Here is a 144,179-nt window from a genome sequence, read left to right as displayed (position 1 = left end):
ATAGCAGGTGATTTATTCTTAGGCCTCGCCCCGAGAGCATTCCAGGGAGGACTGATACTGGAAGAACTACTACCCAGCACACAGCCTTTTTGTTTTGTAGGAGCTGTATCAGAGCTAATTAGCGGTGTGTTAGCATTCCCCTGTCCATTGTTTTGAGTCAGCAACAAAGTGCTGTCATTTCCACAAAGTCCATTCACCTCTGCATTTATTTCCAAACGTTGAATTTTTGTCTCCAGCACTGCTATTTTCTGGAGAAGTTTGCAGAGGTCATCTTCGGAAAAGGGAGGCATCTTACTGCCAATTAGCTTAGCTTAGCTTAGCTTAGCTCCTCGATCCCAATCACTGCAGCTGGTATAGGTGTCCTTGTAGGCCACGCTCACGAAGTAAAACAGTTTAAAATAACAGTGGTAGCCTTCAGGAACTTTCAAAAATAAAACTCCAAGTGATATATGGGTGTCCAGGATCCACTTTCCATAAGTTTATAAGCAGAAGGAATCGATTGCAGTGGGAAAAGATAGATGAAAACAATAAAAGCGGAGAGCAAAGTAGTGAAGCGTCTGGCTTGCAACAGAGCGACCTTTCCAAGTCATAAGGACAGACATTGTGTAGAGAGCGTCCTCTAGTGGTAACTTTCTGTCCAGGTGGTTCTCCTGACTCTCTGTCTCCACCTGCAGTCTGCCTCAGTCCACACAGACTATCACAGGTAGTGAGGTGGAGCTGCTAGATGTTGACACAGATGAAGTAAATCAGTTATTGAGCTGCTTGTGGACACCAACAATCACAGGATGTTTAGTTCTGACTATCACACTGATTTCACACTTCACATCAATCAATCAATCAATCATTCTACTTTATGTTTCTCTACAGTGTCACCTGTACCACCACGTCACAGTAAGTAAAAGTGAAGTGTCTCCTAAATCTTCTATGAACATGTAGAATTCCAGCAGTTTGTAGACAATAAGTCACATTTTCTTGAAATGTTTCCAAGTTGACTGGTGAGTTAGAAAGTTTCACTTGATAATGACTGACAGATTCTCTGTTTTTCAATGTGTTTCATTCTACGTCATGACCTGGAACATGTAACAGGGGGGGCCAGTATTTATATCAGTAAGTAACTGTTGTCTTGTCCAGTTGTTCTCATCCACTCTCTCAATCTAAAATGAATCAGGGTTCAGCTCCACCTTAAACAGATCAAATCAGTATATGGATGAATGTTTGATTGATGTCTGCTGACTCTAATCTCATCCAACACATAGCTGATATTAGTCTCTGTACTGGATGAGTCAGGTTATGTCCATCTAAAGATGGTGCTGTACTGGTGGCAGTCTGTTACAGACACTCAGCTTTTTCTCCTCTTCCTCTTTTCTTAATTACTTGTGGCCTATCTATAAATATCTGGTCAGGATGGTTTGACAAGTTTGTGCTGGGCTTTTTTCCTGATTTCTAACTGTTTAATATTGACAGGAGCATAAAAACTATGAAAACTGTGTCTATCACACTGATTACACACTTCACATCAATCAATCAATCAATCAATCATTCTACTTTATGTTTCTCTACAGGATCAGACGACCGTCCCAGTAAGTAAAAGTGAAGAGTCTCCTAAATCTTCTATGAACATGTAGAATTCCAGCAGTTTGTAGACAATAAGTCACATTTTCTTGAAATGTTTCCAAGTTGACTGTTGAGTTAGAAAGTTTCACTTGATAATGACTGACAGATTCTCTTCAGTCCACCTTAAATCCTCAGTGACTTCATTACAGGTTGAATAGGTGTTGAATTCATCATTGATTAAGTTTCTCTTTGTTTTTCATAAATATTTCCTAGGACGTGGAATGGAAGATGGAATGAGTCGTCACGAGGCTGCCAGTAAGTGACTGTTGTCTTGTCCAGTTGTTCTCATCAACTCTCTCAATATAAAATGAATCAGGGTTCAGCTCCACCTTAAACAGACCAACCATTTAAAGAGTCTCTATGTAGATGAATGTTTTCTTCATGTGTACTGACTCTAACTGTTCCTGCAGCCAGAACTAGAACTGATGATCAAATTGTGTAGAATCACAACTCTGTCCTGAAGAGAGACACTTGCTCTTCTCTTTCTTTGTCTTGTTGTTTTCAGCTCGTCTTTGATTAGACATGAGGACAGACATTGTGTAGAGAGCGTCCTCTAGTGGTAACTTTCTGTCCAGGTGGTTCTCCTGACTCTCTGTCTCCACCTGCAGTCTGCCTCAGTCCACACAGACTATCACAGGTAGTGAGGTGGAGATGCTAGATGTTGACACAGATGAAGTAAATCAGTTATTGAGCTGCTTGTGGACACCAACAATCACAGGATGTTTAGTTCTGACTATCACACTGATTACACACTTCACATCAATCAATCAATCAATCTACTTTATGTTTCTCTAAAGTGTCAGCTCCACGATCACGTCACAGTAAAAGTGAAGTGTCTCCTAAATCTTCTATGAACATGTATACCCAATATATTCAGTAACACTGCAGTCAGAGGGTTGAGGCAAAAGGGAGAGGGACAACATGTCATTGTCCTGGAATGATGCCAGACTCGTTCATTTCATGCAGAGCCATTTCTTGCTATAGGCGAACTAGGCGAATGCTTAGAGTCCCCAAGCCACCATGGGGGTCCAAAGCTGCATGTTCATCCTCATCTGAGGAGAATTAAAATGTCCTATCTTTATCTGTTGCTATCTCGTGTGTTTGTTACATCCCCTATATGTTTCAAAATAAACACAGCTTATAAATAAACTGCAATGATAAGCTGTGGCTAGTGTTTTTTATTAGGTCATATTCTTTGGACCGCACTGTCAGACAGTGACGTACATGATGTACCATGCCGCCGACAGGTATGATGGGAATGATTGACAGCTACTCATCTTTCCCCTTAGCGTGAATATTAAACAAAACAAACACAGTAATGGCATCAAAAAGAAGTTATCTCAGTGGCGCAGAAAAACGGAAGAAAAGAAAACGGAGGAAGAAGTTGGAAGTTCAGTGGAAGTTGTCTCTCAGATGTTTGACACTTAACATTATTTTACCTACTAGAGACTACCTAGGATTCATTTACAAAGTTTAGTGTGTGTTTTATACGCCTCTAATTAGAAGTGTGCTACTGCTTTATAATTTAAATCAATATTTTAAAGGTCTGTTTTTTTTTAAGTGATTTATAAATATGAGGCATTGTGTTTATTTTAGACTATTGTGGCAGTGGATCATTCATCTTAGTTTTATTTCTTTAACTAGTCCAATGTGTAAATTAATGCAGAAAAGTCTTTAAAGTGACAACTTTGTAATTAGGTACAAGCTTTAAAGGGACACTGTACATCACAAAGTTTAATATAAACACAGATTAATTTTAATTTTCTGTATTACTGCAACATCACTGCAGTTATAAAATAGGAATATGCGCTCATGATCTATTTTGCTTTATAAGGAGCTTTGTCTTTGCAGGAGCAATTCTAGAATGGTTTGGAGCTCCAGACATTGAGCTAGAGGGATCTTCTGAACTTCCTGACCAGGAAGCTCCAGGAACATCACATTCCTCATCAACCATACACGAGATGGGCAAGCATCTGTCATATGAGGATATCATTGTTGTTTTGTTTTCGTTCCTGCACTTAAAATAGATGTTGGTTTGTTGTATTTTTTTTTTTATTTAAAGTAAATACTCAAAATCTGTTTTTTTATTGACCCATAAAGGATTTTTGTTTTCCTTGTATTATAGTTTTTCATCAGTTTAACTTACCTGAGTGGGTCAACTTAAGATGTTTAATTTTAACTGTAGTCTGTTTTGCTCATGAAGTGTAATAGATAGTGGCGTTTTAGTGGACCATCTCAGGGTTAGGAATCTCTTCAGCGAAGTTTGACAAACTAGGGGCCCCCAAACAGCATCTTGCTTAGGGCCCCCACAAAGCTAGAAACAGCCCTGATTTCATGAGTTGGGAGCGTCTTTAATAAATTGTCTGAAACGCTGTAAACTCTTAATAATGAACCCTCAACTGTATTTTCTGTGTATGTTATACATTACTCAATCCTTTCTTTGTGTAAACAAGTCATGCATCCAAATGCATGAGCTGCTCTAGCTTCCAACAGGAGCCAGGAATATGTAAAACCAGGTGTCAAATTTTGTAAGCAAAATTGTGCTTGTCTTGGTAATCAATCTCCTTCTATTGTTAGAGCTTCAGTTGATGAACATGTCAGTACATCCCATTTTTCCACACAATCAACTTAACGTTTTCCCATATGACTGACACTATGTGATAGCAGAAGGAAGTTTTACAAAATGTATGATGGGATCTTCAACCACTAAGGTCAGAAGTCGGTCTAAATGAGATTGCATTTGTAGACTGATAGCTTTGATCTGAGTTTGTGGTTGATTGTCATTGAGCTGGGCTTCCAAAGTGCAGGTGAGGTGAGTCATTGATTACCTGGTCTGATGCTAGGGTGAGAGAGGGCTCTGTAATAGTCACAAGTGGCTGGTGGTATAGGAGAGGACGACGCTGTTGGTGACACAGCAAATTCGTCTCTGACTGCAGTCATGACAGATGGGGACATTTGGAAGTGGATGAAATCAAGAAGGTCTCAGACAGAGCAGCTGAGTTAGAGAGACTACCAGAAACAAGCTGAAACATCAACTCACATGAATACATCAGTCAATGCATCTACATGTTCTCTCTCCCTGCAGCTGTAGGTAGGTCATCTATGAAGCTCAGCAGCAGCCTTGAACGCCTTCGACCTGACAGTAAGTTAAAGTGAACTGAGTCAGAAATCCTCTTGGTCACATTAACATGTAGGATTACAGCTTTTCTAGGCTCTAGATTCACATTTACACTTTATTTATTTCAACATCTTTACAGGTTCATAATGAAATGATGAGTTTCAGATCAAAATGTCCTCTTAAAGAATGACCTCCTCACTCATTGTTAATCCAGTTCTAGTGTTTCACTGTGGATTTTCTGTGTTACTGTGTTTTCTAATTCACTGTTTTTCTTTTCAGTGTCTGAGCTGAGGGTTGTTGTTCTGGGGAACAGCTGGTCTGAGAGGAGTTCAGTGGGGAACTTAATCCTGGGAGAGAACAAGTTCAATACTGAGGAAGAACCAGACCGTTGTGTGAGAGTCAGTGGACTGATTAAAGACAAAGAAATAGTTCTCATCAACATCCCAGATCTGCTGCTCCCCAACATCTCTGAAGATGAACTTAGAGAACATGTAGGAACCTGTGAGAGACTCTCTGCTCCTGGACCTCATGTGTTCCTGCTGCTTCTACAGCCTGAAGACTTCACTGAGGAACACAGACAGAGACTCTGCAGAGTCCTGGAACTCTTCAGTGATCGGTCATTTGATCATTCACTGGTTCTGATATCAACACCCAGAGAGGAGCAGCCAGGCTTCATGGAAAAGTATCAACAACATCCACCAATAAGAGACATGATCAGAATGTGTAGAGACAGATTCTTGTGGCTGAAAGACCTTCACATTGGAGAGCTGTTAACACGATTTGAACAGATTGTTAAAGAGAACAATGGAGGGCATGTCTGAAGATCCTCTAAAAACTATTCTTAAAGGCAACTGGACAGGCAGCTTCTTCAGCTCTAAATGATTAGTACTTTAACCAATTAATGGCCAGAAATCCAAGATTCAAAGAGTGAACTGGGTTAAAATATTTTGGACTTAGATGTTCAGACTGCTGATGGCAGATTATATCTCAGTTAACCTCCTCTGTTCAGACAGAGGTTTTCCAGTTTGACATAGATGTCTCCCTTGACTTCTCTTTCAGACATAGGTGTTGTTGTTTCCAAAGGAGTGTCTGAATCTAAATCTTGAATTCTCAAAGTCAGGACTCCTTTCCAGCTCAATCAGGACACACGGTACCAATCAGTGCTGACAATCTTTGAGTTAGTTGGGCTGAAGTTAAAAATACAAAGCTGATTTAGCCAGTATGCGTTATGGACATGCAATCTATGTTATACAATTCTCGTGTTGCCATAAGCAATCTTTGTTGGTGTGTCACTTTCTTATTCCAAAGGACAACACATCTTCATGGCAGAATAACTTTTCACCATGAAAAGTCTGGTGCAAATGTGGGGCACCTTGAAGTGTCATGTTCTTCATCCTTGCTGACAGACAGAGCAGTGTGGTTTTGCTTCACTGCTGCACATTTCTTACCTCTCCATGGTGGAATTTTTGTTTGTTTGTATACTTGTAGTGAAAGCTCTAGGTCTCATCTGCAGAATTCAAACTATGACAAAGGGTAGCTATCAGGCTTGACCTGGGAACAGCTTTGTTGAGGTTGGAATGATGCAGCGTCTGGATTTAGCTGATTTCAAATTTGTCATATACATTCACTTGAGGTGCTGCTATGTGGGATAAATAAAGTCCGAGCTTATCGTATCTTATCTCAATTTCAGTTTTTGATCAGAATTGCTGTAGATTTACTTTGTCTTGCTCCAGTCTCAGGTATATTTTTACTTATTTCTGCTTCACTGACGACGTGTTTTCACTTTTTTAATCACTTGCTCATTATAACCTCCACTAATAGTCTGCCAAGCTGAGGGTCACAAATGTGTATACAGTAGTAACCCAGTCTTCCGTTTCCTTTGTAATCTGTTGTGTGGTATCTGAGGCTCATACTGCGTGCTACATCGTGTTAAATTTGAATCTCGCTGATTGTTTGTCACGGTCTAGTTCACAAACGTTTGATACTTTTAATTAATAGAGATGTTATGCTCGAGACCATAGACATATATATACAGCTACTATACTAATATACTACTAATATACAACTACTGCCATCACCATCCCCAGATGCACAATCATTTCAGTTATTTTGTAAATATATTTTTGTATTTCAATCAATCCTATAAAAGCATCTAAAACATACAGTATTATATGGCAAATGGCCTTGCTTTTATATAGCGCTTTTCTACCTATTGGTACTCAAAGCACTTTACAGTCACAGACACATCTACCCATTCGCTCACACAAGCACACACACAGAACTGGGGGTTCAGTGTCTTGCTCAAGGACACTTCGGCATGTGGCACATTCCGGGGATCGAACCGCTAACCCTCTGGTTCGTGGACAACCCGCTCTACCTACTGAGCCACAGCCGCCCCATATGATGGCAAACTCAAGTATATAATTATTTTCTATAAAAGAAAAAAAAATCAAGTATTTCAAGATGCACATACTGTAGATCCTTTATTGTTAAGCAGACACAACTTTCTGTTTCACGACCCCTCGTTTCATGTGAATGCTATGTATAATATTATCCAGCAGATGTCGCCACATTCCATTCTATCAAATGCTTCGAAACACCTGAACCATTTCAACACAACTGCTTCAGATTGATTCAGTTGTTCAGAAAGCTTCGGTTTCTCAATCACTATTAATTACACTCTACCTCAGTTTTATTTTATTTTCTTGACCATTTTTACCGACGGTAATTCCTCCCGTTTCTATGTAATGATGCTAATGGACAGGATAAATAAAGTATCTATCTATCTAGTTTTGTCCACCTTTTCTTCCTGCGTCCAGGAGTCAGATGACTTGAACAGAACTGATTTGTTGTGCAGACACAGAAAGAAGTTTCAACTGAGGAAAAAACGAGTTGAAATAAGAACTTCATATGCACACACCTGGATGGAATCCATATATCAATATTAATTACACCTCTGCTTGTGTAACCCAGTGAATAAAAAACAGGTAAAAAGTAATAATATGCCAATGTGGATGCACTATTTCTATGCTAAGAGAGCGAGAGATGTCAGGCCAGTCAAAATGTAGAGTTGGTCAAGCCCCGCCTCCGGCTGAGCGTGATTGATAGATCAAGACGCACCTGTACGATTAGATGCGTGTGGAAAAGAACGAAAGAAAGGAGACGAACTCATAGCGAACTTAGCATGAGAAAAAAAGGAAAGAGAATTATCAAGTTAAGGTTATAGTTGCTAAAACGCATAGTTTATGTACGCTAGTGAATCAATATAAACACCGGTGAATTACCTGGAGACGGTCCGGAGTGGGAAAGTCTTGGGTTTTTCCTCGGTCGATCTCGGTAAGACAGCAGTGTTGTGGTAACGTTGCTAACCGTGTATGCTGTGTTAAGCGGCTTAGCTGCTAATGTCAAGCAAAATGGTAATGTTAGATAGATAGATAGATAGGTAGATAGATAGGTAGATAGATAGGTTTTATTTGTCACATGCAGTTATACATAGTACAATGCACAGTGAAATGTACTGTTGTACCTGCAGCCAGTAGTAAAAAAAGTACTACAGTAAACAGTAGTTGCACACAAGGTAAGCGATATAAGTGTAATGTACACCGATAGAGAAATAGAATATAAAAAAATAAGAATAAAAATAAAAATATAGACTGGTAAACTTGGGGGGGGGGGGGGGGGGGGGGTAGTTGTATATGTACATAAATTTACAGTATTAAGTATTTAGCAGCTACATGAATAAAGTGCAGTGGTATTTAAGTCCAGTTAAGGCTCAGAGTTGAGCAGGCGGATGACATGTGGATAGAAACTCTTCTTCAGCCTCTTAGTCTTTGTCCTCAGGCCTGATGGCAGTAGAGAGAAGGGAGAGTGTCCAGCGTGACTGGGCTGTTTCAGGATCTTTGTGGCCCTTAACGTGCAACGTTTGGTGTAAATGTCCTGCAGGTTGGGGAGGGGGGTTCTGATGGTCCGCTCCGCTGAACGGACCACCCTCTTGAGGGCCAGGAAGTCCTGCCTGGTACAGTTTCCCATCCAGGTGGTGATGCTCCCACATAAGATTCTCTCGATGGTGCAGGTGTAAAAGTTCCTGAGCACCTTGAGAGGGAGCTTAAAGTCTCTGAGGCGTGTGAGGAGGTAGAGACGCTGTCTGGCCTTCTTCACGGTGGTGTTCAGATGGTGAGTCCATGACAGGTCCTGTGAGATGGTCACTCCCAGGTATCTGAAGGTGTCCACTCTTTCCACCTCAGAGCCACAGATGATAAGTGGATGGAAGTCCCTCTGCTGTTTCCTGCTGAAGTCCACTATCAGTTCCTTTGTTTTGCTGACGTTCAGCAGGAGGTGGTTCTCCCTGCACCAGTCCTCCAGGTGGGACACCTCCCTCCTGCAGGCTGTCTCGTCGTCGTGGGAGATTAGTCCTACAACAGCAGTGTCATCAGCAAACTTAATGCTGCTAATTAGTCAACTTAACAGTATAATATGAGAAGAGGGTATTGAAATACCATAACATGTTCATTTTATTGTGTTATTCTTTTGAAGACGTGAATGTTTAAACAGTTTACTGTGAGAGATGTGAGTTATTTAAATGTATTTGTATTTTCACTTGAGAGTGGGCATTGCAAATGTCAGCAGAGCCACATATATAGCAGGTTTACAGCTTATAACCTGTACGGTAAAATACAGTAAGGTATGCTGACTGTATAATACTACTGAAATGATTGAGATTTAAAGTTATTGAACTGAAGTGTAATGAAAGGCCTTAATGTGTAATCATTAAGTATTATGCTATATGTTATGCTTAGTGTTACATTATGCTTTGGAGTGATAGTTGTACAACAAACAGATAAGATAAGATATTAAATTCCTGTTTGTAAACTAAACAGGTCAGGTCTTATGGATAGAGTGAGAACTTCTTCAGGAGATCCAATTGATGGCGAGCCTCCCAGCGTGATTCCGCTTGGAACTGAGACCCGATTCATTGAATACTCCCCCTGGTGGTAGGGTGGTGCCAGCGGCCAGGACGGTCACACCCATTCACACGCGCTCACTCATCCCAGGAACATTCATGAGAACATTGGACACGTAAATACTAAGGAATCTCCAGACATTGGATTTGAGAGACATTTTATTGTGACAGTGATCACAGTACCGACTTTATCGACTTTTTGACTGACCAGACTTATTATTTTAAAGGGCCCATTTTTATTTTATTGCCATTTCATATGTTATGTCATGTTGTGAGTTATCACCTGCAAGTTCACTTACTAAAACACTCATGAAGGAGGGAGCGAGTGGAACGATCACCGACCTAGGTGAACTTACGATTCTTTTGGGACCATTATCTTAAATTTTCAGAGAAACTCTTAATTTCCTGACATGTGGGTATTAAAAACACCACTCTCTTTACTTTATATATGGCTTTAAGTCACCACTTTATGGCCCGTAACTACTTATTTTAATGTATTTTTCTTTCCCCCTTTTTTTTTTATTCACTTAGTTATTTTAAAGAGGGATTTTCTCCTATCTTTGCCGGCACATTTCAGCTGGGTGATTACATGTTCAGCCTGGTACAAATACTGCTCCTTCCCTTTTCCCTCCTTCCAGTGTTACTCCAGATTGTTTTCATAAATAACTGTTACAGATGTTTATATGGTGTATATTTTGGTTCATCGGGAGGCAGAACCTACTGCATGGTAAACCGGTTGTGTGTGCTCCAGTCCTGCAGCTCATCTTGTTCCGTTATGACGAGCTTAGGAAGCAACATGCTGGATGGTTTACGGTCTAAACAGTGGCCAATGTGTTTTTGGAGGAATGTGTGTTCTTTCTTTATCTACTGGGAGGTTTTTTTGTGTTTCTTTCTCAAAGTTAACTTCATGTGGATGCTACCGTAATGCTCATCTGGTTCCTAACCAGGATGCTCGTTTATTTCCTACCATATCAATATGTATGTATCTCATCTTTCGCCAGTGATTAATGGTTAACCCAAGTATCTCTCAGAGAGGACTGAGTGGGTCTAGTATTCGGCTTGTGAGTTGGAACATTAGCGGACTTGGGGGCCTGATAAAGCGATCCAAAGTGTCCTTCAAGGGACTTAAGACTGACATCGCTTTCCTTCAGGAGACCCATTTGCGTATAAATGATCATTTCAGAATGCACAAACCATGGGTTGGGTAAATATTCCATCCAGCTTTCAATAGTAAATCCAGGGGTGCTGCTTCTTATTAACAAACGCATCCAGTTCTAGTCTGATCAGATCATATCTGATCCCCATGGGCGTTATGTTATAGTAAGTGGCACATTATCTGTCTCTATCTCTGCATCTCTATCTGTCCATATCTCTGTCGCTCTCTCCGTTACTGTATGTCTCTATCTCTAACTCTCTGTCTCTGTATCAGCATTTGTTCACCGTTTATTATTTTTCTTTTTGTTACACTACTTTTCATCCATGTTGATTTTTACCTTGTTTTGGTCCCATGCCATTTATTTATTTTAAAATGGAAACACTGAAACGGAATAAATGATCAAAGTGAATAAAAGTCACAATTTTCATTTCTATTTTCTCATGGCTTCATTTGTTCATTCGTGAGACAAAACATCACGCTTTGATGTTTATTTTCTCCTGAATCTTTTAAAACAAACGGTGGAATCTTCTCCGTCCAGAGAAGAAATGCTCACATTCCTAATTTAAAAGATCTCCGTGGCCTCCCCTGGAGCAAACTGCCTCGCGCTCTGTCAACCGACCGGAACAGCGTCTGGAACCGGCACTCGTAACCATGGCGAGCTCCAGGTCTGCCACGGCAACGCTGTTTCTTTTTCCACACCTGGTGGTTTTTAAAGGTGACCACAGCATCGTTGTATCTGGTAAACTAAAGCCTCACTCCACAGTCTCAAGTTGTAGACGTGCATCCTGCATCGATCAGACCGGTCACCATGAGGGGTAAGACATTCAGATCCTGATGTTGTAATGCAGATGTTGATATATTTACATATTTACCCAGGAAACAATTAAACACTATTCTTATTAATTTGACACTGTCGACATATGTAGTTAGAGAACGATGCAACGTTAATGAATGTTTCTTCTTCTTCCTTCCCTCACAGGAGAAGCTGCTCTCGCTCTGTTGCTGGCGTTTGTGCGTTTGAGTCGTCCTTGTGTCTTAGAGAACACAGTTAAGATCTGCAGAGACATCCCATCATGTGAGGACTTCTTTTCATTACTACACTTTTAATTTCATTCAATTTAGTGCCTTAAAGTAGAACTGAATTTAACAGTTAACGTAATACAAAGTGCATACAAAAAAAAAAAGGTTCACATGTAGGTTGTTCCAAGCAGGACTAACCACCTGTAGTTGTGCCTCTTGTCCTGGGGTCGTTGCCCCACTGCAGGATGAATTTGGAGCCAGTCACATACGTCTCCTTGGTGGTTTTGTGAGGTTAATTATAACATTGAAAACTAAGATAAAACTAAAACATTAATGCGAGTAGTGAAATGTCAGTCTTGTCCGTTTGTCTTAGACAGATAGATCAGATTCAGATTGGAAAAAGCTTCTCTAAACAGAGGAGGTGGACTGAGATTTGATCTGCCATCAATTTACAATACAGTTTTAACTTCTGTCCCCAAGAAGTTTCAACCCCATTCACACCTTGAGACTGGAGACTCTGACTGATAATGTGTCATTAGAGCACCATTCATAGGGAAAGAGGACAGGGTCAAACGGTCCCCCCTCAAAGACAGGTTAGTATCTAAGCGTTAATGAAAAGTTTCTGGTTGTTAACAGAAACAAGTAAGTTTCTGATTGGTTACTCACAGAGTTTCCTATTTAGTCCAGTTGCCTTTTTTTAAACAATTTTTGGACATGAGAATATATCGAGTAACTATTTGCCAATAAATATTTGATATGAGAATTAATATTATATATTAAATTCAAAAGATTCATCATGATGCAGATGTCAAATTTTTTACAACAGGTTTTCAGAGAAGTGTTGATGATGTGGTTAGTGCAGAGGTCTCAGAAGCTTTTTCAGTGTTCATGAGTTTCACACTCCTCACATGAGAGATTCTCAACCACTAGGTGGAAGCAGAGGGACAGGAAGTGGTCACACATTAGCTGCTGGATGCCTTCACCTTGTATCTCCAACAGTCCATCCATTCATTATCTATTACAGCTTCTCCTCAGAGCAGGGTGTCAAACATGTGGCCCACAGGGAAAAAACTGAATTTGAAAAGGAGGAGGAGAAGGGAGAAGTAGATGGAGAAGGAGGAAGAAAGAAAAGAGCATGAGGTGAAGAAGAGAAGGAGGAAGAAGAGGGAGGAGGAGAAGAAAATAGGGAAGGGGGAGTGAGTGTAGAAGATGATGGGAAGAAGGAGAAATGATAACAACGAGGAAGGAGGAGGAGGAGGAAGTAGAGGAAGATGATGATAAGTAGATGGGGAAGGTGGAGGAGAAGGAAGGATGGAGAGATAAAAGGATGAGGAAGGAGGAAAGTGGAAATGAGAAAGAAGGAGAAGGAGGAAGACAGAAAAGGAGGAGAAGAAAATGTGAAGGTGAAGGGAGAGAGGAAAGCAGAGGAAAAGAATGAGAAAGAATTAGATGGGCAAGAAGGAGGAAGAAGAGAGTGCGAAAATTAAAAGACATTAACTGCAATTACAAATAAATCTGCCTCCTATTCCTAATTTGTCCACTAGGAGTCGCACTGTTGTAGTCAGAGTTGTAGACTGTTTATAAAAGACAACTGAGAGACAGAACTAAACAGCAGATGGCAGCTGTGTGTAGAAATGGAATTTGAACAGATTGTTCATAAAATGATTTGTAAAAGTTTTCTAATTGACAGTTTTACTTTTATTGCCTATTTTAACTCATATTTATTTGTTTTATATTTAACAAGGGTTGTTGATTTATTCAACACTGACATGACATTTATCTGCTCTAAGATTTTGACCCAGGCAGTTTGACTATGGTGATGATCCTGAGCAACGTGGGAGAGATCAACTCCACCGTGCTGCACAGTGACAACCTGGCCTCCATCGAGAAACTGACCATCGACAACGCTGGAATCACAGGAATCACAGAAGCAGCCTTCAGCTCGTTCCTCAATCTCAGTACGCTCCACTTAAACAGGAACATGCTGTCAGAGATGAACCCAGACTGGTTTGGAGAACCCGCCGTCCTCCGTGAGCTCAGCCTCTCTGGTAACCTGATAGAAGTGGTGAAGGAGTCCATGCTGAACGGACTCGTTGGCCTCAGGACGCTCAGGCTGAACAAGAACAAGATCAGAGACGTGGATCCAAACAGTTTCAGGTCCCAGACCGGCCTGGCTGAGCTGGACTTGTCTGAGAACAGGTTGACTCAGGTCTTACCGCTGGTCTTCAGGTCTCTCAGCTCCACCAGGATCAGATTAGACGGGAACCCCTGGGACTGCTCCTGCAGCGCTGGAGACTCTGTGGACTTCTTAAAAGGTTGGAAAAATGTACGACTGAGGACAAGCTGAGTGTTTACGGATTGTTTAGAAATCTCACCCTGGTTCTGTCCTCAGATCTGCACAGTAGGTCTCTGCTGGACAGAGAGATGGACGTGACCTGTGAGACTCCTCTGTCTCTGAGGGGTGAACCTGTGTGGAACGTGTCGGTGTGTGCAGTGACGCCATCAGAACCTGTGTCCGCCCGCACTACTGGTACGTATCACCTTCTGTTTATTACCTGGAATTCTATTCTACAGGATACTGTCATCACCCTACAAGCACCGATCAGCCACATCATTAAAACCACCTTCCTAATATTGTGTAGGTCTCCAAAAGAGTTGAGACTTATCAGAGAATGGACATGGGCCTTCTGAAGGTGTCCTGTGGTGTTAGTGTTATTTACATCTTACTTCTGTCTGTGGTCATAATGTTGTGGCTGATCAGTGTATGTTCATGGAGGTTCTCAGTCATCCAGGTCATGGTATATCCAAAAAATGCTAAATAAAGTCAACTGGGCTTGTGGAGTCTCTACCGTCTCCTCCACCACGGCCGACATCAGGAACCTCCATCCAGCCCAGACCACCTGATCCAACCATGACGACTTCATCTCACACTGGTACATGTGGCTCCTCTGCTCCAAATTTGTACTTGATTCAGATTCCTTCATTCGTTCCGTCTTGCAGCTCATCCGTCATCACGAACATCTTCCCACATCAAACCGTCTCCAGCAACAGTCTCTGCATCCACCGGTACGTCCTCCTGTTTGTTTGTTTGATTAAAATCTCAAACTGGTGCTCAGGGTCTCTGTTGTTCCCCTCAGCAAACGTTGGGACGTCCCCTCCATCGCGTCCAGCGTCACAGACTGAAACCTCCGTCCCCACCAAACCCACTGATCTCCTCCCTACAGTCACTGCATCTGTCTCTGGTACTTTAGATTCTTCTCGTCTCAGTTTAAATTTATTTTCTAGTAGAATTAAAATATATCGGTATTAATCTCTGCACTCTCCATTTCTTCCTACCTTATATATATTATGTGGCCGATTTAATTAACATGCACAAAGTAGCACTCACTCACTGCATAAATATGCAGAATATTGCATAAAATGACCAAATTTAAATTCACTGCTCAAATAAATTAAAAGGAACACTTGTTAATCAGAGTATAGCATCAAGTTCATTAAACTTCTGGGATATTGATCTTGTCAGTTCAGTAGTAAAAGGGGTTGTTAGTCAGTTTCAGTTTCAGCTGCTTTGGTGTTAATGGAATTAGGTGTACTAGAGAGGCAACAATGACTGCGTTTACATGGTCTTTCGTATCCCGATTTTGAGGCTTATCCCGGCTTTGAGCATATTCGGGATGGTGTTTACATGGAACAGAGAGAGAAACCCGGTTATTCATATCCCCGTACATGATAAATAACAGTATCCCGTTTTCCGATGGCTGCATCCTATCTGCGCATGCGTGTTTTACGTCTTTTTCAATGTTTTCCAACGCGACCTAACTTGTTCAACGGAGCGAGGTGGAAAACCAGCGTCACGTAGCTTTTCCGCAACAGATTTGAATACATCAGCATGTCGGTGTTTTCTGCCATCTAAACACGTCGTTATGTTTAGTTCTTTCATTACTTTAAGGGAAAATTCTGCCTCTTCGTCGCTCCAAAAGTGAGACGTTCTCGTTGCCGCCATGTTGTTTGTATATCTAGTGCGTCACTTGGCGTCACTCGCGCCTGCGCAGACAGTGGGCAGCCGTCAGAAATCGGGATAAGGTTTATACATGCTCCAGTATCCCGGCTTCTATCGGAGTACTCCAGGTAGCAAAACCGGGTTTCTTGAAATCGGGAAATGGGCATATCCCGATTTCTGAATTCGGGATATGGTGTTTACATGGACAAACACGAAAACGGGATACTTCAATATCCCGATCAAATTCGGGATACTAAAGACCATGTAAACGCAGTCACTGAGATGACCTCCCAAAACAGGACTTGTCCACTAGTTATACATTTGGCTAGAGTCACTAGTGTCACTGCTGGTAACATGAGGCCGTAACCTGGAGGTTGCACAGGCAGCAGTCCATACAAACTACTGAGAACCATCCAGAGTTGCTGCAATGAAAAAGTGAAAAAAAAAATCTTTGAATTCAGCCCTCGGTAGTTTGATAATTTCATTTCCATCAAACGATGTGGCATCCTTTCATCCTAACCATAGAACATTTGTGGCATGGTAACTTGTATATACTTTGTATTTATTTTTGTTTTTTTGCCCCTTAAAATGTCTGTACTTGCATGTCATGCTGCTCATTTGTGCCTTGAATTGCCCCCCAGGGACAAATAAAGTTTTCTGAATCTGAATCTGAGGCTACCTTTACACGGAAACTATCTGAACCAAAAGCGCAAAAGTGGCGTTTCGTTTTCACTTTTAACTCCGCATTTAGACGAGCGTTTCTGAAACAAATCTGTGTTCAAACGGAAACGCAAAAGTGTGTGAAATTTCATACACATAGATGAAATTTTTAAGATGAAATATAAAGGTAAAACCAAAAGTAGTAAAAAACGGCCAATTATACTCTAGGCCCCTAAGGGTTAAATCAGCATCTCTACATCTATGGCAGCCAGTCCATCCCAGTGTTTGTTCGATTCCAACACAAGCCTCCTCTTTCTAATTCCTGAGACACTGATCAGGTGATCACCTGAACCAAATCTTATTTTATGAGGAAGATTATAAAAAAACCACTGCTGTGATTAAAGATTGATCTTATCCCACCAATAATGATTTCTAAACTCTTCCTAAGTTAAAATATTAGTGTTGTGTTGTTTAAGAAATGTTTTCTTTGCGTTATTCGAGGTCTGAAAACACTGCATCTTTTTTGTTATTTTGACCAGTTGTCATTTTCTGCCAATAAATGCTTTAAATGGCAATATTATATTATTTCAAATTTGAGAGAAATGTTGTCAGCACTTTTATAGAATGAAACAAAAATGTTCATTTTAGGCTACCTTTACACGGAAACTATCTGAACCAAAAGCGCAAAAGTGGCGTTTCGTTTTTACTTTTTAACTCGCATTTAGACGAGCGTTTCTGAAACAAATCTGTGTTCAAACGGAAACGCAAAAGTGTGTGAAATTTCATACACATAGATGCAGTATACCACCAGATGGCTAGGTGGCAACACTCCCAATAGTGCCTGCGTAGAGGTATTTACTTTTCTTCTACTTTTCCACGCTTAGCGCGCGAAATACATTAACCAAAACAACCACTTGGATACAAATTATTGCGGCTAGGGCCTGTTGAACCTCCATCGCGGAGCTCGACATGTTGTTTACTTGTTTTTCCGGTCCTGTCGCATGCTTGTCACGTCATTTCTATTCGACGAGAAACGCAGTTTTGCGTTATTCACCCTTTGCACGGTGACGCGAGGGTGGAGCGTTTTTAAGATTTCCACTCTGGAGGGTGGTTTCACTTTTTTGCGTTTTCAACCCCCAAAAACGCCGTCACCATCTAAACGATATAGGACATCCGATAAAATGTTTTGCGCTTTTCACCTCCAATCGTTTCCGTGTAAAGTGCCCCTGAATCTAATCTAATGTGCTGATGTCTGTCTGAGACGAGCTCCCTGCTTCTGTCCTCCTCTCTCTTGTACCTTCACAGTTTTGTCCAGCAGGTAGAGCCCCAACATTAAAAGACCTTTCAGATCTGTCTGCGTGGCGTTGGGACTTTGGTCTCACCTGCTGGGTGGAGTCATCAGTCTCTGTTTTTAGTTTCACTTTGACTCGATGGTTGTGTCACAGCAAAAATTTCACGGGAAGGTTGAACTGGACTAAAGAGAAGGAATCAAGTGAGTAAAAGTCTTGTATGTGGTAGATGTGGTGGTGGAGGGTTAAACATGATGCTCTAGCTACATGAGGACACTCACTGACATGATGGATCATTAATTGTACTCGTGATATGATCCGTCTGTCAGCATCACACCAGCTCTACTGGCCTTATTTAAATAGAACACAGTGGTATCAGTCTAAAGAACTGCTTTCTGGGCTTCTGTCTGATGGTGCGTTCAATGTCTAAAATCTCCCTGAAATGAGAGGATCTGTCTCTTCCTGCAGGTTCATGTCAAACTGTAGGACTAGAAACAAGATGTCAAACTTTAGGCCTAGAACAAGAGGCGCCATTTCAGAATCACGTCACTCAAGCCAGCCGCGGTTAAAGAATTCTTGTGCGACTATTTTATATTTACGGTAGAGGTGCGGCCAGTTGCTAATAAAAACTGTGGATTCTGATTCAAGTTTAAAAACTATTAAGGAAAACATTTACGTTAGAGTTTTCAAATCCGAACCAGAATCCACTAAATAAATGTTTTTTGTTTGTTTGTTTGTTTGTTTGTTTGTTTGTTTGTTTTTGTGACACATGCCTTTGGACTTTGCCCAGCACCTGTACCATAAGTACAAGAGTAGACGCGCAAGAAAAATATAAGTAATATAAGTAAATCAGAATCAGAATACTTTATTAATCCTTCAAGGAAATTGTTTTGTTGCTGTTGCTCCCATGAAGTGACAGTTGCTAGTTGAATAAAGTTAGTACAAAAATATATAAAAAATAAGTAATAAGTAAGATGCAAGTAAAGGAACAATATTGCACAAGTATTCACAATATACAGAGGTGGAGTTTGCAAATAAATTAACAGCGTCTGAAGTGTTAAAGGTATTAAGATTGACCAACACTCAGCGGGAGGAGTTATAAAGCACATTCAGCTGAAGGAAGTTGTCCTCGCACCATGTGACAAAGTTTCCCACCACAGTCCTGTACTCAGCCTCCTCATAATCAAAGTCAAGTCATGTTTCCGTGAATGACGGTTCACGTAAGCGCAGTTATTTAACGAGAGCAGGTAATGAGGATGTGATCTGACTCTGACATGTGAGATATGAGCCAAAACGTAAAGTGGCTTATTATAGCGCCACCTAGCTGCAGGCATGTGTATTGACACCATGGAAAAGTGACATGGTAGGACTTCTACCAAGTTACCAGGATTGATGCCTTTTGCCTTTGCAGTTTGCACCCGGGCCGGGTCCGGCCCCTGAGGAATTATGTACCGGCCCTAACAGTGTCGTGTAGTTACTATATATGGATAGTCTAATACAGCGCGTGACTATGGCTAATTGTACATTCTCTCGTGCAGTAGGAGAGGGTTGCCAACTGTCCCTTGAAAAACAGAATCGTTCCGTTAGAAATCGTTAGAAACAAAAGTACGCGTCCCGTATTGAGCTGAAACAGGACGCACTTTGTCCCGTATTACCGTGACAATCCAAAATAGTCTGTAAAATGTCAATGGAATTAATGAATAACAGGGCGCTTTATGTGAAAATTTACGGTAAACGTATTCCCAGGCCGTCTCCTGCTCTGTGACCAATGAGCTGACAGCGAGAATTCCTCTCATCTCATTGGTCGAGGTACTGTTGTTTGCGAAGAAGATACCGGAAGACAACAAAGCAACAACTGTTCTTATTGCACTTTTACAAGAGGAATGCTCTGCTTTCTATTGTTTTATATTAATTTATACAATTTTAAGTTAAGCAGGACAGGTTTCTGTTAATTTTGTTATTAAAAATAAATTGTTGAATAATAATTGGTTTTGCATGCTTTCATATTACTCAAAAATATGCATCTAGTTTAATTCAGGTTCGAGTCAAATAGTTCACAAATCATTTCACACACAAAAAAAAAGCTAAAAAAAATTCACCACGCCGTGAAGGGTGAAGGCAATCGGGTCGGCTGGCCCTGCCAATGAGGTGTCCCTTATTTATTTTTCAGGGAGTTGGCAACCCTTTGTGCATACTGTTCTGCATTTACAAAATAGAATACATTAACTCCTTCAGTATGTTGTTGTAATTTCTTTATTTGTTACTGTGATTACTTTTACTCTCTGGCCCCTTAGTTTGCCTCAGTTTCATTAGCTGGCCCCAATTCCCAATTAATTGAATAGCCCTGCCCTACTGTATATATAGTATTAAACAGTGTTTTATATTAAACTGGGCCTAGTGACGTATATCATTCAGTACTAAGCTCTTCACATTGATGTTTTTATTTTAAATGTAAATGTGGAAACCAAACTGAGTGATGGCCTATTAGTGCCACTGTCATCCATAAACATACCTGTTATCTTTTTTGGTTTAGTTACTAAACGAACTATTTTCATAACAATGTCCATCCACTTGGTATAATAATAATATACTGGCCTCAGTAGTTGGCTGCTGTTGATAGGACCTGTAGTGTTGGTAGATTTTTGTTGTATTGATTTACTTATTTAAGTGTTTCATGTCTAACATGTGTCTCAAAGGCTGGGGCAAAAGTTTCAGTCTGAAATGACTGGAGATGAGAGCTGCTAGATGTTGACACAGATGAAGTAAATCAGTTATTGCGCTGCTTTTGGACACCAACAATTACAGGATGTTTAGTTCTGACTATCAGAATCAGAATCAGAATCAGAATACTTTATTAATCCTTCAAGGAAATTGTTTTGTTGCTGTTGCTCCCATAAAGTGACAGTTGCTAGTTAACAGAGCAAATACAACAGAATAAAAGTTGTACAAAAATATATAAAAATAAGTAAGATGCATTTAAAGTAAAAGAACAATATTGCACAAGTATTCACAAAGTATTAACAAAATACAGAGGTAAGAGGTTGCAAATAAATTAACAGCATCTGAAGTGTTAAAGGTGAGTGACTAACACTCAGCGGGAGGAGTTATAAAGTTTGATGGCCACAGGCAGGAATGACCTCCTGTGGCGTTCTGTGGTACATTTTGGTAGGATGAGTCTGTTACTAAACGTACTCCTTAGACTGGCCAGTGTGTTGTGGAGTGGGTGAGATGAGTTGTCCAGGATGGTCTCCACTCTTGCCAGCATCCTCCTCTCTGACACTGTGTTCAAAGAGTCCAGCTCCACCCCGACAACATCACTGGCCTTACGGATCAGTTTGTTGAGTCTATTCGCATCTGCCGCTCGCAGCCTGCTGCCCCAGCATGCAACGGCGTACAGGAGCGCACTGGCCACCACAGACTCATAGAACATCCTCAACATTGTCCGACAGATGTTGAAGGACCTCAGTCTCCTCAAAAGGTAGAGTCGACTCTGTCCCTTCTTGTAGAGTGCCTCAGTGTTCTTTGACCAGTCCAGTTTATTGTCGATGTGCACTCCCAGGTATTTGTAGTCCTCCACAATGTCAACCTGGGCCCCCCGGATGGTAACAGGGGTCACCGGAGCCTTTTTTCTCCTCATGTCCACAACCAGTTCCTTTGTCTTCGTCACATTCAGCTGAAGGAAGTTGTCCTCACACCATGTGACAAAGTTTCCCACCACGGTTCTGTACTCGGCCTCCTCACCATCACTGATACATCCTACTACCGCAGAGTCATCAGAAAATTTCTGACGGTGGCATGACTCTGTCTGGTAGTTGAAGTCCGTGGTGTAGACGGTGAAGAGGAAGGGGGAGAGGACTGTCCCTTGTGGAGCCCCAGTGCTGCTGATCACCCTGTCAGACACACCGTGTTGCAGCCGCACATACTGTGGTCTTCCAGTGAGGTAGTCAACAATCCAGGACACCAGGGGGGCATCAACCTGCATAGCTTTGAGCTTGTCACCCAGAAGAGTCGGCCTGATGGTGTTAAAAGCACTGGAAAAGTCAAAGAATGTGACCCTCACAGTGCTTGCCGGTTTATCCAGATGAGCATATGCATGGTTCAGCAGGAAGATGATGGCATCCTCTACTCCAAGTCGTGGCTGGTAGGCGAACTGGAGAGGGTCCAGTTGAGTGTCGACCATGTCTCGCAGCTGTTCCAGAACCAGTCGCTCGAAGGTCTTCATTATGTGGGAGGTCAGGGCCACTGGTCTGTAGTCACTGGGGCTGCAGGGGCGTGGTGTTTTTGGCACTGGGACGAGGCATGATGCCTTCCACAGCACAGGTACCCTCTGTAGGCTCAGGCTCATGTTGAAGACCAGTTGAAAGACTCCACACAGCTGGGTGGCGCAGGCCCTAAGCACTCTGGGACAGACGCCATCTGGGCCTGTAGCCTTTCCTGCACGGAGTGTCCTCAGCCGTCTCCTCACCTGGTCAGCTGTGAAGCAGGTCGTCGTCATTGTTCTTGGTGGGGGGTTGCTGCCATGCCTCTGGAGAGGGCTGATGGAGGAGGTAGTGTAGGTGGGAGCAAGGCCATCAATAGGAGCAGGAGAGCTGTGAGGTGGGGGAGGGTATGGTGATGCCATCGTTGGTGTTGATGATGATGATGGGCAGCTCACAAAAGGGTCTGTGGGGGGTTGGGTGGGGTCCACTGTGTCAAATCTGTTGAAAAACAGCTTTAGTTCATTGGCCCTGTCCACACCTCCCTCTGCTGCACTCCCAGCTGGTTTGAAACCAGTGATGTTTCGCATGCCTCTGTCAAGTATCCCGTTTTGGCCGGGAAAGTCCCGTATTTTACCCTTCTTTCCCGCCGTCCTCCCGTATTAGTATTTTCCCGTAAATCTCCCGTATTTTAACATGCGTTATTAAAAAATAATAATACTCCGGGCCGAGTAAAAAAATAAAATAAAAATATTCCCAATCTGAGCTCTGTCACTAGCCTCGCGATAACTGCCACCTGCAGTAGCATACTACAGGTACTGTAGATCGCGATGGTAGTGCGGGTAGATCGCGTGCCATTGAATTTTTTTATTTTTATTTATTTTTTTTATGTTAGTCTAAAACATGTATCCATTGCAACTCCAAAACAAACAGCAAGACAAACCTTCATCTTTATTTTTACTTTATAGTTGCAACATGCCCTCAGTTCAGAGGCACACATCCACAGCCACGCAACAACTCCAGACTACCGTCTTTCTTAAAGAGACAGCGCTATTTTTGTAAAGGTGCAGTGCACCAATTTTTCTTGTTAAAAATAAAAACAAAGATGGATAGAGCTTTTAACACTGTAACAACTATTAATATGACAATTAAAAAAAAAAAAAAAAAAAAAAAAAAATATATATATATATATATATATACGGGTAGATCACTTTGACTTGGTCATTGTAAAAGTAGCTCGCAAGCCAGAAAAATGTGGGCACCCCTGATATAAGGGATACTGGAGCTTGGTTGGGGTGGTGGGACTGCTTGCGGCGGGCGCCGGAAAATTTCCCTTATTTTTAAATCCAAAACTTGACAGGTATGCTCTCCATACCTCCCTCACATTGTTCTGCTGGAGTTTCCCCTCCAGCTCCTCCTGTACGACTCCTTAGCCTCTCTGATCTTTGCTTTCAGATCCCTCTGAATAACTTTCAGCTCCTCACGGTTACCGGTTCTAAAAGCCCTCTTCTTGGCATTCAATATGTCTTTGAGGTCACTTGTTACCCATGGCTTGTTGTTTGAGTAACAGTAGACAGTCTTTGTCGGGACAATGTAGTCCACACAGAAGTTTATGTAAAAAGTTATACACTCCGTAAGCCCGTCAATGTCCTCTCCATGTGGCTCACTGAGTGCATTCCAGTCCGTTAGTTCAAAACAGTCCTGCAGTGAGTGGTAGGCCTCCTCAGACCACCGTTTCACTGTTTTGGTGGTGACTGGTTGTCTCCTAACCAGGGGCACATAGCAGGATTTGAGGTGAACTAGGTTATGGTCTGACCTGCCCAGGGGGGGAAGGGAGGTAGATCTGTATGCATCCCTTACATTAGCATACAGCAAATCCAGTGTCCTCTCCTCTCTGGTCGGGCAGTCAACATACTGTGTAAAATTAGTCAGTGTATTTGTCATTGGGACATGATTGAAATCACCAGAGACTACTATCAGGGCATTCGGATGTTTGGTCTGCAGTTTTGCAATGACGCCGTGAGTGACGTCACATGCCACCGTCGGGTTCGCTGATGGTGGGATGTAAACAGTGGCGGAGATAACATGAGGAATTTCCCTCGGCAGGAAATACGGCCTGAGCCCCACAGCCAGCAGTTCGATATCCGGGCAGCAGACTTGTTCCTTGATGGTGATGTGGTTTGGGTTACACCACCTGTTGTTGACATAGATTGGAAAGCCCCCCTCCTTTCCGCTTACCACTTGCGGTGACGTCCCGATCTGCCTGGACAGTCTGGAAGCCGTTGATGGTGGCGTTCTGGTCAGGGATGTCACGGTGCAGCCACGTCTCCGTAAAAAACATGATGCTGCACTCACGAAACTCCCGCTGGGTCTTGACTAGCGCTTCCAGCTCATCCACTTTGTTAGCCAGCGACCGGACATTTCCCATGATGATGGAGGGAAGACACGGCTTAAATCTCTTTCGCTCCCTCCTCGCCGCTGCCTTCTTCTGCCTCGTCCTCCATCCCCTGCCCCTTCTCCCCCGTCGCTTTCTCTTTATCTCCTCGGGGATGAGGTCTGTGATGTAGCCATGGTCTGTGCCGGCGTGTCTCAGGTCAAACAGCTGATCCCGACTGTAAACAATGGCTGCGTCCCGTAGTTGTCCGAACGCAGAATGCTCTCCAAACAATAGTCCGGTTGTGAACAGGAAAGTGAATAAAAGTCCTCTGAGAAGCATCTTTATAAAACAAAGAAACTAACAAATATAATGGATATTTGTGTGCTAAAGAAGAAAAAAGTTTCGAAGAAATATTTACAAAAGTTGGAAACTTGGTCGGGAGCACCAGCAACAAGCGGCCGCTCAAGTCGGCGCCTGCGCACATATCACACTGATTACACACTTCACATCAATCAATCAATCAATCATTCTACTTAATGTTTCTCTACAGGTTCAGCTGAACATCACCGTCTCAGTAAGTAAAAGTGAAGTGTCTCCTAAATCTTCTATGAACATGTAGAATTCCAGCAGTTTGTAGACAATAAGTCACATTTTCTTGAAATGTTTCCAAGTTGACTGGTGAGTTAGAAAGTTTCACTTGATAATGACTGACAGATTCTCTTCAGTCCACCTTAAATCCTCAGTGACTTCATTACAGGTTGTTGATGCAGTTGTGTTGAATTCATCATTGATTCAGTTTCTCTTTGTTTCATGAATCTTTTCTAGGACGTGAAATGGAACATGAAGTGCTTCAGTACGAGGCTACAGGTAAGTGACTGTTGTCTTGTCCAGTTGTTCTCATCCACTCTTTCAGTCTAAAATGAATCAGGGTTCAGCTCCACCTTAAACAGGTTGATAATGATTGATGGAGTCAGTTTAGTTTCCTTGTGTTCAGCTGTCTAATCACAGCAGCATTTTGAAGGTCTTACTTTCTTTTATTTCAGTGTTTCCAAGTTGACTGATGAGTTAGAAAGTTTCAGTTGATAAAACTTTCAGGATCTTTTCAGCTTTGACTCCAGAAGGACTTGAACGGTCATTGTGTAACTGGACCAGCAGCGTACTTAAAGACAGCTAAAGAACACAACCCTGCCTCTTTTCAGTTTCATTCTAGGAATTACTGAAGGAGGTTTACTGTTGTATAAAGTATTTAATGTGGTAGAGCAGACATTAAAAACTCAGAGAGGGGGCCAAATTTAAGAACTGACTTCAAATCACGGTCCAACCACAATGAATATTTTTTTTAAATGAGACACAGTTTGTCTTTTAAGATGTATTATCAGAAATCATTCATACAGAAATATGAATTTAACTTTTTCCAGCCATAATAAAGAATTTAGACTAAACCAGGCTTGTAACACCCTATAATGTAATAACGCCTGAAAATGTAATAAAATTTGCACTTAACTCGATCGAAAACTTCACCAACAATGTAATAAAATATCCTGACTGATATTGTAATAACATTTTTTTACCGATAATGTAATACCTTATTACATTATTGGGAATTTATTACATTTTCAGGATTTCTTTTTTTTTTTTTTCCCCAAAACTGATTATGTAATACTTGACAGATAATGTAATATATATGTTCATTTTCAGGCCAGAGTTCTACATTTTGTGTTTTGAGAATTTAAGAATGTTATATACACCGGATTTGAAACAACACAAAGACTATTGGGTTAAATTGCAGACCTTGAGTAGCATATAGCCATATGCACATGTGCAGATACGCAGGGACATGCAACTACATCCTGGTCTCACTGAGAGGGTGATGGACTTACCTCCTTGGGAGACCAGAATTCCAGCTCAGATAAGCTTCTGAGCAGCACTGGAAACCTAAGGTAACTCTTCCCTATACGTACCTCTTCACATTCAGTAATACACAGGATAAGATGTTATAATCCCTTGTGCCAAAATCCCAGGCAAAACACATTTAGAGGCCCTGTTCAGCTAAGAGACCCTACCTAACCTATGGTCATATAATATGACAATTAACCTATAATCTACATAAACTAAGTAAAAGCTGCTGGCTTGTAAGCCCATTGAGCAGCATAGTTCAGACATTGTAAAACATTAACTAAACGCTGCTGGCTTGTATGGCCCGCTCAGCAGCTAACCATAGCTACCACGTAACAAGAAGACAACACCAGTATGCAGCATGTCATTGGGGTTTTCAAGTGGGCACCTCCCTTCACCGATGTTTCGTTAAGTTAGGCCCACAACACCTCGAGAAGGCTTAACAGTGACTTCCAGCGTCCTGGAGTCACCCCCCTCCACACTGCCACTACACAACCCTGTTTCCCTCACCATTCGATGTCTATCAACAGCTAATATAGTAACTAATAACCACGAGTCAAACAAACAAATCTACCATGATTCGCCCCGTTGATGCAGACTGAACCACGTAACAAACAAGCAAATCTACCGCGATTCGCCCCGTTGCTGCGGGCCGAAAACACGTAACAAACAAATCGCGTAACAAACAAATCGAGGCCTACATGCGGCCTTCCTTACCTTAGCTAGTTCCCCAGCTAGCATGCTTCCTGCGCACCCATAACCAGTCGCTCGCTCTCTCTGCTGCCCGGTACATGTTGCTAACTGCAGTCCTCTGGCTCCTTCCCCGTATGCCCAGCTCACTCAGCAGAGCAATCACCGACTTTGCCACAAATCCACGGCATGGATTTGTGGCAAGATTTCCAACAAATCACTATCTCATGAAAACAACCACAAACCAACAAAACAACTTTCAGTAACACTTAATTTGAAGAGGGTATACATAAGCATTCATAACACCTACATACACATTACATGACACCTGACATAAACATAAGCCTACATATCCACTCATAAATGGTTATTATATCACTTTCAATGTCAAAGTGACATCTTACTCTATGTCAAGTGACCACTGTCAGCTGACATACTGTCATACTTATAGTATATTATGAGATTTACTTGTATAAATAAAGATTAAGTAAAAATCAAAATGACAGAACTTCATGACAATTGACATGGTCATTTTGCATGTTCCTCATCTACAGTCAGGTCCATAAATACTGGGACATCGACAAAATTCTAATCTTTTTGGCTCTATACACCACCACAATGGATTTGAAATGAAACAAACAAGATATGCTTTAACTGCAGACTTGCAGCTTTAATTTGAGGGTATTTTCATCCAAATCAGGTGAACGGTGTAGGAATTACAACAGTTTGCATATGTGCCTCCCACTTTTTAAGGGACCAAAAGTAATGGGACAAATTAACAATCATAAATCAAACTTTCATTTTTTAATACTTGGTTGCAAATCCTTTGCAGTCAGTTACAGCCTGAAGTCTGGAACGCATAGACATCACTGGTGATGCTCTGCCAGGCCTCTACTGTAACTGTCTTCAGTTCCTGCTTGTTCTTGGGGCATTTCCCCTTCACTTTTGTCTTCAGCATGTGAGGGATTGTCAGCATGTGAGGGAAAAAAAGAAATCCTGAAAATGTAATAAATTCCCAATAATGCAATAAGGTATTACATTATCGGTAAAAACGTTATTATAATATCAGTCAGGATATTTTATTACATTATTGGTGAAGTTATTACATTATTGGGTTTTAATACATTTTTGATCGAGTTAAGTGCAAATTTTATTATATTTTCAGGCGTTATTACATTATCAGGAAATTATTACATTATAGGGTGCTACACTCACTGATTAAACAAGTAGTATAGCACAGAGAGTCACATACTGGTGCTTAAATGGCTTTATTTTTGCACACCGTGAAAACTGTACGTAATTAATACAAAAAAGAAGAAAATTAGTTAACTGATCTACAAACAAACAAACAAACAAAATCTTTGAGCAAACTCCCATTAGATATCAATAAAACATTTTCTGTATAATCCCCGTGCTTAAACTAGTTAATATAAATTTATTTATTTACACACATTTTAAATTTAAGAGGGATGATTGTTAAAATTCAACCGGACATTTGACACATAGGAATAAGCGCTGTGTACCTCTTTCCACACCAAGGGAGCTAAATTATGATGATACCAGCGATATTGCTGTCACGGACACATCTGCTTTCTGGCAATCCCAACAAACCAAACGTAAGCTTAGCATATAGTATTTAGTGCTCTAACTGCTTGTAGCTTTAAATCAAATAAATTTGCTTATTATAGCGCCACCTAGCTGCAGGCATGTGTATTGACACCTTGGCATTACTGGCATTTTAATATTATTAAGGTGGAGTTTTTAAATAAGCCCATATGAGTTATGAGTTATTTTTATATTTGCCGTTAATTATTTAAAGAAATTGTGCAAACTAATGGAAATAAAAGGTAAAAGGGTGAATAGTTTTGATGTGCATGCATGATAATCGTCCCGTACGCTGACTGCAGCTAGACTCAGACAACAGGAGATGACAGCATTGTAACTTCTGCTGAGAACTTGTGGTGGACCCTGAGGAAGGAGGAGCTAGTGGATGTGTGAGATGAGTTTAGTGATCCTACACTGAATGTGGGTGGAGTAACAGGTATTGAGCTGCTTGGACACCAACAATCACAGGATGTTTAGTTCTGACTATCACACTGATTACACACTTCACATCAATCAATCAATCAATCATTCTACTTTATGTTTCTCTACAGGATCAGCTGAAATAGACCATCCCAGTAAGTAAAAGTGACGATATTGTAGCTGTAAGATTTAGGAGATAGGTTCATATTGTTACTGTGCTCAATAATATATGAATAACAAATTCATTTACTGATTTTATGAATTAATCTCTGTGTTTCTGTCTTTACAGTCACAGATGATCAGCCCCTAAAGCGCTGCAGCAGCTATGACTTTCTTCCACCTGACAGTGAGTTTAACTGAGTCTGAACTTTTCTGTTGGTTAATAGAACATCTGATCATATCACACTGAAAACACTGATTCTGGCTCTAGATTAGTTCATAGAGTCTTATGATACAGTTTCATTCATTCTGCTAAGATCCTGTGGTAGTGGAGAACGTTGAGATACACTTTACAGTTCAGGTGGTGAACATTACAGGATTTAAATAAGCAGTTAAACCTCCTATAGAAACTATATACACACATTAAAACACAAAACTTAAACTGCATGTGATAAGTTGATCACTAATAGATTCTCTATAATGTTGACAGAAATAATATAGTTGTTCTTTTTCTTCCACAGTGTCTGAGCTGAGGGTTGTTCTGCTGGGGAGCAGCTGGTCTGAGAGGAGTTCAGTGGGGAACTTCATCCTGGGAGAGAACAAGTTCAACCAAGAACCTGAGTCCTGTCTGAGAATCACTGGAACATTTGATAACAAAAAAGTAGATGTCATCAACACCCCAGATCTGCTGCTCCCCAACATCTCTGAAGATGAACTTAGAGAACATGTAGGAACCTGTGTGAGACTCTCTGCTCCTGGACCTCATGTGTTCCTGCTGCTTCTACAGCCTGAAGACTTCACTGAGGAACACAGACTGAGACTCAGCAGAGTCCTGGAACTCTTCAGTGATCGATCATTTGATCATTCAATGGCTCTGATATCAACACCCAGAGAGGAGAGCTCAGTAGAAAACTACATGAAGCCTCCTCCATTAAAAGAACTGATCAGAAAATGTAGATACAGATACTTGAAGAGGAGGGATATTGATCGTTCAGAGCTGTTAACACGCTTGGGTCAAATAGTAAAGGAGAACAATGGAGAACATCTGAGGTGTGGTGGATTTGAAGAAAACGATTCTGGTTTAATCATGAGAAGAACCAACCGTCCGGCTTTAAATCTGGTTTTGTGTGGGAGAAGAGAATCAGAGAAGACTTCAGCAGCCAAGGCCATTTTAGGTCAGACAGAGCTTCATTCAGTCTCCAACTCATCAGAGTGTGTTCAGAATCAGGGAGAGGTGTGTGGACGTTGGGTTTCCCTGGTGGAGCTGCCTGCCTTGTGTGGAAAACCTCAGGAGGCAGTGATGAAGGAATCATTCAGTTGTATCTCCCTCTGTGATCCTGAGGGCGTCCATGCCTTCATCCTGGTCCTACCTGTGGGTCCCCTCACTGATGAAGACAAGAGAGAGTTAGAGATCATCCAGAACACATTTAGCTCTAGAGTCAATGACTTCACCATGATTCTGTTCACTGTGGATTCAGATCCAACTCATCCAGATGTTGTTAACTTTTTAAAAGAAAACCAGAACATCCAGGAGATCTGTCAGAGCTGCAGAGGAAGATATTTTGTTCTCAACATTAGGAACAAACAGCAGATCCCAGAACTGTTGGAGACTGTGGAACAGATGAGATTCACTAAGGACAAACCTGACTCCTACACAGTATACACCTTTGCTCGTTCCCAAATGGATATGATCAGCTCACTGCAGGCTGAGAACCTTCAAACAAAAGGTAAGTACTATCATTTTTAATTTCCTTTTCGTTCTCTCTCAGTTTACAGAGTTTGATAACATTTACAGTCAGATCAGTGGAGGAAACTATATTGTTAATTTGTCCAATTTCTCTCGATCCCTTGACAATAGAAAATGGCTGTAAGTTCATATCTAAGTGCCTCCATGTTTCCAGTATATGCTGTGACCTCCTTGTAACTAAATGTTTCTGGTAACTGGGGATGTAACGATTTCCGGTATGGCGATAAACGGCGATAAAATTCCCGACGGTTAGTACTACCGTTTCAAATTTTAATTATCGTTAAAACCGTGATTGATTACCGCAACTGATTACCGAAAAACTCACAGTGATACTGCTCATTTCCTGGAGAAGCAGCAGCACCTGAACGGCACTCTCTCAGAAGCGGGCACGCATGCGCAGTTTGCACTGTCTGTCCTGCGAAAACATGGCTGAAGCCACCTGCGCTCCAGAGACCCCCCCCCCCCCCCCCCCCCCCCCCCAGTAAAAAAACACTATCAGAAGTCTGGGCATATTTTGGATTTATAAAGGATGTTGACGGTAAAATAATTGAAGACAATCAACCCTTGTGCAGAAAATGCAGAAAGGGGGTAACATTTCCAATTTGATGAGCCATCTCCGTGAACACCACCCACAACTTTTCAGCGAGTGTAGTGCAGTTACGTCTTATGGCCACAAGGTGCCATCCTGCACAATTTTCACATTTATTTTTATTTATTTATGTTATTATTTTAATGTTTCTGCCACATTACTTTGTTTAATATGGTGGTGTTGCTTGCATATGCACATTTGATTTCAACTTAAGGTACATAAAACAGTGAGTTTTCTTTTCTGTGCCAGTTCTTCAATCTGTAAGACTAGATCTCGTCTTGAGTAGTGAATGTAAAGAAAAGTATTCTTTTTTAAAATAAAACTTGGTTAAAAGATTTCAGTGTGTGTTCAGTACTTTTTGAACATTTTGAACACATCTAACAATACCGTGATAATATTGATAACCGTGATAATTTTGATCACAATAACCGTGATATGAAATTTTCATATCGTTACATCTCTACTGGTAACTGCTGATCAGTGGTCTACAGCAGCTTGGAGGAATTTTAGCCCATTCCTCAGAACAGAACCACTTCAGTTCTGAGATGTTGGTGGGTTTCCTCACATCAACTGCTTGCTTCAGGTCCTTCCACAACATTTCTATTGGATTAAGGTCAGGACTTTGACTTGGCCGTTCCTAAACATTCATCTTGTTCTTCTTTAACCGTTCTTTTGTAGAACCACTTGTGTTCTTGGGCTCGTTGCTGCATGACCCAGTTTCTCTTCACATTCAGCTCATGGACAGATGTCCTGACATTTTCTTTTAGAGTTCACTGGTAGAATTCACAATTCATTGGTCCATTAGTGATGACAAGCCGTCCCGGTCCAGATGCAGCAGAACAGGCCCAAACCAGGACATTAGCACCCCCATGTTTGATGGAGGGATGAGGTTCTGATGCTGGAATGATGCAGTGTTGTTTCATCTCATTTAAACCAAACTATTCTACTTTGGTCAGGGGTGGAAAGAGTACTAAAAAAATCTACTCAAGTAAAAGTACTGTTACCTTGATGAAATTTTACTTAAGTAAAAGTAAAAGTACTGGTGTAAAAATCTACTCAAGTAAAAGTAAAAAGTGTCTCATTTAAAATGTACTCAGAGTAAAAGTTACTTAGTTACTTCTTAGGCGGGGTGTATAATCTCTACCCACGCAATAAAAAAGGACAAAAACATACACAAAGCTCAAACTCACTTTTATTAAAGAAAACACATAGATCACAGATTGATGCAGATTACAGTTCCTCTCATCTTTAAAAGTAGGTTGTTCAACCACAGAAAACGGATGAAGGCCTCCACAAATTAAGTTAATCAGAACCGTGTCAACTTTTTCTTGCTGCACACATTTGGTTCCACCCACTGCCACCAAGTCAGATATTTTTGCTTGTTTGGGTTTTTTTCTGGTTCCAGGGTCCGCTTCCGTGCTGCCACGAGGTCAGTGTAGACTTTCACCTTTGATGGATGTTTCCTCTGCAAATAAAAAACAAACATCATCATATAAATAATCAAGTTTCATGTTTTCATTAAACATAGAATTAAAATATTTTTTTATATTAATAGATTAATTCATATTTTTCAAAGTGACATGTAGAAAGAGTAGACTGCATAGGTCACTGGCAGACTTTAAGTGTGGTCCCAGATCACCTGGTTTTATCCTGCATATAAGATTACTGAATGAAAAACATTCACCAGTATATCAATCAATCAATCTTTATTTATATAGCGCCAAATCACAACAACAGTCATCTCAAGGCACTTTACACATAGAGCAGGTCTAGACCATACTCTTTCATTTAATTTTAAAGAGACACAATATTAGAACAACACTAGAAGATTTTAGCCAAAACTTAATAACTTTTTGGTGCATTTTTCAATGTGTTAATACACTCATAAGCAATTTTCAACCCATTTCATAGCAATGGTACCTTCATTTTGTGTGAAATTAAGGAATGAGTCAAATTTGATTGTTTAAAATGAAGCTTACTAGCTTACCATGTTAGCTAACGTTAACTAGCACTATAAAGCTTGCTGCTAGCACTGACGTTAGCATAGCATGATTGATGAAGTTAATGAAGTTATTAATTGCATGGATCCATGATTAATTGCATGTACCGTTATTTAGCTTCACGTGAGGTTATCTTACCTGTACATGCTTGTGCAGGTTGGAAACAGAGTTTTTGTCGGTGGATAGCTGCGTCTCGTTGTCATTCGCAGACTTGACCTCAAAGAAGTCCCTTAAGTATGGTCAGGGATTGGCCTCACGTTCACCGTGCGTGTCTCTCTGTCCCAAATTCGACCCTTCTCCATCAACACTCGTCTCCATCATCTTTTAGCTAGCTCCTCTGTGTCGCCAACGTCTCGACGTTTCTGATCTTCTGGCGCTGCAGTTGTCCAGAGCCAATCAGATTAGTGGCACGCAGATGCAGTGCAAGTTCATCCATTTTTATTTTTTTATTTTATTTTTATTTTTTTACTTTGTAACGGAAGCTATTTAAAATGTAGTGAAGTAAATTATTTCCAATAATATGTACTTAAGTAAAAGTAAAACTACTGATTTTAAAAAGTACTCAAAAAAGTAGAAGTACACAAAAAAACTACTCAATTACAGTAACGAGAGTAAATGTAACTCGTTACTTTCCACCCCTGACTTTGGTCTCATCTGTCCACTAAACATTGTCCCAATAGTCTTCTGTCTTGTCCACATGATGTTTAGAAATGTTCTTCTTGGAGAGCAGTGTCTTTGTCCATCACACCATGGTTGTTCAGTGGATTCATCAACATTAACATTAGCCAATGTGAGAGAGGCCTTTAGCTGTAGAAGTTCCCCTGGGTTCCTTTGAGACCTCTCAGACTATTATGGAGTGATCTTTGTTGGTGGACCACTCCTGTGGAGGGGAACAGTCGTCTTCAATCTGTCTGACTGTGGATTATTTGTGGGTTCCAAACTCTTTAGAGATGGTTTTGGAACCTTTTCCAGCCTGATGAGCAACAACAACTCTTTTTCTGGGCAAACCAGAGAAGACTGATGGTTTGAAAGAGGAGTAAAGGAAGCCATCTATGTCAGACTGGAAAAACCTTCACTAAACAGAGGAGGTGGACTGAGATTTAATCTGCCATCTATTTACAATACAGTTTTAACTTCTGTCCCCAAGAAGTTTCAATCTCATTCACACCTTGACACTGGAGCCTCAGACGGACAAGAGTCGTTAGAGAGCCATTCATAGGGAAGAGGACAGGGACAAAAACAGTCCCCCCTCCACAACAGGTAAGTACCCAGTCGTTAATGGAAATTAGCTGCACCAGTTTCTGGTTATTAGCATAACAAGCAAGTTTTTCAGGAGGAGTTCCTATTTAAACCTCAGACTTCCCATCAGTCCCCTAGAACTGAAGAAGCTACTCGGATGAGTGGTGAAACGTCTTCTCTAAAAATCTACAAGTCCAGTTGCCTTTTTTGAAACTTTTTTGGATACATTCAAGCAGTACTGCATTTGCTGTAACTCTGTTGGGTTCCTTTATCCATCATAAAATATCAGCTGAATAAATAACAACAAAGAATCACAACTCTGTCCTGAAGAGAGACACTTGCTCTTCTCTTTCTTTGTCTTGTTGTTTTCAGCTATTCTTTGATTAGACATGAGGACATGTCTAATCAAAGCATGAATGATAAAATGTAGAAAAGAATCAAATCAAACACTGCCTGCTTCCTGGTTATTAGTCTAGCTTTGGCTCTACAATGTATTAGGGATGCCACGGTTCAATTTGTAGAGCTGCAGTTTAGAACTAAGTCACTGAACACAGCTCTGGAAGTGGATGAAAGCAAGAAGTTAGAGAGACACACAGAATCCAGAGAGATGACTACAAGCTGAAACATCAACTCACACATCAATACATCAGTCAATGCATCTACATCTTCTCTCTCCCTGCAGACCTTTCTGACCCATCAGTGAAGCCCAGCAGCAGCATTAAATACCAGCCACCTGACAGTAAGTTAAAGTGAACTGAGTCAGAAATCCTCTTGGTCACATTAACATGTAGGATTACAGCTTTTCTAGGCTCTAGATTCACATTTAGACACTTGCTCTTCTCTTTCTTTGTCTTGTTGTTTTCAGCTTGTCTTTGATTAGACATGAGGACAGACATTGTGTAGAGAGCGTCCTCTAGTGGTAACTTTCTGTCCAGGTGGTTCTCCTGACTCTCTGTCTCCACCTGCAGTCTGCCTCAGTCCACACAGACTATCACAGGTATTGAGGTGGAGCTGCTAGATGTTGACACAGATGAAGAAAATCAGTTATTGAGCTGCTTGTGGACACCAACAATCACAGGATGTTTAGTTCTGACTATCACACTGATTACACACTTCACATCAATCAATCAATCAATCAATCATTCTACTTTATGTTTCTCTACAGGTTCAGCTCTGCGATCACGTCACAGTAAGTAAAAGTGAAGTGTCTCCTAAATCTTCTATGAACATGTAGAATTCCAGCAGTTTGTAGACAATAAGTCACATTTTCTTGAAATGTTTCCAAGTTGACTGGTGAGTTAGAAAGTTTCACTTGATAATGACTGACAGATTCTCTTCAGTCCACCTTAAATCCTCAGTGACTTCATTACAGGTTGTTGATGCAGCTGTGTTGAATTCATCATTGATTCAGTTTCTGTTTGTATTTTATAAATATTTTCTAGGAAAGAAACTGAAACGTGAATTGCGTTCAGTGGCTGACAGTATCTCTCGCAGTAAGTAACTGTTGTCCAGTTGTTCTCATCCTCTCTCTCAATATAAAATGAATCAGGGTTCAGCTACACCTTAAACAGATCAAATCAGTATATGGATGAATGTTTGATTGATGTCTGCTGACTCTAATCTCATCCAACACATAGCTGATATTAGTCTCTGTGCTGGATGAGTCAGGTTATGTCCATCTAAAGATGGTGCTGTACTGGTGGCAGTCTGTTACAGACACTCAGCTTTTTTTCCTCTTCCTCTTCCTCTTTTCTTAATTACTTTTTTTTTTTTAGAATATTTTATTTTCAGTTTTCAATTCAACAAGATATACATGAAAACACAAACACACAACTCCAAACCCCTCCCCCAACCCTCCCACCAAACAAATTGAGAGAAAGAGAGAGAAAAAAAAAATAATAAATAAAGTTTTGTCATGATGTCAGTAAAATCATTCCAGAATGTGTTAAGTTTTGTGCATAACCAAGTGCAGTGCAGGAATGAGCCCTCTTCTATACTACATGTAAAACACAAGCTGGATATCTCAGGTTTATATTTATGCAGTTTCTTTTTTTGATTTAACTTCTTTATTAACTTTTCTTAGTATTACAAATGAGTTTAAGTACCACTAGCATTTTAAGAAAAGTATAACAAACCTGACAATAACAAACAAAATACACAGAATGAAAAAAAAAAAAAAAAAAAAAAACAATAATCATACAATAATAATTATGAAATGAGCAAATAAAGTAAAATAATAAGTACTAAAATGCACATTCTTGACAGTTAAGTTCATCACCAAACCATGCTACTTTACGTGTCCATTCCTTGGACATAAATGAAAAAGTACCTGGAGGGAGCATGAAGATATTAGCCTTCATAATCATCACTTTCCAATCATTTCCAAATAAGGGGCCCATACCTTCAAAAAGAGGTCTAAGTTATCATTAATCCTATAAATAAGTTGTTCAAACGAAGCTGTCTTGGTTAGCTCATCTCTCCATTCCTTAAAACTGATCTGTCTTTCCGACTTCCAGTGTCTCAAGACTACCCTATTTCCTGTTATGAGGGCTAGCTTCACCCATGTACGCATTTGTGTACATAGGCCTGATTTCCCCGGCAAAATCCCCAAAATACATAAGGCTGGCCCCTCCCTGAGCTCTACCTTCAGTACTTTATTGATACATTGGATAACAGCCACCCAAAGGTTGTGCACCATCTCACATTCATAGAACATATGTACCAAAGTGCCCCTCTCCTTCTTACATCTCCAACACTCATCATTCTCCCTAAGTCCCAACCTGGCCATTTTTGCTGGAGTCCAGTAGTTCCTATTCAATATTCTAAATGAGATAAGCCGTGTCTGCATGTCTCGTGCTATAGTGTACCAGGACCTAATTGTTTCCTCCCAAACCTCCCAGTCAATATGTGCCCCAAAGTCTTTTTCCCATGCTAGTTTAACCCCTTTGTAGTTTGGGGGTTGATGTTTTCTAAACATATCATAAAATCTAGATGTCCCTCCTCCAAGCTTCCAGCCTGATCGCCATAGCTCATGAATACCAGAGATAGGTGCAAATTTGACCTTCCTATCTGCTGTTATAATACAGCTCCTGAGCTGAAGAAACTTCCAAAAATCTTTTCTTGAAATATCATATTTAGACATACATTGTTCAAAGGAGATCACATTTTTCCCATCAAACATATCTTCCAGTAACATCACCCCTGCCTTCACCCAATTTTCCCACATGACCAATTTTTTATTAATTTTCAATAATTTATTATACCATATTGATGATCCCATGGTGTGATAATAGTTCCAATGGCACGCCTGATGGGCCCATCTCCAACTTTCTCTAGAAAATGCCAACACAGGGTTTCTGCAGGGTACATCACCTCCTGTCTGAGTGAGGAAAGCCTGTACTGAAAAGGGCTCTATCAACTCTTTCTCTATCGCCACCCAGGCAGGAGCACAGACCTCCGGCATATTTGACTTAGACAGCTGACTAAGACTAAAGGCCCGGTGATACCAATCTATTCTTGGGCATCCTAAACCACCCTCCTCTACAGATGCATATAGTTTCTTTTTATTAAAAGCGGGCTTCTTCCCCATCCACAAGAAGTCACTTATGGCCCTATTAAATCTAGACAGAAGGGGGAGTGGGAAGTCCAAGGGTAGCATGCTTGTTATATAATTAATCTGTGGTATTGTAATCATCTTCAGTAAATTTATCTTTCCAATTAACGATAAACCTAATTTTGACCAATTTTGTAAATTACTTTCAGTTTTTTGGATAAGGGGCAGTAGGTTAAGATTCATTATATCTTTTAACCCTGGGGTAATCATGATCCCTAAGTAGACCAGTCCAGATGGGAGCCATTTAAATTGCCAACTATTACGAATACTGGGAGGGCATATTTTAGACAGAGGCATCGCCTCAGATTTCGACCAGTTGATCTTGTATCCTGATACACGGGAAAAAGAACCAATCAAGAATAAAATATGAGGCACTGCAATTTCTGGGTTACTTAACAGTAATAGGATATCATCCGCATATAATAAAAGCTTATGTTATTCTTGCCCAGAAACTATGCCTTTAATATCAACATGGTTCCTAATTACAGAGGCTAAGGGTTCTAAAGCCAGGGCAAAAATCAAAGGAGAAAGGGGGCAACCCTGTCGGGTCCCCCGTGATAGTCTAAAAGGATCAGAAACATTCCCATTTGTAAGGACAGCTGCCTTTGGACTTCCATACAACAATTTCACCCATTGAATATATACATTACCCACATCAAACCTCTCAAGAATTGCAAATAAATACGCCCATTCCACTCTATCAAAAGCTTTCTCTGCATCCAGAGAGAAAGCCACCACCGGTTCCACACTGTTCCTTATTTGCCACACCAAATGTAGCAATCTGCGTAAATTATCTGCTGAGGACCGCCCCTTAACAAATCCCACCTGATCAGGGTGGATTAAAGTTGGGAGGCACACTTCTAGTCTTAATGCCAATATCTTAGCCAAAATCTTGGCGTCCACATTAATCAGGGATATCGGTCTATAGCTCCCGCAATGCAGTGGGTCTTTGCCCTTCTTATGTATCAATGTTATTATTGCATTCTGCATACTCTCCGGTAGGCTTCCCCTCTGGAACGCATCCTGAAAGACAGTAAGAAGTCTCGGGGCCAACAGGTCAGAAAATGATTTATAAAAATCTGTGGGAAATCCGTCCTCCCCAGGAGACTTTCCAGCACTCAGACATTTAATCGCTCGTTGCACCTCTCCCAGTGTGATGCATGCCCCCAGCCTTTCTCTGGCCACTTCAGTTAGTGCCGGTAGAGTAGTCCCAGACAAGAAATTTTGAAATTCATCCCTATCCCAAGAATCTTGCGTTGTGTATAATTTTTGGTAAAATAATTGGAAAGCGTCATTTATTTCTATGGGATCTGTTAAAATCTCCCCTTTCTCATTCTGAATTGCTGAGATCAGAGTTTGAGCTTGTCGTTGTTTCACCCTTTGAGCCAGTAATTTCCCTGCCCTTTCACCCTGTTCATAATATTTTTGCCTACACCTACATAATGAAAATTCTGCTTTTCTCTGCATAATAGTATTTAATTCAAATTTTGCTTTGTTCAGATTAGTCAATAAGTCCTGGTCTCCTCTATCTGCATATTCCCTCTCTAGGTTTTTTATTTCTGTTTCCAATTTGGCAAGTTGATCAATTGCCTGTTTTTTTTGGATTGATGAATGTTGTATTAACCTGCCCCTTAAGTATGCCTTAAAAGCATCCCATACCACTCCTGAATCATCCACTGTGCCCTCATTAATTTCCCAATAATCTAATATTTGTTGCCATATAAACTGACATGAGTTTTCATTTTGGTGCTGAGAAGTATTCAATCTCCAGCGGGTAGAATGCCCCTTACTCTCACTCTTAAATCTCAAGGTCATATCAACAGGACCATGATCAGTAATAACAATATTGCCAATAGAAGTCTGCTCCACCATTGATACAAGTTGCTTTGATATCAAAAAATAATCGATCCTAGAATATGATGCATGGGGATTAGAAAAAAAAGTATATTCCCTCTCTTGAGGATGCATGAGCCTCCATACATCCACCAAACCAATATCCTCTGAAATAGTGTCAATAGCTATCTGAGATTTCTGAATATTTCTAGATCTTCCCGCATTACCTGATCTATCTAATGTATTATGCCTTACTTGATTGAAATCACCTCCAATTATAACATCACTATTTCCCATACTCTGTATTACTGCATGTAGGTTATAGAAAAACTCTGGAGAATCTGTGTTAGGGGCATATATATTTACTAGTGAACATCTCCTGCCCATTAGGTCCACATCAATCGCAACCCATCTTCCCTCTGTATCCGATTTCTGGTCATACACTTTAGTAGTCACAGTTTTGCGAATCAAAATAATAACCCCTCGCCTACTGGATGAGAATGCACTGTAAAAAATCTGACCAACCCAGCCCCTCTGTAGCTTCTTCGATTCTGTTGCATCTAAATGTGTCTCTTGTAGAAGTGCAATATCCGCCCTCATTTGTTTAAGATATATCATAAGTTTTTTTCTTTTTGTGGCTAAGTTAGCTCCCTTTACATTCCAAGTAACTATTTTTAATGATCCTGTCATGTTATATGTTGTTCTGTATTTATAGTGCAAGTTAGCTGTGATGAATAACCAGAAAAATAAGAATGTGCAAAAGAATCATGAAAAAAAAATAAAAAAAACAATACAACATAGAACAAAGAACACCAGCACCCGACAGACCTACCGAGCCGACCGGCTAGGTTTACTGTCCTTTGGAGCCTTAAAAAACAAAAACAACTAACCATAATAGATCCGTGAGACTATAAATGCCCGGCTGCTAAGCACTCCATCCCCCCCTTCTAATATGTTTTTTTTTCTTATTGTTATTATTATAATACCCTTATGATTGGGCCTCTCCAACAGCCACTACAGAATAACTTAAATCTATCCATATTTCCTTTATCTCGACATTACTCACCACCCTTTTCCTGTTTAAGTTGAACAGTCTACTTTGTTATTCAGTTGTCTTATCGAACCCACACCAATAACCAAACATAATGACAATAAATAGAAAATAATGATGCAATTGAGGCATTTATCCATTATATATATGTCTGTACTTTACTACTAACAATCACCAAAATGCCCAAATAACATAAGCCTATATATGTCCCACTTTGTGAAACTTAAAACATTATACTGGGTACACATTATAGAACCCTAAACAATCCTGTGGGATATTGCATCTTCAAATAATTATGAAAAAGTCTTATTGGTGTGGGGAATAACCATTTCACACCTTTAACTTTTGTCTTTTGGTCCATAAATCAATACTACACCTTGTACAAGTCCAATACTCCAGGGGGTTGTGTTGCCTTCTATCTCGCTCCTGTTGCATATTTGGCCCAACACAGTGTCAACGTAATGTGGAGACGAAAGCCTTTGCCTCCGCAGGTATAGTGAAGAGATGACGCTTGTTATTTACGGTGATCCTCAATGTATCTGGATACAGCATTGCATATGACACATCTTTCATGCTCCGGAGTTGGCACTTGATGTCGTCATATTTTTTGCGCTTCTGTATTGTGTCTCTGGATAAGTCCTGACTGAAGTAGATGCGTTGGCCCTTCCACTCGATGTTCCCCTTTTCCCGTGCTGCACGCAACACCGTCTCTCTCGCGCTGAACCGGAGAAATTTAACCAGGATGTGCCGGCTGAATCTTGCTTCTATGTTCGGTTTGGGTCCGCATCTGTGCGCTCTTTCAATTTCAAAGCATCCACCAACATCCATGCCCAGGCATCCCTCCAATAATGTGTGCACAAACGTCTCCATATCCCCTGCTTCTGAGTTTTCCATGATACCGATTATGCAAACTTTTTTCCGGCGTCCTGCGTCCTCTAAGTAGTTGACTCTTTCCTGAAGTTGTTCCACAATTTTCCCGACTTGGCTAACTGTTTGCTCCCTCGTGTAACATCCGTCTTCCAAATTGGAGATACGAGTTTCAGCCTCAGTAATTCTTCCTCCAAGCTGTTGAACCGTGGTCTGTAGGCAAACCAAGCTCTCCTTCACCCCACTTATATCAATCGCGATCCCTTGCAGCATGGTCTTGATACTAGCTAGCTCATTAGCCACATCAACCTGTCCCTCCAATGGAAATACCTCTTTTTCATCTTTCCTCTCCCCTCTTGTGGTTGTTCTTCCACCGGGCATATTCCCGAATTGATCCAGTTAATATTATATCTATTTGAGTATTTTATGGCAGCATCTGATATTTTTAGAAGGGGTATATCGTGTTCAGCTCTGCGGAGCTCCTTTCCTACGCAGCCATACCGGACGGCGTCTCACGTGACTTATGCAGTTTCTGTGGATTAAGATAGGATTGATGGAGAAAGTTATGATAGGTCAGCCTGTATCTGGAGTTATAAGTGGCAGTTAGACTTTTTTGACACAATTCAGACCAGAGCTCTGTACCCATTGTCACACCCAAGTCAGACTCCCATCTCTCCCTTGATTTATGTAAACCTGGTTTTGGAGCATCATCCATCAGGAGAGAGTACGCTTTTGAGATAAAATGAGGTTACCCTCATGAAGCAGTCCTTCCACATCATTGAGCAGGGGTAAAGTCATTTCAGATCCCAAAACAGATTTAAGAAATGATCTTAACTATAAATAACAAAAAGGCAGTCGAAGACCCCCCAGTTTATAGTCCCATGTAAGTTTTTCTATTGAGACCCTTGGAGTCTTACCATTCCATATGTTTATTAATTGGGAAAATTTCACTTTTGTTGTAATTTACTTTATATCCAGAAACAGCTCTGAATGTTTGCAAAACAGTTTTGAATTTAGCAAGGGAAGTACAAAATTACAGTGCCATTCTATGTACTGTGTATCCTTGTATCCATGTTCACCTTATGTTATGTCCTTCCTTGCCTATACCTAATTTGTACAGTGTCCTTGGGTACCTTGAAAGGCGCTTTTCTAAATAAAATTTATTATTATTATTATTAAAATGTTATCATCTGCAATAAGATTAATTTTATGTACTGTCTGGCCCACTTCACACCCTTTTTCTCTGAGTCTTGTCTGATTGTCTTGGCCAGAGGTTCAACAGCTATAACAAAGAGCCCAGGGCATAAGGGACACTCTTGTCTGCTCAATCTACTCAGGGGGAAAGCAGTGGACATTTGTCCATTAATAATTAATAGGAGCCAAATTTAGTTAGAACCTTGAATAAATAGGGCCAGTCAAGCCTATCAAAGGCCTTTTCAGCATCCAAGGTAACAGCTATACTAGTACTGGAGGCTGCCATATGGCTTACATTAAGTAACCTACACATGTCGCTGGCAAAGGATCTCTACTGGATTAAACCAACCTGATCTAGGTTCATCAATTTTGGTAAGAATTGACTCAACCTGTTCGGTAAGGCTTTAGAAATCAATTTATAATCTGCATTCAAGAGTGAAATTGGTTGAAAAGCCATCCTCCCCTGGTGATTTATTAGGTTCTAGTGTAGATAGAGCATTTTTGATTTCCTTTGAGGTAAATGGTGAATCTAGATTCCGCTGGTCAATCCTAATTCAGTTTAGGAAACTCAATATTATTTAAGAATGTATCTATCATGGACAGATTGTCTGGTGATTCTGACTTATATAAATTAACATAAAACTTTTTGAAAGTTGCATTTATTTCTTTTGGGTTCTGTGTAATACAGCCATGTTCATCTTCAATTTGGTTAAGTGTTTTTGAACTCGCCTCTTTCTTAAATTGCCAGGATAGGACTTTATGAGCCCTCTCCCCCAGTTAATAGTACCTTTGTCTTGTTCTCAAAATAGTTTTCTCTGCCCTATAAGTGCTTAATGTATACTTGAGTTTTTTATTGAAGGATATGGCGGGGATATGGTTCCACTTAAAGGGGAACTACTGTTTTTTACAACCTGGACCTTATTTCTGGCATAAAATACCATCGTTTACTCACCCATATAACTTTTGTTTCATTTACACTTATTCAGGAGATATTTAGATCAGCGTATATCTATATAGTCCGGAGTTACCTGTTATCGATGTCAGTCAGAGACATGATGTCGTCTCTGCGCGCCACGCGCACCCGTGATGGTTGGCTTGTTTACCTGTAATTTGCTACTGCTAGTTTTTTGCAACATGGCTGAATATGTTTCTGATTCTGAGGTTGTGGACGAATCATAGCAGCAGCAAATAACTGGTAAACAAGCCGACCGTCGCAGGTGAGCGCCCCGCTGTAGATTGATCTACAGACCCTGGGTGATGATAACAGGTAACTCTGGACTCAACAGGGAATAACACTAGTGTATCATAACAAAATATTGGCAGATAATGCGTTATTTAGAGGCTGCGTCTCGATGTCCTGATCACTCCCACTATATAGATATACGCTGATCTAATTATCTCCTGAACAACTGCAAATGAAACAAAAGTGATATTGGTGAGTAAACGATGGTATTTTATGCTAGAAATAAGGTCCAGGTGGTAAAAAACAGTAGTTCCACTTTAAGAGTCACTAGATAGTTGTGGAAAGGTTGTGCAGGAATCGCTCTCCTCTCAGCATTAGAGGAGCTGTGCTGCCTGCACCTGTAGTCACCGGTGAGGAGCCGGACTAATCGCCTCCTTGGAAGGCCCGCAGAAAACATGCGGTGCTTCAGGTGATTTGAAGAACTTTTTCTCTCCATTAGGTGGGACGACTCTCAAAGTCGCTGGCTGTAGGAGGCTGAATTGGAGCTTCTTTGCATGCAGCTCCTTCTTAACATGGTTGTATTCCTTTCTGCACTTCACCAGGTTTGCACTCAGATCTGGGAAAAGCATCGCTGCATGTCCATTGAAAGTGATTGGCTCACCTTTTTCTCTGGATGTCTTAGCGGACAATTTTATCCCGGTCCTGTTACTTAAGTAGACAGATGAGAATGGGTCTGGAGAGTGCTTCATTACCACGTTTTATTTCTTGTAGTATGGTCTGACTTCCTTCCACTTCACATTGCTCTTCCTTCTCCATGTTGTGCTCAGTGCTCGTTTCGCATGCTACTGCTTCCTGAGGAGAAAAGTGGTCGGTAATTGAGCTTTGCGTCTTACTTCAAGGTCTCAAGTCCATATTTCACCAGGTGGATAAAGTTTGACGTACAGTGGCCGATATAATTTAAATCTGAGTTTTCCTTGAGAGCTCTGGAGCATACGTCTTCCTAGCTCAGCTGCATCACCGGAAGTCCTTTTCTTAATTACTTGTGGCCTATCTATAAATATCTGGTCAGGATGGTTTGAGAAGTTTGTGCTGGGCTTTTTTCCTGGTTTCTAACTTTTTAATATTGACAGGAGCATGAAAAATATGAAAACTGTATCTATCACACTGATTACACACTTCACATCAATCAATCAATCAATCAATCAATCAATCATTCTACTTTATGTTTTTCTACAGTGTCAGAGATACTATCCCTTCCCGGTAAGTAAAAGTGAAGTGTCTCCTAAATCTTCTATGAACATGTAGAATTCCAGCAGTTTGTAGACAATAAGTCACATTTTCTTGAAATGTTTCCAAGTTGACTGGTGAGTTAGAAAGTTTCACTTGATAATGACTGACAGATTCTCTTCAGTCCACCTTAAATCCTCACTGACTTCATTACAGGTTGTTAATCCACCTTATATCGGTGCTGGTTTGTGATATCAAGCTGAGGTCAATGATAATGTCAGAGTTAATAAAGTATTAGCGAGGGTGAATCTCTGTCTTGGAAGCTCTCCACCAGCTGGACTGAGAAGGATCCTACTGAGCATGCTCTATAGAAGCTAACTGAACATGCATGGACCTAATACAGGAAGCTTGGAAACTGAACAACTTTGATTCAAGTGAAGGAGGAGTCCTCATGTGATCAGAGTTCTAGTTATCTAGTACATCCACACATGTGATCCTCTGATGTCATAGAACAGTAAGCAACAATAACCTGTTGAGATCAATGTAGTATTCAGCACTGGCTGATAAGTCAACATTAAGTCTTAAGAGAAGTCAATATTAGCTTTAGCATGAATGATAAAATGTAGAAAAGAATCAAATCAAACACTGCCTGCTTCCTGGTTATTAGTCTAGCTTTGGCTCTGCCATGTATTAGGGATGCCACGGTTCAATTTGTAGAGCTGCAGTTTAAAAGTAAGTCACTGAACACAGCTCTGGAAGTGGATGAAAGCAAGAAGTTAGAGAGACACACAGAATCCAGAGAGATGACTACAAGCTGAAACATCAACTCACACATCAATACATCAGTCAATGCATCTACATCTTCTCTCTCCCTGCAGACCTTTCTGACCCATCAGTGAAGCCCAGCAGCAGCATTAAATACCAGCCACCTGACAGTAAGTTAAAGTGAACTGAGTCAGAAATCCTCTTGGTCACATTAACATGTAGGATTACAGCTTTTCTAGGCTCTAGATTCACATTTAGACACTTGCTCTTCTCTTTCTTTGTCTTGTTGTTTTCAGCCAGTCTTTGATTAGACATGAGGACAGACATTGTGTAGAGAGCGTCCTCTAGTGATAACTTTCTGTCCAGGTGGTTCTCCTGACTCTCTGTCTCCACCTGCAGTCTGCCTCAGTCCACACAGATTATCACAGGTAGTGAGGTGGAGCTGCTAGATGTTGACACAGATGAAGTAAATCAGTGATTGAGGTGGACACCAACAATCACAGGATGTTTAGTTCTGACTATCACACTGATTACACACTTCACATCAATCAGTCAATCAATCAATCAATCATTCTACTTTATGTTTCTCTACAGGATCTAGACGACCAACAGTTCCTGGTAAGTAAAAGTGAAGTGTCTCCTAAATCTTCTATGAACATGTAGAATTCCAGCAGTTTGTAGACAATAAGTCACATTTTCTTGAAATGTTTCCAAGTTGACTGGTGAGTTAGAAAGTTTCACTTGATAATGACTGACAGATTCTCTTTTGTCCAATCTTTTTCCTTCTACGTCATGACCTGGAACATGTAACAGAGGAGATGTTGTCTCGCAGTAAGTGACTGTTGTCTTGTCCAGTTGTTCTCATCCACTCTCTCAATCTAAAATGAATCAGGGTTCAGCTCCACCTTAAACAGATCAACCATTTAAAGAGTCTCTATGTGGATGAATGTTTTCTTCATGTGTGCTGACTCTCACTGTTCCTGCAGCCAGTACTAAAACGGATGATCAGATTGTGTAGAATGACAACTCTGTCCTGAAGACAGACACTTGCTCTTCTCTTTATTTGTCTTGTTGTTTTCAGCTTGTCTTTGGTTAGACATGAGGACAGACATTGTGTAGAGAGCATCCTCTAGTGGTAACTTTCTGTCCAGGTGGTTCACCTGACTCTCTGTCTCCACCTGCAGTCTGCCTCAGTCCACACAGACTATGACAGGTAGTGAGGTGGAGCTGCTAGATGTTGACACAGATGAAGTAAATCAGTTATTGAGCTGCTTGTGGACACCAACAATCACAGGATGTTTAGTTCTGACTATCACACTGATTACACACTTCACATCAATCAATCAAGCAATCAATCAATCAATCAATCGATCTACTTTATGTTTCTCTACAGGATTAGTTCAACTACTTCCTGGTAAGTAAAAGTGAAGTGTCCCCTAAATCTTCTATGAACATGTAGAATTCCAGCAGTTTGTAGACAATGAGTCACATTTTCTTGAAATGTTTCCAAGTTGACTGGTGAGTTAGAAAGTTTCACTTGATAATGACTGACAGATTCTCTTCAGTCCACCTTAAATCCTCAGTGACATCATTACAGGTTGTTAATCCACCTTATATCGGTGCTGGTTTGTAATATCAAGCTGAGGTCAATGATAATGTCAGAGTTAATAAAGTATTAGCGAGGGTGAATCTCTGTCTTGGAAGCTCTCCACCAGCTGGACTGAGAAGGATCCTACTGAGCATGCTCTATAGAAGGAAGCTGAACATGCATGGACCTAATACAGGAAGCTTGGAAACTGAACAACTTTTCTTCTAGTGAAGGAGGAGTCCTCATGTGATCAGAGTTCTAGTTCTCTTCAGTACATCCACACATGTGATCCTCTGATGTCATAGACCAGTAAGCAACAATAACCTGATGAGATCAATGCTACATACCATCAGTAGTAACTGAGTCAGACTGGTCCAATGTATGCAGGCTGTGATCTGTACTGTATGAATGGATTCAGCCTCTCTGACTAGCACCATCAACCACAATACTTCCTCTGTTAACAGACTAACTGTTAAAGAATAATATTATTGATCCAGCATCTGAAGCAGTCATCTGTTACATCAGGTCATAGCCAGTGAGGGCTCAGAGTTCATGAGGGACGTCAAAGCAGACGTTGAAAACACTTTTCTTCTGCCTCCATCTACTACAAGATATCTGCTGGGTTATTCAGCACTGGCTGATAAGTCAACATTAAGTCTTAAGAGACGTCAGTATTACCTTTAACGTGAATGATAAAATGTAGAAAAGAATCAAATCAAACACTGCCTGCTTCCTGGTTATTAGTCTAGCTTTGGCTCTACAATGTATTAGGGATGCCACGGTTCAATTTGTAGAGCTGCAGTTTAGAACTAAGTCACTGAACACAACTCTGGAAGTGGATGAAAGCAAGAAGTTAGAGAGACACACAGAATCCAGAGAGATGACTACAAGCTGAAACATCAACTCACACATCAATACATCAGTCAATGCATCTACATTTTCTCTCTCCCTGCAATGCACGCTTAGTCAGCTATGAAGCTCAGCAGCATTAAATACCAGCCACCTGACAGTAAGTTAAAGTGAACTGAGTCAGAAAATCCTCTTGGTCACATTAACATGTAGGATTACAGCTTTTCTAGGCTCTAGATTCACATTTAGACACTTGCTCTTCTCTTTCTTTGTCTTGTTGTTTTCAGCTAGTCTTTGATTAGACATGAGGACAGACATTGTGTAGAGAGCGTCCTCTAGTGGTAACTTTCTGTCCAGGTGGTTCTCCTGACTCTCTGTCTCCACCTGCAGTCTGCCTCAGTCCACACAGACTATCACAGGTAGTGAGGTGGAGCTGCCAGATGTTGACAAAGATGAAGTTAATCCGTTATTGAGCTGCTTGTGGACACCAACAATCACAGGATGTTTAGTTCTGACTATCACACTGATTACACACTTCACATCAATCAATCAATCATTCTACTTTATGTTTCTCTACAGTATCAGCTAAAATACGCCGTCTCGGTAAGTAAAAGTGAAGTGTCTCCTAAATCTTCTATGAACATGTAGAATTCCATCAGTTTGTAGACAATAAGTCACATTTTCTTGAAATGTTTCCAAGTTGACTGGTGAGTTAGAAAGTTTCACTTGATAATGACTGACGGATTCTCTTCAGTCCACCTTAAATCCTCGCTGACTTCATTACAGGTTGTTAATCCACCTTATATCGGTGCTGGTTTGTGATATCAAGCTGAGGTCAATGATAATGTCAGAGTTAATAAAGTATTAGCTAGGGTGAATCTCTGTCTTGGAAGCTCTCCACCAGCTGGACTGAGAAGGATCCTACTGAGCATGCTCTATAGAAGCTAGCTGAACATGCATGGACCTAATACAGGAAGCTTGGAAACTGAAGAACTTTGATTCTAGTGAAGGAGGAGTCCTCATGTGATCAGAGTTCTAGTTCTCTTTAGTACATCCACACATGTGATCCTCTGATGTCATAGAACAGTAAGCAACAATAACCTGATGAGATCAATGCTACATACCATCAGTAGTAACTGAGTCAGACTGGTCCAATGTATGCAGGCTGTGATCTGTACTGTATGAATGGATTCAGCCTCTCTGACTAGCACCATCAACCACAATACTTCCTCTGTTAACAGACTAACTGTTAAACAATAATATTATTGATCCAGCATCTGAAGCAGTCATCTGTTCCATCAGGTCATAGCCAGTGAGGGCTCAGAGTTCATGAGGGACGTCAAAGCAGACGTTGAAAACACTTTTCTTCTGCCTCCATCTACTACAAGATATCTGCTGGGTTATTCAGCACTGGCTGATAAGTCTTAAGACACGTCAATATTAGCTTTAACATGAATGATAAAATGTAGAAAAGAATCAAATCAAACACTGCCTGCTTCCTGGTTATTAGTCTAGCTTTGGCTCTACAATGTATTAGGGATGCCACGGTTCAATTTGTAGAGCTGCACTTCAGAACTAAGTCACTGAACACAGCTCTGGAAGTGGATGAAAGCAAGAAGTTAGAGAGACACACAGAATCCAGAGAGATGACTACAAGCTGAAACATCAACTCACACATTAATACATCAGTCAATGCATCTACATGTTCTCTCTCCCTGCAGAGCTCTCTGACTCATCAGTGAAGCCCATCACAGGATGTTTAGTTCTGACTATCACACTGATTACACACTTCACATCAATCAATCAATCAATCAATCAATCAATCAATCATTCTACTTTATGTTTCTCTGCAGGGTCAGCTGGACGATCACGTTCTGGTAAGTGAAAGTGAAGTGTCTCCTAAATCTTCTCTCAACATGTATACCCAATATATTCAGTAACACAGCAGTCAGAGAGGTGAGGGAAAAGGGAGAGGGACACCGTGTCATTTTCCTGGAATGACTTCATTTCATGAGTTGGGAACGTTTTTAATAAATTGTCTGAAACGCTGTAAACTCTTAATAATGGACCCTCAACTGTATTTTCTGTGTATGTTATACATTACTCAATCCTTTCATTGTGTAAACATTTGGATACATTTGGATGCTGCTCTATCTCCCTACAGGAAGCAATATGTAAAACCAGATGTCAAATTTTGTAAGCAAAATTTTGCTTGGCTTCATAATAATAACAATTCTATTGTTCGAGCTTCAGTTGATGAACATGTCAGTACATCCCATTTTTCCACACAATCGACTTAACGTTTTCCCATATGACTGACACTATGTGATAGCAAAAGGAAGTTTTACAAAATGTATGATGGGATCTTCAACCACTAAGGTCAGAAGTCGGTCTAAATGAGATTGCACTTGTAGACTCATAGCTTTGATCTGAGTTTGTGGTTGATTGTCATTGAGCTGGGCTTCCAAAGTGCAGGTGAGGTGAGTCATTGATTACCTGGTCTGATGCTAGGGTGAGAGAAGCCTCTGTAATAGTCACAAGTGGCTGGTGGTATAGGAGAGGACGACGCTGTTGGTGACACAGCAAATTAGTCTCTGACTGCAGTCATGACAGATGGGGACATTTGGAAGTGGATGAAATCAAGAAGGTCTCAGACAGAGCAGCTGAGTTAGAGAGACTACCAGAAACAAGCTGAAGCATCAACTCACACATGAATACATCAGTCAATGCATCGACATGTTCTCTCTCCCTGCAGGTCGCCATAGGTTTTCTATGAAGCGCAGCAGCAGCCTTCAACGCCTTCCACCTGACAGTAAGTTAAAGTAAACTGAGTCAGAAATCCTCTTGGTCACATTAACATGTAGGATTACAGCTTTTCTAGGCTCTAGATTCACATTTACTCTTTATTTATTTATTTCAACATCTTTGCAGGTTCAGGATGAAATGATGAGTTTCAGATCAAAATGTCCTCTTAAAGAATGACGACCTCCTCACTCACATTGTTAATCCAGTTCTAGTGTTTCACTGTGGATTCTCTGTGTTACTGTGTTTTCTAATTGAGTGTTTTTCTTTTCAGTGTCTGAGCTGAGGGTTGTTCTTCTGGGGAACAGCTGCTCTGAGAGGAGTTCAGTGGGGAACTTAATCCTGGGAGAGAACAAGTTCAACACTGAGGAAGAACCAGACCATTGTGTGAGAGTCAGTGGACTGATTAAAGACAAAGAAATAGTTCTCATCAACATCCCAGATCTGCTGCTCCCCAACATCTCTGAAGATAAACTTAGAGAACATGTAGGAACCTGTGTGAGACTCTCTGCTCCTGGACCTCATGTGTTCCTGCTGGTTCTACAGCCTGAAGACTTCACTGAGGAACACAGACAGAGACTCTGCAGAGTCCTGGAACTCTTCAGTGATCGGTCATTTGATCATTCACTGGTTCTGATATCAACACCCAGAGAGGAGCAGCCAGGCTTCATGGAAAAGTATCGACAACATCCACCCATAAGAGACATGATCAGAATGTGTAGAGACAGAGTCTTGTGGCTGAAAGACCTTCAGATTGGAGAGCTGTTAACACGATTTGAACAGATTGTTAAAGAGAACAATGAACGGTATGTCTGTGAAGATCCTCTAAAAAAACAAAGGCAACTGGACAGGCAGATTCTTCAGTTCTAAATGATTGGTAATGGCCAGAAATGGCCAGAAATCCAAGATTCAAAGAGTGAACTGGGTTAAAATATTTTGGACTTGGATGTTCGGACAGTGTTGAATTCTCAAAGTCAGGACTCCTTTCCACCTCAGTCAGTACACACGATACCAATCAGTGCTGACAATCTTTGAATTAGTTGGGCTGAAGTTAAAAATACAAAGCTTCACAGATTCTTGATTTAGCCAGTATGCGTTATGGACATGCAGTCTATATTATACAATTCTTCTGTTGCCATAAGCAATCTTTGTTGGTGTGTCACTTTCTTATTCCAAAGGACAACACATCTTCATGGCAGAATAACTTTTCACCATGAAAAGTCTGATGCAAATGTGGGGTACCTTGAAGTGTCATGTTCTTCATCCTTACTGATCATTTCACTTATTTTGTAAATATATTTTTGTATTTCTATCAATCCTATAAAAGCATCTAAAACATACAGTATTATATGATGGCAAATTCAAGTATATTATTATTTTCTATAAAAGAAAAAAAAATTAAGCATTTCAAGATGCACATACTGTAGATCCTTTATTGTTAAGCAAACACAACTTTCTGTTTCACAACCCCTTGTTTCATGTGAATGCTATGTATAATATTATCCAGCAGATGTCGCCACATTTCATTCTATCAAATGCTTCGAAACACCTGAACCATTTCAACACAATTGCTTCAGATTGATTCAGTGGTTCAGAAAGCTTCGGTTTCTCAATCACTATTAATTACACTCTACCTCAGTTTTATTTTATTTTCTTGACCATTTTTACCGACGGTAATTCCTCCCGTTTCTATGTAATGATGCTAATGGACAGGATAAATAAAGTATCTATCTATCTAATTTTGTCCACCTTTTCTTCCTGCGTCCAGGAGTCAGATGACTTGAACAGAACTGATTTGTTGTGGAAAAAACTAGTTGAAATAAGAACTTCATATGCACACACCTGGATGGAATCCATATGTCAATATTAATTACACCTCTGCTTGTGTAACCCAGTGAATAAAAAACAGGTAAAAAGTAATAATATGCCAATCTCGATGCACTATTTCTATGCTAAGAGAGCGAGAGATGACAGGCCAGTCAAAATGTAGAGTTGGTTAAGCCCCGCCTCCGGCTGAGCGTGATTGATAGATCAAGACGCACCTGTACGATTAGATGTGTGTGGAAAAGAACGAAAGAAAGGAGACGAACTCATAGCGAACTTAGCATGAGAAAAAAAGGAAAGAGTTAAGGTTATAGTTGCTAAAACGCATAGTTTATGTACGCTAGTGAATCAATATAAACACCGGTGAATTACCTGGAGACGGTCCGGAGTGGGAAAGTCCTGGGTTTTTCCTCCGTCGATCTCGGTAAGACAGCAGTGTTGTGCTAACGTTGCTAACCGTGTATGCTTTAATTTAATCAGCCTGTCTGCTATTGAGTTGGTCGATGCTAGCGGCTTAGCTGCTAATGTCAAGCAAAATGGTAATGTTAGATAGATAGATAGATAGATAGATAGGTTTTATTTGTCACATGCACAGTTATACATAGTACAATGCACAGTGAAATGTACTGTTGTACCTGCAGCCAGTAGTAAAAAAATATATATAAGTACTACTACAGTAAACAGTAGTTTGCACACAAGATAAGCGATATAAGTGTAATGTACACCGATAGAGAAATAGAATATAAAAAAATAAAAATATAGACTGGTAAACTTGGGGGGTAGTTGTATATGTACATAAATTTACAGTATTTAGTATTTAGCAGCTACATGAATAAAGTGCAGTGGTATTTAAGTCCAGTTAAGGCTCAGAGTTGAGCAGGCGGATGACATGTGGATAGAAACTCTTCTTCAGCCTCTTAGTCTTTGTCCTCAGGCCTGATGGCAGTAGAGAGAAGAGAGAGTGTCCAGGGTGACTGGGCTGTTTCAGGATCTTCTTGGCCCTTAACCTGCAACGTTTGGTGTAAATGTCCTGCAGGTTGGGGAGGGGGGTTCTGATGGTCTGCTCCGCTGAACGGACCACCCTCTTGAGGGCCAGGAAGTCCTGCCTGGTACAATTTCCCATCCAGGTGGTGATGCTCCCACACAAGATGCTTTCGATGGTGCAGGTGTAAAAGTTCTGGAGCACCTTGAGAGGGAGCTTAAAGTCTCTGAGGCGTCTGAGGAGGTAGAGACGCTGTCTGGCCTTCTTCACGATGATGTTCAGATGGTGAGTCCATGACAGGTCCTGTGAGATGGTCACTCCCAGGTATCTGAAGGTGTCCACTCTTTCCACCTCAGAGCCACAGATAGTGAGTGGATGGAAGTCCCTCTGCTGTTTCCTGCTGAAGTCCACAATCAGTTCCTTTGTTTTGCTGACGTTCAGCAGGAGGTGGTCCTCCCTGCACCAGTCCTCCAGGTGGGACACCTCCCTCCTGTAGGCTGTCTCGTCGTCGTGGGAGATTAGTCCTACAACAGCAGTGTCATCAGCAAACTTAATGCTGCTAATTAGTCAACTTAACAGTATAATATGAGAAGAGGGTATTGAAATACCATAACATGTTCATTTTATTGTGTTATTCTTTTGAAGACGTGAATGTTTAAACAGTTTACTGTGAGAGATGTGAGTTATTTAAATGTATTTGTATTTTCACTTGAGAGTGGGCATTGCAAATGTCAGCAGAGCCACATATATAGCAGGTTTACAGCTTATAACCTGTATGGTAAAATACAGTAAGGTATGCTGACTGTATAATACTACTGAAATGATTGAGATTTAAAGTTATTGAACTGAAGTGTAATGAAAGGCCTTAATATGTAATCATTAAGTATTGCACTATATGTTATGCTTAGTGTTACATTATGCTTTGGAGTGATAGTTGTACAACAAACAGATAAGATAAGATATTAAATTCCTGTTTGTAAACTAAACAGGTCAGGTCTTATGGATAGAGTGAGAACTTCTTCAGGAGATCCATTCCAATTGATGGCGAGCCTCCCAGCGTGATTCTGCTTGGAACTGAGACCCGATTCATCGAATACTCCCCCTGGTGGTAGGGTGGTGCCAGCGGCCAGGACGGTCACACCCATTCACACGCATTCACTCATCCCAGGAACATTCATGAGAACATTGGACACGTAAATACTAAGGAATCTCCAGACATTGGATTGGAGAGACATTTTATTGTGACAGTGATCACAGTACCAACTTTATCGACTTTTTGACTGACCAGACTTATTATTTTAAAGGGCCCATTTTTATTTTATTGCCATTTCATATGTTATGTCATGTTGTGAGTTATCACCTGCAAATTCACTTACTAAAACACTCATGAGGGAGGGAGCGAGTGGAACGATCGCCGACCTAGGTGAATTTATGATTCTTTTGGGACTATTATCTTAAATAATAGAGAAACTCTTAATTTCCTAACATGTGGGTATTCTCTTTACTTTATATACAGCTTGAAGTCACCACTTTATGGCCCGAAACTACTTTTTTTTTTTTAAATGTATTTTTCTTTCCCTTTTTTTTAATTCACTTAGTTATTTTAAAGAGGGATTTTCTCCTATCTTTGCTGGCACATTTTAGCTGGGTGATTACATGTTCAGCCTGGTACAAATACTGGTCCTTCCCTTTTCCCGCCTTCCAGTGTCACTCCAGATTGTTTTCATAAATAACTGTTATAAATGTTTATATGGTGTATGTTTTGGTTCATCAGGAGGCAGAACCTACTGCATGGTAAACCAGTTGTGTGTGCTCCAGTCCTGCAGCTCGTCTTGTTCTGTTATGACGAGCTTAGGAAGCAACTTGCTGGATGGTTTACGGTCTAAACAGTGGCCAATGTGTTTCTGGAGGAATGTGTGTTTTTTCTTTATCTACTGGGAGGTTTTTTGTGTTTCTTTCTCAAAGTTAACTTCATGTGGATCCTACCGTAATGCTCATCTGGTTCCTAACCAGGATGCTCATTTATTTCCTACCATTCTTATCAATATCTATGTATCTCATCTTTTGCCAGTGATTAATGGTTAACCCAAGTATCTCTCAGAGAGGACTGAGTGGGTCTAGTATTTGGCTTGTGAGTTGGAGCATTAGCGGACTTGGGGGCCCGATAAAGTGATCCAAAGTGTCCCTCAAGGGACTTAAGACTGACATCGCTTTCCTTCAGGAGACCCATTTGCGTATAAATGATATAATTTCAGAATGCACAAACCATGGGTTGGGCAAATATTCCATTCAGCTTTCAATAGTAAATCCAGGGGTGCTGCTATTCTTATTAACAAAAGCATCCAGTTCTCGTCTGATCAGATCATATCTGATCCCCATGGGCGTTATGTTATAGTAAGTGACACATTATCTGTCTCTATCTCTCCATCTCTATCTGTCCATATCTCTGTCGCTCTCTCCGTTACTGTATGTCTCTATCTCTAACTCTCTGTCTCTGTATCAGCATTTGTTCACCGTTTATTATTTTTCTTTTTGTTACACTACTTTACATCCATGTTGATTTTTACCTTGTTTTGGTCCCATGCCATTTATTTATTTTAAAATGGAAACACTGAAACAGAATACATTTTCAAAGTGAATGAAAGTCACAATTTTCATTTCTATTTTCTCATGGCTTCATTTGTTCATTCGTGAGACAAAACATCACGCTTTGATTTCTATTTTCTCCTGAATCTTTTAAAACAAACGGTGGAATCTTCTCCGTCCAGAGAAGAAATGCTCACATTCCTAATTTAAAAGATCTCCGTGGCCTCCCCTGGAGCAAACTGCCTCGCGCTCTGTCAACCGACCGGAACAGCGTCTGGAACCGGCCCTCGTAACCATGGCGAGCTCCAGATCTGCCACGGCAACGCTGTTTCTTTTTCCACACCTGGTGGTTTTTAAAGGTGACCACAGCATCGTTGTATCTGGTAAACTAAAGCCTCACTCCACAGTCTCAAGTTGTAGACGTGCATCCTGCATCGATCAGACCGGTCACCATGAGGGGTAAGACATTCAGATCATGATGTTGTAATGCAGATGTTGATATGTTTACATATTTACCCAGGAAAACAATTAAACACTATTCTTATTAATTTGACACTGTCGACATATGTAGTTAGAGAACGATGCAACGTTAATGAATGTTTCTTCTTCCTTCCCTCACAGGAGAAGCTGCTCTCGCTCTGTTGCTGGTGTTTGTGCGTTTGAGTCGTCCTTGTGTCTTAGAGAACACAGTTATGATCTGCACAGACATCCCATCACGTGAGGACCTCTTTTCATTACTATACTTTTAATTTAATTCAATTTAGTGCCTTAAAGTAGAACTGAATTTAACAGTTAACTTAATACAAAGTGCATACAAAGAAAAACCATGTTCACATGTAGGTTGTTCCAATCAGGACTAACCACCTGTAGTTGTACCTCTTGTCCTGGGCTCGTTGTCCCACTGCAGGATGAATCTGGAGCCAGTCACATACGTCTCTTTGGTGGTTTTGTGAGGTTGATTATAACATCGAAAACTAAGATAAAACTAAAACATTAATGCGAGTGGTGAAATGTCAGTCAAGTCCGTTTGTCTTAGACAGATAGATCCACCATGAGAGTGATGACTGAGAATATATTGATATGTCTGTGAAGGTTCTCAGTCATCCAGGTCATGATATATCTAAAGCCTTTAAAAAAAAAAAAAGGCAACTGGACTTGGAGACGTTTTTTTTTTTTTTGGAGAAGACGTTTCACCACAGTAGCGTCTTCAGTTCTAAGGGATTTGTGGGAAGTTTGAGGTTTAAATAGGAAACTCTGTGGGTGACCCATCAGAAACTTGCTTGACTTGTTTCTTGTGAATGAAGATAACAACGTCCGGACCTTAACCAGAGGAGACCGATGGTTTGAAAGAGGAGTAAAGGAAGTCATCTATGTCAGATTGGAAAAAGCTTCTCTAAACAGAGGAGGTGGACTGAGATTTGATCTGCCACCAATTTACAATACAGTTTTAACTTCTGTCCCCAAGAAGTTTCAACTCCATTCACACCTTGAGACTGGAGACTCTGACTGATAATGTGTCATTAGAGCACCATTCATAGGGAAAGACACACAGGGAGAACATTTAGTTTCACATTCCTCACATGAGATTCTCAACCACTAGGTGGAAGCAGAGGGACATGATTTCACCTTCTATCTCCAACAGTCCATCCATCCATTATCTATTACAGCTTCTCCTCTGAGTAGGGTGTCAAACATGTGGCAGAGGGAAAAAACTGAATTTGAAAAGGAAGAGGAGAAGGCAGAAGGTGAAAATGAGAAAGAAGATGGGGAAGAAGAGGAGAAGGAAATGGAGAAGGAGTGAGAGTAGTGGAGGAGGAAGAAGGACAAAGGACAAGAACGAGGAAGGAGAAGAAAGTAGAGGAAGACGATGATAAGAGAAGACAGGGAAGGTGGAGGCCGACACAGTTTTCTAATTGACAGCTTTACTTGTGTTTTATTGCCTATTTTAACTCATATTTATTTGTTTTATATTTAACGAGGGTTGTTGATTTATTCAACACTGACATGACATTTATCTGCTCTAAGATTTTGACCCAGGCGGTTTGACTATGGTGATGATCCTGAGCAACGTGGGAGAGATCAACTCCACCGTGCTGCACAGTGACAACCTGGCCTCCATTGAGAAACTCACCATCAACAACGCTGGAATCACAGGAATCACAGAAGCAGCCTTCAGCTCGTTCCTCAATCTCAGTACGCTCCACTTAAACAGGAACATGCTGTCAGAGATGAACCCAGACTGGTTTGGAGAACCCGCCGTCCTCCGTGAGCTCAGCCTCTCTGGTAACGTGATAGAAGTGGTGAAGGAGTCCATGCTGAACGGACTCGTTGGCCTCAGGACGCTCAGGCTGAACAAGAACAAGATCAGAGACGTGGATCCAAACAGTTTCAGGTCCCAGACCGGCCTGGCTGAGCTGGACTTGTCTGAGAACAGGTTGACTCAGGTCTCACCTCAGGTCTTCACGTCTCTCAGCTCCACCAGGATCAGATTAGACGGGAACCCCTGGGACTGCTCCTGCAGCGCTGGAGACTCTGTCGACTTCTTAAAAGGTTTGAAAAATGTACGACTGAGGACAAGCTGTGTGTTTACGGTTTGTTTAGAAATCTCACCCTGGTTCTGTCCTCAGATCTACACAGTAGGTCTTTGCTGGACAGAGAAATGGACGTGACCTGTGAGACTCCTCCGTCTCTGAGGGGTGAACCTGTGTGGAACGTGTCGGTGTGTACAGTGACGCCATCAGGACCTGCGTCCGCCCGCGCAACTGGTACGTATCACCTTCTGTTTATTACCTGGAATTCTGTTCTACAGGATACTGTCATTTCCTGACATGCACCGATCAGCCACAACATTAAAACCACCTTCCTAATATTGTGTAGGTCTCCAAAAGAGTTGTGACTCATCAGAGAATGGACATGGGCCTTCTGAGGGTGTCCTGTGGTGTTAGTGTTATTTACATCTTACTCCTGTCTGTGGTCATAATGTTGTGGCTGATCAGTGTATGTTCATGGAGGTTCTCAGTCATCCAGGTCATGGTATATCCAAAAAATGCTAAATAAAGTCAACTGGTCTTGTAGAGTTTCTACCGTCTCCTCCACCATGGCCGACATCAGAAACCTCCATCCAGCCCAGACCACCTGATCCAACCACAACGACTTCACCTCACACTGGTACATGTGGCTCCTCCGCTCCAAATTTGTACTTGATTCAGATTCCTTCATTCGTTCTCTCTTTGCAGCTCTTTCGTCGTCACAAACGTCTTCCCACACCAAACCGTCTCCAGCAACAGTCTCTGCATCCACCGGTACGTCCTCCTGTTTGTTTGTTTGATTAAAATCTCAAACTGGTGCTCAGGGTCTCTGTTGTTCCCCTCAGCAAACGTTGGGACGTCCCCTCTATCGCATCCAGCGTCACAGACAGAAACCTCCGTCCCCACCAAACCCACTGATCTCCTCCCTACAGTCACTGCACCTGTCTCTGGTACTTTACATTCTTTTCGTCTCAGTTTAAATTGATTTTCCAGTAAAATTTAAATATATGGGTGTTAATCTCTGCCCTCCATTTCTTCCTACCTTATATATATATATATTATGACTCTGATTTAACTAACATGCACAAAGTAGCACTCAGTTACTGCACAGGTAAATATGCAGAACATTGCATAAAATGACCAAATTTAAATTCACAGCTCAAATAAATTACAAGGAACACTTGTTAATCAGAGTATAGCATCAAGTTCATTCAACTTCTGGGATATTGATCTCGTCAGTTCGGAGCGGTTGGCATGGCAACTGGTAGCCGCCATGATGCCACCTCTATAACGTCAAATAACTACTTAAAATGAAACTCATCAGAAAAACTGACACTTGAACATTCATCACCTAAAATGACAGAAACCATCCTTGAAAAAAAATTATTTGACATGTATTTTAGTGTTTTAGTTTGGCCCAGTTCCCATGCACTAACATGGAGGGGGTGGAGCTTATAACCTATACTGCAGCCAGCCACCAGGGGGAGCTCTACTTGCTTTGGTTTCACTTTAGAGGAGCAGTTCCTTCACCTTTTCCTTCCTCCTCCCTCTCTCTTCCTCTTTCCTTTGACTTCCCCCAGTCTCCTCCTCCTCTTCCTTTGCACATTAAACCAGATCAGACCCTCTGGTGGCCCGGTTTTGGGCAGCAGGCTGCGTGTTTGACACGCCTAATTAAGTCACTGTATTTAATAATTTCTGTAGACCGCGACCTCTCTGGTTCTTTAGTTTGTCCGTTGTTGTCTTCAGGGTCGTATGCAACCTCACCTCCATCAGGTGTACATTCCTCCTCTGTCCCCTCCAAAACCTCAAACCCTCCCATGACATCCACTAAACCTCCTCCGTCCTCTGGTACGTTTAATTCCTCTCCTCTCCTGCTTGACGTCTGAACTGTGAAATAATCTCCATGTCTGCTCCTTCCAGGCGCTGCCACGTCATCGAGGCCACGTCCAGACTCAAACACCGTGTGCACACTGGTCGCTGTGATCGGTGCGTTTAGTGTTGGCTTTGCACATTTCTCTACAGTTTGACTGCTCTTAAAAATGTTCAGATAATTAAATATATATGTATATGTTTGTGTGGTCTGCAGCCGTCCTGGGTGCGCTGCTCTTCGTGGTGTGTTTCCTGGTGTTGTTGCGCAGGAGGGAGCGCAACAACAAAACCGTGATGCCCGGACGTCCGACAGAAGAGGAGAAGAAGGTGGAAGAAGACAGTGGACCATCTGAGAATAGAGACCTGGAGAAGGCTGGGAGGATTACAGGAGTCAGAGCAAAGTCTGCAAATGCAATAATCCTCACGTCTCCTTTTTGTGCATCTCTACAAACTGAGACAGAGGCCACAGCTGAAGCAGCAGGTGTTCAGACAGGAGGTCTCACCAACACCACCGACGTGACGGAGGAGAACGTTGTCGGATCAAGTCTGGATGAAAACCCTCAAGGTGTTTCTGCTGACGTCTTACCGTACCTGAGCATCGGCACAAACCAGAACAGAGCCAGCCCCCGACAAGAGCCCCCTCACGCCCAGAGGCTGCAGATGGGGAAGGTTATCGGGAGGATCTCCACATGGCCTCCAACTGCAGCTCAGTGGCAGGAGAGGTGTAAAATGAAGGAGGAGGAGGAGGAAGGAGATGGCTTCGCTGATTGGAAGCAAAATATAACCAAGAAGTTCTCATTTGAAGTGAACAAGATGGAGAATCCCTCAGCTTCTGATCAGTCCTTAGAAACTAATGACCAGAGTGAAGCTAACATCCTCACTGACTCCAGGATAGGACTGAAGGTGGAGGAGCTGAAGGTGGAGGAGCTGATGATCCAGGATCCGGCTACTGTGAGAAAAACAACGGACGACGGCAAAGATGCGAAACGGGGAAAAGTCAGTAAGAATCAAGACAAGAAGCTCAGAAGAGAAGATGCTGCTGCTGCTGCTGCTGCTGCTGCTGCTGCACACAGCAACGTCAAGAGCAGCTCCATGAGAAAGGAGGCGAGGCCAGCGGAGACCAGCAGACCGAGGCCGGAGAACAGAACCAGCAGAACCTCCCCAGACGATGAAACCCTCCTCTCCGGCAACGAGTACGCCTTCATGAACCTGCTGCACGAAGTCGTCCAGAACAACGGCCGCTGGACCAGAGAGAGGTGGAAGCAGATCCAGGTCAACAAGCAGCGGCGTTAGAGCTGAGGTACCGCACTGCTTCACTCACTCATGTACAGCTGGCTGGTTTTCATCTGTTGCTCTTCAATTTATTTGATTCATCTCAGCTGCTGGTGCAGTTCAGGATTAATTTACCAAGAAGATTTATTTGGTGAGCCTCCTGACATTGAAACATTAGTGTGATAACTCTTCTCATCTCTCGGCTACAACACAGAGATCGTTACTCGTTACTATTCGTTACTCATTGCTTTTCGTTACTCGTTACTTTTCACTTTTCGTTACTTGTGACTTTTTCCGTTACTCGTTACTGTTTCGTTGCTCGTGACTTTTTTCGTTGCTCGCGACTTTTTTAGTTGCTCATGAATTTTTAGTTACTTTTCCGTTACTAGTTACTTTCACTTTTTTTTACTTGTCACATTTTCGTTATTTGTTACTTTTTTCATTGCTACTTTTCGTAACGTGTGACTTTTCTCGTTACTCATTACTTTTTCATGGCACGTGACTTTTTAGTTACTTTTCACTTTTCGTTACTCGTTACTGACCTCTAAAAATGTCGGTCCTCATTACCCATAATGCACCGTGCCTGTGCTTCAACACCGTATCATTACTTGGAACGTCTGCATTATTTAAACATGGCTCCACCCTCACTGCCAGGGTTGTAGCCTCTTTATTTTTAATGCATGGATGAATACGTGCACTAATCAGCCACAACATTAAAACCACCAAACTTTCAAGTGAATTACATTGATCATCTTGGTGCAAATGTCCATGAAGGTTCGTTCTCAGTCATCCAGGTCATGGTTTATCCAAAGAATGTTAAAGAAAGGCGACAACTGGACTTGTAGAGTTTCTTGGAGACGTTTCATCCAAGTCTTCGGTTCTAAAGGGCTGGTGGAGGAGTTGAGGTTTAAATGGGATGCATCTGTAGGTGTCTCAAGTTGAGATGGGGGTGAAACATCTGGATTTTGAGACTGTATTGTAGTTTGATTTTCCCAAGAAGTCGCCTAAAGATGTTCCTATTTAAACCCCAACTCCTCCACCAGTCCCTTAGAACTGAAGAAGCTACTTGGATGAAATATCTCCAAGAAACTCTCCAAGAAACGCTACAAATCCAGCTGCCTCTCTTTAACAATGCTTGGGATATTCTTTTAGAAGCCTGAGGTCCAGTACCTTGCCAGTTGGGCCTGACTTCACTCTCATCGTGCATCATATTACTGACTACTGCGAGAGCTGCAGTTTTGTTGGGTTGTTCCTGACCACCGCAGGAACCAGGAACCAGGAACAACCCAACAAGAGCTGCAGTTATGGAGATGCCCTTACCCAGTCATCCAGCCGTGAAAATTTTTCCGTAGTTAATGTATCAGATCCTTGCATTATTCAGTGATTGTGACCAGGTGGTCTTAATGTTATGGCCGATTGGTAAACACGTCATATTAAAGATGAAACTTTACTAATCAACACTCTTCTGCCTTGTAAAGCGAATTCCATGAATTAATATTTTCCTTGTTTGCACATTTACAAAAATGAGATTCAGACGTGTTTCAGTCTCAGACCCGTTCTGATGAACCAGTTCTAAAGACGTTAGCTTCACCACCTGTAGCTAAGCTAACAGAGCAGCTTCACATTTAACAGGAGGTCACAAGCATCAGTCTTCTCATCTCAGTTGTAGCCAAGAAGTAGATCGAGTGTTTTTCTAAAAGCTCCCCGATCAAAAACTGTGGAGAAGATACAGAAATGCATTTGATTATCTTCACATGATGCTCTCTGAGTGGGAAATAAAAACCTCTTTCTTCAGTCATTGGATCTGGCTGCATGCAGCATTTATTTGTTCATAGTTTTTTTTGTATGTGGAGAAGAACACTTCTCATAAGAAATAGTACAAAATGGATAAACCCTTTTGGACGATGACTCAGAAACAAAGAGTGGAGGTAAACGGAATACGTCTGATAACACCAAGACGACATGCACGATCCATTCATAGAAATACATGGTATCAAATAATGGCTCCAACCTGCAAGCAGTGGACTGGTTATGGGTGTGTCTATAGCCTCGGGACATCAGACTAAATGTCCTGATAAATGTACAAAATGTTTCGTTCTTGGCAAGCTTGTATATCAAAACATGCTTCTTCTTCTTTTGTTTTTTTGTTGTAGTATTTGCATGCCCCTTGTTGGTGTTATAAGTACAGACAGTAGGAGATGTGAAGTGAGTGATGGGATTTGTGAGGACACGGGGGAAGATGAAACGTTACGGAGTGAGGTTAGTCTCAAAACGGTCACAACTTCAATTCACACGTGTGCAAAATAAATAAACAGCAGTGTGAATAAATATTATTTTAGTAATTTTTTAAATTGCAAATTCACAAATCTCATTTCCTCTTTTTAAAAGGCTGTAGAAATCTTAAATTGTATTTTTGGCACGACTTCACCCAAGTCCCATCTACTAACATGGAGGGGGCGGAGCTTTTATGACCTATACTGCAGCCAGCCATGATTTGGCTTAATTTTTGAGGAGCTGTTCTGCCGTCCATCTTTATATCCAGTCCATGGTTGGTGCTAAATGAGAAGTGCTGAGTTACATCAGTTAAGATGTTTTTTCCCCAACAGGATTGATATGTCTCACTCTGACCAAAGTCCAGATTTCCCAGATTCCTGGTGACACATAAATGCACCACGCATTTGTGGATCTGTGGCTCTGAGCAGCCAGAAAACTGTCCCAAACTTCATGTGCATGCACCTTTTTGAAGTTGAACGATCAGATTTGTGAATTTGCAAAAATAATATTAATTAAACATGCATAAAATAATAGTATTTACTCAAATTGCTACGTGTGCATTTGTGAAATTATTTTTGCACATCTTAAAATATACTTTTGTGACGCATTTGGGCTTTGGTTGGTTGCACTTCTCGTATGTATCATGTAGATATGAATATATGGTTCAAATAAGCTGCTTGATCTTTCTGGGATTCTTCTTTTGCACCAGAAATACAATTACGATTTGTGTACAGTTCTTTTTAAATGCAAAAATTATGGGATTTGTGGCATTGAACGATGAGATTTGTGAATTTGCAATAAAATAAAGTGCCTAAAATAACATTTACTCAGCCTGCTATGTGGTATTTGTGAAGTTATTGTTCACGTGTGAATTAAAATAATGTCATGTTTTACCCTCGTGACCGTTCTGAGCCTAACCTGACTCCAGACCACGTGAGCAGATCTTTACACAGAGTGCATCCTCCAACACGGTCACCCACACTTTCACTCCTCAGCTCTCCAGCCCCGTAAAAACGGACACGTCTGAGGGGCCACAGTACATCTCAGTGGGACACCTACACTGTAAAACATGAACGTAGAAAATATAAGAACATTGGCAAATCTCAAAGAGAGAAAACAAATATTCCAACTCCATAAAAAATGGCTCAACCCAAGTTAAACTTGTAACTCAAACAAATAAATACACGACAGGTTACTGCACGTTTGGCCGTCTGTGCTTCATAGGAATGGTTGAATACTGTCCACTGTGTTCTACAGATTCAGATTAAAGGGTCATGCTGTTAATGCTCTACTCATCCCCCCCACCCCAAGAGCTTAGTGCAAAAAAATACTTCAAGTCCTCTCTCACTTCTCATCTCTATTTACAGCGAGTCGACCGAACGAACAAGCAGCAGCAGCAGACGGACGAGGACAACGACGGCGGCGACTCGAGGTCAAACACTGGCACGTACACAGGGAGTGGTTGGTGGTCCTGTACATTTAGGAGAGGAGAAGGAAATCTGACAGAAATAGACCACGTCTGCCAATATCTGTGCAAAACTGTTCTGCTACCACTCGTACTGCAGCTCCAGAAAAGTTAGGACACTGGAAGATCACAATAAATATTTACCAGCAGATGAATTCAAGTTGAGGGAATAAAAACAACAGAGCCTGACCGATACTGAGCTAAAGAAATGTGGCTGATACATTTTTCTTTCACGTATTAGATGATAAGATTGAACCCAGTCTCATATCGGTCCTGTGCAATGAATCTAAAGCTACAGCCATTAGACAGTTAGCTTAGCTTAGCACAAACACTGGAAGCAGGGGGGAAACTGCTAGCTTAGCCTTCCTGTACCGCCATAAGCTCACCAAGTAACGGAGCTTGATTCATCCGTTCAAAAATGTGCAGATGTTTTGTGCACCCTCTCCCATTAGCTTAACCTTTCATGCTAAGCTAAGCTAATCGCCTGTTGATTCTGTCTTTTATGAGGGGTGGCATAAAGCTTCTCATCTAATTCTCCAGAAAGTTTAAATTGGTTGGTAAAAGTGATATTTTACTGAATGAAATGTTTAAATTTTTACTCAAATATAAAATAAATAAAACTTGGGATAAACTCGACTGATTTGTTTTTTCTTTTTTTCAGTCGGCTGTAGACGTCTCGGTCAGGCTCCAACACTGATGCAGAATGACATAATTTACCTATATAATATTTACAAAAAATTAATAATAATGGCACGTAAAGTAGAGCAGACGGGAGACACTTATAACAATGAAATAAATAAACAATTTTCACTTATTAACCGATAGAAGGACTATATCAACAGGTCGAGAGTAAAAATAAAAGAAAAATCTTGTCTGATAAAAAATAATAAGTTAAGAAAAGTGCACATGTACGGTAATTCCACGATAAATGCTTGAAAACATAGAAATTGAAAGTATTAACTCTTTAGAAAAACGTGGTTAAGATTGGGGGGGGGGGGGGGTCATGTCTTCTCTAAGTTTGGGTAGAAACCAAGTCCTGGATGGAAACATGTAAGAGCACAGAAAAACCTCAAAACTCTGATCTCTCCGTCCTTTGGTTGGGAGGCGTTTTCAGGTCCTGCTCCTGTTTCAGATGTTTGTTTTTTTTAGGGGGGGGTTGAGTGGTACTTGTGCAGGGGGGAGTCGGGGGGCGAGGCACTCTTCATGCATCCTCCTGTAGCAGCTCGGTTGGGAAACAGCAGGGTCGTCTTTAACGATGTCGTCGCTGCTCTCGTCCCGAGACGAACCTTCATCTGTGTGAGACGAGCCCCCGGGCCAGGCTTGGAGGGTTAAGGGTCGGGGTGTCGGTGTGGGGGGTTTCAGAGGTGAGTCTCGTCTCTCGTCTCTGTGCCAAAGTCCTGCTGGTTCCTGGCGCCGCGGGGCTGCCCCACCTGTGAGTCCTCTGGCATGTGAGCCAGCGGGTCAGAGCGAATGATGTACCTGAGAAGATGAAAACGACATGAGGAGCAGCAGCTGACCTCTGGGTTTGACCCTCAGTGGAGGAGGAGGGATTGCACCACAGGAACAAAAAGAGTTGATTTAATTTTAGTCTAGAGCAGGGGGTTCAAAACATAAGGCCCACAGGCCAAAACTGGCCCACCAGAGGGTCCTATATGGTCAGTGGGATGAATTTTTAAAGTGTGAGAATGACCTAGACGACATTAACTGAAATTTTACAATAAAAGTAACTAATATTCATAATTTGTCCACTAGGGGTCGCACAAGAGAGAAAAGAGGATGAGGAGAAGGAGATGGGGAAGAAGGATGGAAGGAAGAAAATGGGGATGGAGGAGAAGAATAAGAGAGGAAGGAGGAGAAGGGGGAAGAGAAGAAGAAAATGGGGATGGAGGAGAAAAAGAGGGATGAAGGGGGAGGAGAAGAAAATGGGGAAGGAGAGGAAGAAGGAAGGGTGAAGAGATGAAGATGAAGGAGGTGGAGGAGGAGAAGAAAATGAAGAAAGAGGAAGGGGTAGAGGGAAGAGAAGGAGAAGAAAATGGGGAGGAGGAGGAGGAGAAGAAAATGGGGAAGAGGATGAGAGGAAGGACGAGGGAGATAAAGAATAAGAGGAAGGAGGAGAAGAAAATGGGGAAGGAGAGGAAGAAGAAGAAGGGTGAGGAAGGGGGAGAACAATGAGGAGGAGGGAGAAGAAAATGAGGAAGAGAAGGAGAGGAAGATGAAAGGGAAATAAGGAAGAAGGAGGAAGAAAGGGAGGAGGAAGAGAAGAAAGAAGAGAAAGAGAAAGAAGACAGAGAAGGAAATTACATAAGACACATAATTGTCTCTTAGAGTAGTGGACATAAGTAAACAGCAGAGGGCAGCAATGTGCAGAAACTGAACTTCACTTTCTTATAATAATATATAATAATTCTATAATAATAATCAACTCTATAATGTTTCTGTTCATCATTGAGATCATGAAGACAGGACAGTAAACAAAGACTAAAGGTCCTCACACGATGTCGTTGAGCTCCAGCATGGTGTCAGGAGGAGGGTTGATGAGGACGTAGGACAGCGTGTTCTGGTGGTCGTTCATCTCATCTGAGGAACAGAGACAGAGGAGACGTTCAGAGACGCTCTGCAGATCCCCCCCTCCCCCCCCCCCCCTCCCCCTCGCCCCCCACCCCGACCACTAACAATATAACACCCCCTTGTTTTCAGCCCTTCAGTCAGGACAAAGTCAAAGTAACAGATCTGAGACGGGACATAGACAGAGGCTGGTTAATTAAATAACTGTTAATTAAACAGAAGGAACAGGTTTAATGAGTGACACTGGATCAGTGTTAGACAAATACTTATTTATCGCTATATTTGATTAGTTATCGTTACACGTAGCGGCCTATGAACTACAGGAAGTGACGAAACTATTCTGTTTACAACAGAACAGCCCCGCCCACAGAGGACACAGTGTCATTCACTGACCTTTAATTTGAAATGTTTCTGAGTTATTTCTCTTTCTACCTGATAACTAATCAACTCTTGCAGCCTCTGCAGACTCTGGTTACAAAAGCTGCATCAAACCTTTATTAACAGTTTTATATATATATCAGATTAAGGATCAGTAGCAGGAAGCTGACATCTAACCTGATGTGTGTGTCTGTGTTGTGTGTTTGTGTGCTGGTTGCTCTGAGGCTCCTACTTGCGTTGTGTGATGGACGGAGGGAAGGGAAAGGAGGAGGAGGGCACCTGTGTCTCCAATGACAACCCACCTGCTCGTGGCCCTTTATAAAAGCCGGGCGGGGTGGGTGGGTGGGGGCGGAGGTGGAAGAGAGAGAAGGGCTAACCGTTACTGACTTGGTGGAACAAGGGGGGGGGGGGCTCACATGCTGCCTGCTGCTGACCCCAAACAGCAGCGCATGCGCAGCTTTCCAGAACGCAGCCAACATGCAGACGGCGTCCGCCGCTGCGCGCGCCCTCAGACCATTCCACAAAGGCGGCAGGTTGCCATGCCAACGGACGACACTCAGACCCACCCTCCCTCCCTCCCTCCACGATTTGGTGTCGAGTGACATGTGACACACCCACAGACACAAGAGGACATGCTCCCAGCATCCATCCGTCGGACCGGACCAAACGCAGCAGAGCGACTCAAACCAAACGGAGCGAAGCAGAACACATTGGGAGTGTGAGAGTGGAAGAGGTTCAGGTCAGCTCCCTAATCCATCCAAATAATTAGTTTGACTATCCAGTGTATTAAATATAGATCACACCATGGCCACGGCATCCTGATTGGTTATAGTTGTGTTTTTTTTTTTAAGTCGTTTTGGCTCTGTAGTCCAGGACAGGTGTGTTTGCTCTTCTCTAAGGGCGTTGCAGCATTTGATCGATTTGGAATCAGTATGTCAAAATGCTTCAAAACAAAGAAAAAACAAGCAAACATACGGCCCAGGGTCCAATCTGGCCCCGCGGGATGAAACTGCATAGAGCAAAAATTATATAGAAGACATTAAATGTATGTTTTCAATTAAAGTAGCATCTAATCTTAATTTCTCCACTAGGTGTCGCACTATTTTAGTTGCAACGCAACACAGCAGCAAGGAACAAAACTACACTTGTTTTTCTTTATTTCAAATTTCAGGATGTTTATAAAATGTTTTTGTAAAATGTTAGTTCAATAAATAAGATAATCCTTTATTTGTGATAAAACAGAGCGAAAAATCTGGAGCTATGGATGTTACTGGACCGGGACACTTGAGATCTGATTGAGCTGAATGTGGCCCCTGATCTAAAAGGATTTGCCAATTTTTCTTTCTCTATAAAATATGTTCTTTATATCTACAGAAAGATGTAGAAGAAGAAAACAAAGATGTTTGTTTTAAGACCGATACTGATACCATTGTAAAAAAAAATATATATAATAATAATTCCTTTAAAGTATTTTCTTTCATGTGTTAGATGATGAGACTGATCCCACTCACGTCTGTCCTGTGCAGTAAAGCTAAATCTACAGCCATTAGACAGTTGGCTTAGCATAGCACAAAGACTAGAAGCAGGGGGGAACTGCTAGCTTAGCCTTCCTGCTCCTTTATATCTATAGAAGGAGCATGTCCTTTTTCTGCTTTGTACAATCTGAGAAGCTTTTGCATTTTTACCTTAAAGTGGTGTCGACTGTAGGTTCGCACATCATTATTAGCTGATATTCCACCTAAATAATTTTAAATGGGACGTCTGTCAACAGCCAATCAGAAAAAATCTACCCTACACACCTACTGCAAGTAGTTATGAGCAGATCAGCAGTGATGCCACGCGCCAGAACTAATTATTTTCACCAGTTTGAGACCCTCATCCAATAATAAATTACCAAATATGCACTATATATACATAAGTTAGTGTTACTTGCTGAAATAAACTTTAATTTAAAGCATCATCAGTTTATATTTATGACCGACCTGGTTGTAATCTCCATCCTCGCCACTAGATGCCACTATACCCCACACACTGGACCTTTAATTTAAAGTCAGGGTTTTATTTCAGATCGCTGGACTACAGAACCACAACGAGTTCAAACTGTTTGTAGTCGGCTTGGCCATGGTGTAAAGTCATAATACACTCTAAGGTGCAGTGACGTAGGGGAAAATAAGAGACGGGGCGGAGGTGAAGAATGCCACGGAGCGCCATTTTTTTTCTTCCTCCGACATCTTTATTTTCTACATCAGAGCACCTGGTGCACATTATTCTTTGGAATACATTTTCTAAGCTTCCATCCACAGACATAATGCACTCCGCTCCACTCCTTTAAGCCATACTCCGATTGCCCTGCAGTACTCTAGCCAGTTGGGACGTCACCTCACGGGAACACAATGCAGAGAAAGTACCAGAGGCAGAAAGGGATAGAGATGGAAGTAAGAGATGGGTCTGCTGTTTTTAACCATTCACTCAGACGTGGACACACACACATAAACATAAAATACACGCACACGCACACTCATGCAGTAAAGTTGCAGAACTGTGATCAACCAGCTAACCTGACGGCCTGGTCCCCTCTGTATACGGGTGCTCTGAAATGTCCTGCAACTCTAAGCAACGGTATTCACTGTTAACTTCATCGTCCTAATTTCTTCACTCAGAATTAATTAACTGTTTTAAAGACAATGCAGAGATTCAAAATAAGCATTTCTGTGGCTAAAGTCAGTGCTCTAATCTTCTCTGGATGCTGGTGAAAGGACGAATTCCTTTCTCCACAAGATGGACCACTCACATGTTGCAAACAGTTAGAAACGGCACACAAATTACCTTGCAAATATCCTAGATTTACTCGATTCATGACATCGCTCGCAGTGAGATTAGAAACATCCTCTAAAAGCCGGGAGGGAAGAGGAAGAGGAAGAGGAAGAGGAAGAGGAAGGGGGAGGCAGAAGAGTCAAGAGAAAAGGAAGAAGAAGAAAAACATAAAAAGAAATTAAAAAACGTCAGGCAGGCCGGAAAATGCATTTGCAGTTTCAAGAAGAGCATCAAAAGTATGAGAGCAGTGCAAAGAAGCCATGCGTGTCACAGAATCACTTCCACATTATTCATCCTGATCCAGTCTTCATCACTACGTTCTTCCTGAGATGCGACTAATTTGGAGACTGATTCTGCTTTCGTTTAAATGATGAGAACTTAATAAAAGAAAGAAGTAAATGAAGCAGATGTGACGGAGATGAGGTTCAGTGCTTCGTGAATGACGTGTTGGTATGATGGTGACTGTGTGTGAGTGAATATGAGGTTCTTGTGAAGATGATGCAGTGTGATGTTAACGATCTGAACTCCTATCAAGGCTCGCAGCAGCAGTGAGCCTTGATAGGAAATGAGATGAGATAAAGAATTAACTGGAACACAGACTGGAGCGTTTTAGTAAATGTCCCAGAAACACATCAGCGACCGGCCGAGAAAAGAGTCAGAGAGCGAAGCGAAAGAATCTAGTCCTTAATTAAACTGCATGGTATACATGTGAATGGATAACCCTGCAATATGGAGGTAGTGGGAGTCTGTGCTTTGACATGTTAAAGGGGAACTACTGTTTTTTTACCACCTGGACCTTATTTCTGGCATAAAATACGATCGTTTACTCACCCATATAACCTCTGCGTTATTTGTAGTCGTTCGGGAGATATTTAGATCTGCGTATATCCACATAGTGGGAGTGACTGGGGCACCGACGCAGCCGCTAAATAATGCATCATCTGCCGCGAAACTCGCTCATTTCACCAATATTTTGTTATCGTACGCTAGTGCTATTCCTTGTTGAGTCCGGAGTTACCTGTTAACATCATCCGGGGTCTGTAGATTGACCTATAGACTAGCACTAGCGTATCATAACAAAATATTGGCGAAATAAACGAGTTTCGCAGCAAATAATGCGTTATTTAGAGGCTGCGTTTCGGTGCCCCAGTCACTCCCATTATATGGATATACGCTGATCTAAATATCTCCTCAACGACTCCAGATGACACGTAAGTTATATGGGTGAGTAAACAATCGTATTGTATACCAGAAATAAGGCCTTGGTTGTAAAAAACAGTAGTTCCCCTTTGAGTTTCCACTTGTACATCGATTCTTTTGTGTATACAGTGTTATAGAAATACTGTAGTAGAGGCAGCTATAGTAGTGATGTAGTAGTAGCTGTAATATTAGTGGAAGTGGTTATTGTATAGGTTTTGTTATTGTATAGGTTTTTTGATGTATATGGTTCTTGTTTCTGCATCAAAATGTCTTGAATCACACATTTTCATTAACAATTTATTGTGGAAGTGACATTAAGATCTTGAATCTTGAAATCACATCTTTCTTCGTTCTTATCGGATTAAAAAGTACGTAAATTTAATCTGCTTCCCTCTGATTCTTCCTTCACTCACTGAGATTTGACTCGACCGGTCACATTAAAGAGAACATTTATAGAACTGAGACTCCAATCTGCAACAAACATAATTTGCATTATTATTATTCAGACACATTAATACTAATCAGGATTTAATAATTAAACGTTCAATAAAAGGAAATACTACTACAAATTAAATTCTAGTTAAATACTATTAACATAACAAAGGAGGGTACCATCTGCAGTATGTCGCCCCTCCTCCCCACTCACCATATCCCACGGTGGGCAGGCCCAGGTGCTTCATGCGGTTCTTGACCAGCTCGGACAGCTCCTGCCGCTCGGAGCGCCGGTACAGGTTGAGCCTCTGCTGCGAGATGCGCTCCGCCCGGCTCGACGGCTTGGTGCTCTTCCTGCTCAGCCGCCGTGCCCACTGCATGCTCTTCTTCCTCAGCAGCGGGTGCTCCGACTGGTCGCTGGTGGTGGAGTTCCTGTGGGCCGTCTTCTCCTTCCAGGAGCCGCCGCGGTCGCGCTGCTCCTCGCCCTGCTCCACGTTGATGGACACCTGAGACTGGACGGGACGAGGGAGGAAACGATAAGCGCTGGGTCCTGGTGAAGATGCATCCGGCTGCACGACTTTAAAAAGCTCCAAACCTCTTTCTTACTTTTTCAGAACTATCAGAAGATATGAATGATATCATTAGGGACATTCTTGTCCATTTGGGCAAATTTTTCCTCTTCATCTGGCCATCAATTCGGCCGTGTTAGTGAATGTGGCACAATTTTTCTCTCTACACAAAGTTTGAAATAAAAAAATAAAAAAATAAAAAAATTCTAATACGTCAACAGAACACTGTGGAAAAAAATGACTCCCCTCAAGTCATAAAGTCCATAAAATCCTTGCTGTAAAACTTAACTGAATAATATTTTTTCTGCTTTTTGTTCTGCATAAATCTTTCAAACCACTTCAGCACTTTACAAAACTACCAAACTTAAATCATTTTGAGTTAAGTTTGGACATTTTTGTCTTTAATGACTCAAGAGGGTAGTAAATTAAACTGATGCCTGATATTATTCATGGTCAAAAGGTCACAGCTGACTTAAACCTTTGAGGCCTGACATATAAAATAATATTTTTTAACTAAAGTGCTTATCAGACCTTTAAATAAAATCCCAATTAAAAAAATACATTTTAAACAAAGAACAATTTCCACATATAATGTAAATGATGTTATAGCTCCTGTCTATAGTCTACTCACATTTAACGAACAAATCCATCTGTATAATATCATAGTACCTCATTCAGACATTATGTATATCCTGCTCATTCACCTGTATATATAGTCTCACCTGTACGTAGGTTTTGATCTGTAAATATTGTCCATATGCTGTAAAAAACAACCTGTACCACACTACTTATATACCACACTATTTATGTCATGTGCACTCACTGCCTATTGCACTTCTGGTTAGATGCTAAACTGCATTTCGTTGCTCTTTACCTGTACATGTTTGGTGCATAAAGCAATTAGGCAACTTTTTTTTTTTTTTTTTTTTTCTTTACATTAAATGCATGCAGTGATGCATATTTTAAGATGACATTAATCAATAAAGTTTATTTAAAAAAAAATGAAAAGAAAAAATTGTAGCAGATTGCGTCATGAAATGTATTACAGTAAAGGTAGAGGTAAATGACCACAATCATCTGCTGTGTCATATTTGATCCACAACTTTTCAACAGGATTTTACTATAACATAATATAATTACAGGTTGCTTCAATAAATAAAGTTACGTCCAAAAAAACTAGAAAGTCCGTGTAGGTGGACGTTTTGGAAATGGCTGTCAAAAGCTACAGACTGCAGCGCATGAACAAATCCACTAGGGGGCAGAAGACACGTGAGGGGAGTATGGATTATATTGGTGGTGCAGCAGTCTCAGAAACTCATGGATCAAATATGACACATCCGGATGTTGTCGGCTCACAGAAGCACATTTGGATCTTACCTGTACGTAACTGTCCTTGCACTGAAACAGAAAAAGGACGAACAGACATCCAAACAAATAGAGATGCAATGAAAGATGGAGGCATCCAAAGCAAGCTCAGTTATTATTAAAAGCATCAAAAGCAGCACATTAAAACTGGTGAGTTTGTCTGTGACTGCAATAAAATGGGGAACTTTTGATGTATCAAAAACAGCCTGAATTTGAAGTTTTTCTACTTGCACGGCGGCATGAATTTCTAACATCTACAACATCCTTAGCCAATGATGCAACATCGTAATTAACACACACATGCTCAAATAAGGGAAAGGCAGCTCAGGTTGAGAAAAATGAAAGCAGAAGGAAAGCAAAGCGAGAGCTGCCACCATAAAAAGAACCTCGTTATGACAGGAAACAGAAACTCAGATAAGATCAGATATGAAGCATTTAGTCAAAGTGAACTTACCTCTGAGGTGGAGAACATGTGCGACTCTGTGCGGTAGATCCCGATGGGGATCTCAGCGCTGGAGGAACAGAGCTTCTGGAAGAGTCGGCCATACGTCCTGATCCACAGGTCCTCCTCTGTGATCTTCATCTGAGGAAACAGAATAAACATCTGAGTCACTGCACAGTCACTAAACACAATGAAATCATTCAGTTGTGTGGAAGCATTCCTACGTACAGCACACAGGTACCCAGAGCCAGGAGTGGTGTCCAGACCGAGTAGAAGCCTCGCTATAGCGATCATGTAGTCCTTAACAAATGACTGTAAGAGAAGAGAGAATGACTGAGGTAAAAACTCTGCACTGAACAAGTACTTAGATGAGACTAATTTAACTTCATAGTACTTAGATGAGACTTTTTTTTTACTTCATAGTACTTAGATGAGACTTCTTTAACTTCACAGTACTTAGATGAGACTAATTTAACTTCATAGTACTTAGATGAGACTTTTTTTACTTCATAGTACTTTAATAAGACTTCTTTAACTTTATAGTACTTAGATGAGACTAATTTAACTTCATAATACTTAGATGAGACTTTTTTAACTTCATAGTACTTTGATGAGACTTTTTTAACTTCACAGTACTTTGATAATATGAATTTAACTTCATAGTACTTAGATGAGACTTCTTTAACTTCATAGTACTTTGATGAGACGTTTTTAACTTCATAGTACTTTGATTAGACTTTTTTTAACTTCATAGTACTTAGATGAGACTTCTTTAACTTCATAGTACTTAGATGAGACTTTTTTAACTTCATAGTACTTAGATGAGACTTCTTTAACTTCATAGTACTTAGATGAGACTTTTAAACTGTGACAATATTATTTTAGAGGCTTTTCATCCAGAACTAATTTAAAGGTAAATCTGACTTTTACATGAAACAAAACAAAGGTGCCTTGAGATGCAATAACAGCACAAATTCAAAGACACGCATGTTAGTTTTTATAAAACCACCAGCGGATATGCGTCTATATTTATCTCGACTCATTCCAAGGTGAAAGCCCAGAGGTGCGTTATCTCACCTGGTACAGCAGAGTATCCAGCATGCTGATACTGAACACCCTGCCTGCAGCGAACGGAAGCCGGAACATGAAGGCCAGGTTGGAGCCCTTATCTCGCTCTATCTGAAAAAGTAGAAAAAACTGATTCAACAAACGGAACAAAGACTCTTTACTGGGTGTGAATGATATGACTGATGATCCTAACCTGTTCTTTAGTCAGTGCTTGGACAAAATAGACAAAAAGAACATTTAAATGCACAAGACAAAACACCAAGATTGTACAAAAATTATGAACCCCATAACTTAATTCTGTCAAATAATACTATACAGTGTACACCAATCAGGCATAACATTATGACCACCTTCCTAATATTGTGTAGGTCTCCCTTGTGGTGACTCATCAGAGAATGGACATGGGCCTTCTGAGGGGGTCCTGTGGTGTCTGGTAACAGAATGTTGTTAGTGGGGGCCTTTGAGGGGAGGGGCCTCTGTGGATCATCTCACAGATACTTGATCAGTTTGGGATCTAGTGAATTTGGAGGCCAGGTCAACACCTTGTGCTACATGTCTAAGTAACATCCACACCAATGAATGCCAGGTCCAAAAGTTTCCCAGCAGAACACTGAATTGCCACAAGATGGTCGATGTTATTCACTTCTCCTGTCAGGGGTCATAATGTTGTGGCTGATCAGTGTATGTTCTATTACCACACCCATACATTTGCTTTCCTTATAAAGTCAGAGTGGATTATTTAATTTGTATGGGGAAAGAGGAAAAATAATCTGTTTACCAGTAAATACATGTTCACATTATGGTAAGAGAAGAAAAATAAGTTTACTGTCCCACGAAGCAACAGGACAAATCTAAACTAGGGGTGTCCTGATCGGTGTCAGGGCCGATCCAGTCATTTTTCAAAAAATCGGATCAGATTTTAGGTCTACCGTAAACCAAAACTGCATCCTAAAACTTCTTCATCTGTTTTAATGGTGTCAAAGCTGCCCAAAAAAATCCCAGAAGATACAGAAGAACCAGATTCACTATGCAATGTGGATGTTTGGAGAGGTGGCTGTTTGGGTTCAGATGTTGTTATCGCATGGTGCACACGAGATCTAGCCGAACACAAGTCAAGATAAGAAAAGGCTTCTATCGGGAGGATCGACCACTGACCTTCTCCAGTTTGGAGAGAGCGAGTGAGTAACAGTCCTTGGCTCTGAACTGCATGAACCTCATGTTGGACGGGTGCGTGAGCTCGGTGATGATGCTCAGACTGGGGAACAACCTGAGAGAGAGAGAAGGGGGAGCTGTTAGAGGGGAGATGGATGAGAGGGAGCCTGGCGTGGCAGTGACAAATGCTTTTAATTTGGTTTGTTAAATAAAAGAGCAGCTTCAGATGATTTGGCAGCTGCAGTTTGTCTTTGAGATGAAGTCTGTTCTGGGAAACAAAAAACTAATACCAGCTCTTTGGCAGCATAGCGAGAACAGATGAAGTTAGTGAACGCTCCCCGTTACCTGAACATAGTCTGGACGTTGACGATGGTCTTGGCATCGGCCATGTAGTCTTCCTCAGCGCTCATGGTGCTCTCCTTGTCCACAACCACCAGGTTGTCGGCGTAGATGATGCCACACTGCAGCAGGTTGTCCAGGCTGCAAACACCAGTGTTTATTAAACATGAATTAGTACGGACTCGTATGATGTATGCACCAGGCTGCTCCACTTCTTACATACACGAAAGTTGCTGCTAAAGATTTCAACTAAATTTTAAGATGTGATCATTTAGAGAAAAGTTACACACTACACGGTTCTGACGTTAGCATCATTGGACATTTCCTTACTTATTCTAAAATATTTGTCCATGAATGCAGACATACTGTAGTGGCCAAGAGAGCTCAACACACTACAACTTGAGAAAACATTTAGACAAGCCATTTAAAAACAGGTGCACTGCAAATACTTACAACACAACTGAAAACTGAAATGTGCTGCAAGAAACACAACTGACGACCGAATTGTTTCCAGGACCCTATGAAGTGATGAACTGCCTGAGAATAGTTGTCAAAGTGATAGAAAAATACTACTAAATGTTCACTGATTGTGTTACATGCTCACCTTACACGTAGAAAAGACTTGTATAACAATGACAACTAAATGTATAACCTATGCTTAATCCTATATTTAACATCTTTATGGTTGGATTCACAGTGTTTTCTCACCTGTTCTTCTGCCTTCACACGGTCATTGCACTGAGGATGTCGCAAGCAACAAGTGATAAAGGACTGATAGCGCTCACATTACAATGAAGATTGTCTGTATAAAAGCTATGTGTGTAGGGGAGGTAGCCAGAGGAGCTTCTCTCCAGAGAGAAACTGTAGTTAGACTCTCTGTGATTTGCTGATTAAAGAAACCTTTCTAACTTTTGACTTGAGTCTCTCGAAGTTCTTTTTCCATCACAAAGCTTTATGACTTTTTTGAGTCGTCGACGTTGGTTTTTGGCTTATTATCATTATTTTAACAACCTGATTCTTATGAAGTATTTTGCTAACTGGCTGCCGATCCAAATAATCTGACAAAATACACAACTCAGTTAAGTTTCTGCTCATTTCCACTGACCAGTAGCAAACGTCAACAACTCCAAAAGCTTTGAACAACAAGTGTGTCCAGTCTCAGGCAGTTCAGTCCTGGGAACAATTCGGTTGTCGTTTCTGTGTTTGCTGGTGTTTGTTTTCAGTTGTGTTGTGAGTATTTTCAGCCCACCTGATGTCAAATGGATGAAAATGTTTTGTTTATTTGCCTGTGTTGTCTCAAGTTCCAGTGCATTGAGCTCTCACCATAAATTCCACCTATATCTATAAAAGACCATGATGGACGTTGCAGAAATGCATGAACAAAAACATTTTTTAGTTTCCTTGATTATATACAGCACATGTACATGTTACTGTCTCTTTAATTAGGTCTTATTTTTGCCCTGTTCTGCTCTTTCACTTCTGCCAACCACAGAGATCAGTAATTATTATTTTTTTTTTGTCAGTGATATGAACTTTATATCGCATCAACAACTTCCTGTTTTCTTCTGTCTGTAAATCATCAGGTTATATCTCACCAGCAGTTAGTTTAGCTGGAGCACGTAAAGCTTTTAACCTTTGGCGAAAATGGTATGAGTTGTTCAAGAGAAATCTTTTTATAAAAAACTTGTGCATTTGAACATAGGTGCACAAATATAATGCAATCCTTAAATACATAGTAACTACATAAATTTTCACCGTTTTCAGCATTTTATTGATGGTGTAATTATGATATGTGTGCCTGTTCTTCGTCTGGTTGTTCTTATAGTAATCTTTGTAGTTTTTAAAACAATAATTCAAACACTTACTTATCAATTGTGCCCGCCATGAAGTAAACCATAGGAAAGCAGCAAATGGCCTCTAAGAAGTGGTTGTCTGGTCTGCGGGAAACAGGAAACAGGAAACAGGAATGATCATCCCAACACTAATCAACTCTGAGAACCCCAGTGACACATTAGGACGCTCTCCCAGTCATTTCCTGATATCTGCTCGTTGATGACAAGGGGAGGATTCGTTAAACAAGAGGAAAAAACTTATTATAATAAATATATATATATATATATATATATATATAAAACAGTTGCTATGGAAACTCCAGAGGGATCCTGTGTTTGTGTAATTGATCTGTCTGAGCAAAAAAGAAAAAAGTTAATGTAAGTCGCGGCGAGTTAGAGCACAATGTAAACATGCTCCAGCACACAGATAGGCTTGGATGAATAATGCAACAGAGAGTCTTTATCTTGAAGCGAAGCCGAGATACAAGTTCCCGCTGTTACCATCAATCTCTGATGAAAACAACTTGGCTGGTTATTTTTTAAATTAAATTGCAAACACGTAAAGCACTGGTGTATCATTATTGTCTCCATGAATAAATGCAAACATACACTAAAGCACAAACACACACACACGGATCAGTTTCTTCGCTCTAGTTTTCTTCTTGAAAAACATCCCTTTATTAATTATGTGACTATTTTTTTCCCCCTCTATACTTCCAGACATACTTAATGAACCTACTGCAGCTAGTTCTGATGCTAAAATTAGCTTAAATTGGAGTTCATTTTAATTTAAGTCAATCTCAAATGACTGAAATAAAAGTTTTACCACTACAAAGCCTTTATTAGCTCTGTGTAGCAAAGGGAGATCCAGATTAAAGCTTTCCTTTAGCTGTTGCTACGGCAACTCAGATGTTAACTGTGCAGTGAATCAGCATGCATTTAATCTTTATGTGTTTTACATCTTCATATGTGCATAATTATAGATGAAGGTGCTGCGTGCATCTTGGCATTTTAAAAGCCTCGACTCCGTTTCCAGCGGTTTTCATTCATCATTTCAGGAGTGAAGGTTGAAAGAAGCTTACGGGTTGTCCAGTAGCAGCACGATGGGGTTGAGCTCCTTCCTGGGCCGATAGTAAGCTCGCAGAGGGACGATGAAGTTGTAGAGGCCGTTTCCCGCGGTCTCCGCAGACACTATGATCAGCTTGTTCTTGAAGCCGTACGCCTTGGCGTCCTCGAAGCTGTTGTGTGTGCAGCCCTGAATGGAGAGACAAAGAAGAAGAAGTCCAGTCAGGGCTTTTATAGATGCATTATGCACAAAAGAGATGGATAAAAGAAATAGATGGTGATAAGTTTTACCCTGTCGAGGCGAAGGCAGCAGAACGGAGCCTTCTGTGGCAGGAGGTGGCACAGAGTGGGCGAGCTGCCGATGTAGGGCGAGTTGGGAGGGTAGCCCTTCACAAAACTGAAAGAAAAGAAACAGGAAATGTAGAAAATGACTAAAAACCTGAATGGAAATAATGTGCAGAAGTCAGATTTGCGGTTTGAGGTGCGGATACCGTGCAAAAAGTGTCACGTCCTTATTCACGTCATTACTTTTTGTTTTATTAATATAACGTGTCTGCTTTATTAGATTCTGCAGCAAATTACTGACGTTAATAAGCCTGAGAGGACTGATTCCATTTGTGTGTTTAGTTTTAATCAGGTCTTATTCTGATTTGCAATAAACTCTGTCAGTTTTCCGCGTCCCTTGATTTGTAACGTGTCAGCTGCAATTACCTTCGTCAGTTTCACTTTGTCCTCTATCGTTTGCCAATAACAGTTGATTCCAGCTGATTACGGGCCGACCGCCACATGATGGCACTGTGGGACCTTTGAGTTTTATTTCTGAGCCTCTGTGCATTTACCTCCCTGATTCCAGCACTGCTTCTGACAACTCTTCAAGAAGAAAAACTACTGTGGGGTGCAGTAACACCAGCTCAGAGGTTAGGAGGAGCATGAAACGTCCAATTTAAAAAGATCAGCTGTTTGGGTGAAACAGTTGTTTCAGGAAAAAGGTTTTGAGAATGACGCAAAAGTTTTCTATCTCAGTGTTTTTTAGATCTTTTTTATCAGAAGTTACTACAGTTTTACTGAAGTTTAAGTCAAAGGCTTTTATTTATAACGACATTAACTTTATGTCAGTTTCTTCCCCATGACTTCAACTTCCTGACTGACGGCAGCCCATTCCTGCAGAATCAATGCTTGGAGTTTGTCAGAATTTGTGGGTTTTTGTTTTTCCACCAGCCTTTTGAGGACTTGGTTTGAAGGCCATGGACCCAAACTTTCGATCTTATTGTTCGTTATCACTTTTGCCTCGTGGCAAGGTGCTGCATCGTGCTGGAAAGGGCTGCATTTGTCTCCAAACTGCTCTCGGAGGATGTTTTGATACCATTCTGTGTTCTTAGGCAAAACTGTGAGGGAGTTGCATCTGCACCTTTTGCAGAATATCAGTATGTCCCTGATGTTTTTCCTGGAGAGAAGTTGCTGCAGATGCACTGATACCTGCATGCAGCCATTCCTGAGAAACCTCTGCAGAGGTGGTGCTTCAATCCTGCAGCTAGATCAACTTCAGGAGATGGGCCTGGTGCTCTCTTAGGGCGTCCTGAAGGCTTCCTCACAACAATTGAGCTTCTCTCCTTGATGATGACCTGATAAATGGTTGATTTAGCTACTAGCAGCAGTATCCTTGCTTGTGAAGCCCCTTTTTGTGCAAAGCAATGACGACTACACGTGTTTCCTTGCCGGTAATCAATATGAAAATTAATATTCGTGTCATTCTTAAAAGTTTTGGCCACGTCTGTATAAGTACACAACTTATCCTAAATGTAAAGAAACACTGATCTTAACCTTAAATCTGATTCGCTGATGAAATCCTGCCTCATCAGCTATGTGTCCGGCCCCTTGATACATGAGTGTAAGGATCTAAGCGATTACGCCGTTCGTATGAGCTGCACTTGAGGAAAAGTGCCGACCTCCGTGTCATGACATCCACATCCATCACTGCGAGCGCCCACCTTAAAGCATCATGACACGCTGATTATACGTCTATTCCAAACCCATCCATCTCCCCTCCTACAGCCACTGGGACGTGAAGAAGAGGCCAAGAGGTGAGATCAATCACAGGACAATTACACCACGAGGACGTATCACCTTTTTTTTTTTTTTTTACTGCGGCAGGACGAGACATACTGTACATTACAGGACCACTTACTCTGACCCCACGGAGCCCTCCTCGTCTGACTGGTTGGTCTCATCCTCTGACTGGTCGCTGAGGAGGTCGCAGGGCAGGATGGCGGAGGAGTCTGCGATCTCCAGGACGGGGGCGATGCTCGGCCGGCGGCTCCCGGCGCCGTTCTCTGTGGGTATGCTCAGCTTGCTGCTTTCCTCAGGAGGATCTGGGTGCTGGAGGTCTATGGCTACCGTGCCTGAAAATTACATACGTAAGCAACTGTAACGGCAGTGTGGACTGAAGTTGACAGTTTGACATTTATAAATGACTGCTATGGTAAACACGTGACCCTTTTTTACATTCCTGTCCTTGTGTACTTTTAATTTGTTCAGCACTTTATTCAGAGTTCAGCATTTTGAGCTTGATGAGAAAATGTATGTAGTTCTCAATCCATACAGTAGTATCAGTAATAACATGCATCATATAAGCTGCTTGTTATATGATGTATGATATGCACAGTGCATATACTGGATAGTATACACCGATCAGCCATAACATTATGACCATCTTGTGACAATTCAATGTTCTGCTGGGAAACTTCTGGACCTGGCATTCATTGGTGTGGATGTTACTTAGATATGTAGCACCCACCTAGACCAGACCAGGCACCCCCACCCCATAGCAATGACACTCCTTGATGGCAGCAGCCATCCCCAGCAGGATGCAGCCTGACACAGACACACACACAAAAACATGAAGAAATGGCACAAGGTGTTGACCTGGCCTCCAAATTCACTAGATCCCAAACTGATCAAGTATCTGTGGGATGATCCACAGAGGCTCCTCCCCTCAAAGGCCCCCCCACTAACAACATTCTGTTGATCAGACACCACAGGACACCCTCAGAAGGCCCATGTCCATTCTCTGATGAATCACCGCAAGGGAGACCTGCACAATATTAGTAAGGTGGTCATAATGTTGTGGTTGATCGGTGTATACTGCATATACTACCTGTATCAAAGCCAAGTCTGTGTATGCACAGTACACATGTCAGAAATGTATGTTTAAAAGATATAAATCTGAAGGAATTAATGTTAATTAAACAATAATCAAATCTCTGGTTTCTTGTAAATGAAGTGTAAAAAAAAGAAGAAGTGATGCGTCATGCACACACTTACCATATGAAGTGGCCTGATCAACTTTCACAAGTCAAAAACAAAAAAAAAAGCACAACACAATAATGTCAGCCAACAAAGTGAAAAAGCATAAAAAAACAAAAACAAATCATGCATCACAATCAGTGAAAGCATCGAGCACCGAGGCAGAAATCATCAGAAATGTCAGCCAACCATCCATGGGATGTGTTTCACCCATCAGATGGTAGCTTAGCCTCCTCTCTCCTCTTTACCTGCTTCTCTAAAGGTTTGTCTCTTACCCATGCTGGCGATGATGCTGTGCACAGGCAGCCTGGAGGGGGCGTCGTAGAGGCCGGCCACGGTCAGGCCCTTGCTGTGCTTCTCCTCTTGTTTGAAGATGAACGCAGAGTTTTCCTCCTTGGTGATGTTGATGTAGTAGCAGGTGTCGGCGGCGGCCATGATGTGGCGGGGTCCGGGGTTCAGGAGGATGCTCTTGTTGTCCTCCCTCTTCACTCCGATCAGACAAACTCCGTACCTGGAGGGGGTACACTTCCTCACTCTCTGATTTCAAACTTCTACACACTACATGATTTGAATATGAGCTACACACTTCACACAGAGCAGTGAACGCATCATCTCACGTGATCTCACATTGAAGAATATTTAAGTGAAACTGACAGTTCTGCAAATCTACTGATCCACACTGAGAGGCTGAATTATTCCATCTGTAAGCTGGTTTAACTGCTCATTAGACCAAATGAGGAGGAGGAGGAGGAGGAAAGACGAAGAAAGCAAGAAGAAAAAGATAAAAGAAGAAGGAAGAAAAAGTAGAAGAAGAAAATAGAAGAAGAAAGAGCGAAGAAGAAGAGGGAAGAAGGAAGATGAAAGAAGGAAAAAGAAGAAAGAAGATGAAGAAAGAAAGGAGTAACAACAAGAGGAAGAAAGAAGAAAGAAGAAGAAATAGGAAAGAAGAAGAAGAAAGAAGAAGGAAGAAGAAGAAAAAGAAAAGACAAGAAGAGGAAGAAAGAAGAAGAAAGGGGAAAGAAGCAGAAGAAGGAGAAGGAAGACGGAAGAAGGAAGAAAAAGAAGTAGAAAAAGAAAAAAGAAGACAGTAATAAGAGGGAAAAGGAAGAAGAAGAAAGAGGAAGGCAGGAAGAAAGAAGGAAGAAGAAAAACGAAAAGATTAGAAGAGGAAGAAAGAAGAAGAAAGGGAAAGAGAATAAAGAAGAAAACAGAAGAAGATGAAAGAAGGATGAAGAAAGAATATGAAGACAAAGACGAAGATGAACAAGAAAAACAGAACGAAAGAAGGAAAGGAGGAACAAGAAGAAGAAAAAAGACATAATAAGAAGAGGAAGAAAGAAGAAGAAATAGGAAACAAGAAGAAGAAGAAGGAAAAAGGGAGAAGACATAATACGAAGAGGAAGAAAGAAGGGAGGAAAAAAGAGGAAAGAAGAAGAAGGAAGAAGAAAGAAGAAGAAGGAGGGAAGAAGGAAGACAAAGATGAAGTCGAAGAAGAAGGAGGAGGAGGAGAAGGTTTGATATTAATCCGGTTTGACCTCGGTGAGTCTTTGAACGTTTCATCAGGTTTTAGAGCAGATCAGTTCATACCAGATAATCTGAGCCGGAGCTTTGTACTGGACCAGATTTCATCGTCGGGGGGAGGAGGGTTCTGTGGAATTAATTGACCCAAAGCTCATGTAGTCTGGAGTCTATCGTTACTATGGAGACCAAAGGTCGACTCACTTCTTATGAGCGTGGAAGGAGGCGTAGGTGAAGCTCTTCCCGTCGTACTCCCCGAAGAACTTGCTGTCACACAGGCGGATGTGGTAGACCTCGTTCCCAGAGCAGCGTCCATACATCCTCTGCCACTGCTCCGGGGACAGCTGTCCCTCCCTAGGAGACGGATCAGGACGATATTTACAACTCTAATTACAGCTACATGATTTACATTTCAATAAAATAAAGTGCCTTCAAATTGAATTCTCATTTCCCAGAGACCGATAAACCGAACCTTTCATGATGAGTCGTCGTATGAAAGCAGCCCACAACTTTAATTAATGTGATAATATCTAAACTAACACCGGTCCTGTCTCATTCACAGACAGTTAAAGTCGGTATAAATTTCTAAAATGGGAACTACAATGGCTTTGTTGTGTCTCTGCCGTGGCCAGCGGTGAAGACGTAGTAGTCACCTTGTGCAGAAAGTGAAAAACACATCCAGGATTTATAGACCGGCAGGAACCGGTGTAATGTTCACCGGCTCGACAGTGATGGAGCTTCTGCAGTGGTGACGCCACAGAAGTCAGTCTGAATAAACGGAAAGACTCTAAAATCAATCATCAGGTGGGATTGAAACTGTACAAATGATTAATGATGGAGGAGAATATTTAACATTAAATAAAAGAGGACTCAAAGTCAAGGAGAGTGGATCGGCCACAACATTAAGACTACTGACAGGAAAAGTAAATAACATTGACCATCTTGTGACAACTCAGTGTTCTGCTGGGAAACTTCTGGACCTGGCATTCATTGGTGTGGATGTTACTGAAGAAAAACATGAAGAACAGCACAAGGTGCTGACCTGGCCTCCAAATTCACTAGATCCCAAACTGATCAAGTATCTGTGGGATGATCCACAGAGGCCCCTCCCCTCAAAGGCCCCCCCACTAACAACATTCTGTTTCCAGACACCACAGGACACCCTCAGAAGGCCCATGTCCATTCTCCGATGAGTCACCGCAACGGAGACCTACGCAATATTAGGAAGGTGGTCATAATCTTATGCCTGATCGCTGTGTATGCACAAACACACACCATGCGAGATTCTGTCATCTCTTGTAGACCCACTAGACCCTGGACCAAGCTCTGCACATAGCTGTTGGTCTCCAGTTTCCTTAGGCTCGAGGTCTCAAATACAGAATGAAGACGACCAGGTTGTTTTGCAGGTGCCGTCTTTAGCCAGGCTGACTCCCAAGTACTTTAAACCTTTCATGGTGATATTAGCCTTGATGCTATTTGTGGTTCATTTGCAGAGAGAACTCAAAAATATCCCTCAAAAACTGCTGCTGTCCAGCTGAAGCGTAGCACAGGGGAAAGTAGCTTTTGCACTGAATGACTGCACTTAATTTTATTGTGCATGTTAAAATGACAATAAAAATAATCTATTCTATATATTTTTTTTGTGTTTACCATGATCTTGGAGTTCTCTGAGCTTACGCCAGATCTATATGCATTGAGCCTCTGTGCCCTGTCTCCCAAGAAATCAATGTCATCTGCAAACCGCTGGTGGACAGTGGATATGGAGGTGTTGTTGTGGTGGTGGTGGTGGAGGGTTTCCGGTTACGTACACTCAATGATCTTAATGGAATCACTTCTAGAAATATGTGCCTTCTTCAAATACTTGTAGTAAGGTGGGGCAAAGAAAATTAAGCTGGAACCACAAGATCGATAGATTAGTTTAGGACAAAGACGAGAAGCCGGGGGAAAAGGCTAGTCAAGATTTGTCCAAAGATAATAGAAGTCCACCTACTGGTCCTTCTAAGGCTAAAACTAATCAGTCTTCCTGCTAACCTAGGCTAAAGTTACTGGACAGAGATGGAAAGCAGCATCGCTCTTCATGAGATGTCAAAATCCCTGAAAAATGTCAATTTTTCTTTTTAAATTTGTATAGTTATTCTAGATTTTATTTGCTGTGTGAATAAAAAACAAAGAGGAAAGTTCATATTATAGCAAATAAACGTTTTGAAATAAGTGTAAACTAACGGCGTGTACTCACTGTCCTCTGGAGGTGTGGACCAGGAGAGTGACTAAGGTGGAGGTGGCGGGACAAACGCAGTTGAGAGCCAACATGGCGTACTTGAACTCCTCCTCACAAACGACGTGATCTGATAGAAACGGACGAATTACGGTCAGATTCAGGACACGACTGGATGATTCAGAGGGTGTGCAGTCTTCTCTCACTCACCGGCGAATTTAACATGAAACTTATTTTCCGGTTTGAGGATCTGGACGTAGAGAGGACAGTTTGGAGCGAAATCCTTGGCAGCCCAAGCCCTCAGAATAGTCTGGTGATCCTGTGGGGAAATACATATGTTGTGTTCTCGGCATGAAAGTGAATCATCAACTGATATATATATAAAAAAGTCATTCCTATCAATGAGAGGGTTTCTACTAGGGGTTGTACCGACTAGTCTGTACCATGACGCTTTAAGCAACATGGACGCCTCTTAGAAGACAGGTGAGGAGCCAATACTACCGTGACATGTCAGTCCTAAAATGCAACTAAAGTTCTACTGCAATGCATTTGAAAAGGCTAACGCTAACGCTAGCAGAGGAACGGTCCAAATCCCCTGGACAGCAGTCAGTTAACAACTTCACCAAACGTCCTGTGGTAACAGAGAGAAGGAGGCTGCACATCAACTATTTGATAAAGTTATTAGACGTTTAGCTGCAGGACACGGAGAAGGATTTAGAGAAATACTATTAAATGACACTGATGATGCTGAGGTGCTGCCTGTTTTTATACAGGCTATACATATCTGCTGCTCACAGTATGTAGCACATGAGATGTCTAGAATATAGATTTCATTACTTTCTACTGGGTTTTTTATCAGTGACGTCATCAGAGACTAGTCAGTGTCGACTTTAATCACATAACAGTCGACTTTAAGAAATCCAAAGTCGTTCATTCCCCTAGTTTCTACTGGTAACTCCCGTAGACGTCACTCACAGCAGCAGTCCGGTCGACTTCATTCCTGCTGCTCAGGATGAAGCAGGCCTCGGCGTCATCCATCCTAAAGGACGGGCAGACAAACAAAACGGATGAAGAAAGAAAAAGACAAGATGAGATGTGGTCATGAGCTGGTGGCTGTGAAGAGCGCAATCAGTCAGACGTAAAATTCACTTTGGAATAGATCAATGCTCGCAAGAAAATAAAAAACAGCCATAAAGGTTAACAGCCCCCCCCCACCACCACCTGCATGAAAACAATTTGCCGTTAGCCGACATGCATCAGTGCCTGCTGCACACGAGAGGCATTCAGAAAACTTACATATTCTCTGAACTCGGAAGGGAAACGCAATATGAAATGCGTGACGACAAGCTTTCAGCTCAGCAGAGGAAACGCATCATTGCTACAACACATAATCACCAGCACATTAAAGGTAGGAAGGAATAAGTAGTTCTACCCCATTACACAATTATCACATCACAACAATTCAAGCAGCTGCAGAACAACATCTGTCTGTGAGCGGCGAGGAATGATGCAGCAGTATTATACTCTTGTGATGCAGGTCAAACACATTCCAAGTGCGATCCGTCCCAATTTCTTGTGCTGCTTGTGTGCGCGCCCTTTGACGTGAGCAGATGATCATCGTAGAGTGAAATCCCATTACACCGACGAGCAAGCAGAGGGCAGCCAAGCAGACTTGTAAGTGTCTCAGGCTGCAGCGGCGTCTCGGTGGATCTACGCCGCCGGTGCAGGAATTACACTCTGAATTTCAAAACATAAAAAAAAAAATGTGCCAAACTCACTTGGCCCTCATCAGGTCCTGGTCTTTGAGGGCGGATCCTTGCAGGTAGATAACCCTCTGGGACCACAGGGGGATCTGGAGGATACGGCGGACCTGGATGTCTATCTCCGTGGGACACAGGATCACCACGTAATAGTCCTGAAAGAGAAATAAAACTGCTTTAAAAGCTTCAATTATTAAACATTAAATATTCATGCCTGACTAAGCCTGAGACCAACTTCTAGCAAGGGACCAGAGAAAACAGCAGAGCCAGAAATGTTTCTTAAAAAACATATATGATAGTAACACAGGCTGTCCCAGACACTGCCCGTTTTAAAATCTAGTTTTGTAATCTAGTACTTTTTGATTACATCTTCATTGGCTTTGTTTTTAGTGGCGACTAACAATATGACCACCTTCTAAGCTAAGATGTAGTCCGTGTTTGCCCCAACTACACTTCTCATTGATTAAATTTATGTCCCCATAATTTATAAACACTTTGCCAACGATCTAAATCTTCACCCGCCGCTGTCCTGTTTACATCGTTTCCAAGTACCTTAGGCTACAAATCGCTTCCACCGTAGACGACTGCCAGTGGATGCAGACCTACAGCATTACCTTCTAAGTGATTATGGTCTTTGGCATCGTTCCAGTCTGCAACACATCACCACCGACCTACGGACATGAGCCACGCTGGCAAATAAAGACACGAGAAGTTGGCAAATCCAGGATGTTTGGGAGTATCTGCAACATTTTGGGAAGATGGAGTAGCTGTACTTGGCAAGCAAGTGAGTCTTACTCATCAGAGAATGGACATAGGCCTTCTGAGGGTGTCCTGTGGTGTCTGGCAACAGAATGTTGTTAGTGGGGGGGGTCCTCTGTGGATCATCCCACAGATACTTGATCAGTTTGGGATTTAGTGAATTTGGAGGCCAGGTCAACACCTTGTGCTGTTCTTCATGTTTTTTTTTTTAGTGGTTCCTAAAGTGTTTTTGTGACTGCATTGTCACAAGATGGTTTTAATGTTATTCACTTCTCCTGTTGAGGTTTTAATGTTGTGGCTGATCGGTGTATCTTTAAAGTCTCCAACTCCTGCAGTGTTTAAGTTTAGGTTTTGACAACAAAGCTGTACTGAAGCAGCTAAACACACAATAAGACAAAACTGTAGGTTAAATACCAGAAACTCCTGAGACATTCCAACATCATCCTGCGTTTTCATGTCACCTGTAGTCTGGGATGAGCGTAGAACTCGTTGAGGAAATCCATCAGCAGGTCTATCTTGAGCGAGCTGACACACAGCACCACGTGCTTCTCGGTCTGCGCCCGGTGGCGGCTGTAGTTCCCCCCCAGCTTCTGGCTCTCCATCCACAAGTAGGCCAGCTCCTCGAACTGACACGATGACAACAACACGGGCACGATGTCAAAAACAACACGGCCCAAATAAAAAATAATGACAAAGAGATAGATTTGCTGTCTGGACCCAGGTGTAGAGAGAGCTGCTGATGGATTAGTTTGCCAGCAGCAGCAACAGGAGTTCATTTCTATTTCTAACCCAATTTGCTCTGCAGGGACAGTCAACTTTTCAACAGGTTTGAAGTGACGGGCGTGTTTGCTGTCTTTAAACAGAACTAACACGTTGTGTATGTGATCTCAGGATGCAGCAAAAAGTGTAAGCAAGCGTGAATTAGTTTTGCAAACGTCTTCTTCTGCAGCCAAGAAGTAAGAACATTATCAAATTTTTATTTCCTGTCAGCCCGTAAGAGCCGCACAGAACAGACATTTAATATTTAATGACGGCCCACGAAGGTCATCACTAGAATTATTAATCAGAAGATATGAGGTTCACAAGGTGCACAACCCCTCGCCGAGCTTTGGGAGACGCCGGTTTGATTTATTTAGTCGGTACCTGCAGCGGGAGGACGACCAGGGCGACACAGATGAGAATGACAACCAGCAGCTGGGAGGGCCAGATCTGAGGCGTGACATCTCCGTAGCCCACAGTGGAGAAAGTGACGATGCAGAAGTAGAAGGAGTCAAACAAAGTCAAGCTTTTCCCGGCTCTCTCTAGATGCTGGATCCCACAAGCTCTGCAGGGATAATGAGGAAATATGCAGAGACATCAGATCAGACGTATCATACGGGTGCAGTTTAATTAGAACAAAACAACTGACGAGACCTCTGCTTCAGGTTTTCTAATTTAACCTGGTCTGGGCTGGATATCAGAATTCAATTTGCTCAAGACCAAAGGGCAATGGAGTCAATACAGCTCTGGCTCCTGCTCAGTGCATCATTTAACGTGACGCCATCGATTGTTCTGTCGCTTCCTGCTCCTGTCAATCCATTTTTTTTTGGGGGGAGAGTTAATGAAAAACCCTGAGGCAGAAGGAACAAGGACGTTGCCAAGGTTTAGGAAGAGCTACAGTCTAACAGCTGACATCTTTGATTTAAGATATTAAAACTTAAAACACTTGAATAATGAATCATTTCAATGATCCACAAGTGAAACCCAAGATTCACCAATGCATATTTTAATTCAAAAGCAATTACGTAGCGAGTGTGTGCAAAATAATTTCACAAATGCACAAACTCTGTCTGCATGCAGTCTGACTAAATATTATTATTTCATGCACATTATTTTATTACAAATTCACAAATCTCAAAAAGTTTTTGCTTTCAGGGGGCTCCCTGTGCTTTGGTAGTTGCACATGAATTAAAATGTGCATTTGTGACCATTTTCAGACTGATTTCACTCCATAAATGCTAACTGCCTTCACAATATTAAACTCGTTCAGACAATTATACCAGAAGAACTGCACAATTTTGCTCCAATAACATCCTACGATGCTCTTTATCGATGTTTAGTTACTACATTCTACACGGTTGCTTCTTACAAATAATATGTGAGCAAGCTACCAACTGTGAGATGATGTTTACTGGGTCATGTGGTACAGGGTTCAGAGTTCAGTAAACAGGACTTGAAAGCGTCCACGGTCAGAGATGCAGAGGTTCAACTCACCCAGTGAAAACCAGACAGAGTAAGGTGCAGATGAGGATGAACACCTGGTTGAACATGGCAGAGTGGGTCCTCTGGATGGCACGATGGAAATCATTCTGCACACAGGAAACCACATCATCAGACTGTTAGATCTGGTTGGAAATTAAAACGTTAATTTCTCAACAAATAAAAATGCAACTAAAACATTTTTTGAAACAGAAAAGAAAAGAAAACGTCACTGATGATGTGTTTAAGTGCTGTATCTCAAACACAGTTCTTTCTATATCTGATATCAACCTTTGTGCTTCACGTTGAGACAGAATATTAAACCCAGCTTTAATTTGCAGAGAGTCACAAAAAGTGTTTTATTATTTTTGTATTCGTGTTGGTCTGGCCTGGAATCGTTCTATTATTGGGAACGGATTCTGCTCCTGCAAAGATCGGCCGGGCTAATCCAATCTCCTGGGCGGGGCTATATGTGGTGATGGAGAGAGGAATAAGAACGCCGTAGAGTTGCAGAGTTGAATTTGTTTACAACAAAATGTCTAAATGAAATGCTAACATTACAGGATGCATGTTTTTTTTTTCTTTTTTTCTGTAATAGCATTTGGCACTACATAAAAAAATACTAAGGCAATCAAATCATATCCAAGACTCTAATCACCCTAAAGCCCCATCCCTTACCATTTATTATATGGAAAATAAGACAATTTTTTGTGTTTTTTTTTTTTTTGTAATAAATACTGCAATATTTCAAATAATTTGACTGGGATTTAAAGGGTCAAAATTCTGAAAATTATTTAATGGTTGGTATTTTTTGAACAAGTCTGATGGAGAGAAGAGTAAGAACGACATAGTCATACACCTAATCTGAGCATCGTGGAGTTGTTTTGTTTTGTTTTTTTACTAAGATTTAAAAAATGTGGTTTGAATGGACGTCAATGACACATTTTTGGCCATGAACGTGTCCAGAAGTAGTATTTGGCACTACATAAAAAATGCAAATGCAGTCAAATCAATTTTATTGCTAATCTTTGACATACCCAAGACTCTAATCAGCACCAAAGCCTCACTCCCCTACTACTTATTACATGGAAAATAATACATTTTTTGTGCGATTTATTTTTTGTAATAAATAACAAAATATTTCAAATAATTAGACCAGCATTTAAAGGATTAAAATCCTGAAAATTACTCAGTGTTTGGTAGCTTTTCAGCAAGTTATTTAAGAGATTTATGGGAAAAAAATGCTGAAAAACTTTAATAGCAGTTAATAGCAGTAGTAAATGTCAAGAGAAAACAAGGGTTAACTTCCTCCTCTCTTCTGTCTTAGTATACTGGTGCAGAAAGCAATAATATTTCCATACAAATAAAAATCTCCAATGTGCTTATTCCTGACATTTTCCCCCAATGCACTCTCACATCTTACTACTCCTACATCAGCATACTGTCCACCTTGACATGCAGCAGCTCACGACACATTTTAAGTTGCACCTTGTTAGCACGCTCCAGAGTCGACCATCTGCCAACTACCGCCTTGGCATGACGCTCTCTCTCTCTCTCTCAGTCGTGGTCTCATTTAAATCACGGCAAGAGCGAACACTGCTCCAGCAGGACATAATCTAATTGCTTTGAATTACATTGCAGGCCTAGTTTCCTGATGCTGCTGCTGCTCCTGCTGCACTGTGGTTCAAAAACTTCCAATTTTTTGTTTGAAGTATATGTCTACTCCCCTCCAACACATGTAGTGAGCTAGATAATGAAGATCTAATGATATGAGACCGAAATAAATATCCTTTCTCTGCATCTTTTGGCTCCAAACTGGTGAGTTTAGATAACCCAAATGAGCAGTTAGCATTAGCTTCCACAGCCAACTAATCAGAGAGGAGGTAGTAGCACCAGCTACAAAGAGATGCACTGGTCCACAACATGAGATTGTCAGCTAACTAGGGAGAAAGAAATGAGCCGGCTCAATTAAATTGTGCTCAGTTAAATCATATAAACCCACTCAGGCCTCATAGGCAGCATTAAATGTGAGCTATAATATATCCTCGCAGTTGGATAATGTTACCTCAAAGCCTGCAGTAGTTTGCTCCCCGTCTCCTGCAAGAGTACACAGCCCAACACACAGAGTATTTAGCTTTCAGAATACTTACAAGCATGTTCTCCAGGGCTCCTTTGGCTAGCCAGCAGTTGAGAAACACAGGGACGAAGATATTTCTCAACGGATGCCAGAAGATCTTGAAAGAAGCAACAAGAGAAATGTAATAAATAATGTCCTCGAGATAAAAAGGGGAAAGAAGTCAGAGTGATACAAATGATATTAGGTCATTAGCAATAGGTCAGTGGGCAAGCCTCCAGCCCAGTCCTCCGATTAAGTGGATTACTCACTGTGATAATAAATGGCACTGTATTGATCATCTCCAATATGAAGGACATCTGGAAGATCTGCTCCCAGATGTTCCCCTGGAAAAGGAAATTGATGGGAAATAATTCAATGAACCAGTGAGAAGGGTAAGATGGTTCCAATTCTAGTAATAATGGAGGAAGTCAGCTGTGACGAGAAAACAAGAAAGGAGGAAAAACTACAGTTTTCTAGGACGTTTAGTCTTGCATGAATGATCTGAAAAAACGGCTCTCGTTATTCTAGTTTCATGCCCAAGGTGTCCAAAGTGATCAACTGCTCAAGTTTCCATAATCTTCTCCAACGTCACCAGATTTATTTCCATCCAGTGTTGCATTAATTTTTCACCAAGATCTTGTATTGATGATGGGAGAGTCTGACCACTGCACAAAGCCTTCTCCAGCACATCCCAAAGATTCTCAATGGGGTTAAGGTCTGGACTCTGTGGTGGCCAATCCCTGTGTGACAATGATGTCTCATGCTCCCTGAACCACTCTTTCACAATCTGAGCCCCATGAATCCTGACATTGTCATCTTGGAATATGATCCATTGATGGAATAACCTGGTCATTCAGTATATTCAGGTAGTCAGCTGACCTCATTCTTTGGACAACATAATGCTGCTGAACCTAGACCTGAGCAACTGCAGCAACCCCAGATCATAGCACTGCCCCCACAGGCTTGTACAGTAGACACTAGGCATGATGGGTGCATCACTTCATCTGCCTCTCTTCTTACCCTGATGCCCCCATCACTCTGGAAGAGGGTAAATCTGGACTCATCAGACCACATGACTTTCTTCCATTGCTCAAAGAGTCCAATCTTTATGCTCCCTAGCTAATTGAAGCATTTTTTCCCAGTCAGCCTCATTGATTAGTGGTTTTCTTAAGGCTACACAGCTGTTCAGTCCCAATCCCTTGAGTTCCCTTCACATTGTACGTGTGGAAATGTTCTTACTTTCACTATTAAACATAGCCCATAGAGTTCTACTGTTGTTTTTCTACGATTTGATTTCACCAAACGTTTAAGCGATCACCGATCACCTCCTTCCAGTTTTTAATAATGCGTTGGACAGTTCTTAACCCAGTTTTAGTAGTTTCTACAATCTCCTTAGATGTTTTCTCTGCTTGACGCATGCCAATGATTTGACCCTTCTCAAACAGACTAACATCTTCTCCACGACCACAGGATGTGTCTTTAGACATGGTTGTTTAAGAAATGAGAAGCTACTCATTGCATCAGTTGGGGTTAAATAACTTGTTACCAGCTGAAAGATAATCACCCATGCAGTAATAATCCAATAGGAGGCTCCTACCTATTTGATTAGTTAAATCCAGGTGGTGTCTTTTTTTTTTATGTATTAAACATAGCCCTGAATGAGGAAGACCTCCTCCTCCTCCATCAACAAACAACAGAAGCAAATTCAGTCCAATTTTATTTATATAGGTTCGATATCAAGCCAACTCGTCCCAAGATACTTCACAAAACCCACGCTTCGACACTAAGGCAATGCTGGCAAGAAAAAACGAACAAACCAAATAAATTGTTTTATTTTAAGACTTACACATTATCTTCAGAAGGCCAATGAACTAGAAGTGTTGCACAACAAGCACATGGGATATTGCATGCTAATCACATATTGAACCGAGTTCACAGTTTGCAGTTAGTGGTGCCTCCGGTCGATGGTGGGGTCATTAAAAAAGCTCAGCGGAGACTGTAAAAAATAAAATAAAATTGCGACACCAAGGCTTTCGCAAGTTCATCAGAAGCCCAGAAAAATACAATATCGACGTTTGCTCCACATGAAATAAATGAGGCACGATCCATAAACAACCCTCCCAGGAATGAAAAAGGAAGAAGACATGGCTGGATCGTGTGTTTGTTATGAATTTATTGACAGAGACTTGGAGGGCGACGACAGGGAGAAGGAGCTGAAAGCGACCGCGTCTACTAGTCTCAGAGTTGGGAAAGTTGTGGGAGATGTTGAAAAGTTGTTTTCACAGATATCACACTCTAATCGGACTCAAACGGACACTGAGCTTCTCCCTAATGCCTGAACATCAGACACATGCTCTACAGATTTAAATCAACAGTGTTTTAGTGCTAATGCATCTGTGGTTTTGAAGAGTGGTTGACTCAGGCCATTTCTAAAGGCCCTGTTTTTGTCAAATGTTTCTAGTGTTTCCGTGTGTAACTGAGTAAAGTTGAGTATGAGAGCATTCTCAAAACTTTATGGTGCTCAGTGTTTCAACCATATTATTTCTGTTATTTTAATTTTACATTTTGGGGCATTTTAGTTCCCATGCAGCTGCTCTTGGGGTGGGGGAGTTATTTAGTGAGGCACACCGTCAGCGTACATACTGCGTCGTTAATTTAGATAACGCAGAATTGGTTATTGGTAAGTTGTGTTTTTGTGTTCTCCGATTTATTGATGAAAACGCAATTACTTATGTTTTAATTAAGTGAAACACTTAGTTATCAATGAGCTATCATGTCACAAGTTTTTAGTCAGCACAAACTTTATTCTGTTTGTTTAATGTGCAGCATAAAATCAGATTATAGCCGCTCTCAGACTGATAGAGAAAGGCCTGACTTCTTTATTAAGATGACAGCAGTTGGGTTTTCTGCCTCTAAAATCATGTGACCTCCAGTATTAAACCTTACTGAATGTTACCAGGAGCAGCTGCAGATAATATCGCCAAACCAATCAGGACCAAAATGTTTGGGACTGTCGCTTTAAATGCAGATGACATAAGGACACAAGTGCAGCTTTAAGAGGCTCACATAAATAAAACACAAACTGCACTTTCAGGTCTGCAAAGCCGTTTATATAACTAGTCTCTGAGCCAGCGTGCTCTGTGTATGAGTTTAAATTTAGTAAAAAATAAAGACTTCTGGACTCGTGCCTTTAGAAATGACGCACCTGTAATGAACACCTGCAAGAAACCAAGTGGATTAAAGGGAAAAACTCTTCAACGTGAACCAGTCTCTTACCTTGTAGCTGAGATATGTGATAAGCATAGTCTCCAAGAAACTGATTAAGGCCACTGTCACCTAGAGCAGAGGACAGAGGGAGATAAATGAACCCTGAGCAGATACAGACTAATTTCACCTTCACTGATGAACTAGCTTTCTCTTCAATGCTTTCATCTAATAAACGGCTGCTGTTGTATTTGCGGCTTGAATTGTGCAGTGGAATATGATTTATGAGAGCTCTCCTCTCAGAAAGTTATTACTCTCACCTGTATCGCCCATACAGGAACCCGTCTGTTCACCCAGAAAATCACCTGCCTGTCAAAAAAACAGAAGAAAGTTTTCCTCCAACCTCACCGTCTCCTCTTCATTATAGCAACATTTAAGTGTTAAATTCCTTTTTTTCCTGACAGAAACATACCAGTCGATTCCTCGGGACTGTGTTGTGTTAGTCCAACTGTGGTTGTGAGATATAGCACTGCAGGAAACGAAACAGAAAGCAGAAGGGGAAACACAGAAACAGCTTAGAAATGTGTGTGCATGAGTGGAAATGAACCCACTGGGAAACATTTCCACTGTGGATCACAGATCAAACTTAACGTGTCTCTAAAAGCAGCTGGTGCAAAACACAATGCAGAAAACCTACACTGCAAAAACACAATTTAACGTAATATAAATAAGCAAGATTATCTTCCAATAGAAAAAGAAAGTTTGACTTAAACAAGTAAACCTGCGCCTTTGAGGGGAGGGGCCTCTGTGGATCATCCCACAGATACTTGATCAGTTTGGGATCTAGTGAATTTGGAGGCCAGGTCAACACCTTGTGCTGTTCTTCATGTTTTTTGAGATGTTTCTAAAGCGTTTTTGTGGCTGCATCCTGCTGGGGATGGCTGCTGCCATCAAGGAGTGTCATTGCTATGGGGTGGGGGTGCCTGGTCTGGTCTAGGTGGGTGCTACATGTCTAAGTGACATCCACAACAATGAATGAATGCCAGGTCCAGAAGTTTCCCAGCAGAACAATGAATTGTCACAAGATGGTCAATGTTATTCACTTCTCCTGTCAGTGGTCATAATGTTGTGGCTGATCGGTGTATCTAGCCTCAAATAACTCACAGATGTCTCAAAAGACCAAGTAGATATTTTGCCTTGACTTAAACTAACGAAGATGAAATGGCTTAAGTTTTTGCAGTGAACAACTTCCACACGATTGCACAGGATGAGCAACTAAGCTTCACTCTTCTTCATTTACTGTACGTGCTTCAGACACATAACAGAAAAAACTCAATTACACTGACTGAAATAGAGTTGCACGATACCCACGGTACCCACGGTGCCCCGCGGTGCCAAATCGTAACGGTTCCTACTATACTAGAAATTCTACACGACGGTACTACCGTGGATTACTATATACCGGTGCCAGTTTCCTCTACATAGCCGCCGGCTCTACTCTCCTCCCGGCTTCTCACTGCATGCTACTCCCTTGTAAACAAACCCACATGGCAACTACTGCAACCGAACTACACAGCTGCTGAATGACTGGCTGTTTGACTGTTACTGGTGACGTCCGGGGATATGATAGGCTTTATCCGCACGCTGGGTCCGCCCGTCTGTTAGCTGATTGGCTGTTCGTGCGTTTCTGCCGGCAAGAACGAACTCCATGAAGACAGCTCCGCTTCGACAGAAATTCGCTTCAAAACAAACAACAAGCTACACACTCACCATGGCAGAAGCACCGGGCCCGAGCGGCGAGTCTGCCGCGGTGGCGTCGTCAGTGGCATCACTAATTTTGCTCAACATTATAAGTAATTAATAAGTATTTATAACTTGTACAAATACATTGCAGTTCATAAAAATAATAATATTAAAAAAAGGCTGCAGTATCGCGATAATAACCGGAACCGTGATACTTTGTCTGGTATAGTATCGTGGTTACTCATTTTGGTATCGTGACAACTCTGGACTGAAATATTAATTAATCCATTTATCTTCTAGGAGAGAACCCACGCAGACACAGGGAGAACATGCAAACTCCACACAGAAAGGGCCCCGACTGAAATATAATATGCAAAGGTCCAATGCTGGGGTTACGCTTTAACATTTAAATCTTGTTTAGAAGAATCCCTTACACATATTCCAAGAGCTGAACGTAAATAAAAACCTGTTCTGTGCTCTCCTGATATCTTTCACATTTGCTCTTTGATGCACATGCCAACGGGAACATATTTCGTGAAGGAATCCTCTGGCACATACTGGGAAAGCTGGCTGGTTGTGAACCACCACCAGAGAATGATAGACAGCATTAAAAGCTTTGAGAAAACCTTTCTGGACTTTTTTGAGTATCTTAAATTCCTATCAGGATCTTCTTAATCTGTCACACAATGAAAGACTTATCCAGAAATGAAGTACACGTGCAGGTTGGCGGGTAGTTTGGACTCTCACCTTGTGTTGCCAGCGACCTCCGGGTTATCCAGGCTGACTCTCACTATGTAGAGGACACAGGTGAGAATCTTCAGGATTAAGTTGAACAGGCGGATTCTGAGGCCTACGGAGCGACAGGCACAAACACTGATGTGATAATCACCTCTTCAGAATGCGCGTACAATTAAAGCACTTTCTTTACACTTGTCTTTATACAAACGGAGTCTTCTGCTGACCACAGATGCAGCCAGTATTAGATCGGCACCACTGCTTGAGCACTGGATGTCTAGCTGTGGATAAAACGCCTTCGGTCCTGAGGCATAACTAATGCAGCTCTGTGCTGCTCTGGCACCCTGTCACAAGTGATTCCCTTTGACGTGCAACTTCCAAATCCTCCAAGAATAAAACTAAAATAACGCCTTAGCTTAGATCATGTCGAAGGACTTCAAAGTCTTTATAAATGACTGGTGCACTTAGGGGGGATAATGATGTTTATGGAGCTGCACCACCCAATCTGCATAAAAACAAAAACTTGGCAGACTTCTCGTTAGCCAGGAGGTGGTGCCATGCTAGCAGTGCAACCCGTTTCCCATCAACCTCAGGCCGTTCACCTAATCTCTGGTGACTAGAGCCCTTCACGTGAGACTCGCATCGATGTTAAAATGATTAGAAACCGGACAAAACCGACGGCAAATAGAGCGACAGACCCCTGCAGCCAGCGGTGACATTTTCATTAGAGCCACATGTCAAAGACTGTGCCGGCTTAATGACGATGACGAGCTGGGGAGAAGACAGCACAGCCGGGGTGGAGGATGCTTTAATGACGTGTTCTACCAGGGACTGAACAATGCTCATATAACTACATGGAAATGAAACGGCCTCCAGTCACGGAGCTGTACCAGTGTTTCTGTCAGAGAGGTTGTGAAACACCAGAGCCCCTCTTTGCCTCTCAACGTATGAGCCATAATCTTCCATCCATGCTGGGCCACAGTGTGCACACCCCCCAAAAACATGGCAATCTACAATGAGACAGCTAACGTAATGACCAAAACCCTAACCGAGACAGAAATTGGATATGCACCATCACCCACGGCAATTTCCTACATTACGCTTTTATTTGTGCGTTTAGCTCAGAGCACATCTGGTGGCAGCAGGACTCTCGTCACTTTCATTACCCACACCCCCGCCCCCCCATCACACCCCTCCACCGTCGGCTGTACTTACTTGACCTTTGGTTTTTGATGAAGAAAAGCTTCAGCCTCTCCTTGAAGGTGTTTTCGTTGACATAGAACTCTACCTGCACTCTGTGGGGAGAGGCGACACAGTGTGAGCGAGAACCAACACAGACTGAGCATGCAGACACACACCCAGAGGATTGAATCTGACCAAAACAGTGAAAGGCAAAGTAGATTCATGTTTACATTCAGTTGGATTATGATTCTTTAACATCCTGATTCCAGAACGTAATGCTTAAGTTTCAGGACTTATAGCAAATGCATATTTTTACTTTAAAACTTTAATTCTGTCAGTCAAAACAAACACCCAGTCTCACTTTGCATTCTAATAAGTACAGCAACTCATTGCAACAGCACAACCTGGTAAAATAAATAAATAAATAATAATAATAATCACGAAAAGCCGTGCAGGCCTTCCCACCGTTCATCTTCTGTTCCCATCAGCAGCATTTACCACAGATGACCTGGGATTTTAATGTGCAGCAGCACCGGTGCTTTGTTCAATAATGCAAATTACCCCATAAATACAGAGCCGTGCGTGAACAACACTTACTCTTAATGGTGCACTTGTTGTGATGCATATGCATAATGTAATGACATGACACGTGCTGAATGCAGAATCTATGGTCGGGGTTGTTAATTGCTCAAGTGAGTACATGAATCCAAACCAGGGAGGTGTGGCTAGGGGAGGCAGTGCATAGATAATACGTGTAATAATGATATTAATTAAAATAATATTAAAATAAATGTAATTTCTGTTTGATTCCAGTCATTTTCATCATTTTAATTTCATGTATTTCTTGTTCAAACTCTCCAGGCAGGAGGTGACACAGGCAGTACCTCTGCCTCATGGAAGAGGGCGCTATAGAGCAACTGGCTCATGCTCGTTCTGCTGTTGCTCTTCTTCTACGCCGAGTAATTTCTTCTCTGACTAAGATTGCATATCCGAGCTTAAAAACGTCTCAAACTAGAACGTGGTAAATAATGGAAGAGCCTTTGTTGAATGGTCTGAATTAAAACATGGATCAAATCATGAGAATGGTCAAGATTTGGTTTAAATTTAAATATTATTTGGGTTTTTTTTTTTGGTAGTCTCGTTCCTTGAGCCTTTCCTAGGGGTCCACCCTGGACAGGTCTCCAGTCTATCACAGGGCTAACACAGAGAGACACTCACACCTACAGCCAATTTAGAATCACCAGTGAACCTAACCAGCATGTCTTTGTACGGTGGGAGGAAGCTGGAGAACCTGGAGAGAACCCACGCAGACACAGGGAGAACATGCAAACTCCACACAGAAAGGAACCAGTCGACCATGATGGATTAGAACCCAGAACCTTCTTGATGTGAGGCATCAGTGCTAACCACCTCAAAACTAAAATATTTTTGCACACTGGGTACTGTTATTTGTGTTGAATGAGTATAAATTATTGTTCTTTCTTGGCCAAATATGTCCCCTATCTACATGTGCGTAAAGAAATCTGACACCAGACATGAATCATAACCGGTTAGTGTGAAATCCGACAATTAAACGGTGAATTCAAGCTGCTCCGTTGGGTTCGTGTTTGTAAACTCCCTTCAAACCTCACCGCACGTCACTGATGCAAACTGCTCGTAGAGTGTAATAATTTCTATTTGCTCTATTTACAGGTTATATATATATACACACATTCAGCAGCTACCCGGCCTCACTAACTGTGAAATACTGTTTACAGTTAGTGAGATGATGCATCTGCACGGAGAAGACAGCGCGGTTTGAGCGCTAAAGACAAAAGCGTCCATCAATAATTGACAATGAACATTCTATTAAAACCTACAGTACTCCAGCGTCATCTTCAGCGCTCACATAGAGTCTGACACATGCAAAGCTATTAAAGAGCCGAGCAGATGTAATGGATGTTAATATGCTCGGGGGGAGGGGGAGGGAGGGAGGGAGGGGGGGACAATCAGTTAAGCTCAAAATGTGACGTAGCTACAGAAGCGTGGGGGCGGGTTAGATGAATGCAGGGAATGAGGCTGGACTATTATCTGTCTCTAATGAGGAGGACGGGGAAGTAATCACGGCCCCGGGACCTCGGCCTTAGCCCCTTCTCTGACACGATGAACACAGGGTGCAGAAAGACGAGGGAGGGGAGGGCTGTGCAGAGAGGGCAATTACAGCAGCAGCCGGCTATACGTGTAGATAAAGAGTGTAGGTGGAAGACTGAACATGATATAGGAGCCTTCCTCTCTCAGCCTTCTCCTGCTTTATTGCCATAGAGACAGCATCCAGGGCAGGAAATGTTCACTCACATGTCTGTGCGTTATCTTTTCCCAGTACGAGCGATTAGATTAGATTTTTATTTTTTTTTGTGTGTGTATAGGAGACTCCATCTAAAACCTCCATTGTAACCCAAGCACACAGCTACAGAGCAGAGGCTTCACGTTTAACCAGCTCGTCTATTTACACTTCATAGAGAGAATGAGAACAAAGCAAAAGCCTGAAACGTGACTCCAAAGCCAACTAAGTGGCACCTTGTTTTGTTAGTTGGATCTGCATTGGCTTTTAATGCCGAGTCTTAATGTTATTTGTAACTGGGGATGCCCTGATCAAGTTTTATTTGCCCCCAGATCCAATCTTAAACAAGTTTCCCTTCTTATCTTCCTTGTATTCTCCTGATGAGACTGTATTAAGTCCAATAAGTAGGGCTGTCAAAGTTAATGTATCAAGGAGACGGTCGCTCTTTGACTCCATAAAACCCTCTCTGGAATATTTTTTTTTGCGCTGCCTTCGTCTCCGGGAAAATTTTCTTTTAAATGCAGCGTTCAGTGTTTGGTGCTAGTAAGAGTCATTCAACACTGCCAGCTTGGTGCAACCTTTGCCTGAGTCCTGCACCGAAACAACAAACATCCACATGTCTGTCTGAGAGTAAAATACTTCCTACACAGCATGTAACCTCAGTAACCTGATTTTGGTTCTTCTTCTTTGATTTTTGGCAGCTTTGACGCCAGCCGACAAAGAAGAAGGAGACGGCGTTTTGACGCTGCAGGGACGTGGTTTTCATTTATGGCAGACGTAAAATAAAAAACTACAAAACATCAGGCTCAGCTGAACTCTGACACCGATCCGATCATTTTTAAAAACGTCTGGATCGGCCTGTGATGGTGAGATGTTTGCATTAGTAATAAAAACTATGAGATGAGATTAAAGTTCACTTTGAGGGTGTTGTCGTCCACACTGGCGGAAACATGCATTACTGCACTTTTACAGCATTTTTGGCCTTGCTAGCTAAAATGCTAAATGTTTCTGGGCAGACTTTAGTTCTTCTTGCTTGTCTTTATTTTAAAAGGACTTGGATAAAGCTTAAAATGTTCTACATCTGGTTCTAATAGACGGATTAGCGCCAACGCTGTTTATCATGGCAAATCATGGTTCCCAGACGATGGAGGGACAGTCTACACAAACAGTGAATTATTATTTCATAGTTTTCTTATCTGAAGTTCTGCAGAGCACGCAGCCATAAAAAGAAACTGTGTCACCGTGTTGGTGTCTTTGTTACTGGCACCGAGATGAAGTTTAGCCCCATCTGCACTTCTCATTAATTAAATAAATGTCACCGTTATTTATAAACACCACACCTTTTCCAATGATCTAAATTTTCACCCAGCGCTGTCCTGTTTACATGGTTTCTAAATAGCTGCTTCTTCCACCACAGACGACTGCCAGTGGGTGCAGACCTACAGCATTACCTTTTAAGTGCTTATGCTCTTTGGCATCGCTCTAGTCTGCAACACATCACCACCGACCTACGGACATGAGCCACACTGGCAAATATAAACATGAGGAGATGGCAAATCTAGGACGTCTGAGAGTATCTGCACTAGATCTACACCAATCAGGCATAACATTATGACCACCTTCCTAATATTGTGTAGGTCTCCCTTGGTGGGTCTCCCTGTGGTGTCTGGTAACAGAATGTTGTTTGGGGGGGGGTGGGGGGGGGGTTTGACGGGAGGGTCCTCTGTGGATCATCCCACAGATACTTGATCAGTTTGGGATCTAGTGAATTTGGAGGCCAGGTCTACACCTTGTGCTGTTCTTCATGTTTTTTTTTTTTTTGTTGTTCCTAAAGTGTTGTTGTGTGTGTGTCTGTGTCAGGCTGCATCCTGCTGGGGATGTCTGCTGCCATCAAGGAGTGTCATTGCTATGGGGTGGGGGTGCCTGGTCTGGTCTAGGTGGGTGCTACATGTCTAAGTAACATCCACACCAATGAATGCCAGGTCCAGAAGTTTCCCAGCAGAACACTGAACTGTCACAAGATGTTATTTAATTCTCCTGTCGGTGGTCATAATGATATGGCTGATCGGCGTACAGCAGCCCTTCAGAATATGTGGCCAAAATCGCGGCCAATGTGAGAAATGTGACATGACCTCTGTAAGTGAAAGGATTAGAGTTTCATTGCTAGAAACGCTGAGCGTCCACAACCACCGTGTCGACTCTTCGATTAAACATCAAACAGCTTGTTGATTCAAATCCTGGGGAAAAAAAAAGTCAAGCACTTGCCAGCTGCTCCGTGCCATACGGAATATTTGTCATGGTGTTGCAGGATCGAGCCCAGGTGAGCTAGCAGGTCATCACCCGGGGTTATGTGTTGCAGTTGTCATTATGTCAGTACTAATACGGTGCTCTGATGCCTCTGCATGCTCTGCCACGGCAGATCAGACCTCGTTGAATCTTGTAATCGTGCAGTCAGGTAGAACTCATGTGGTGCATATTTGGCTGCACTAAAATCTTTAAAAAAAAAAAAAAGAGCAAAATTACCACTAGTGTTGTCATAGCAACAAATGTGAAAACTTATCAGTTCAGTTGTCTCTGACCAATCAGAGGAGGCTGAGTGGAGCCAGCTGCTGTGCCAGGGTTTCTGATAAGATCCGCGCCTCAGGGTTGATAACCAGCACTCTGACTGATAAAGCAGCATCATGTCCTGTTAACAACGTGATGACGAGTCTTTTTGGTTTTATGGCAGCTTACACTCTGTTGCCACCACTCTGGCAGAAAATAGAACATTTCACATGCACCACCCACTGAAATGCGCCTGATATAAAAGCTGCAGGGTTTCTAAAAATATTACACTAAAAAAAAAAATGTTATTCTCCGCTTCTGCTCCTCTGAGCAGCATCTGAAACTTCCCATGCAGGGAGTTCTTGTGCATTGGTCTTCTTACTATCAGATGGGGCCAATTACTTTAACAAGAGCTCAGTGGCTTACAGAGGCAAACATACAAGGGTAGGATAGGGTCCTGTGTGGTCCTGTGGGTGTTTGAGGCAGATAGATGGTCTTGGCTACCCTCTATATACACACAGACTGTTCAAGGACCTGGATTACCCTGGCTCATTTTAGTCCAAAACACTTTGCATGAGCAAGTGAAAGTGCACTGCGGCAGAATTTATTATGGTTCAGCCTTGAATCAGCTCCTCTCAGATGCTGATTCAAAGCATTTATTAAACGTCTTTCAGGGTCTGTCAAGAAGTTCCTCTGACATAAATGTGCCGGCCCAATAAAAGCGCTGCTCTCTTTGTTGTAGATTTCGAGGGCCCCGGCGTTAAACTGCTGAATAGCCGGATAATGAAAAGTCAAATTAACATAAGAGAGATGTTCATTGTCCATGAAGAACATCAAGATACAACAGCAAAACATCCCCGTCAGAAAATATTAGAAAGGTGGCAGGTTTTAGCAGGATGCAGGTCGGACTAATTCAGAATCTTGATGAGAAGCAGTTTTACAAAAGTCCTATAAGTGTCTCTGGAGACTTTGCATAGTTGTCACACTAGATGTAGTCTAAGTAAACAAAGGCAACAAAATGTTTTGCACTGAACAAAAAATGAAGAAATATAAAGTGGAGTGAATATATAAAAAACAAATAAAGAACTGTAAACACGTTTGCATTTCCTTGTGCAAGAAAAACTGGGACTCATATATGAAATGCAGAAGATATGATAATTGCAGGTGAACGTGTGAAATTTCATGGCATCAATAAGGTAGATTTAAATCAAATTTGAACCTAAGAGGTAGTTAAGAGTATGCATCTCATAACACAGACTATCTATCTATCTATATACTTCGATTAATTAGCATTTTATGCTAAATATTTCAACAAAATAACAGTACAGCACTTCTGCAATTATTTTATCGAACACATAAGAAAGATACAGAAGAATAACGAAAATACACTTTGCTCTTTTGATGCTTTAGGGCAGGGGTGTCAAACATGCGGCTCGAGGGCCAAAATCGGCCCACTACAGGGTCCAGTCTGGCCCAGTGGCGAAGATATTAACTGCTATTCCCGATTTGTCCACTAGGGGGACTCATCAAATTTAAACATCATAATTTACTTGCTCTTCTTTGCACTAAACCAAAGAGAATATTTGTCATTATTTATAGTCTATTATGCTATTAGGCTGTATGTGGCCTCTGAACTAAAATAAGTGTGACACCGCTGCTTTAGAAGATGCTCCATTCAAAGTAAAAGTCTTTTATTCGTGTTTGCAGCTTTATGAATTTGATCTAGTCTCTGTGTCCTTCATAAGAGTGCACTCGAACTGTGAATGCTCAGTCTTTTTAATACAGCTACAATACTAAAAAGAATCTCATGCAAGTAGTCTGTTATTTGAGAATAAATCTTTGCAGGTAGATTAGAAACTGGTCAAGCAGGGTCGTGTAAAGTCCTTAATAAGGCGTTATAACATCTACAGCCTACCTAACCTACTTCCTCCATTTTGAGAAGAACTAGCAGAGGCAGTCTGCTGGGCCATCTCTAGCGTCTTTGACTGCCAGCGAGAATTAGCAGTTACTGAATATGCAGAGCTGAAACCAAAGGTTGTGGTTTCCAAGCGTGCCACAATGGACCTGCTCATTAACGAACCGAAACCAAAACCTGAGGTTTCCTGTGATGTAAGTCGGTGCCCTTCATAAGAGTACAGTCAAACTGTGAATGCTCAGTCTTTTCAATACAGCTACAACACTAAAAATAAGCTCATGCACTTTAAAGTAGTCCGTTATCTGAGAATACATCTTTGCAGGTAGATTAGAAACTAGTCAAGCAGGGTCATGTAAAGTCCTCACGACCCTGTTTAACGTACCAAGCCCTCCATTTTTAGAGCATCTTTGACTGCCAGCGAGAATTAGCGGTTGCTAAAAATGCAGAAGCGTTCCTCGTGATCTTTGTTGCAGTGAGATGAAACCAAAGGTTGTGGTTTCTAAACATGCAATGATGGACCTGCTCTTTATCGAGAGCACCTGAAACCTGAGGTTTCCTGAGATGTGAGAAGACGGCTCAGCATATTCTGCTTCCGCCATAACAAAAATATCGATGTTATGCCAGGCGTTGTGTGAAAGAGAAACGATCCTAATAAGAGAATACAGTCAATCACCAGCGGTTACTGTTCATAACGCAACACACCCTGTCAGCTTGAGTTTGTAATTAGAGAAAGAGGATAACGGGGACGGAGGGAACACATGCTCACTCGCTCAACACGTCCCCAAGGATCGCAAACCAATTTCTAACAACACCACAGCTCCAACACACTCTGCTCTCAAGCCCAAACCACCACTGAGTGATGAAACCACAGAACAAGGTGGTCTTTTATGGACATGCGGAACTTAAAGACCATTTTAAAACCTGTTCTCTCAAATTGTAACCTTACTAACATTTCAAAAGATTACATTGAACATGTATTTCTTCTTCTTCTAATCCATGCCTTGGTGGCAGCACTGAGAGTTAATATTTCATCAAGGACACATCACAGATTTACAGGACGACAGGTGTCTCGGCCGGTCACAATCTTTGAGCTGTAACGTCAGTCTGTTGAGGTATAAGATGCATTATTAGTTTGGACCAAAGTTTGTGTGTTTCAGAGGACACGTCCTACTTCTCTAACCTTTCCTCCGACCGGTTGACACTTTTGATTCTGGATGAAATTCAAATCATCGTGATAACTGTGTGGTATGGAGGCTGCACTGCCTCCTTCTGTGAATGCTTCTGCAGATCATCAGTGCCCCTCTAGTGTCCCTCATAGACATTTTCAACACCCGTCTCACCCGCAGTGCCATCAGCATCGCCTCCCACCCCTCCTCCATCAGCCTCCTGCTTTCAAGGAAAAGGTACTGGAGCTTCCAGGTCTCATCCACCACCAGGCTGAAGACTCTGCCCTCTACCTGCCCTCCTCGTCCCCCTGCCTCCTGCCCCTGGACTGTAACACACCCATCTTCTACACACTAGACTTCTACCTCAGCTGTCTTTGCACATACTTGGTCAATACTTAGTCAATCCCCACTTTACTACAATCTGCAATCTGTCCTGCATTATTTATTGTACATTTGCACTACTAAATATTCCACAAGCTGCTATTATATGTGTTTATTTTATATCTGTAGTGTTTATTTTATGGTGGGACAGAAACATTTTTTACTATTCTTCTGTATGTCACATAGAGAGAACTGACAACAAAAATCTTTGAATCTTGTGCCGGAAGAATGAAAAACGGGGCTGACCTTGACATTTTCTTTGTTTATCTGTGTTGTGATTTGACACAAGGTGTATATGTGGGAGGGCAGGTGTCACTAGGTTTATTTAAATGAGCCGTGCAAAATGAGGTTTGGTATTTTTGGTGGACCATTAACACCTCAGAACGACTGCTGTTTCTAGTTCCTAACAGCAGTACAGTCAATTAATCAGTCTGCATTATTCTATACATTAACAGTGATTTATAGCGGCATTACACTGCGTCTCCTTTACTGAATTAAATGCCTTAGACTTTATTCATCCACAAGAGTAATTACTTGGTCACAGTAGCTCGGTTTCACATGAAGCCCACAGGAAACATCAGTATGGCTGTAATATTGAGGCTGACGGGTCAATCGGTTTGTCAATATGCACTCATCCAACCAATATCTCATTGGATGGACAATAGGAAGTGTTACTTCCATACACCTTCCAGGATTCATTCATAAGTTTGAGCTGCAGAATGGTTGAAATCTGTTTAGCAGATATATATATATATATATATATATATATTATATGAATATATAACTTTCCTTTATACATCTTTCCTATTTGTTTCTATGTGATGAAGCTACTGGACACCGAACTTCCCTGGGGATAAATAACGTATCCATCTACACTATATCACCAAAAGTATTCGCTCATCAGCCTTTACACGCATATCAACTTAAGTGACATCCCATTCTTAATTCATAGGGTTTAATATGACGTCGCCCCACCCTTTGCAGCTATAACAGCTTCAACTCTTCTGGGAAGGCTTTCCACAAGGTTTAGGAGTGTGTTTATGAGAATGTTTGACCATTCTTCCAGAAGAGCATTTGTGAGGTCAGACACTGATGTAGGATGAGAAGGCCTGGCTCACAGTCTTTGCTCTAATTCATCTCAAAGGTGTTCTATTAGTTTGAGGTCAGGACTCTGTGCAGGACAGTCAAGTTCTTCCACACCAAACTCTCTCATCCATGTCTTTATGGACCTTGTTATGTTGGAACAGGAAGGGTCCACAAAGTTGGGAGCATGGAATTGTCCAAAATCTCTTGGTCTGCTGAAGCATTCAGAGTTCCTTTCACTGGAACTAAGGGGCCAAGCCCAGCTCCTGATAAATGGCCCCACACCATAACCACCCCCCTCCACCAAACTTCAAACTTGGCTCAATGTAGTCAGACAAGTACCGTTCTCCTGGCAACCGCCAAACCCAGGTTCATCCATCAGATTGTCAGATGAAGAAGCGTGATTCATCACTCCAGAGAACACGTCTCTACTGCTCTAGAGTCCAGTGGTGGCGTGCTTTACACCACTGCATCCAACGCTTTGCATTGCACTTGGTGATGTATGGCTTGGATGCAGCTGCTCGGCCATAGAAACCCATTCCATGAAGCTCTCTACTGTTCTTGAGCTAATTTGAAGGCCACATGAAGTTTGGAGGTCTGTAGAGATTGACTCTGCAGAAAGTTGGCAACCTATGCTCACTATGCGCCTCAGCATCCACTGACCCTGCTCTGTCATTTACGTGGCCTGCCCCAACGTGGCTGAGTTGCTGTCGTTCCACTTTGTTTTAATACCACTGACAGTCGACTGTGGAATATTTAGTAGTGAGGAAATTTCCCAACTGGACTTGTTGCACAGGTGTCATCCTATCACAGTACCACGCTGGAATACACTGAGCTCCTGAGAGCGACCCATTCTTTCACAAATGTTTGTAGAAGCAGTCTGCATGACTAGGTGCTTGATTTTATACACCTGTGGCCATGGAAGTGATTGGAACACCTGAATTCAATTATTCGGATGGGTGAGTGAATACTTTTGGCAATATACTGTGTCTATATATCTATCTCTCTCTCTGACTGCAACAAAATAACCCTATTCAACAGCTCCCAGACACAGCAGACTGGCATTTTAGGACTTGTATTCTGTTGTTTGTCGTGTACCACTGTCAGTGGAACAGCTATGAGGCAAGTGAAGTGCATACATGGAGAGGAGAATAACAGGTTCCTGCACGTTACAAGACTTACCATTGTCATCTGTGATACACAAATAAACGTTCGCCACGTAGCTGAGCAAATCATTTCAGTCAAAAGTTAACAAATAAAACACAAGGTTTGAAGAATTACTTTGCAGATAGAACAAATTACTGATCGTACACAGCTTATGTCACAACATCAAGATGCTCAATTTCCCCAAAGAGAATGAATTGAAAAGACTGTGGCATTAACGTTCTCATGATCATTGACTTAGCAGCATGCACAGTTCACGGTTTTCCCCACCAATATTAGCTTAGTTTTGTTTAGGAATTCAAGCCCAGATCTCACACTTGACAATATCGACTAGCGTGCACATTCATTTAAAAGTCAGATAATTCTCCAGGAGTACGTTGATAAACACTAAAGCTGCATTTTCACCATTTACTGTGGCATAATCAAATGTAATGGGAGTAAATATCGTCACCACAGCAGCTGTTGAAAAGGCAGCCAAAGAACAGGGCTATCTGCGTCAGAATGGCGTGTGCAGAAATCCAACGTGAACAGTAGGTGCTTTGGTGCGCTTTCAAAATGTTACAATCAGTCCAGTGACTACCGCAGACACAATCCATGCCATGCAAGCATGATGCTGCCAGGGACTTACTGGGCATTGGTTGAGTCCATACTGTACTCCTCCTGATACCTGGACGCAGCACACATGGACACAGATAGGCACAGGTTAGGAAGAGAGTGGGGTCGAGGAAGCAGGAAAGGGAAGGAAAGGGTGAACAGCATGAAAAGGATGCCATGTATCTGCATTCGTTTGCATCTTGGAGTCAGAACACAACCGTTCTCTAACGCTGAGGGAGGATCTGAAAAGAGGTTGTGCAGCAAGAAGAGCAAAGATGGAGTCACTGATATTACTTTTTTGGAATATCAGTAAAATAATAACATTGGTTAAATACGTTTTGATCGTCTCAGTAAGTTGCATCCAATTGCGTATCTCACCAGTTGTTTCTTAGCTGCACAGTCGAGGTCAAGACTTCAAACCTTCAAACTCCACATGCGAGTAAATCTAAACGTTTACAGCGGAGCGGAGATTGACTTTTATCCGAGCTTGACGTGGACAGCGTGTTTCAGAGCTGTTAGATCACAAGGCGCATGCACTGCAAACGCTATACATTGACAAGAAAAAACTAAAGGCAATGCTACAGCTAACCAAAGAACAGATGGAACACTTAGTGCAAACCACAGGGGATCAGTGGACACACCCTCGGGGTCAGGCTCATACGGCTGTCGTATTGAGATGACCGTGGAGAAAGGGAAGTGTGCAAACACTGAGGGAACTGACAAACAGAGAGACAGATACTCAGATATTGATTTCAATGAGGGAGAAATAGACAGGGGTCAAAGGTTGAACACACAGTTTCATTCGATATAGTATAGCTGCAAAGCTGTGACTTCGAAAAAGAGCCGGGGTTCATCCAGGAAATGCTTGAATTTGTTTTATAGCAGTAGTTTTAAGTACTACTTCAAAAGTATGCGAGTATACTGTAAATCTAAAACAAAGTATGATGCTTCAAGGTCCAAAGATATGAATTTTGGCAAAACTGGATGATGTCTGCTGGTAAAAGGTGTAAGGAATCTAAAAATAAGGGGGTCATTATTCTGCAGGTCGGGCAGTGTGGCTAAAAAAAAAGCACACGGTCATCCCCGTTCGTTTATGGCTCTCTAAATGGACTAATGGTGTGTCCATTAATTTCAGGAAGCAGCGAGGTCACAAGGGAGGTGCGGCCTCCCCCCATTTCAATAAATAAACAAAACCTCTCGCCATTTCAACAGTGCACATCCGATAACTGCCATCCCCAGAAACCAATGAGCTCCTAGAGTTGTGGGATTTAACTGCAGGCAAACTGCTTTCAGTGGAAAACAATTATTACTTGATGACTCTTTCTGCAAATGGTTGAACTAAAACCTTTCGTCAACCTTTCTATGACGTTACTCATCACAATTTGGAGAATAATCTCATGGTTTAGATTCAATATTCAGTTTTATTTGATTTAATTTTAGAGATAAAAGATGCATAGATTGTTTAAAACCACTCTGATAAGGATATGCATGAGTGTGACACATTAGTTGTCAACTCCCATTAAAGGTTAGCCCAGAAGTAAAGTATCTGCAGAAAGGTCCGCTTCTATCAGGTTTACTGTACATAACAACAAAAGCATCAACTCCTCGGCTGCTGCCTGCTCACTGTCCATTTGGTGGCTATCAGACAGCACTTTAATGAGCAATAAAGATGCAATCTGGCTGCTAAGAGCTTGAGAAGCGTTGAGGCTAAGATAAACAGAGGCTCCCTCTTGGTCCATTAGCTTGCAACAGATACCTTCAACACACTGTTCTTTTCTGTGTTTCCATCGAAAACTAAATACGTTCACAGGGTAGCATCATGCAGCGCCTTACCCCGACCTCCTCGAAGCGATGTCGAATCCCAGGGACGAGCCGAGCCACCGAGACAACACATGCAAAAATGCCTAGCACTTTGGAAGTGTGCGTCCAGTTACACTCACTCAGTGATCTGAAGTGGGAGGATCTAACACACACACATTACCCCTGCTGCAGCTGTTTCAAGGACAAATGGGATGCGCAGCTTTCAGGCTGTTTACCTGTATCCTGAAGCTTGCCAACGCTTGCCCTTAGCCATCATACCGTTCCTGAGATGTGTCAGTCGGCTCGAGTTCTCCTCTCCCAAAACACGACTAGTCGGTCAAAGCGCAGTAACTTGAAGCCAGGTTGAAAAGGAAATCTAATATAGCGGCATTCCCATCACATACAACAAGAATCCTTAACGACGATCCTCGGGCGACCCAGTTAGTAGCTGATCAGAAATGTCCTGGGTTTGACTTCCTGCCAGTAGGACTCTTACTGCATGTCACTGCTCTGCTCTCTCCTCACACTTCCTGTCTATCTTCGACGTCACTATTCTAGCCACAACCTATATGTGCTAATCTGTACACACACAAACACAAACACACACACACACACACCAAGTACACAAAGTCATTCTCATAGAAAATACCAATTTCTGACTAGCACGGGGAAGCATCCATTAAAACCTTGTAACATCTCAGATCTGGTCAACAACTAAAGTTCAATTCCGAATTAGCCTACAGGTACAGTAAAAATATGGGTAACCATAGCAACAGTACCGCTGCTTCGAGCTAATTCTTACTTTTGAAAACAGACTGAACCATTTGACAAGAAGCAAACGTCTAATACTCGAAAGATACTGAAAGTTACTTTGCTTTTAGTCTGCTCACGGTACAATAATGCATCTGTAACCAGATTCTGCATCATCCAATATTTGCATACACCAATCAGCCACAACATTATGACCACTGACAGGAGAATTAAATAACATTGACCATCATTTATTCATTCAGCTTCTCGCTTGTCCTCTGGAGGGTCGTTGGGGGGTCTGGAGCCTATCCCAGCTGTCATAGGGGGAGAGGCGGGGTACACCCTGGACAGGTCTCCAGTCTATCTCAGGGCTAACACAGAGAGACACTCACACCTACGGCCAATTTAGAATCACCAATGAACCTAACCAGCATGTCTTTGGACGGTGGGAGGAAGCTGGAGAACCTGGAGAGAACCCACACAGACACAGGGAGAACATGCAAACTCCACACAGAAAGGAACCAGTCGGCCCATGATGGATTAGAACCTAGAACCTTCTTGCTGTGAGGCATCAGTGCTACACTGACCATCATGTGACAGTTCATCGTTCTGCTGGGAAACTTCTGGACCTGACATTCATTGGTGTGGATGTTACTTAGACATGTAGCACCCACCTAGACCAGACCAGGCACCCCCACCCCATAGCAATGACACTCCTTGATGGCAGCAGCCATCCCCAGCAGGATGCAACTAAAAAAAAAAACATGAAGAACAGCACAAGGTGTTGACCTGGCCTCCAAATTCACTAGGTCCCAAACTGATCAAGTATCTGTGGGATGATCCACAGAGGCCCCTCCCCTCAAAGCCCGCACCCCCACTAACAACATTCTGTTGCCAGACACCACAGGACACCCTCAGAAGGCCCATGTCCATTCTCTGATGAGTCACCACAAGGGAGACCTGCACAATATCAGGAAGGTGGTCATAATGTTATGCCTGATCGGTGTATATCAGGAATGTGTTACTGCTCATCAGTACAACACCATTAATCATTATTTGATTTTCTCTGACTTGTACATTCATTCATTTACCTTCATTTATTTGTCCTGTATTTAATTCTCAAAACCCAGACATCGGTCTTCCACTGTCTGGTTATTTTCTGCTCCTTTTGCATCTTAATGCCCACGTTTGAACCAATTCTATCACCTAAGGAGAGTGCTGTCCTCCTTTTCCCTTGCAATCAGCTTGCAAGCCCAGATTTCAAACGTCTGTCCTGGTGCTGCTCAGAGTTGCACCAAGGTCATCGTTTAAATTAAGTTTAAATGGCAAACTACAAGCCATCCTCGCTCATAATGGAGCTCTCTGCTAAATAACCTAGAAGCAGGGATGCAGTGGATGATTTTGTTCCTTATTTATCAGCAAACAGAAACCATCCCATTGCTCCAGCGCTTCGTTTAAAGGCCTCTTGATGTAAGGGATTATTTAAACGTTAATGACATTTAAGGGGATGTCTAGAAACCAGGCTACTCGTAATTTTCAAGTTTCACCCTCTTGGTTGAATGAACAGCCATGATGGATAACATGTAATCCCCGCCCCACCCCTCCAAGGACTACATTAAAACCCCTCATTAAACCTCGGGTGCTCAAATCAAATGAGAGTGCAATTGTTCCGTGTCAGCAGGGAGCTATAAATAAGCGACAAAAAGAGAAAGCAAAGGGGGAGGACACAAACTGTGGAGGACAGTCTGTGCAATAAAGAAAAATAATGTGAGATGTTCTCCAGTCCTTTGTAATCTCGGTGTAATTGAGCAGCAATGAGTTTGAAAAGAATGTAAAGCGTTAATTAGCTGGAAAACTGCACGTAAGGTAGCCTGCACTACGGTGAGAGAACACTAACAATAAAACCATGTACAAAAAAATATATTCAACTATAAAGAGTCATAACAGCTAAGAGTGTAAACAAGAAGAGGACAATCATCTCATTGTCAGTTTAAGTGAGCAGCTTCTCTCTTTTATTACATCCAAAGTAATCGTGGTATTTATTAAAACAGTACTTCGCCCATTACCTTCCCACCATCCTCTAGCTGACCGCTCCTCGCGCTATCACACTAAAGATATCGGCATCCTTAATAGGATCTTAAGCTCACATATCAAGGCTTAAAAGCATCTGAGGCGCGTGATACACTGCACCGTCTGAAGATCGTAACTGCATCAAAGCGTATGAAGAGGTGTGTGGGAGTGGAGGAAAGGTGAAACGAAATATGGTTCAAGAATTCAGAATTTTTAAATCTTTCCAGAAGTTGGAGGAATGTTTGCTCCTGTTCTGCACGGTCCAAACACCATCAGCTCAGATGGAAACCTTAACCTCACAGTGATTTACAGTTAATACCGTAGTTCACATTGATCTAATACTAATGTGCATGAAATTATTTTAGATTCAACCTTTTTCGTTCTGCAGAGTAAGCACGGGCTTCCTTCTGAATCTTCTACAGAATCTGGAGCACATATCATGTACATGTTCATTACAGCTTGACCTCTCATCCTGCATGATGTCAACCACTCACCACACACTTTGGATTAAAGTGAAAAATGCAAATGTATTAAAAAACCAACAACTTAAAAAAATAAATGCATTCATCAAACTGACAAGGCTCCAATCAAACTGTGGGCGGCATGTAAAGCCCTGTTCACACTAGTTTTACCTGAAGACCCTTCCTATTTCTCATCCTATGCACAAAAATAATCCAGTGTGAATCGGCATTGTGTTTGATTTTCTGCTTTTTTCTGCCTCTTGTCACTTAAGAATCATGAAGGATGTGCTGTAAATCAAAGTTTGGACAGATGTTAGGGTGCAAAGTGGAGACGAATAACTGATTCGACTCGGGGAAATCGGTTCTGATTTAAAATATGAGAGTGCTCTGGTTGCAGACTCCTGTATCGGTCTCAGTGTAAGTTGATCCGGCCAATGGCCCCAATACAAACGTGTAAATCGATTCAACGTTGCTGATCTCCCTCTATGACTCCCTCTCGGCCCCTTCCATAAAACTCTTGCGAGACTTGCTGCAAGACGCGTCAAATCAAGTTGCGAGTTTGTGACAAGTTTAAAGTTCAAAGTGTGGAAGAAATTTGGATTTTACATGAAGAATGGAGCACTGGTGTAAAACGGTGCTAAAGTACACCAGTTGTACGACAAATCTCCATGCTCACTTGGTAAGACGACATGGGGAAACAGGCGATGAGGAGGCTAGCAGACAGACAACCATTCACACTCACACCTACGGCCAATTTAGAATCACCAAGGAACCTAACGATCATTTGCTGCCATGTGGCTGATTGATTAATTAATTCATTATTATTAATCCGAATTTGCAAAGAAACTAAAGCTGTCAAGAAGTGTACAGGTATAAAACGTCCTCTGACATGCAATAGAGCGAAGTGGAATGTAGGAAAGACCTAACCATGGATGAGCAGTTTGTTTATCCCGTGCTAAATCACGGGACGTCCCCGGGTACAAACTAATCCTGTGCAAATAGGACTAAAAGTTATATAAAAATGATCAAATATCAGAAGTTCTTTAACTGAGGTCCCAAGCTCCGGCTAAGACTCAGAGTTAATGGTATATCTGCACAGAGTCTCCCCAGCTGAACCAGACTGTTCTGTCAGCTAAAGCTCCACAGTCAGCAGATGAGGAAAGGAAACTCAAGTCAGGTAGTCATCTTTTTTAAAACAGTGCATATCAGTCAATCCAACGTCCTGTACCTCTGACGGCCTATAAACCTTAAAGCATCCTGGGTAATATAATGGGCTTGTAGCCTTAATGAGAATATATCTAATAGCTCCCACTGGGATCCAAGATTCAGGTTCATTACGACAGGCCACACTTTGGAACAGCTGTTTTTCACAAAGAAGAGGACAGTGTGGTGGCAGAGCTAGAGGAAATCTGCACGAGTTCATCAATTTTAACTAATCTGGCCTCTTTATTTCCTTCTCTGTTTACATTTTAGACGTCAGTACTGGCTGCAGACCCTGTATACACAAACATAATGAGGATTCCTCGGTGTTGTAAATTATGCTGAACTAAATTAATTATTTCTCGGCTCTGTGTGTTAGGAGAGGCCGGATTATTGATTCTCCGGCTCGATCCATACCTTCTCATTCTCGAGCCAGCTGGACACAAATCCCACGCTGATCACATTTCACAACCTGGAAGGCTCTCAGACTCCAGACCAGACCAGGTCCTGGCAGCCAGCAGTGGACAGGACTCGGTCGACATGACAATACAACTTAATTTGATTTGATCTATGTGTCAGGAAGACAAAGGCACACCTATATTCTTTCATTCAAGAGTCCAAGAGTGGCAACCTAATCACAGATTTGGACAGCGGTTCCAGATCCGGTTGCCCATGGCAACTGGACAATTGATGCATTAGGTTTTGCAGCCTTACCCGTTTGCAGATATCGCGCATTAGATTTAACAACGTCTTGGATTGCATTGCCGTACAGGCATAACCCAGTGTCGTCCAACTTCTCTGAACTGACTGGATGCTGATATCAGACCTGTCGTCAGCTGACTCACAGCCGTTTTAAGACCAGGATGTTGCTGATCGCTCGAGCAGATCTTCAGTCATCACTGCAGGTGCCTGCAGCAACACGAGCATCATCATCTCCATCTGTGTCTTCCTCAACACATGTCATACTTATTATTTACCCTAACTGTTAAATAATGTCATTGCGTCTCACTTGTATCTTTGCCAGCGTCCTCCACGTTTTATTGGATGTCAGTTTCATCCCAGAATACATTTTTTTTTTTTTTTTTTAACAGTCCCTCCATAAGCTTGTTAGTTGTTTCCACATCGACGATGATGCACCACCATCATTCTTACCATGTCCATTCTGCACATTCATCTATACGTCCTACTAGTTGGAAGCTAAACCCAACTGTTCAGGTTGCCCACGGCAACTGGCCAATTGCTGCATTGGGTTTGAAGGCCATTTGCAAATATTCATTCATACATCTTCTGGGGGTGCTGGCGCCTATCCAAGCTGTCGTCCTATTCCAGCTGTCATAGGGCGAGAGGCAGGGTACCACAGCTAACACAGAGAGACAGACAACCATTCACACTCACGGCCAATTTAGAATCACCAATGAAGCCGCCAGACACAGTGAGAACATGCAAACTACACACAGAAAGGCCCAGTCGGCTCATGGATTCAAACCCAGACCTACGCCACTGTGCTGCCCATTTGCAGACATTCTGCATTGGCTTTACTAATCGAAAAGTCTTGGATTGCATTGCGATATAGGCATCGCCCGGTATTGTCTGATTTCTCTGCACTGACTGGCAGCAGATCAGTCCTTCTTTCTGCAGGATGTTGTTGATCGCTCTAGCAGATTATCTTCAATTATCACCGCAAGCGTCTGCAGCAACACCACGAGCGTCGGTGTCATCCTCAGCACGGCGGCACAGAGAATCCTCTGTGCTCCCCTCTACCTTCACTCCATGACTTTGCAGACGCCTGCTACCTCTCAAGGGCAAAATTAAAAATAAAAAAATAAAAATCATTGTGAAGGACTCTTCTCACCCCAGCCACCACCTGTTTGACCGCCTGTCCTCTGGGACGAGGCGATACAGCTCCACAAAGACACACAACACTGAACTAATGAACAGTTTCTTCCTCAACTCCGTCTACTCCCTCAATAAACGATTTTAAATTCTTGCACAGAATATTCGATATTTATTATGGCCTTACTCTGTCTGTGAATGGGATTGTTTGGGAGTGAACGTAGTAGAGTTTTTAATGTATGTTTGTAAAAGCACCACAGTGATGGGCATCTTAAAGTTTCTTTGCATCATGCATACACTAATAAAATAAAGGTTATTTCTGATTTCTGATTATGTTACACACGTCATGCTTAAGATTTACTGTAATTGTTAAATAAAAAAATGTCACTGCATCTGACTGTTATCTTTGCCAGCCTCCTTATTATCTGAATGGATGTCACTTTTAACAGTCCCTCGATATGCTTGCTAGTTTTTGCCGTCTTCATCGTTATCAGTCATCCTCACCTTGTCCCTTCTAAACATCCGTCTACACATCCTACTAGTTGGCAGCTGAACCCGACTGTTCACCGTGAACACTGATAAACCTCAGTCAGAAGATGAGGAAGGGAAACAGAAGTCAAGAAAGCTAAAATCCAAAAAAGATATTGATTTAAATTCTTGTTTCTGTTTTGTTCTTGCGTTATCAGCTGATTGCTCCTTAACTAAAGGAGACCGTAATGAGGCAAAGATTAAAATGAACTGAAAGGTGAACTCCAATTAGCGGCAGCTCGAGCCTCAACTATTCCTGCCCGCTCTGTGAGGCCGAGCCACCTGCATTCCCAAGGCGTACCATCCCATAGCAGCTCTGGAAACAAACCCTGACATCCTTTAAGACAGCAGCTGAACCGGGGACATTTGCTCCAGGGGACGGCTTTGCAGAGGTGGATGTCTTTTCAGCTTAATGGAGGACTCTGGCTTGAGCTCAGTTAGAGACAATTCAAAGTGGACGGACTGGATTCAGCGAGTCTCGGGTTATTTAAAGGGAAGTTAAAGATTATAAAGAAAGAAAGGAGGGAGGGCTAGCTTTTTATTAGTGTTTAAATATATTTCACACAGTAGCTTCATGGTCTGGTCATAACCCACGATGCCAGACACATTTTCCAGTATATAACACAGTCCAATCCACAGCAAATGCCCCATATATCAGAACCAAACTGATCCCAGCAGGTATGATAGAACAAAAATGCCCCAAAATGCCACAGCCCTGAATTAGACAACACATGTGCTGTAAACATTGACACTGCACCACCAGCAGCAGCAGCAGCAGCACGTTGGCTGTGCAGAGGTTTCTGAAACACTGACAAACAAGCGCCGTTCTTTCTGTTTTCAGCCAAACCAACCTCACATAACCTGCAGATAATAGCGCCCATCTGAGCTTTAACAGCAGCTCTCCAGCTCTTCTGTCTCTCCGACACGAATCACGCCACGTCCCTCAGTCCTTACAGGTTCAGCCCATTCTGCACAAACCACATCTAATTTGTCTACCAAATTGAAGCAGAGTGAGAGCACATTCAGTGGAGTAGTGCGTGCGTGCATGCATGCGTTGGAATAGGACACAACACGTGAAGGCATGCCACCACAATCTCCTATGGTTTGCACTATTATTACTACATCCATCTCTTTGGTTGCTCCGTTTCTAAAATAACCCTCCGCCGCTGCACTGGTTCAAGCACATAACAGTAACAACGCTGGGATTGATAGAAATGTAAAGGGAATGCAGCATCCACTGAATTATGTAATCACTCCACACTGCAGCCACAAATCCCAGGGAAGCTGGAAGAAAAAATGACGACAGAATAAGCGCTTGCAGTCATTCAGATATCTGTCATGAACCTGACTCATGGACAGAGGCACCGCTCGGTTTACTGTTTAAACCCACGGGTGGGAATATTCAGCCTGTAATCCAGGTGCGTAACGCTTGTGTCACTCACAGTGAAATACATTTCCGTGGGAAATATCACTTAACGAGTGGGCAGCTTTACAGCAATGGGGTATTGATCGCGGCGCAACTTTTGCCCTGCGGATGATTACGAGCTAAGTTATTAGGAAGACTTTGTGCAGCGTGCGCTCGCTCGCAGCGTCGCGTTATCTCTGGGATGCTGCGTGTGTGTGTGTGTGTGTGTGCGGGAGAGCCGCATTCACACGCGCGCTTTCGGTTGCGGATCTGCGGCAGCTACCTTTGGCCGGCATCGCTCCCGAAAGAGCCCATGGTCCGGAGAGGGCTGGAGGGGTTGACCCAGGTGGGCTCGGGGGTTTTCTGCACGTCGGTCTTGACGTCCGGATCGATCTCCGAGGGCGAGGGCGTCAGCTTGGCGCCTGCCATGCCTCCTGTTACCTCCAGTTACCTCCAGCTGACGGCGGCCGATATGTTTCCTCCTCCTCCTCCTCCTCCTCCTCTTGGTGTCGGAACGGACTCAGTCAGAGAAGGACGCCGCCGGAAAACCGCATCCCGGTCTCAGTGGTGGTGGTGCGCGAAGGCGTAGAGAGAGCGTCTCCCCCCCTGCATCGTCACGGGCTCCTCAGACACACTGAGGGAGGCATCAGCTCGGCTCCTGGTTATAGAGGCTTCCTCCATCCTCGGTGGAGGTAACGAGGTCTCCGTGAGGCTGTGAGACACGCGTCGTCACCAAGTAACGTCAACCCCTCGACCAACCCCACGGGCTCCCCGACGACTTACATAACGGAGACATCACATCTAATGATCCACATCATTGTCCCTCATCAGCTCTGAGCTCTGGTGTCTTACGTGCATGTGATTGGGGACCCCTCTGTTTCCATTCTGAATAGTTTCAATAATTCAGGGGAGGACGGATCAAACAGTCCTGACCTGATAACTTCATTATGCAGCTTCTTTCAGCTCCTCTGCTGAGACACGGGTGATGAACAACCACAGACAAATGAGCAGGTGGCCAAAGGCAAACACTCCACAGCACGATCATGTCTGTTTGCATGGAAACAGGAGGACACGTGGAGTGGCTGCTGTTGATTAGGGATTTAAAAAAAAAAAAAAGCCACTGAGTTAATGAGAAAGATGCAGCTCTCATTAGATGTTGGATTTTCTTTTAGGGTACAAATGAGCTACCTCTAAATAAAATATTAATTTACATAAATCAGACAGATGGCAGAAGCTCCTTCAATGCACTGTAAATAAAAACTAGAAAATGCACCATTTTAAGTAAAAGTGCAAAATGAAACACAGTCAAAATGTGTTTTACGCTTATATAGCAGCTTAAAACATCTTCAGTGTGACTAAATTTGAATTTACATGAGGCATGTGAGGCCTCTTTCAGCCAGTACACCAATCAGCCACAACATTAAGACCACTGACAGGAGAAGTGAATAACATCTTGTGACAGTTCAATGTTCTGCTGGGAAACTTCTGGACCTGGCATTCATTGGTGTGGATGTTACTTAGACATGTAGCACCCACCTAGACCAGACCAGGCACCCCCACCCCATAGCAATGACACTCCTTGATGGCAGCAGCCATCCCCAGCAGGATGCAGCCTGACACAGACACACACACAAAAACACTTTAGGAACAACTAAAAAAAAAAAAACATGAAGAACAGCACAAGGTGTTGACCTGGCCTCCAAATTCACTAGATCCCAAACTGATCAAGTATCTGTGGGATGATCCACAGTGTCGTCTGTGAAGGTTCTCAGTTGTCCAGGTCACGGTGGATCCAAAAAAGCTGGAACAAGGTCAACTGGACTTTCTCGAAGACATTACATCCAGGTCTTCAGCTCTAAAAGACTGGTGAGGAGTTGGTGTTGTAACAGGTGACTATCTTGTCATCAACAGACCAAATTCATGTAAGTTTCTGATGGGTAACACCCACAACTCCCCACCAGTCCTTCAGAACTGAACAATTGGATGAAACGTCTTCTATGCCTCAGGTTTTCTTTTAATATCCACGTTCAGCACTTGTAATCCTCAGTCCATTTATTACAGCACAAGGTGTTGACCTGGCCTCCAAATTCACTAGATCCCAAACTGATCAAGCATCTGTGGGATGATCCACAGAGGCCCCTCCCCTCAAAGGTCCCCCCACTAACACCACAGGACACCCTCAGAAGGCCCATGTCCATTCTCTGATGAGTCACCACCAGGGAGACCTACACAATATTAGGAAGGTGGTCATAATGTTATGCCTGATCGGTGTGTAAGGGCAGAGGGTATCAGAAATGATCTGCCACGGCCTCAGCTGCAGCCGTGGGTCATTAGTTCTCGAATAAACTCCAGAACCTGGATGAAACCTTCATATATAGTGAGCACACCTGGAGCAGTGGATAATCATGCAGTGCATCCAGGGAGAAGTCTGGGGGAGGTTTTAGGAGTTTGCTCACGGCACCTCATTCACGTTAGATTGGTTTGTCCACTAACACAGATTGCTGTGCTGAATCACTAGTAGCCACCAGCCCTAAAAAAAAAAAAAAAAAAAAAAAAAAAAAAAAAGAAGCCTAGCAGGAGTATTTTGCACCTTTTGCAGCAAACAGGAATCTAAGTACGATGATTGCTGCAAAAAACACAAGGATCATTAGGTCTTTACACCACTTTCCATCGTGATTCAAATTTACATAACATTTTCTGACAAGCCTGCTTTGCCCAAAGGCTTTTTTTTTTTTTTTTTTTGCAGTATCAAGGATCAGTTGATATTCCTCATATCTCTCGTTCACGATCACAATCTCACAGGCCCGTGATTTCAAATTTAACCAGAGCAGCCACACAAGCTGTACTCTCATTAGTGATGCATTTCGGAAACACGTAACACGCTCCACGCTGCGTTCGGTGCATGTGGCAATTTGGAGTCGAGCCTCTGGGAAACATAATAAATTCTCTTAACAGTAACCCAGGGATTAGAGAGGTGGCGCCTGTGGATACGTGGCTGCATATTTAATTTAATCCTCGACTGAATACAAGAATCTGATGCAAACATATGTAAAAACCCATTCTGATCGTCTTCTGGTAGAGAGGCTCTCGTATAAAAGAGGCAGTTTATTAAGTACACTTAGCTGAAGCTAACGCGGTCTCATGACACCGTCCTTCAATGAATCCTAACGTCCTGAAGTTTAGGATTTACTGCACGACTGGTCGGGTTGATGTTCTCTTTTTGTTTGCACTGTGTTTTGAGAGGTGTGTGATCATTTAGTGTCACTCTTGAACCGTGCTGCGTTACACACAGAGGGGTAAACAGTGTGGACAAATTCTGTTGATGCAACGCAACGTGATTAAACAGCATCCCGTGATTACACCCAGGTGAGGACCCGGCCTCAATTCAATGCTTAGCACAGGTCAGCGTCCTCTCTATAAACAGCACTAATGGTATTCCCCACATCTACTCCCATAATATTTGCTAACCAGCATTATCCAGCAGTGATGTATTTGCAAAAAACAGGCAGATAAATAGCACCGGACTGGTCTCATCTGAGTAAACGAAACAATTGAGGCCATAAAAACAAAAGACAAGGAATGAGTTGAGGAGGTATAACAGGTGTGAGTGGCAGGAAGAGGGATGCAGATCAGATACGTTCATCTGCAGCAGAGAGCAGGTGTAGTAGATTTGAGCACAGAGACACTTTGTGGTGAAGCAGAGAACTGCAGACATGATCTAAAAACAGACATCAGAGAGAAAGAGAGAGAGAGAGAGAGAGAGAGAAGCAGACGTCAGCCAGGCCTGGATTATTAAATCCCACGGTACAGGTCTGGGCTGTGTCTGCTATCGGCTTGTACAAATGCAACACTCTTTCTGAGCTTCAGGCTACTCAAAGCGAAACCTGCATCTCAACCAGAAGATAAGACGGATGCTCTAACGGTGCAGAAAAGGTAAGCGCAGGAAAACAAGTCTAATTAAACTGCTTCAGGTTCTGACTGGATTTTGAAAGGGCTGCAAAACGTAGGGATGTGACACGTAGAGCGCTGTAAAGCTTATTAGCCCAGAATGGATGGTGAAGACTTTCCCTTTGAAATGCATGGCAGAATAATGAATCAGTTCTGCAAGATAAGTTACTTACAGCTGCTGAGATGAAGGAAAAAAGAAGAATAAAAGAGAAGAGGGGAAAAATGAAAGGGTGCAGAGAGAGAGCACCGTGCTGTCACATTATTAAGTTGATAAAATGCAGCTTTCCCAGGAAATAAGTGATCACATCATGGGATATAAATGTAAAGTGAAACAACAGTGTGTTTTATTATTTATGGAATATGAAAATGTTTGATCGACATACATTGATCAGCCACAACATTAAGACCACTGACAGGAGAAGTAAAGAACATTTAAACCATCTTGTGACAGTTCATTGTTCTGCTGGGAAACTTCTGGACCTGGCATTCATTGGTGTGGATGTTACTTAGACATGTAGCACCCACCTAGACCAGACCAGGCACCCCCACCCCATAGCAATGACACTCCTTGATGGCAGCAGCCATCCCCAGCAGGATGCACACACACAAAAACATGAAGAACAGCACAAGGTGTTGACCTGACCTCCAAATTCACTAGATCCCAAACTGATCAAGAATCTGTGGGATGATCCACAGAGGCCCCTCCGCTCAAAGGCCCTTTGAGTTGTCGGACACCACAGGACACCCTCAGAAGGCCCATGTCCATTCTCTAAAGAGCCACCACAAGGGGGACCTGCTCAATATTAGGAAGGCGATATGAACTGGTGAGCTTCATTCTGCCAAAGCCACTGATGGAGCAGATAAATTAGCACCGGGTCTTAAAATCCTCATTATCTCTAGGCGTGCCTCAGCTCCGTGGACGCAGATGGGCGTAGAGAGCTGCGATAATGCTTCCTCTGCTTCCTCTGTCAAAACATATTAAGGCAGAGAGCTGGCGCTGCTGTGGGCGAGCTGTCTGCCTGCGCACAGCGAAGCCAGAGAGGAGGAAGGAGTCTAGCCACGGCCACTGGCAGCCTCACACACAGCAGAGCACGCATACAGACTGGAAGGCTCTCGCTCTCTGACGGCCGCCGCCTCGCCAAAGGCAGAAAAGAGAAAAGGTTCAACTGGCCGTTTACTGGTCGTTACCTCGTGTTCCCTTCCAAAAATAAAGATAACCGTGGGAATGTTGACATAAGGAGCCAGAGCCAAGGGTTTGTCCAAACTATTTTTATATAAAAAGAAATAATTTAATAGCCTGACAGTCTTATACAGTACATGCAGCACACACAACACACACACAAGCCCAGTCCGAGTAGGATCTAAGTTTGGTTTTTATTCCTTTCTGAAAACAATTGTTATTTCACTATGAAGCTTCTATCATGATATGCTTATTAGGCCTCAGTAATCACAACACTTCCATGAATAAAGCATCCGACACTGTTTTTTTGTCCCCATTTGCATGAAATGGGGACAATCAGATTATAAATTCCAGCTCATTTACATCGGCGCAGATGAAAAATCTCACTTACATCAACCGTTTAACTTCTCCTTCAATAACACTGTGTAAACTCACGGTCCAGTCTAAACAGCATCGGCCGTCGTACCTGAACAGTCCAAATAATGGACTCTTTACTCACCATCTCATGGGTAAGAGCTACATTTCATAAAGCAGGGACTCACTTGGAGCATATATCAGACTAACTGACGTTTTAGTGCTGCACAGAAACTAAAATACCACAAGATTTAAAGGCCACACATTGTTTTCTTTGCATTCTTTGCACGGTATGCTGCAAAAAACCCCGCTTTAAGGATTTAAATAGCCTTTTATGGAAAACAAGAATGAATGACAAGCACGGAAAGAAATGGAAAATGTTATAGTGAATAGACAATCATCATTTGATTGGCAGACAGGTATTTAAAATAAAAGGCTGCCTCTGGGCTCTTTGCCAAAACAATACTGCAAATCCAGTAAACCAGGGTCCATATTGATTATGAAACATTTTAGTGATTGCCTCGGCCAGGGAGAGAAAGGCAAACAAGCCCAGCACTGCAAACACACCCAGCTCCATATAAATGTACGAGTGAATATATGAGGCAGTTATTAGTCGGGTGATAATCACTCGGCATTCAAGCGTCTTTGACCTTTTGCAAAACCAAGTGCATCTCAAACGCTGCGTTAGTTTTTAGGTAAATCTGAATGAACCTCTTTGAATTCAAATAATCCTCCTAATGTGTCATTCAGTGGCCCACGCCCTCCCCCTGCTCTGCGCTGACAACCTCATCCAAACGCCTCCATCATCACAGCTGCTTATTAAACTCTGACAAGCTGGCCCCACCAGTGCTAATTGAGTTGGCGAGACAAACGACGAGAGCTTAATGGTAAATGCACCAGAGATTTCCAGGCTCAGCGACGCGGTGGCTCAGAGGAGAAAACTAATTCTGAAGGGTAAACCGAATCTCATTTATTTATTTATTTATTTATTTTCTTTCCCCGATAATTCTCCCTTTGTGTCCCACCTTTAACTGTCCCTCTGAGAATGTGCCACTGCAATGTTCCAAATGATTTCATGCGCCGACTAATAAGAGCCCTTTAGGAGAAGCCGAGCGCTCGTTCTTTTCTGCTTAAGCATGTTGTGCCACTTTCACTAATACCTCCAGTGATTTATGGGGAAATAAATGTGAGCAGAAACTGCTCTACAAATTGAGCTTTTCGGGAACGCATCAACTCTCCTTCCGCTCTCTCTCTCCGAGTTTACACATTCCAGTTTCTGCTCACCGACTGCACAAATCCTGAGCCCTCGTAGAATGTGACTAAACAGACAACGTGTCCATATAGCGAGGCCTCCGACGGTAATCCTTAGACCAACATGTCAAACACACACAGCCACTCCGCCGCTGACGGGAGCAGGTCCCGCGGCCCTGTGTGCGTGTGTCGACCGCCCACCCACCCATTCTGCGCTGACGCTGATGCTGATGACTGGTGACACCTGGGGTCCAAGCTACAAGGCCTGTGGAAACGTGCCTGTCGCCAACACTCAAAGCAACACCGACACGTCAGAAGTTTAGGTGAGAGAACGTTACCGACAAACTTTGAGATGTGAGATGTCACGGAAAGAGCCATTACAGTACCCTTTCTACATGCTTCACACATTCCTCGCACTGGTGGTATGGATAGGTGGTTGATGTGTGTTTCAAGTCATCTTATGAACAGCATGGCCAAAAAAAATATAGTCTCCACCTAGTCTCCATTTAAGCAAATAGGTAGGAGCCTCCTATTGGATAATTACTGCATGGATGATTATCTTTTAACCCCAACTGATGTGATGAGTAGCTTCTCATTTCTTCAACAACCATGTCTAAAGACACATCCTGTGGTCGTGGTAAAGATGTTAGTCTGTTTGAGAAGGGTCAAATCATTGGCATGCATCAAGCAGAGAAAACATATAAGGAGATTGTAGAAACTACTAAAACTGGGTTAAGAACTGTCCAACGCATTATTAAAAACTGGAAGGATAGTGGAGAACCATCGTCTTCCAGGAAGAAATGTGGTCGTGATCTGTGACCACTTAAACGTTTGGTGAAATCAAATCAAAGAAAAACAACAGTAGAACTCAGGGCTATGTTTAATAGTGAAAGTAAGAACATTTCCACACGTACAATGTGAAGGGAACTCAAGAGATTGGGACTGAACAGCTGTGTAGCCTTAAGAAAACCACTAATCAGTGAGGCTAACTGGGAAAAAAAAGCTTCAGTTTGCTAGGGAGCATAAAGATTGGACTCTGGAGCAATGGAAGAAGGTCATGTGGTCTGATGAGTCCAGATTTACCCTGTTCCAGAGTGATGGGGGCATCAGGGTAAGAAGAGAGGCAGATGAAGTGATGCACCCATCATGCCTAGTGTCTACTGTACAAGCCTGTGGGGGCAGTGCTATGATCTGGGGTTGCTGCAGTTGCTCAGGTCTAGGTTCAGCAACATTATGTGTCCAAAGAATGAGGTCAGCTGACTACCTGAATATACTGAATGACCAGGTTATTCCATCAATGGATCATATTCCAAGATGACAATGTCAGGATTCATGGGGCTCAGATTGTGAAAGAGTGGTTCAGGGAGCATGAGACATCATTTTCACACATGGATTGGCCACCACAGAGTCCAGACCTTAACCCCATTGAGAATCTTTGGGATGTGCTGGAGAAGGCTTTGTGCAGTGGTCAGACTCTCCCATCATCAATACAAGATCTGAAAATGAAAGCAACACTGGATGGAAATAAATCTGGTGACACTGGAGAAGATTATAGAAACAATGATACAATGAATGAATGCTGTAATCAAAGGTAAAGGAGATCCAAGGAAATATTAGAGTGTGGGACCTTGTTTTAGCTACTAAACCTGATGCAGTATGTAAATATTTTTTGTATCTTAACATATTTACTGTCTAGTTTCTCTTGTATTATTCTATTTTTTGCATTTTGCACTGTCGTTCCCTGCCGCTGTAACGTCTTAATTAACGCCTCTTATCTCATCAGATCATTTTATTTAGTGTAAATGTAAGTGTACATCCTTTCTCTTTTGGTACTTTGGTCTCTTTAGATCTAACTGATGCTACTTTTCCTGAGTCTTTGTGTTCGTTCTGCCTGTTAAACTCAGTCAGATGGAAATTAACCAGGCGTCAAACAGCCTGCAGCATTCCCTTCCACAAAAATATGTGCAAACAAACAAACAGCTGCTGCCAGCATCAGTGCACGGTTACTGTCTTCAGGATGGATTCTGGGCTGTGCAGGATCTGTCTGGGTCTACAGAACGGACTCGACTTCAAAACACGACACTGGATTTACCAGACTGTCAGGAGGAAACACGTCAAAGTTCTAAACAGAGAAACTGATGTGGGGAAACTCTGGAATGGACCGAATGATCCCTGTCAGATTATCTGGATCGTCCTTCTAAGTGACACCGTTTGACTCACGAGGAGGTGTTAGGAGTTGATTTAGTGACCAATTAACACCGCTCTGTCGACATTACTCTCATCAGCATCCGGTCTTAATTAGAGGACAGAAAAAAAAATAAACAAAGAAGAAAGATAGATGCAATTTCCTCGCTGCTGCTGCCTCAGTTTTCAACCCCTGTCAGCATGTACAGGTAGTTGGTGGCTTGTTTCTATTTCTGACTTTAAGTGAGGTTACCCCCTCCTCCCCCCCTTCACTCCTATCCGCTGGCAGACACACTGAGAAATAAGCCCACACACACTCTCCCAGGTGTCGCTGTGCCCACAGAAACACACCTGCACACACGATGCTCACACAGACCCACTACTTGTCAGACCCATTGCTTGAGTGCGATTGCTCCTCTGCAGCGCCCACACAGCCGAGTCGTCATTATGCCCCCTCTGACACTCCACCCTGGAGATAATGACAGCTCAGGAGGGAGACCCCCCTTCTCCTCCCCCCTCCTCCTCCATCCTCCCCCATCCTTCTCCTACTGAACGCCCACATCCACACCACAAACACAGAAAGATGAACGGAAATGACAAGGACACGCTCACTCTTGACAGCACAGAAGGGCTTAATACTGAGGGGAGCGCCGCGCGTCGACAAGCTCTCATGTTCACGCAGACACAGGAAACACGACGACACTGACGGTCGATGAGTTCACGTAGGCGCAAAGAAAGATTCTGTTGCTTTCTAGGTTCTGCAGAGAACTGCGGAGACATAACGACGTGGCACAAATTAGCCGTGTCGTTGTCTAGATGACGTCTGTGTCATTCCACTAAAGCTTATCCCTCAGATATGTTTGGGATATGTCTGTGAAAGGTTCTCAGTCATCCAGGAACGCTGAAACAAGAGTCAAGAGTTTCTTGAAGACGTTTCATCACAGCAGCGTCTTCAGTTCTAAAGGACTGGTGGAGGAGTTGGGGTTTAAATAGACTCGTCTGTGGGTGTCACCCTTCTGAACCTCGCATGACTAGAGTCTGTTAACGACCAGATGCGTACCTGTGGGGGTGTTGATGGGATGTTTTTTTTTATTATGTCAAAAACATCGATTGGTTATAGGCGTTTAGTTTGATGGACTACAACACTGATGTCCAGTTATCTTGTCTGCAGGCGCTTTCTCGATTGATTTTCCATGAAACCTATTGTATCACAATATTGGAATTGTAAATTACACGCACAGCAATGAAGGACCTTTCACTAAATCACACCCATCCTTTCTGGGTTAATGTGTTTTCAGGCTTCGTACTCAACAAAAACGTATCAGCAGAGGAAACAATCAACAGCCAGGAGTGTGCAGAAGATCACGAGACACGAAATAGAGCGGCCCCAAAGCCCAGAAATGACTCAGTAATGGTGCCTCTCTTTGCATTTATATTAATTTCCTAACACACACACACACACACACGTTGTGCATAGATGTGTCTGTGTGTATCACACTCCAGAGCTTACAGCCGTTATTTGCTTTGCAGAAAAAAATAGAAAAGGCTCCTGAACTGCTCATGGCCGAACCTGTGAATTATACGTTTCTCTGACATACCTGCGTATAAGTGGATGCAAACACACACACACACACACATACACACAAGCTCAGCCATACATGCGACGGTAGCCCGGCAACAAGCTCCAATTATCCTTTGCAATTGAATAGTGACCAATGATCCGATTCACAGGGGACCGCACACACACTTTCAAATGCAAACATAAAACCACAAAGAGCAAACCCAGGCCGTCCCGACAGACACACTCAAGGTCTGCACATATATATATATATATATATATACTGCATTGTCCATCTCATCTCTGGCTCAAATCATTTATGTTTTATGTCAATGTCAAGCACATTTAAAAACAACAGAGTAGTCAGAGCATGTGATAGTACACAGAAAATAGAAACATGTCCACCATGCTCAAAACCTGCAGGCAGTAAAGGATGCAAAGCAATAAGCAGCCGTATTTGAGATCACTGGGTCAAACACTGTAAGTCTGCTCTAAATGTCATGTGTAGATGAAGCCCTGGCCTTGATACAAAACATAATGACAACTATTTAGTGCCAGGGGACTGCCAGAGACACTGGCCAATAACACAAGAAGAAAGAAGAGGAAGAGAGAGGATGTTACAAGTACTTTTCTCTGTAATTTTAATTGAAAGCAAGACGCCGCGATACTCAGCTTCCATCCATGCACGGATACGGATCGGTGAGCTAATCACGTGACACAAAAGCCTTCCACTGAAGGTTATCGACTCTTTAGTGAAAACACTGCTGCTGCTGCTGACGACGACTGAAATCCTGCATTGGAGAGATAACGTGCATGTGTGCTCTGTGTTAGATTTAAACGCTGATAAAAATCAGCCGCACTGTTTTAGACACAAACCCCTCCGTGCAATAGGCGTGTCAGTGTTTACAGGTTGCATTGTGAACACGATCCCGTTTGGAAACCTCACAGAAGACAAACGGCAACTACAGCCTCTGAACGGAGAGATAAAACAAAACAAGTGGTCAGTTTAACCACTGCCTCTTTGTGTCAACAGAGCTTGCCAACGTCGCTCCTTAAGGCAAAAGACTTACAAAGCAACCACGTTCGATATGTTAAACACCCTCAGGCTGCAGTCGCCTGCCAATATCAATGCACTACAGCAGCTTAAAAGCATAACCCGAGCTCAAATAAATCTCCGTGTTAGATTTAGATGTGAAACTTTCTGACAAGGCTCTCCAGTTTTTCTTTTGCAAGTCAATATTCAAGAGACTCCTGATCCCCAAGCAAGATGGCTTCGTTTCAGCACCACGGAGAGCTCCGCAGCACTCAGCCGAGGCCGAGGGTAATTCCTTTCCTCTTGGGCAACAAACAGCATCTGTTGGTCGGCCTCTACAACCGCAGCCATAATTGAACACTCAGGACTCCCAAACACTCCAGCGCTCGAGTGACTGCAGTCGCTAGAGTGCAGTCGAGGGCAAAAAGAAAGGGGTATTTGACGCTCACTTAAACAAAATAGGATTACGTATCCTGAAACCAGCTACGTCCTGAGACAAATCCCCAAATCTTGTCGAAACTCTTATGAAAGCAGACCTTGAAACTACTTTATGTGTGTGTGGTTTTCTTATTTTGATGGAAAGATGGATTAATACAGCATCTATTTTGGTCAAATCCTTTCTTATAAATACAACTTTTGACTGAAAAACAAATGACACAGAATCAAATTCATCATTAACCGGTCGAGATGCCAGTTTCTCTGCCGTCGTACAAGTAGCCCACAGTGCGATCCAGCCACCAGGTCTGCGCAAGTGGCAAGACTTCACTCCAAAACCTCTTATGCCTCTGCTTCTATTTCTATTGCTCCACCCGCCTACACGGGAAGCCAACGGCTGACACATCTTAAGGGGCTGTTATGAGAATAAGTCATTCTGGGAAATGTAGGAACAACGTCAGTAAAATAGAGATAGATGAGGCGGCTTGGAGGAAAGCGGTGTGAATTACACACTCAAAAAATAAAGTATCTCCTTTTGCGTTTCAATTTTCCAGGGAGATTTGAACATATTAGATATTTGCACGCAAACACAAACACACACACACACACACACACACACACACACACACACACACACACACACACACACACACACACACGGATGTCCCCCCCCCCGCCCCCTCAGGAGTATCCCTGCGCAGCCAGTCATAAATCAACCGTGCTCGTTGTGCTACCTGTCATCATTCTGAAACGTCTGGTCCCCCAGCAGCAAGTCCCTGAAGCGGTAGCGGGGGGGAAGAGGAGGCACCTCGGTATCCACCTCCGCCATCTTGAGAGCCGAGATGTCCAGGATAACGCCCGAGTTGCTGCTGTTGTTTTTCTGCAGGGTTTCAGTGGTGGGCCTGCACGGCGAGGAAGAGGAGAAGCAGTTAAAACACTCGTCGATACCTTCCACAGAACAACAGTGACACATCTACACGACGCTTCAGGATGACCGCCGATGCATCAATAAGATGCCCGGGGTTGTCTGTAGACACGGGGGATTATTGGAAAGTCACATCCACTTGCCAGTTTATTAGGTACACTAGTGAAAGCAGATTTTCATGCATTCTCATATAACAGTCCTGTGCTAGATCTCAGGGTCATCTTTGCATATTTAAATATGAACAAGTCGGCTAAACATAGACTCAGTGTACAAAAAAGGTCAGAGCTGCCTCTATTTCCTCAGGAGGCCACGGTTGTTTACCATCTGCCGGAAGCTGCTGGACATGTTCTACCAGACTATCGTAGCCAGTGTCCTCTTCTATGCTGTGGTGTGCTGGGGAGGCAGCACTAAGAAGAAGGACACATCTGATACAGCAGGAGGGACAGAGCTGGAGTCCCTGACATCAGTGGACCTTGAACAAACTCCGGTCCATCATGAACAATGTCCACCATCCTCTACAGGACGCCATAATCAGGCAGAGACAGGCTGCTGCCTCCGTCCTGCTCATATTAAATATCTTTATAACACTTAAATATCCTTCATAGCCCCGTGATAGACTGGCGGCCTGTCCAGGGTGAACCCCGCCTCTCGCCCGTTGACAGCTGGGAAAGGCTCCAGCCCCCCCACGACCCTCCAGAGGACAAGTAGTTACAGAAGATGAATGAATGAATGAAATATCTTTCATATTGGTTTCTATGTGATGAAGCTACTGGACACTGAATTTCCCACAGGATAAATAAAGTATCTGTCTGTCTGTCTGTCTTTCCGACGATGTTTCAACTTAAACGTCAGAACAGTCACGAAGGAGGATTTAGAGCACAACTGTTTTATTAGATTGCATTCCTTTTCACTAGTGTACTTTAAGTGAGTGTAGACGGGAAGATTTAGATTAGATTCAGCTTTATTGTCGTTACACATGTTTGAATACAAAGCAACGAAACGCAGTTAGCGCCCAACCAGAATGTGTAGAGCAGTGGTTCCCAAAGTGTGGGGCGCAGCCCCTAGGGGGGTCGCTGGGCGCGGATGGAATTAGACGGTGACAATTTTTCGGGACTCCCACGGTCACGGTAGTACGGGAGTCAATTTCGCTGTTGGTAACGTGATAGGGACGGGATAGAGCAAATAATCAACGGGAGCGGGACGGAGGACGGAGCTGGAGATTAAATGCACCCAACTTCAGACAACAACATAGGGAGCGGGACAGGAGTCTTTCTCTCGGGATTTTGCGGGACAGGATTTTTTTTGGGGGGCAGTCATGTGATCGGGATATGACGAGAGTATTTTTGTGGGCTCGGGATGGGATGGGAGTGACAACTGATTCCCGTGTCACCCTCCAGATGGAATGAATGAATCAATAAGGGACGAGATGGACAAGTTTTTGACAGGCTCCCACACAAACGCAAACCTGTGGGGGGGGGGTTCTTATGTACCAAAGGGGGGCCCAGCAGAGAAAGTTTGGGAACCACTGGTGTAGAGCACAGATAGACATATGGATCATTTAAATTAAAATAGACCGTGTTCCAATAGACACTACATGACCACAGACATCAGTATGTGTCAGGATATTTACAGGACAGCACTTTGATCAATAAAAACCTTGGCAATTACAGCAGGATATGTAAAATCCGGTAAAAGGAGGATTGAATTTGTGGTCGTATTATGAGCAATCAAATCTTGTAATGTACACTATTGTTGTTCAAGGGAAACTCACAGCGAGGCCCAAAACCATTCCAAGAAATCATGAAATGCATTCACTGGGGACACGGCAGAGAGAACGCCTGACGATGATTCGACAGTAAAGAGCCCTGCCAAGTTACTGAGCTGCTCCGCGTACGTTGTCACGCAGCCGACGCAGCTGAGCAAACAGCTCCAACACAAACGGCCTGATTTGTGAAAGAGACGCTCAAAGTGGACCCTGCCTCTCTGAATCAAAACCTGTCACGCATAACGGTGTGAGGCTGATGGTTTGAACGCCACCGACCTATTTCTGAAAACATCATGTATAATTGAGCTAAATAAAAATGCACATCTACAACAGCATGCATTATTCAAAATAAAAAAAAGAGAAGCGGCGCATTTTCCCACCATCAGTGTGGACACTTGTAAAAACCCACTTATACATGACAGAACACGTGTGTGTGTGCGTGCATACACTGGCCACAAAACTAGTGTCACCAGAGTCGCATGTGGTGCAATGAAGTGCCTTGGGAAATTACCTGTCGCCATGGGAACTCGATGATCGGCGTGGAGGGCTCATGACTGCCTCTTGCGGGGATTCGAGTGTCGGGCGAGAATAAAACATGAAGGAGAAAGACAGGGAGAGAGTTTTAACACACTTAATTAAAAAATGCACCTCTTCAAAAACTCGGGGAGGATGTAATGAGATTACAGCCGCTGCCTGCGCAGCTGCTTAAAAAACTCAGAGCTCAGACTTGATGCTGCTCTTAAAACGGAGCGGGATTACACTGGCACACTTTAACCGGCAACGGTTTAATATTAATGTGTGCACAGTCTCGCACATCTCCTATTGATGTTGTTTTATTATTTATGGTGTGTGTTCTGATAAAGTTGCGAATCAGTCGTTAACCATAGAAGGCACCCTTGTGTTTAATTTAAGCAAACACGGTGGGGAGGGATCCCCTTATCAAAGTGCGTTAAACCCATTTTCTGCCCTCGTAGCAAGAAAATTATTTCAGAAGTAGGACACAGACGTTTCTACCACACCTTCAGTGTAAGCAGAGTGCATGAATGCATGCTCCGTCTAGTGAAAATTGATATGCATTTATCTAGATTATGCTATGGTTTCTTTCTAGACGTATTTACATGTTAGCTCACAAGGTTTATCTGTGCATCCCTACTTGGATTTCCTGCAAAAATAACCAGAGGGGGAACAATAAGTTGTCATCTCGGAGCTGTGTGGGCAGCCTTGAGTGGACTAATAGCATCCAGAGACACCATCTCCCTGATTAACGGTGAGATCCCCTACCCAAGAAGTGCAGACAGAGGAGGGGGGAGTGAGGAGAGGAGAGGAGAGGAAACGAATCTGGTGAATACAGAAGAACACAGTGTCCTCGGCGTTTCGGCTTTGAGGACGATAGCTGTACGTTCACCAATGCAAGTGATGCCAGCCCTCGCCACACCCCCCTCCCTCTACAAAAAACACAGAGTGTGCAACCTTTCAGAGATGACTTAATGGATGAGATAAAGTGACCACAACAATAGGGAACAGAGTTGCTCCCGGTTAGAGACCGGCTCCACTTAATGGAGGGAATACCAAAGACTGTGACCAAGGAAAGCAGACGGGGCGAGAGAGAGAGAGAGAGAGGGGAAAACATCAAATTGGCTTTTGGATAAATAAGAGGGAGCGGGGTGAGAGGAAGAACAAAAGCGTGAAGCATTAGGAAAAGTGGACGTCAGACATTTTCGGTACGCAAAAAGCAATTTAACCTTCTTGGGTCAAATTTGACATGTCTTCAAAAGTTTTCTATTAATACTTATGATAAGAAAAATAACAACAATGACACATAAAACTGCAAAACAACGCATAAAACAATATAAGAATAAAACAAAAATAAAAGCAGATTTAAATAGCACATGGAAATGAGATAAAGAGGGGGAAACTGGTTAAATGGGGTAAGCTATTTTAAAAAAGACGAGTTATGAGTCTGGATAAATGTTGTCCACGCCCCATGACATCCCAGAGGAAGTACACAATATATAATTAGTAATTAGCTGAAAAAGAATCAGAATTATACTTTAGGCCTGTAGGACATAAGTTGCACAGTCCATGGGAAGACAACACGAGGGTTAAATGAGGGCTAGTTTCAAGAACACAGTCATCACATCTGCAGACTTGATAAAAATATTAAATAAACAAATCATAAATTATTCAGCTACAGCCAGATTTCAAGTTGAGTTTTAAATTTCCATGTTTTGCTGTTGAGTTGTGGACTTGAACGCACCACCAACTACCAGCAAAAAGCATAACAAAAACACTCTAAGAGTCAAATTAGGCCATAATATGTTTAAAAATATCAAAGTCAATTCAAAGTTACACATATATTACTTCTATTTGTCACCGCTGTGGTGCAGAAATACATTATTTATGCACCACAACGTGTGTAAAGCTAAGAATGGGCACCTCCACCTCCAGCTGTTGAGTTCCCAAAGTTCCCACCGCAGCACGCCGTAGCTCAGGCGACTTCCTGCTAACTTTGTTTACCTGGCTCTGGTCCCGGCTATGACCGAGGTCCCATCATCGTAAACGCACCAAAAACCTCCGCGCACAGTCCACACAGGAGCACTGCCCGTGTTTGCCCTCAACGAGTCCCCGTGAAAGCTCAGTCATCATGGGAAAGTGACAATTACACGGCGGGGGGGGGAGCAAGAGGAAGAGGAGGGAGGGAGGAAAGGAGGAAGGGAGGGAAGTCGAGTCCAGCGACCAGAAGAAAAACTCTAATAAGAACTACAAGCTAGAGTTATTTAAATCAACAAGCTAGCCTCTTGGTTAGCTACCTGTACCTGGAAGGCAGGTTCACGCGGAGGAATGAGTCCCGGTCCTCTGAGCTCTGATTGGCTGACACGCCCCCCCGGAACTATTAAGAATTAATCGCGCACCTGTCAATTTAAATATCAATGCGCGATTAGATACCTATTAGGCTTCAGCGTCGCTTAGCAACAACTTTGTTTGCCTCCCGCTGACGACCTACATTCCTTGGCGGAAGGAATGAAAGAACGAGGATGGACGTCAACTTCTTCTTTTAAATTAGCTCTCAGACCCGGCTCCTCTCACACACACAGCCTCTGATCTAAAGACCACAGCAGGTGCCGCTTCTTTACGGCATCTTCCTCCTGACGCTCTCTTCAGCTTTACGCATCAGAAATGAGAAAGGACATCACGCGAAAGCGTTGTTCCGTGTTTTCCTGTCAGCATCAGCATCTTCTTCGCCATCCCTCCCTCCCCGGGACAGAGCAGCGGGAGGTGGCGCTGATTTCCCCAACCTTAAGTCACCCATCACGGGCGCCTCGCCATCTGCAGGACAACCTTGAAATAATTCAGAGGCAGCTGATGCGTTTGCTGCCGGTAGGGAACTTCCCATAAAAAAAGCTTTTAGTGAAATGAATAGACCTAACAATAGATGCTGTAATTCCGCGTTGCTATGGTTTTGTCCCAACCCATTTGTGACTTAAAGTTGCATGACGGTGTTTTTGTTTTTTTTTTCATATATTTTGTTTCATCTGTGATGCTGTGATGTGCCAGTGAACGCACCCAGCGTCCTCATCAGTCAGGAGTCATCTGGTGGTAAGAGGCGGACGGTGCAAGTTTGCAGACTACTTTTGAATGCAGAAAAAAAATATGAACCATTTCCACTATAAACACACCAGAACAGGGACTGGACGTTTTCCAAAAGAAGAAGAAAAAACAAAACATTGCATTGAATTCCACCACAACAAGTTATTTATTCATTTGTCTCATCATTTCCAAACATCCAACAACACCACATGCAAAGTGCTGGCAACCCTTCTATTTATAATATCTCCCTGCACAGGCTACACAGATCGCTCTCTTGAAACATACCTGGAACAGGTCTGTCCTCTGCTACTTGCCTCACAATTGTCCCCCTCAAATTGAAAAAAATATTCATTCTGTGAGCCCAGAGGGACGAGTGGGAGACACCGCTGGCTCTGTGTGTGTCTCCGGAAAAAGCCGTGCGGTGCTGTGTGCGCGCTCCCCGCTCCTGCTTCAGCCTCTCCACATTTCAGCCCATTATTCTCCGGGGGATAGAGCTCCGAGCGTCATCGTTTTAAAGCCCACACAGCCACTTACGCTTTTCCCATGCCAGCAGTCAGATCTCACTCACTCACTCGCCTGATCTCGCAGAGTCTCTTGATTCCCACAGATTTTCCTTCTGCGCCACTTGATACGTCCTCTCTCGCCCTGCCTACTGGTGGATGCTTTACGCGAGCCGAGTGGAGAAATGTGTCGGTTCGGTTACCGTCCCCGCTCGTGTGGGGTCATTTACGGGATGGGAACGTCACGGATCTCCAGACGAGCTTACAAAATGTGGGGAACTCCATCATTTTGTTATTTAAAACACCACAGGTTGCAACTTTTAAAGCATTCAGTGCACATTTAACCCTCTTCCAACTGTTGCAATAAATTCACAATCCAATAACAATCCAAATCCTCAACTTTCTTTAACCAAACATCATCCTAACCTTCATTTAATCTTTCTTTACTCCACCTTAATAATTAATCAGCACTGTCACAAGATAACATTAAATTAAAGCATCTATAAGTGGCACAATCCCTTAAAACCCTGTCTTTGTGTGCTCCTCTCAGAACTATATTATCTCTGTATTTATTTAGAAAAAAACACACACAAATGCACCTGTTCATGGCTGGAAATACAACCTGCCATCCATTTCTCCCCTGATTCATCTCCCTCTTAAAAGAGGTCGATCCATTTCATAATCTACAGACATAAACTTCTAATGGCAGCCCCGGCAGGCGACAACGCGCTTTAATTTAATATCATTTCAGCCCCCACTAATGCGGCTACGTCTCTTTTTTTTTTTTTTTTTGGAGTGAACCCTTCCAATTATTCCGTCATTATTGCTTGAACCATTTTCACAGTGTGTCCCGGAGCCTGCGTCCATTAGGCTGCTCCTCTCCAACGCTTCTGTCGCGTTCGTATAATGCGAGCATTGTCGAGCCTCAGCACAGCAAGGCCACTCTCCCTCCTGGATGCTTGCTCTTCATGCTTCCAAAGTGTCTAAAAACAGATGGAGAGGGAAATAGGCTCAGACAGCCAAGCACACAGATTCACTCAGCAGCCCGAGGCATACATATAGATATATAATATATAGGAGCTTTGCATGAGCTTGGTGCATGAATCACAACACGACTATATGCATTTGTCAACAAAATGTCTGGAGCTTGAATGTCATGATGGAAAGATAGACGGCCATTTGCATAATGTAAATATTGTGATGTACATTTAAACTTTTCTTTTCATCCCTTTTCTTCACTTTGAAGCTCACGTCTTGCATCAACACCAATCCCTGCGTTAATCACATTAAACACGAATGCAAATAAATGAAACATCCTCACAAGTGTGCACTCCCATTAAGCATGAATATTACTCCGCTCACTCTTGTCTAAGTAACCCCTTCGTCTTGTTAAAATGCTGAGTTCAGATATATATTTTATAAAGCTATAAACTGCTTTTTCAGTGTAAATACATTTCAGCTTTGTGGCTCTGTACGGCTAATTGATTTGGCACAATAGGGATTTGGCTAATAGCTTCAGTTTTAAAGGACACAGACACTCTGGCTTTTGTGTTTCCAGCAAACTTCATTAGTAGGAACTCAAAACTAAACTACGTCAGAGCTTGGGGTTATTATTTGATGGATGAAGTAAGAATTTAGAAGTGGTGGTTCCGCCAGGGTCAGCAAAGCCTTCTCTTCTGGCCTAAACTTTATCAAAATCACTGACTTAGATTTCAATATTTTCCCGTTAATCTTTAAATTAAA

General features: G+C 42.3%; 4 protein-coding genes across 4 annotated transcripts in view; 3 read left to right on the top strand and 1 right to left on the bottom strand.

Annotated features, from left to right (window-relative positions):
• The window catches only part of LOC311493256 (GTPase IMAP family member 2-like), a gene marked incomplete at its 5' end in the record, with an annotated part of 8,046 nt that extends 1,291 nt beyond the window's left edge, over positions 1–6,755 (top strand). Inside the window, one exon of the mRNA XM_084551815.1 lies at positions 4,947–6,755. Within this exon, the coding sequence (XP_084407941.1) occupies positions 4,947–5,553 (607 nt within the window). The 3' untranslated portion in view covers positions 5,554–6,755. The remainder of the gene's footprint in view (positions 1–4,946) is intronic.
• An 18,468-nt stretch (positions 6,756–25,223) lies between these two features.
• Positions 25,224–31,070, top strand: LOC311493255 (GTPase IMAP family member 8-like; the record flags this gene model as incomplete). The annotated part of the gene is made up of 3 exons (XM_084551814.1): positions 25,224–25,257; positions 29,291–29,347; positions 29,682–31,070. 3 exons carry the CDS (start codon positions 25,224–25,226, stop codon positions 30,905–30,907), a joined length of 1,317 nt encoding a protein of 438 aa, XP_084407940.1. The 3' UTR covers positions 30,908–31,070.
• A 20,209-nt stretch (positions 31,071–51,279) lies between these two features.
• LOC311493254 (GTPase IMAP family member 2-like) lies at positions 51,280–53,491 on the top strand (the record flags this gene model as incomplete). Its single annotated transcript, XM_084551813.1, has 3 exons — positions 51,280–51,717; positions 51,982–52,513; positions 53,476–53,491. Exons 1-3 carry the CDS (start codon positions 51,642–51,644, stop codon positions 53,489–53,491), a joined length of 624 nt encoding a protein of 207 aa, XP_084407939.1. The 5' UTR covers positions 51,280–51,641.
• Positions 53,492–67,812: 14,321 nt separating this feature from the next.
• On the bottom strand, positions 67,813–142,576 carry kcnt1b (potassium sodium-activated channel subfamily T member 1b). Its single transcript, XM_084551403.1, has 30 exons — positions 142,222–142,576; positions 138,860–138,908; positions 136,393–136,560; positions 102,535–102,614; positions 101,332–101,434; positions 99,162–99,210; positions 98,914–98,973; positions 95,907–95,981; positions 95,672–95,755; positions 93,537–93,631; positions 92,427–92,607; positions 91,745–91,909; positions 90,543–90,679; positions 89,740–89,803; positions 88,975–89,083; positions 88,786–88,894; positions 86,754–86,903; positions 85,307–85,542; positions 83,914–84,127; positions 82,020–82,125; positions 81,746–81,918; positions 80,697–80,768; positions 78,838–78,972; positions 78,492–78,607; positions 77,350–77,447; positions 76,501–76,584; positions 76,285–76,413; positions 74,111–74,408; positions 69,000–69,084; positions 67,813–67,986 (listed from the first exon to the last, which is right to left on the bottom strand). The coding sequence occupies exons 1-30, from the start codon at positions 142,286–142,288 to the stop codon at positions 67,866–67,868; spliced, it is 3,612 nt and encodes a 1,203-aa protein (XP_084407529.1). The 5' UTR covers positions 142,289–142,576; the 3' UTR covers positions 67,813–67,865.
• Positions 142,577–144,179: the final 1,603 nt, after the last annotated feature.

This window comes from Chelon labrosus (assembly GCF_963514085.1).
Source record: "Chelon labrosus genome assembly, chromosome: 9".
Lineage (NCBI taxonomy): Eukaryota > Metazoa > Chordata > Actinopteri > Mugiliformes > Mugilidae > Chelon > Chelon labrosus.
The sequence above is the reverse complement of the archived record's forward strand: the minus strand, read 5'-3'. Positions and strand labels throughout refer to the sequence as shown.

What these genes read in the sequence shown, in the direction of transcription:
- kcnt1b (XM_084551403.1), bottom strand. Translation starts at nt 142,288, where the DNA reads ATGAATATTTTTTTCAATTTGAGGGGGACAATTGTGAGGCAAGTAGCA. An exon ending in GAGCCCTGGAGAACATGCTT is followed by an intron (nt 93,632 to 95,671) that starts GTAAGTATTCTG and finishes TCCTGTGTGCAG; the next exon opens with AATGATTTCCATCGTGCCAT. An exon ending in GTGCTGCTACTGGACAACCC is followed by an intron (nt 80,769 to 81,745) that starts GTAAGCTTCTTT and finishes TGTTTCCCGCAG; the next exon opens with ACCAGACAACCACTTCTTAG.